At 42.1% G+C, this 124,057-nt stretch overlaps 3 protein-coding genes across 8 annotated transcripts in view; 2 read left to right on the top strand and 1 right to left on the bottom strand.

The window, feature by feature from the left end:
* Positions 1-36,495, top strand: part of MITF (melanocyte inducing transcription factor) — a 161,216-nt gene extending 124,721 nt beyond the window's left edge. The window contains exons 1-9 of one of the 6 annotated variants that reach the window (XM_024194864.3): positions 12,047-12,110; positions 13,341-13,568; positions 15,127-15,210; positions 18,060-18,155; positions 23,449-23,566; positions 27,407-27,481; positions 28,519-28,594; positions 32,542-32,689; positions 34,289-36,495. In XM_024194864.3, coding sequence (XP_024050632.1) covers positions 12,078-12,110; positions 13,341-13,568; positions 15,127-15,210; positions 18,060-18,155; positions 23,449-23,566; positions 27,407-27,481; positions 28,519-28,594; positions 32,542-32,689; positions 34,289-34,669 — 1,239 coding nt within the window. In that variant the 5' untranslated portion in view covers positions 12,047-12,077 and the 3' untranslated portion in view covers positions 34,670-36,495. Of the gene's footprint in view, positions 1-12,046; positions 12,111-13,340; positions 13,569-15,126; positions 15,211-18,059; positions 18,156-23,448; positions 23,567-27,406; positions 27,482-28,518; positions 28,595-32,541; positions 32,690-34,288 lie in introns of those variants that run through there. The other 5 variants (XM_024194865.3, XM_024194867.3, XM_024194861.3 and 2 more) reach the window with 5 other exon arrangements.
* A 16,807-nt stretch (positions 36,496-53,302) lies between these two features.
* Positions 53,303-63,717, bottom strand: LOC112103208 (2-epi-5-epi-valiolone synthase-like). Its single transcript, XM_024194847.2, has 5 exons — positions 63,548-63,717; positions 57,982-58,615; positions 56,694-56,927; positions 55,671-55,923; positions 53,303-53,403 (listed from the first exon to the last, which is right to left on the bottom strand). The coding sequence occupies exons 1-5, from the start codon at positions 63,715-63,717 to the stop codon at positions 53,303-53,305; spliced, it is 1,392 nt and encodes a 463-aa protein (XP_024050615.1).
* Positions 63,718-68,061: 4,344 nt separating this feature from the next.
* On the top strand, positions 68,062-117,684 carry LOC112103209. Its single transcript, XM_024194848.3, has 11 exons — positions 68,062-68,188; positions 79,049-79,208; positions 82,073-82,164; positions 83,114-83,346; positions 93,521-93,757; positions 94,763-94,840; positions 96,388-96,604; positions 101,287-101,495; positions 102,486-102,558; positions 109,115-109,232; positions 117,287-117,684. Exons 1-11 carry the CDS (start codon positions 68,062-68,064, stop codon positions 117,480-117,482), a joined length of 1,740 nt encoding a protein of 579 aa, XP_024050616.2. The 3' UTR covers positions 117,483-117,684.
* Positions 117,685-124,057: the final 6,373 nt, after the last annotated feature.

Consider the following 124,057-nt stretch of genomic DNA (forward strand, 5'->3'; position numbering starts at 1 on the left):
GGGGAACATGGAGGCAATCCTTGATAATGGACAAAATAATTTGCAGAACAAATGTTCATTGTACACAGAATGCCTTTTCTTTCCCATATCCATAATGGTCATGTTTGCATGGTACCAAGTTGCATCAAATGTTGATTTTTTTTTTCAAGCTGTTGCCTAAGCAACAAATATTAGCATAGCACTGCTAACCATAAGGGTACAAAATGCAAAGTAGGTACCTACTCCATTTGAGGTGGCATCTGAAGGTAGCCACTGGACTTGCTTAGTCTGCAGTGGTGTTGCTGAAGTTTTAATAGCTCATTTGTATCTGCCCTGGCCCCTCTACTTGGGAAATCTTTGGATGGTGATTTATTAGCTGAAGAATTAAGTAACTGAACAGCTCCTAGTTAAATGTTAACTGATGGGTTTTCCTTGCCCTGGCTTATTGATGTGGTTGATTTAAAACTGTCCTAATACACTATCTGTTGAGGTTTTCTTGCTTCCTAATGGCTGGTTATTCACCAGCCAGTCCATTGACATTCTTGTTCCCACGACTTTCTGACTCTCTTAACTCAGCGATCTCTGTTAATTAACTAAATTAAGAGAAAACAAATATACCCTAGAAATATGAGAAAGCAGCAAGAGATGCAAACTATATTGGAATTTGTCTGGTACTGACCATGGGATGGTTCTAGAGGGAGCAAGATTAATCAAACCCCCATGTACTCTACTGTGCTTAACTCTGAGGTTAGGCAGGCAGGTGGTTAATTCAGAACTTGGAGCTCTGGAAGGGGCTTCCCTACTAAAGAACATTGAACAGCTAAATAAAATGTTACTTCAGGCTATTAAAGTTCTATGAATACAATGTGATACTATTGCACAATGTTTGAATATTACATGTGAGAATTTCGTGGAGGATAGGTCAAGTCATTGTCCCAACATCATTTGAGTTACTCAAGCTGAGTTTGATAGTGTGAAGATTCTTCTTGTTGTCCTGAAAGAAGAGCTCAATTTTTCTATGCAATAAGAACATGAAGGTTTAGATAACATTTAGGGTTTCTAGGCCTAGCAGATGGAGCTGCAATGAATCACACGTGGAGAATTTTGTATTAGTGTTTGAAACAATGTTAGATTTGAAATCTGACACACTCTTAAAAGTAATGTGTACATTGTTTAAAATTTTCCAGTTTCAGAGTCAATTTTAGCTACTCCTATTATTACATTTTGGATATTATTTCTTTTAGATCCACTGGGAAAGCGTTCAAGTCATAGCAAACCAGCAGGTCAAGAAATGACTATTAAAGTCCAGTAATTAAAAACGGTTACTAGAAAAATCCCTTAGTGGACAGTTTCTAAAGTTTTAAAACTAATCTGTGTTTGCCACCTGTCTGAGACTGAATTAACTATATCAACTTGTCTATGATACTAATGTAATTTCTTTTAACATAAGAGGCAATAGACACCAATAATTGACAATCAAGCTTGGATGCCATTTTCTCATGTGTTACTTAGTTTATACATCTTTATAATACCTCAGGCCTGAATAGTCTTTCACTGGTAGCAACAGGTGTCTGTTTTTAATCTAGGGCACAGAAACATATTGGGTATGGGTGGTGGGTTTTCTCCCAGTTTTCCCCCTATTTCTTGTGTTGGCAATGGAAGGCTCTTGGTAGGAAGCTGTTGCAGTTCTTACATTCACTTTATTTCTAATTTTCTCAGCTTTGCAAATGCAACAACGTAGAGGGCTTTTTTAGAAGATCATAGGAGTGGGGTCAATTATGGCAAAAAGTTAATACGTATTAAAATACACTAATTGTCTGGTTACACCCTTCACGCGCCCCCCCTCCCAAAATTGGTAAAACCTTTAGAGTTGCTAAAATCTGTCTTTGAAATCCTGTTTCCAGAATATATTGCTCCTCTGAACCTGTTTTCCAATGAAGTAGACATAACCAATGTCAGCAACTCTTTCAGTTGATGTGGGTTTGCATGGCTTATATTTTGGTATCATTAATTGTTAAATGATACAGTATTTTAACCTTTCTTTAAAATCCCATGACATTTAGCTATTTGAGTAATAAAAAGCGCTATTGAGCTGAGAAAACGAACTCAAAAGTATTTTATCCCTAATTATAATCTGCAACTCCTAGGGCAATTTAAATGGAACAAATGCTCATTTTTGTTTGTTTATTTTACTTCTCTTGGATAATAAATATCCTCTGAATCTCTGGTATGTTCCTGTGCCCAGCCTTGCCTCTGCTAAGCAGAGTGATTTGGCTTAGCTTTATTAGCAAGGTTCGATGACATTTTGGAAGAGGAAACTCTTTTTTCTGTGTAATGCATGGAACTCAGGTTTCTCCTTTCCTTGCTGATGTGGGCCACAAATGTAAGCCAAGACATCTATGTTGACTTGAGGCAGAAAATCACATGGCTCCTGTAACATCGTCAGTTGTCAAGGCCCAGATGAGAATCGGGGCACTCTTGTGCTAGATACTGCACAGACAGCGGTAGACATAGTCCATCCTGAAGAGCTTACAGTCTTCAAATGGTAGGTGAAACAGTTAAATGCCTATGAATGAGCTATCCTCACAGCAGGTCAGGGTTAAAATGGGAAGGGGAAAGAGGAAGACTCCATATGGGCTGGAGGTTTTGAATCCCCCAGTCTCCGGCTTATATAATTGCACTTCAACATGGAACTTCAGGGCATGTCCTGCCCTCCACTCTGTTATGCTGCCTCTTGATTAGTTGTGGTATTGGAATATAGAGACAGTGAGGGAGAAGGAAGAGCGCAGCCAGGCAGAGAGCTTCTCTTTTCGTTTTCTATTCATGAATTGACGTTGGAGAAACTTACCGCTTGCTTGAATATTTTTTTGCTGTTGAAATTAGTTACCACAGATTTCCCACACAAAAAAAAAAAAAAATCTTGGTTTGTAAATCACTTAGGAGCTGTATGGCAGAAAATCATAGGACTGGAAGGGACCTCGAGAGGTCATCTAGTCCAGTCCCCTGCACTCATGGCAGGACTAAGTACTATCCAGACCAGGGGTTCTCAAACTGGGGTTCTCACCAGTTCAGAAGTTTGAGAATCACTGATCTAGACCATCTCTGACAGGTGTTTGTCTAACGTGCTCTTAAAAATCTCCAATGATGGAGATTCCACAACCTCCCTAGGCAATTTATTCCACTGCTTAACCACCCTGACAGTTAGAAAGTTTTTCCTGATGTCCAGCCTAAACTGCCCTTGCTGCACTTTAAGCCCATTGCTTCTTGTCCTATCCTCAGATGTTAAGGAGGACAATTGTTCTCCCTCCTCTTTGTAACAGCCTTTTATGTACTTAAAAACTGTTATCATGTCCCCCCTCAGTCTTCTCTTCTCCAGACTAAACAAACCCAATTTTTTCAATCTTCCCTCATAGGTTATGTTTTCTAGACCAGTGCTTCTCAAAGCCGGTCCGCTGCTTGTTCAGGGAAAGCCCCGGCGGTCCGGGCCGGTTTGTTTACCTGCCGTGTCTGCAGGTTCGGCCGATCGCGGCTCCCACTGGCCGCGGTTCGCCGCTCCAGGCCAATGGGCGCTGCGGGAAGCGGCGCGGGCTGAGGGATGTGCAACCACCAGGGGCTTTCCCTAAACAAGTGGCGGTCCGGCTTTGAGAAGCACTGGTCTAGACCTTTAATCATTTTTGTTGCTCTTTTCTGGACTTTCTCCAATTTGTCCACATTTTTCCTGAAATGTGGCGCCCAGACCTGGACACACAGCTCCAACTGGAGTACTATCAGCGCGGAGTAAAACAGAAGATTACTTCTCATGTCTTGCTTACAACACTGCTGCTAATATATCCCAGAATGATTGCTTTTTTTGCAACAGTGTTAAGCTGTTGACTCATATTTAGCTTGTGATCCACTATGACCCCCAGATCCCTTTCCGCAGTATACCTGCCTAGGCAGTCCTTTCTCATTTTATATATGTGTAATTAATTGTTCCTTACTAAGTGCAGTACTTCACATTTGTCCCTATTGAATTTCATTCTGTATACTTCAAACCATTTCTGCAGTTTGTCCAGATCATTTTGAATATTAATCCTATCCTCAAACACTTGGAACCCCTCCCAGCTTGGTATTTGTCTGCAAACTTTATAAGTGTACTCTCTGTGCCATTATCTAAATCATTGATGAAGATATTGAACAGAACCAGACCCAGAACTGATCCCTGTGGGACTCCACGCAATAGTTTCTTCCACTTGACTGTGAACCACTAAGAGCTACTCTCTGGGAATGGTTTTCCAACCAGTTATGCATCCACCTTATAGTAGCTCCATCTAGGTTGTATTTCCCTAGTTTGTTTGAGAAAGTCACGCGACACAATATCAAAAGCCTTACTAAAGTCAAGATCTACCACTTCCCCCCATCCACAAGGCTTGGTACCCTGTCAGAGAAAGCCATTAGGTGAGTTTGAGATGATTTGTTTTTGACAAATCCATGCTGACTGTTACTTATTACCTTATTATCTTCTAAGTGTTTGCAAATTGCTTGATTTGCTCCTTTATCTTTCCAGGTACTGAATGAAGTTAAGCTGACTGGTCTATAATTCCCCAGGTTGTCCTTATTTCCCTTATTATAGATTGGCACTATATTTGCCCTTTTCCAGTCCTCTGGAATCTCTCCCATCTTCCATGACTTTTCAAAGGTAATCGCTAATGGCTCAGATATATCCACAGTCAGCTCCTTGAGTATTCTAGGATGTATTTCATCAGGCCCTGGAGACTTGAAGAGTTGTCTAATTTTTAATTTGTTCTTTCCTTAGGATCTGAGGCTAAAATATCTCATTTTCACCAGCATTCAGTATGTTAGATGTTCAATCACTACTGAACTTTTTGGTTATTGTTTCCCCCCCCCCTCATTAAGTAATGGACCTACCTTGTCCTTGGTCTTCCTCTTGCTTCTAATGTATTTTTAGAATGTTTTCTTGTTTAATCTCTTTTGTGCCTTGGCTTACGGATTCTTTTTATCCAAAATTGTAGCTCCATTGGTTAGTTTTGATTGGGCACATAAGTCACATGGTATTGTGGTAGTCTCTGAATGGACAAGTATAACTCATAGAACTAGGTGTCTGGGTGAATATTTGAATTCAGAATTTGCTTCGTGGGAACAAAATTTGCTTAACTTCCTCTTTCCCTGAATATTCTTTCTGGTCAAATTTGTTTGCAAGAACATTCATGGAAAGTTAGTAAAGAAATAGTGGAAATGGATCCAAATTCAATGATTCCCTCCCCCCACCCCTCCTGAGGTTTCCATTCACCTACAAACTCAGCAAGTTTTGGGGGTTTTAATAAAGGGATCATTTGTAGCCATACTGCAGAAATCTCTTATGTTCAGGAAATTGGAAACATCTACAGAAAGAGTCTCTTAGTAGTAGCCCTACTATACACTGGCAGCAATTATGTCAGTGGTATTGAATGTAATGTAACTTGTCAAACCGTGGCAGAAAAACAGCCAGTCAGTAAAGCAACTCTAAATGACCTAAGAGTAGAATTGTGCAAATAACAAAATTTTGGGTCAGAAGCTGAACCAAAAAATGGGGGCGGAAGGGGGAAATAGTTCTGGGTTGATTCAAAACAAGTTTTTCAAACTTTTCAGAGAACCAAAAAAGTTAAAACAAACCAACAAAAACAAAACAAACAAAAAAATTGATTTCAGGTCAAACAAAATGTTTTTTAACCTCTTTATTTTTTTTATTAAAATTGAAGTAAAAGTCAAACAAAAATTCATTTTGAATTGAAAAGTCAAAATATTTTGTTTCAGAACTATCATAAGAAAGCACTGATTATTTTTGGGGTGGGTGATTTTGGCTAATTTTTTTTGGCAAATTCAGCACTAATTAGCAAAATGTTTTGGTTGACTTGAATCTGAATTATTTTTGGCTAAAATGGTTTTTGTCTGAAAAATTTCACCCAACTCTACTTAAGAGATGTATAGTAATCGTTTGCAGAATTTAATTTTGGAAAGTAAAATTGGACGTGCAAGGATCATTATGCGGCAGGTGGTATATTACATTTATCTTCAGTCCTATCTTGCATCATACTACATCATAAATTCAGTCATTTAATAATTCCCTATGAACAGAACATTCTGCCTAAAGAAACAAGCTACAACAAATACATAAACTAAAATAATTATGATTAATAATACAAACTGTACTAGATTTATGCCTGTAGTCTTAAAACTCTATCCCAAACATACTGAACCCATTTACGCTTTTGGCTTTGTGTAGACACCAATACCACAGTCCAACCAGTTTATAAATAAGACACTCTCTCAGCATTCTCTCCAAAATTAGACACTGGTGCGAACTAGAGTATTAATTGCAATAGGGGATAGACTTGGAGTGTCCCCAGTGGCCTCTAAGCCAATAAAAAACACAACTAATGGATGATTTAATTAACTCCATCATCTTAACTCCCAGTAACTTGTAGCCATTTAGTTGCTGGATTAAATTATTGTGCAAAACATATTTAACAAACCAGCATTTTGTCTTTCAAAGGCTGGATGCTATTTTATGAACAACTTGAATTTTGGTGAGGAAGGAATGAAGAGTGACATTCAGAAGCTATGGGGATGTCGCTTTCCTTGTTCTCTCTAGCAGATGCCCCTAGTAGCAGAGAAAATAGAATGTCAAACAAGAATACTTTAACTCAAGGCCCTTATCCAGTCTGTATGTGGGCATTTCATTCAATCCAGGTCTTCATCCTGACACTTTTCAGGCTATTACTTACATCCATGATGTCCACCAGTCTTCATGCTGTAATTCCAGCATCGCCCCCACACCCATTTATCCATGTTCCAAATTCCTCATTAATCTCTTGTAATTATTCTACTTCATTATTCTAGTAACTTTCTTATTTTAAGGTTACTACATGAAATAAATCACTCTTAGACCTGGGATGAGAGAATTTCCTCTGTCCCTATGAAAATCCATTTAGAATTGGCTGAGTTACCAGCTGATGAAAACTGCTATTACTCAGTACAGGATCCTGATGCTAAAATCTCTGTGAACCTTCTGCAATGAGCATGCTGCTCAGCATCTTGCTTTACTGTGGGAAATAGAACTGAAGCCTCCAGTCAGGATACAAAATTATCTTTCTCTCAACCATGTACCTTAGAGACTGTGCACTGAACTGGGAACCAGGAGATCATAAGTTCCAGACTCATTTCTTCTAACTGGTGTTAATAATTCTGTGTCCTTCATAAACCTCATTGAACGATCAAGGCCTCAGATCCCACTGAGAGGCGTCCCAAATTGGAATTAGCAATATGGATTCTGTTACGGCACATTCAAGTTCCATCCATTTTGCCACACTGCCTCCTAGAAGGAATTGTCCAAATGTGCTCGGTTATGCAGTCTGTAAAATGAGGTTAGTCATTAAAACATAACTCAGTATGATGCCCATCCTGCATGGAAAATACCAGCCTACTCCTGCAGCCAGCTCTAGTACTTAATCCTTTATTTGGGACTGTGCTGCAGAGCTGAAGGTCAAACCCAACACTTCTTCCCCCAGGGGCTGCTGTTGTAGCACTGATAGTGACTGTTATCATAGCCTGTGCAGCCTGAGAGTATACTCAGTATACTTAACATGTAGGTAGCTCTGTGAAGCTGGGAAACACACTCAATGAATGTTCAGAAATTTTTAGCACAAGGTCTCTAACAAGCCTTATTGAGCATGTTAAAATGGCAAGTAAATACAGGGTTCCCATAACTATATTTAAAAAGAAAAACTGTTATCAATAGTATTTGCATATCCCAAAACATGCCCAGAGAGGTATGTCAGAAAGCACATGCACATATCTATCTATCTATCTATCTATCTATCTATCTATCTATCCACACACACACACACACACTATCACCAAATTTAGTTAAGTTTACCTAAGCTTTTCCATTATAAGCCCCTGTTTTCAGCTGCTTATAAAAAGCATTTTCACTTTATCTGAAGTTTTCTATGCTTGTGCTCCCCTGCAGGCAGAAGTATTTTGGACAATTCAACAAACACAGTTCAGCCACTTCAGAGAATGAGGTTAGGGGAAAAGTAGATAGTTTTGATAGTTAGAAACCTTTTTCAACTATTTCGCTGAGGAGCTCTAGTGTGCCCATATCTGAGAGCAGGGAACTGAGATATGATAAGGGGGTGGCTCTACAGTTAGGAAGCTGCCTTTTGCTTTTCCCAAGGAAGTCTACCCAAATTTGTTGGTTCACTTTCCATTGCCACTTTCACCTAATCCTGTATACTCTGTCCAAAGGTAGACGTTATCGATCTCCATCTGATAGCTCAAAATACTCTAACTCATATTTTATGCCTTATGTGTAATAAAAATAACACCTGGCAAGGCAGATTTCTATTTTCCTGTAAAACTAAGGTCCCTTGTTTACGTTGAAATGAAAAACATCTGTCTTGAAATCCTTTACAAATATAGTATGCTTCACAGTTAGTTAGATAGGACTCTGAGATGTGTGTCTCTTTACGGAATCATGAATTAGTCTCTTAATAACTCTTATTATACCTTGTGTGATATGTAAGCCACGTGCAAGTAAATGGTGTTGATTCTCAGACCTAGTTTTGCTTCACACTAAGATTTGGTGAGGTGATGGAAAGTATCCAGATAAACATATCAAGGAATTTATAAGCATTGTGAAAAATTTCCAACATGTACCTGCTAGAGGTTTGTAACTGGTGACCCTGTAGGAGTGGGAGGTGAGCAGATGAGCCTCTCCCAGGTGTGGGGGTTGGAAATAGGATTGTAAATAACCAGGCTAGGAGCAGAAATAGAGTCTGGATAGAGAAAAGAATGTATTTATAAAATGTCTTGGGGTGGAGACTTAATAGCATGAACATATAAGGAATGAACAGGATTTACCTACAAATTCCTAAAGAGAAAACAGATGATTGCATGCAAAGGGACATCTTGTAGATTGCAACAAAAGGAGCAGTTCAAAGCTTTTTGAAGTATATAGAACACAATGCACAACCAGGTTCAGAACAACCTCAGAGGGACCTCCAGCAACTTCTCTACACTGCCTCAGCTCCAGCAACCTACATCAGGCTACAGATGTAGTTCCCACCTACAGTAACCAACTCTAGTACATACAGTACTCTCAGACACTTCTGCACAGTACTTGTCACCAGGATTAGCATTAGAACTCTGGACCCGCCAACCCACTTGATGGGAAGTGTCTTTGGTTCTCTAGACTGGTAGACTAATATGGAACTTCTGAGGTGTCCCTTTACTGACCTTGAGTATGGGATGTAATGGGTTTGGAGGAAACGGTTGCCAATATAGTATGCATTATGTGCTTCGAGTTAGTGTAAGCCACTAGCTAAATATTTGATGAGAAAATCCTCTAGCTTTGTTAACCATTCTCGCCTAGTTATAAGGGCTGGGAAAAAATGAATCTATTAACTTTCATACATTTTCAGTTATTGTGGCCACTGCTTGTATGGTCTAGGGAATCTTGGAGCCTAATACTGATTTTCCTTACACCATGGATAGTTTTAGCAGTATGCCCCTCTAATGGGTTGGGAGGGTCCTTTCGCATAACTGGTAAATAGGATCTTGCTCCGTCCGTTTTAATTATGGGACCATTAACAAGCAGTCTAAATATCCAGAGACCTTTTTTTAACCCTATATGGGTTACTAATGAAGTACAGAGTAATTTTTGCTAGATAGCAAAATACAGACTTAGTGTATTTGTAGGAGGAAAAATCCAAAGAAAAGGTGCGGTGTATATAGGATGACCTGATCTCTAGCTGTTGCTCGGTTCACCATTACTGAAAATAAAACAGTGTTTCAGTGTCAATAAGCTTCTTCTATTTCTGAACTCCATATAATACTTCCGCTAATGCAGAGATATTCTAAATTCCCCCAAACATTCCATGTGACTGCACTCTTTCCTTCCATATGAGGCTCACTTTCCCCTACAGAGTCATTCGCAAGACATTTCTTTGCTTAAACCATCTACTGCCACTTATTTCCAAGGAGGGGACATACAACAGGAAAAGGGGCAGGCAATCCATACTTGTACATCTTTCTATTACAATAAAACCCTCTTTATCAAAAGTTAATGGCTTTGTTTCAAACCTTCCTCTCATCCAGCTTTTGGTGTTATTTCCCAAGGTACATCACCTTTCATACTTTTATATTTTTTCTCTCACAAGTTGTATGTGCATTTTGAGGCAGAAAGTGTCTTTTCCTACATGTTTGTATATGATCTCCTACTGCGGCCTGCCATACTGTAAGTTAACGTGTGCTAATAATGTTTACAAGTGGACAAGGAAAATTATGGATTTTTGTTGTTAGATTTCTGACTGGGGTCATAATTTTTATCTGGAAGGCTAGGAAATTTGTCATGGTATGCTTACCCAGCTCAGAATAAGTTTAGGAGCTTAAGTAACCCTTTGGAAAGGAAGATAATGCATAGCCTGCGTTCGTAGATTTCCTATTCATTGATGAAACAAATGAATTTGTGTGGAAAGGGTGTTCCTTCAAGTAAACAGCTATTTTTTCATCCATAAAAATCCAGTTTCGCTTGAGCCATGGTTGTAGAGGAAGTTAGTTGTAAAGTTTAATTTGATTTGCATTCTAAGTAATGAAATTAATATAATCTCACAAATAACTGTACAAGTATCTTTGTAAATAATCTTCAAGCATAAGAGGCTTAGTCTTGTGTGTTCATGGTAGTATAGACACCGAAGCTAATTGCACATGCTACGATCTTCGTGTTTACAGAAACAGGAAAAATGTTCAACCCCAACTTTTTTTGATGAAAAATGTAGAAACGTGTCAATTTTTCAGTTCAAAATGGCATTTTGTTTTCAAAATTTCCTTCTATTTTATTTTTTTCAAAGTTCAAAAATGTTTAACTGCTCAAAATCAAAATGAAACTTTCATGAGACCAAAACAAATTTTTTTTTTCCAGAATTGTCAGCAAATTGAAAAAAACCTTATGCGCACAGCTCTTTTTACAAACCTTGCGTGGCATTTGGTTACAGATAGGTGTATTTCTGTTTTTAAAAACTGTGTACATAATCACAGGACACACACGTTAAAGTGGAAAACCTAGAGCTATTACTGCCACCACAGATCTGAATTATTCAAGCACAACAAAGTATTAGGCTGGTTAATAAATTATGTTAAAATCCCACTTTCAGTGGTGATTGAACAGGAACAGTTTGACATGTTTCCTTAACAGTATGAACACAACAAACTCATTGACCCTCCAACGAGTTTTGGATGAAGCCTTTTTTAAATTACAGATCGTAAAATTGCGTTGGGACTTTTCTGGTAATCCATATTCTACATGCCAGAAGCTAGATACTTACAATGTCAGATCAATGTTTAGGTCGTAATGCACACCCAAGTCTGATAAACTTATTATGGTATTCCCTAGGAGTTGGTGAGGAAGGATAAAGATGACACCGTGGAGAGTGGGTGTTTTGCCCTAGCCCACGTCCTCCCAATTCAGATAGGGTTAGGTAAGGTTGGAGGAGTGTGACAATATACAATAAACATGGAAGCTCAGCATAGGACTAGACAATTACATACATTTGTTCGGTGTACACCACTGCCAGTGAATACTGCATCAAACTTGTAGCATTTTCTTGCAGCTTCCGCTTCTTACTCGGGACAGACAACTCTTAACCTTACTGCTAAAGAAAACTACCATTGTCTGTTAGTATGACTGGAACTAAAGATGAATAGTGAATTGGCCTTGAGCTAACTGTCAATCTGACTTTGATAGTCCATCACTTAAAAGGTCCTTTTATGTTTATGAAAAAGCATGACGTCAAAGCTATGGAAAAAAATTAATACCAATATTTAGGGCTAAACTTGCATGGCTTCCAAGAAAAGCCCCTTGTGTGAACTGTTTATTTCTCAATGTGCGTAACTAATTAGCTTGGCTTATTATAAGCCTGAGCTGTTGTAGTAAAATTTCTTCCGCCATTTCAGAATAGCTTGTTTATGGTGCATCTGTACATGAGCCTTTGAACTGGAATAACAGAAAATAAAGGATAAATGCTAAGCCATTTCCCTGGTTAAGCTAGGAACATATAAACATGCTGGAAATGCTTGAATATAATCATTATCAGGTGAGTTATCTTATGCTCACTTTACCTGTTAAAAATGATTTGCTGTAGGGGTTGTCTATAGGTGGACCGTGGGCCAAATCCAGACAGCCAGATGCTTTTGAATGGACCCCGACATCTTTTTATTTTATTATTTATTATTAATTATTTTAGAGTCTGAACCTTGACTGTACCTTGACAACGGAATTTGGACCTTGACAAAAATAATTGTCTACCCGTGTGTGTGTGTGTGTGTGTGTGTGTGTGTATATATATATCCTTTTAATCTGTATATTATCTGGTATATTTTATTTGTTTTGTTCCACAAAAAGTAATTAGGGAGATACGATACCTTTTTTTGTAGCTGTTCAGCAACTGAAAATAATTTTATCATAATTAACATTTGAAAGTAATGAGCTTTTTCAGTATGATGTTGTTTCAATTTATCCATTATTTGCTGCTGATAAAAGCAATACTGTTCAGTGTCTGATAAATACAAAATTGATCAAACAGTGGTGAAAATTTTGCTTGGAAGGCTGTTGCCTTTCTTTTATTGCCTACACGGTAGCATAGGCTCATTTCAGCATGAGTGATTTCATTTAAAAATATTCTTAGTGTTAAAAGGCTGCTCTAATATAAATGTTACTATTAATGAAAATGTCTGAGGATACTGAATAGGAAACTAATTTAACTTAGATTTTCAACACTGAAATATTTCTGTTCTGTCATCTGTTATTTCCAGCGCATGTTTTAAAGAGGCTATCCTAGTCTCGCTCAAATTATGCTAAGTATATATAAGCATTAAGTGTTCTATTTGCAAAGGAAAATGTAATTATTAATTTGCTTAATTTTGTTTACATTTGTCATTTGGACTAAAAAATATTTTACTGTTTTTTTCAAAAAACTTGTCAGCTATTTCAAAAAACAGGACTCACTTGACCACTGATCACAGGAGACCAACCTAAATAACTTAATTTTATCACTTAAAATTAACAGAATAGTGGGAAAAACAATCAAATCTGGAATCCTGAATTAAGTTTATGAACTGCAAGTACTGGTACATTAGGAGGCAAATAGACATTTCTTCAGCTATTGTAATTTGCTGAAATGCAATTTATTTCAGTGGTGCGAACACAGATTTGCACTAGCTGAGGATCTGGCCCATGAAGTATATCTGGGATAAACAGGCATCTAGAATAATGTTCTAATGACTCCACAAAACAATAACGCAGTCCTTTTACCCTGTTCTTGCAGGTGCAGACTCACCTTGAAAATCCAACCAAGTACCACATTCAGCAAGCCCAACGGCAGCAGGTAAAGCAGTACCTTTCTACCACTCTAGCAAATAAACATACCAACCAAGCTCTGAGCTTGCCCTGTCCAAACCAGCCTGGTGATCATGTCATGCCACCTGGAACTGGAAGCAGCGCACCGAACAGTCCAATGGCTATGCTTACACTTAACTCCAACTGTGAAAAAGAGGTAAATAATCGTGTCTCTGCTGTGATATTGTCTTATGCTTAATAAAATTCTGACTTATCTTCTGTGAATAAGGTTAAGCCAGAGTCACTCATGATAAAGATCTCAAATTTATCTTCTGTTGTGAAGCGTTGACTTGAAAAATATAACGGTCATTTCTAATATATAAAATATGTATATATCAATATAAAATATTCGGGGTGAAAAATCTGTGGCCCAGTTCAATTTTTTTTAACCTTTGCGCTGCTGTACTCAACTTACACATCTTATTAAAGCCTCTTTTGTGCCTGGTCAATGCACAGAACAGTGAGTAATTGACCTTTGACGAATGCAAAGCCATTTTTGTTGGTTGGTTGTAACTTTCTGGAATAATGCTTTTGTAGCTCATTCAGAGTATAAAGAGTAAAAGGCATTTTTTTTTTTAAAAGAGAGAAAACCACAAACCATTGTGAGGAGAGAATTTTTGAAGTAAAATAAAACTGAAATAACTTTTCACAAAAGCGATCTGTCTATATCTGATTTGTCAGTCCTCCTTGAAGGAAACCTGCACAGTACTTTCAAAAGATAATCCTGGGAGCTTAAATTCATATCTTTATTAAGATTGTGATTTTTAGTGTCTAGTAAAGTCACTGGATTTATGTCTTATTACAACAACCTGTAACCCACTTAACCCCCCTTTCTGTCCTATGACTACAGGGGTATTATCAGGCAACTTCACCTTGAATAGGCCTTTGAAGTATGTGTTAACTGCTTATGCTAAACAATCTGTTTTACCTGATATTTAGCTGGGACACTCTGAATACATTTCCCAGACTGGAGGAAGAGCTCTGTGTAAGCTCAAAAGCTTCTCTCTCTCACCAACAGAAGATGGTCCAATAAAAGATATTAGCTCACCCACCTTGTCTCTCTTTCGAGTTATGAGTTAGTTAGATAGCTTCCCAAAATATCACTGTGTTTATACCCTTTTAAAATATTACTGCTTGGGATTTCAGTCTCAGCCCTCCATTGTGCACATGCAAAATTTCACTTGCATGATGCCTAGAAGTCTTCTGCAGCAGCATTTGCAGCAACAACCTCACTGGTGCTGACGAATGTGTGCCGATGCTAATGCTTATGTACATCTGTAAGTGTAAGACTATCCAGTGCATATAAGTCGACGCGTATTTGTGCACCTGCATAAGTCCAGTGAAGAAGACTCTCTAAAAACAAATTTATCCGGTGCTCCTACTTTGATCGTATATAATAATGCAATGTACATGTCTTCTCAGATTTACTTTTTGCAGCGATCACTTTGCACATGCCAAGAGAGCAGGGCTTTCCCTGTTCTTTTATTCCATTGTTTACATGCTTTAAAATAAATGAAAATAAAATAGCTCCTTCCCATAATCATGATCACACCCCCATTTTGCTTTTTCTCTAGGGAGTTAAAGCTTCACATTGCTGTGTCATCAGGCACATGTGTGCATGACACTGGCTCAACCATGCCTGTCTAGAGGAGAGACTATGCCATAAATCCAGGTCCATGCTTTGCTTTCCCCCCCCCTTTTTTTTATATTCACAGGGATTTTATAAATTTGAAGAGCAAAGCAGGGTGGAGAGCGAGTGCCCGGCTCTGAACACACACACGCGAGCGTCATGCATGCAGGTACTGGATGATACAGGAGTTGGGAGAACAGAACCCTTTATAAAGAGAACCTATGTTTCCCCATGATCACCAATATGGAAACTTACCCCCTACTTTGTAGGGTGTTTTTTTTTTTGTTTGTTTTTGTTTTGTTTTGTTTTTTTTTAAGGATAAGAGTGGCAGAATTACTATATAGAAACCAAATCTGTGGTGTCCTTTTCTATGAGTTTATTTCAAAAGTGCATTAGACGTATATCTGAAAAGGGTTGACCCTTCTTCCACACACCAATCTTAGCCTCTGCATTCTAAATAAGTCTTGGGAAGATTGTTGGAAAGAATGCTCCTGTATGTTGCTCTTTTCATAGGATTTAAGTGGGAAGGAGAAATGCATTCTAATTCTATCCTGTCATTTTATTTAGGATTCATAGATTCATAGATTCATAGATTCTAGGACTGGAAGGGACCTCGAGAGGTCATCGAGTCCAGTCCCCTGCCCGCATGGCAGGACCAAATACCATCTAGACCATCCCTGATAGACACTTATCTAACCTACTCTTAAATATCTCCAGAGATGGAGATTCCACAACCTCCCTAGGCAATCTATTCCAGTGTTTAACCACCCTGACAGTTAGGAACTTTTTCCTAATGTCCAACCTAGACCTCCCTTGCTGCAGTTTAAGCCCATTGCTTCTTGTTCTATCCTCAGAGGCTAAGGTGAACAAGTTTTCTCCCTCCTCCTTATGACACCCTTTTAGATACCTGAAAACTGCTATCATGTCCCCTCTGTCTTCTCTTTTCCAAACTAAACAAACCCAATTCTTTCAGCCTTCCTTCATAGGTCATGTTCTCAAGACCTTTAATCATTCTTGTTGCTCTTCTCTGGACCCTTTCCAATTTCTCCACATCTTTCTTGAAATGCGGTGCCCAGAACTGGACACAATACTCCAGCTGAGGCCTAACCAGAGCAGAGTAGAGCGGAAGAATGACTTCTCGTGTCTTGCTCACAACACACCTGTTAATACATCCCAGAATCAGGTTTGCTTTTTTTGCAACAGCATCACACTGTTGACTCATATTTAGCTTGTGGTCCACTATAACCCCTTTCTGCCGTACTCCTTCCTAGACAGTCTCTTCCCATTCTGTATGTGTGAAACTGATTTTTTCTTCCTAAGTGGAGCACTTTGCATTTGTCTTTGTTAAACTTCATCCTGTTTAACTCAGACCATTTCTCCAATTTGTCCAGATCATTTTGAATTATGACCCTGTCCTCCAAAGCAGTTGCAATCCCTCCCAGTTTGGTATCATCCGCAAACTTAATAAGCGTACTTTCTATGCCAATATCTAAGTCGTTAATGAAGATATTGAACAGAGCCGGTCCCAAAACAGACCCCTGCGGAACCCCACTCGTTATGCCTTTCCAGCAGGATTGGGAACCATTAATAACAACTCTCTGAGTACGGTTATCCAGCCAGTTACGCACCCACCTTATAGTAGCCCCAGTTGAATCACCCTCTTTCTATGGAGATTACATTCAGATTTGATAATGTGAGATGAGGTAGTTTAATATTTCCTTATTAGCATAGGGATATATGGGTCAAGGATATGAATTCTCACTCCCCTGCAAAAATGGTGTCTAGTATATAGCCTGTAATTGCTACAGTGTCTCTTTGTTACTATATTTTCCTCTCTGGACTCCCTGCTCTGTTGAGCTGGTTTGGAAACTGCATCTGCTATGAAAAGCAGCAGAGGGTCCTGTGGCACCTTTAAGACTAACAGAAGTATCGGCGCATAAGCTTTCGTGGGTGAGTGCCCACTTCATCAGACGCAAAGCTTATGCTCCAATACTTCTGTTAGTCTTAAAGGTGCCACAGGACCCTCTGTTGTTTTTTTACAGATTCAGACTAACACGGCTACCCCTCTGATACTCATCTCCTATGAGTCGCCCATGGAAATAGCTGCCAATAGAGAAATATCAGGGATGTGAACCAGTTGGATTCCACCAGAGATGGAGGCAACCGTTTCAAGGACAAACTTTTGAAATCCTTGGCAATGGTGATAGGCAAGAAAGTGAAATACAAGGGTTAGGAGAGGAGAGAAGGAAAGATGAGGAGAGGAGGTTGGAAAGAAGAAACAGATGAGGACCAGGAAGGAAGGTTCATATTAGTCCCACAACTCTTTCATAAAGTTATATGCCAGTTTTAAAAAACTCACAGAAGCTAGTCTCAAATTATGTATGTGTTTTGCTGATAGTGTTTGAATAGACTTCTGTTTCCATCCTCTCCAGTGCACATGCCATCACGGTTTACTGCTATCTCTGATTTTATGGTACTCCAGAAAAAAAAAAAAGCTTGTGGGGCTGTCAGTTACAAAGCTGTATTTCAAACCTCACTCTGATCAAAGTCCCTGGGAATACAAATGCTGGCCATTATACAAGAATGGACTCTCTGAAGTTGCCACCAGAAACCATTCTGAAATGTGTAGAATTGCCACGCTGGTTGGTGGCACTGGAGACAGTGCCCTTTTCTTTGCCCTACGCCTCCCAAACCCACCTACTTGTGGCACATTTGGTCTTGATATGCTTGGCAACTCAATGTTGACTCCTCCTGCTGATTAAAGAATGTCATTGATGATATCTGAAGGCAGCTTACCCACTCCTGGGATTGGAGAGTAGTGATTATCACTGGGAGACAGAATTGGAGTATGGCAAAAATGCATAGGTTTCAGGGTCCAACAGAGACAGAACTAATGAGGAGGGCTGTATGCATTGCTGGGTCTCTCTTTAATTTTTAAATATTACTATTGTGTACAACCCTGTTACAAACGCAGTTTCAAGTTATTTGCATTTTTCCCCATTCACCTTTCTGTTGCAGATGGATGATGTAATTGACGACATAATTAGCTTGGAATCCAGTTATAATGAAGAAATCCTTGGACTGATGGATCCTGCCATGCAAATGGCAAATACGGTACAATGGTCCTTTCTTTTCCATTATAGTGACTGCTAGGCGTCCTCGTCTAGCTACATCTAAATCACCTCCGCTTTAGAATAGCTTTTAGTGTGAAATCACAGCACAGCACATTTTGCTAACCACCGTCTCTAGTGGTTAGGTAGATGATATAATGATTATTAAGAATTTACACTGGAAAGCAACAGGGTGGAACTTGGTTTAAAAAAATTAGCAATTGCTGTGGGACAGCAGTTACAAGGGGTTGGATTTTGGTATAGCCACAACCATCTGTGTTGGAGTCATATTTAGGGGGTTCCTGGGCTAGTTGCAAGGGGAGGAGATTTTTCCCCTCACCCCTAGTGGGAGGTCATCATGGTACCTGGCCCAGTCTCCAATTAGCAAAGGTTAAGCTCATTTCACCTAGTCTTCTCCTTACACTGTGAGATGGAGCTAGCCCAGGGAAGTTAAATTCAGCCTGGGGAATCAGCAGCCCAGATGTAAAGATCCCTGTGCCCCTACATCCGTACATAGCTTTACATCAGGTGCAAGGTAAGCAGATAGGTTTAAACCTGGTATATGTCTATTTGTACCCACATGCAAAACTGCACAGGTTTAACCAAATGAGTTTAACCTCACACCTTTAGTTTAAACCAGTGTAACTTCTATGTGTAGACAAGAGACAAGACATCTCTTTCTAGATGAGGGAGAGGTTGGCAAGAGGGTAGAAAAATAACACAAGGGAGTAAAGAAAATGACAGCTTAAGAAAGAGAGGAAAGAGAAAAGGGAGCTCAGAAAACCAGAGAGGAGAAAGGAGGGATGTGTGAGATGGAAGAGACACCAATAAATTGTTTGCGTAGGGTATCAGTGCTATTAAGTCTGACACGGTAGAACTGAGTCAGTTGATATTAGTTTGTTTTTTATTTAATTCCAGAATTAACAGCTAACTCTCAAGGGACTTACTGGCATTAGTTGCCATCTCTTTATAATACCTGCTTGATGCTATACAGCCTAGCCCTTTCTTCCCAGAAAATCCCACACCTATCCTAGGGACACACTCTGAGCTTGTGTGCTCCACTGCAGAAGCTCTAGTTCTATCCCTCATAGAAAAGTTCTCTAGATTATAAAAATAACTTTTAAATCGGTGTTTTGAGCCACAGGGATAGAATTCACTCCTAAATTTCATAGCGTGATTCAAAATGCACATCTCTGCTGTGGAATTCTATAGGATGGTTTTAAAAAATTCCTACTAAATCCCATAGAACCTTTCCATAAGTGATTCCTACATTTCTCCTCCCCATGCCCTTTCACAGGGACCCCTGATGTGGGAACTCTGCACCCCCAGAAAGGCACCCAGTGCTTTTCTGTGCTGCTTTAGTGGGGAACCCTTTCAGTTGCCCCATGTGCATCCATGCTCCCAGTAACAACACAATAGGCACATATGCCAGCAGTTACAGTTCACAGCTGTAATGGAGACCTCCAAACCCTCATGCTCTCTGATCTGCCACTCCCTCCCTTCTGCTCCCATGACCTTTCTCATCAGCTGGTGAGACCTGTGATTTAAATGAAATGAGAGTGAACTTTAAAGTCCAATACTATTGCATTGTTCATGGTTATTTATTCAGTTTCCAGTATAAGTAGCTTTAAATAGCATTAGGAAAAACTCTGTCCGTTGGATTAATTTGATCAATTACTTAAAAAAAGGATGCAGGCTTTCTACACTTTGCTGTATACTGAGATATTATAATATGATTGGCAACATCTGGGCTTCTTCGTGTCATCAAAGTAAAACTGCATTGGCTAGGAAGCTTATCCCACTCTCCCCAGTAAACTTCAAGCCAGTGCTCTTCTCCAGCAACAAGAAAAACCATATCACGTATCTTGTTGCAATTACTGTTCAAATAGTTTGATCCTGCTCCTATTGAAGTAATGGGAATTTTGCCATTGTGAGCAGGATTGGGTCCTTAGAACTTACTCTGTCTTGCTGTAACATTGTAAAACATCTGTAGGCTTACTATTGATTTAACTACGAGGTGAAAGAACATGGAAAGGAAGCAGTCCTCAGAGACTCTCAATCTATAAATAGCTCCGCTCAGCTTAGACCATAACAAAGGCTTTGTTGTTCTGTTAGAAACAAAAAAGAAAAGGCCCAGTTTGCCCCATGTGGTAACAGTGCAGCAAATGTGAAAAATCAGGACAGTGGGTGGGGGGTAATAGGAGCCTATATAAGAAAAAGACCCCAAAATCAGGACTGTTCCTATAAAATCGGGACATCTGGTCACCCTAAGTGCACTTGACTTTCAAAATAGAAGATCTATAGTGAGAGAGTGCTAATGGGAGGTTCAAGCACCACTTAATTGAAAAGCATCAGGCTTTTTGCAATAAATTACAGCACGAGCCCTTCGCTGCCGAAGACCTGTCTTCTCACTTGTGACCAAAACTCAAGTGTGATGTATTTGATCTGAGTAAGAAACATAACAAAGGCCACTTCCTACTTGCAGTCTGCTTGGAAGTGACCCAGCAGCAGAATAGCTGGGGTATTGTACCTAATGCTTAGCTCTTATACAAATTAGGTTTAAAAAGCGGAGCCGGGTGGGGAAGTTTAACTGCAAACTCACCAAAACCAACGAAGCTTAAGCAAAATTCCGAAATGGAATGGAATGCTTCCTGAACGTTTAGCCTGACTTCCTTTAAAAGTAATGCTCTTTCAGATGTGGTGTTAAGTCAAGATAAGTGTCTAGAATTAGGTCGACTGTCTTCCTGCCACAATCATCCCTTAGATGGGGGTGGTTCAGAGCAATGGTTTGCATACTGTAAGAGCAGAGACATCAGAATATGTGCTAGCAGGCCTCACTTTTTCAGAGGCTTGTAACTTGGCCAAGTTTGAGTGGGGTTTCCCGGGCACAGCAGAAGGCACATCCCTGACACTAGAGACTCAACTGTCAAATTTCAAGTTTGTTCTCCAAAGCATTGAGGCACTACAGCTTATCATTACGTCTGAAACAGTTGTAAGAAGTTTTGAACGTGAGCAAAGCAACGTATTTTCCCTCCAAATCTTGTACCCAAACAAATTCAGCCTGAGGCAGACACCTGGTATGGAAAATTGGAGCAACTGAAAACATGATCCGGTAATAGGAAATGCTCAGCAATCTTAACTCTAGGCATTGCTACCAGTGCACATATAATAAGTAGCTCCTGTTTGCCTATAATAAGCAACCTCTGCTCGATGTTCTAGCCTAACGAGCTTTTGCGTGTTAACAGCGCTGCCTACAGGTTACACAGTTGTAACTGAGAGAAAATAGATAGAAATAACTAGGTGTACTCCAATTCTACTTTCCTCACTCATATATATCATACTGCGTGTAAAAACAGCTGGTGCATTATGTATTCCCTATGTCCCCACATTAGGGTTGCAAACTTTCTAATTGCACAAAACCGAACACCCTTGTCCCGCCCCTGCCCCGTTCCTTCTCTGAGGCCCCAGCCCCACTCACTCCACACACACCCCTTCCTCCATCAGTCACTCTCCCCACTTTCACTCACTTTCGCTGGCGTGTGGGAGGGGGTTAAGGCTCCGGCTGGGGGTGCAGGCTCTGGGATGGGGCCAGGGATGAGGGATTTGGAGTGCAGGAGCAGGCTCAGGGGTGGGGCAGGGATTTGGGGTGCGGGAGCGGGTCTGGGCTCTAGGGTGGGGCCAGGGATGAGTGGTTTGGGGTGCAGGAGGGGGCTCAGGACTGGGGCAGGGGGTTGGAGTGCGGGAGGGTGTGTGGGCTATGGGAGAGAGTTTGGGTGTGTTGGAGGGGGGCTCAGGACTGGGGTTGGGATGTGGGAGGGGGTACAGCTCCAGGAGGGCGTTTGGGTGTGGGAGGGGGTTCATGGGTGGGGCAGGGGGTTGGGGTGCAGGAGGGGGTGTGGGGTATGGGCTCCAGGAGGAGGTTCAGGGCTGGGGCAGGGGGTTGGGATGCGGGCTTTGAGAGGGAGTTAAGTTGCGGGGGGGGGGGGGGTTCCGACCCGGGGGGGGGGGGGGGGGGGGGGGGGCGGGGTTGGGGGGCGGTGCTTACCTGAGGCAGCACCTGGTTGGCGGCACAGCAAGGCTAAGGCAGGCTCCCAGGCTGCCCTGGCTCCATGCGGCTCCCGGAAGCAGCAGCATGTCTAGTTCCTAGGCTCGGGGTGCAGGCAGCACACCCACAGGCACTGCTTCTGCAGCTCCCATTGGCTGTGGCTCACGGCCAATGGAAGCTGTGGGGGCAACATGGAGCCTCCCTGGGTCCCCCCTGCGCTGCTAGGAGCCAGACATGCCGCTGCTTCCGGGAGTCGTGCGGAGCCAGGGCAGGCAGGGAGCCTGCCTTAGCCCCACCGCACCGCTGACCGGACTTTTAACGGACGCCTCATAACCGTACCCTGCATGCTTAGGGGAGTTGGATGTAGTTAGGTTAAGACTCTTGGTGTCACTTTTGACTCGATATTTCTCCAATAAGCCCCTGTGCCCCAACGTTTATCAGTTGCACAATTTGTGCAGCCTGCATCCTCTCCTGCCACATGGTGACTTCACATCATTAACATGAGGTCATGTGACCATAAGGCTCCATTTATTGCCGATTCCTCCTAGCAAGCCTTCTCAGGTACTTGGAACTCCTGCAGAATGCAATGGCACTTTAACTCCGTGATTTGAGACACCCTGGCCCATATAATGCAAAAAAGTGTGGAAACCTCCCCCACCCACCTGTGTGTTTTTCATGTTAGAACAGGAAAATCCCAAATCCAGGTAGGTCTATACTATGCAGGCAGCTCTCAGGTCAACTAAATACAGTTGGCTTAAACAAGTCCACATTACATGAATGTGTAATTCATTTCTGTTAGGCAATGTCACTTCTTTAACATTTATGGGAGAGTTTGGGCTCCCTCTTATGGTTACATGTTAAACTTTAAAGGCTTTTTTTCCTTTTTTCCCCAATACAAGTATAGTCAGTTTTTTTAAACTAACTCTACAGGAACAATATCATAACATATGAAAAATCTAGTTAGTTCTTATGCAGAGGTCCTTCGTAGCCTGGAAAGTGAAGTTCCTTGGCATCCGTATGGCATTGTCTATATATTCTGTATCATCCTTTGCTTTCTGTGTCTTCTGGGATCTCGCCTTTGAGAAAGGATTGCAGAGTAGTTATTTTTCATGTCCAGGCACATTTTCACTAGTGATGTTGAGCTCCCTGTATGCGCATGGAGCCGAGAACAGTTTTCTTAGCAAATGTTGGCTTTGTTCAAGTGTTTCAGATGGGACACAGAAGTGACCCTTCTCCCTTTTATCTTTTCCAGTTACCCGTATCTGGCAATTTGATTGACCTTTATGGCAACCAAGGCATGCCTCCTTCAGGGCTGAACATCAGCAACTCGTGTCCAGCTAATCTTCCTAATATAAAAAGGGAGCTCACAGGTAAATGATCTTAAAACGTTATCACTTGAAATGATTTGACATGAGGGTTTCCTTTTTTAAGAGATGTTTTTGAAAATGCAGTTATGCAAAGGGAAATTTGGAGGTGCTGGATTCTCCAGTTTGCTGTACATTTCCTAGCAGGCCTGTTGGCTTCCACTACACAGCCCGTGAGGGGTTAGTTTCCTTTCCGTAGATATGTAATCAGTTTGCTTTGTAACAAACAAGGACAGTACCATAATACGTGGAAATCCAAGGGTTTTCATAATCAACCTGCAGAGTAAAACCCTGCAGCATTTAAGATAGAAAGCTCTTTGCATCTCTTATATAGCTACTCTCTAGATTGGATCTATTAGATGCTGCTCCGGCTATAGGTGAAATAGCAACTTGAATTAACATGATGCTTCTCAAGAGACTTCACGGAGAAGAATACTGTATGTAGTGACTCTGCCAATGGGGGTGATTATTAATAAGAAGAAAATAATTTGAAATACTGTGGGATCCTATAACAAGTGTCAAATTACCCCTTGCTGCTGCATTTAGGTGGTTAGGTATTGAGGAATGAATGGATATTTACTCATTTAAATCATAATAAAGGTTAAGAATCTTCCAAGAATCTCATCACCTAAGTCCTAAAACAGCCTTTCCTTACATATGAACAGTGCTCGGATCCCAAACGTTTAGATGCATTAGGAAGTAACAGATGGATAAAATCACTTTCCGTTGCAGCTCCAAGGGAAAGAACATATATTTAAAAAAGACATGAGTTTAAAAAAGCAATAACCCAAAAACCTATTCAACTGTTTAAAATACAAATGTATGCAGAAGCGCAAACTAGAGTGAAACTTTAAGACTGGGGGTGTGTTTTAGAGACGGGAAAGCTGGTATTCTTTGAGGCACCTCTCGGTGTCTTCGTTTCACTTTCATTTTGGGAATGAGGCAAAATAGCAGCTAGCCACATTTAGGGGATAGTTCAGCCCACTTATTAAGTACACCTTATGCCCATGTAAAACTGGCTTTAAGTACATGACCAGTTCCTCTTAACAAGAGACATACTCTAAGGACGATTTGGGGATGAAACCTTCAGCAGACATGCTAGAGGCATAGTTTCTTGGCTGCCTACGTTCTTACCTATTTGCTAGGTTGGCGTCCTGCAGTCTCACAAGCTCACTGAACTAAACCATAGACCAAACTAAACCATTGGGCAGCAGCGAGCTCCAATGTACTCCTTGAGCAGTTCTGCACGTGCTGACTCTTCTGGCGGGAGTCCTCCCTCTGTGCCAGCGCCAAGCCATTGGCACCGGCGTTTGCTTTCTGACATGTGGTCACGCCACATAAACAAAGGCTGTTGTGGCTGATAAAATGGTCGCTTGCCTTGGAAGGCCATTAGGATTGCACTAGAAGTGTAGAGATGCTTTAAAAAGGGGTGCTACTCCAAAAGCCCTTTGCGAAAGTAGTCTGATTGAAGACCATAGCAACCAGGCACAGGATGTTCCACAATGGCGGAAAGTTAGCTGAGCCTCTGGATGCAAGCTAAGCACACAGCCTGAGGGAATACATAGGAAAGCAGCCAGACTGGCAGATGCACAGTACAAGGTTGTGTAAGACTTGGGACATAGGTGCCAACTTTTCCCGGCACAGGTGGGTGCTCAGCCCGCCCTGACTCCGCCCCCTGCCCTGCCCCCATTCCAACCCCTTCCCCAAAGTCCCCGCCCCAGCTCCGCCCCCTCCCTGCCCCTATTGGACTCCTTCCCTAACTCCTCGGCCCGGCCCCACCTCTTCCCCGAGCGTGCTGCGTTCCCCCTCCCTCCCAGCGCTTGCCGCCGCGAAACAGCTGTTTCGCAGGAGCAAGCACTGGGAGCTGGGGGAGAAGTGGGCCGCGCGGCACGCTCAAGGGTGGAGGTGGAGCGGAAGCGGAGGTGAGCTGAGGCGGGAAGCTGCCGGTGGGTGCAGGGCTCCCACCAATTTTTCCCCGTGGGTGCTCCAGCCCCGGAGCACCCACGGAGTCGGCGCCTATGACTTGGGATATAAAGCAAAAAAAAAACCTGTGAATGAGTAATGCTCTTTCAGATGTGGTGTTAAGTCAAGATAAGTGTCTGGAATTAGGTCGGCTGTCTTCCTGCCACAATCATCTCTTAGATGGGGGTGGTTCAGAGCAATGGTTTGCATACTGTAAGAGCAGAGACATCAGAATATGTGCTAGCAGGTCATATGCAGGGACTAGCTTCCTGGGTGTGGACAGTGCCTCACATCTTATGTATGGTACCAGAATGCATCTAAAAATATGGAAGCATCTGAAGAATTTCCCTTTAAAAAGCAATACTCTTGATGTCGTGTGGGATGGGGGTGTATCAGTTCAAATCAGAAAGTAGTGTTTTCCTTGAGGAGATCTGTTGTTGTAAATGAGGATTTCGTTGTCCCCAGTGTGGACACAGACACAGAATTCTGATCTCTGCATCCTCAGGGTAGAAAAGCCTTTTGCTCTCCCATAACTGAGGTCTGGAAGTACGGTTGTATTGAGAACATCATAATCCCTTTTCTGTGTTCAGGAAAACACATCATGATCTGCGGTAGAGCTGCTTCTTACTTGTTTTGTATTGTGTTCCCATGTGATGAGTAAAATTATTTGTGCTGCAACAGAAATATGTGTAATTGCAGATTTAAAGTGTTTTTAAGCATATTTTTCACACCACCTTTCCTTGTGGGATTTAAACCCTTTGCTTGTCTGCACACTATGGCTGAGAGGTTCAAATCCAGTGGAAGAATCTCACCCTGTTTCTAGGTGGCTATGCAGATGCCTCCTTAGAACTTTTGAGTTAACTTCTTCCCTGTTGTAACTCCAATGGAGTCAATATATTTTACTCAGGGATGGATTTCACCTATTGCTTCTAAAGAACTGAACATTTTTTTTTCTATAATGCTTGGATAATTCTTGCACTGCTGTAAGCACATTGTTGTGTCTTAGCATTGTGCTTAGGTACCTTGCTGAAATAGGTCCCTTCTCTTCTCTTAGGCTTGGCCTACACTTAAAGTTAGGTTGACCTAGCAATGTGAATCAGGGGTGTGAAAAAACACACCCCTCACTGACACAGTTATGTAGCCCTAACCCCCAATATAGGCACAGCTGTGTCAATGGAATGGTGCTTCCATCGTCGTAGTTATCATCATTGGGGAGGCGGTATTTCCACATGGATGGAAAAACCCTTTCTGTCTCTGTAGGCCTCCTCTACGCCAGGGGTTCTCAAACTTTTTTTGCTGAGCCCCTCTTTGAAAATATTTCAGGCTCTGACGATCCCCCTCCCCGCCCCCCCGCCCCCAAATTACTGTACATACTCAGAGGAGCACTAAATGAAGCATGTAATCGCTATCCCTGCAGTCAAAGGCACTGAAGCCTCTCAAAAAGTGAAAAGCAACAGTATGGTATTGCCACCCTTACTTCTGGCAGCAGAACAGTCTTCAGAGCTGGGTAGCGGGAGACTGGCAGCTGCTGTACCCACCCCCCTTCCAGCTCCCCTCCCCCAGCAGTGTCCTCTATTTGGGAACTTAAAGTATGGTAACCCGAGTGAAGGATCGAAAGGTTATCCCAATATTTTTTGTGATCTGATGACCCCCATGCAATTGCTTTGTGATCCCCTTTTGGGTTGGGACCGCCAGTTTGAGGAACGCTGGATGGGGTTATGTCAGCAAAGCTACAGCGATGTAGCTGTGTTACTATGGTCTCTGTAGTGAGGCATATCCCTAGTGATAAAATAAATGACATCAGAAATATGGATGTGCTGTATAAATTGCTATGTTGTACTCCTTGAATTTCCAAAATTCTAATGACTTCATTCACGTGCACAGCGTGTATTTTTCCTACAGAGTCAGAAGCAAGGGCGATGGCTAAAGAGAGGCAGAAGAAAGACAATCACAACTTAAGTAAGTTTGATTATGCTCAGTATACAATATTTCCTTAATTTTTTAGTTGATGACCCACAGTGACAAGTAAGTTACACAGATGATTATTAAGGATTTAATTATTTTTAAAAAGGCGTTGGAATGCAGGCTGCTTAAAGCTTTGGGTGGTTTACTGTGCAGTACTTACACCACTTTATTGGTTATAGCCAATGATCGAATATCCCAAATTCGCTCATATTGATTGCTGAAACTCGCTATTGAATTGAAAACAATATTTTTTTAAAACAATTATTTGAGAACAATTTTTTAAACTTATGAGAATATGATCCAAATTCTGAATTCAAAGGGGTTTCACCTGCACTGGTATAACTGAGAGTAGAATGTGGCCAGTTGCCTTTGACAAATACACCATACAAAATTTTACCAAAATTTGTAGTTTAAACGAAAACTTAATGTATGCAATCAATTCATGTATCTCTTCTTTAAACTTGTGTGCATATATTTTTTTATTATTATTGTTTTTTTTAAGGAGCATACTTTTATATTTGCCAACCAAGAATACACGTGTTTTACTAACTTTAAAATTCTAAAAGGACGCTTTAGGATCCTTTGTTTCTTGTTTTTAGAAATGATATAATCTCATGCCTCTTGTTAGAAAACAGAACTCCCCATTGGTTTCAATAGCAAGGTCTCCTTGATGGCACAGTATGGTTTAAGATTTTTAAATTGGATCATGTAGTGTTTTGAGGAAGTATGGCAAAGTACTTAAAGAATGAGCCTGGGACTCAGAACCTTAGGTCTTTTTCTGCCTTTCCACTGACAAACTGGATGTCCTTGGACAAATCACTCAGTTTCTGTGTCTTAATTTATCCAGTTGAAAAGTGGGTATAAGACTTACTTCACTTAAGCTTTATAACATACTTGTGATACAGGTATCAAGTATACATGTATGTATAAAGCATAAAGTGTTTTTGAAATCTTTAAGTTAAAGGGGTTTCATTCTGTAAGCAGAAAGCATTATTTTTACTAATGTATATTTCTTTGTTATTTTCCTAAAGTTGAACGAAGGAGAAGATTTAATATTAACGATCGCATTAAAGAATTAGGCACGTTGATACCAAAATCAAATGACCCGTAAGTATGGTACTGTCTCTTGGTAATGATGATGTGTGAATTTTTGTTTAAATGTCTTAAGTGCCTTTGTGCTCAATAGCTTACTATACTTTGGGAGTACATTAAGCTAAACCACTGAAGGGCAGTCTGGGCACCCAGTAAGAGTGTCCACGTGGACAGTTAGTGTGGAGTAGTTAGTGTGCTTGAAATTCACACCCTAGTTTGTTGTGCACTAATACCCCTGTGTAGACAAACCCCTGTAAGGCCACACCACTGAGTCTCTTCACAGTAACTGAAATCTTTTAAAGATTTTGAATAATTTGTGTTTGATCCTCCTGGAAGTTTGTGTAGATGGTGTATCTTAATGAACCGTATCAGGCAATGAGTTCGCCTTTGCAGAAGCACTATTCTGGCCCGCAGGAACTTGGCTGCAGTTGTGTCAGTGAGCACCCAGTGTACTGCCCCGCCCTTTCAGAAAACAGAAAAAACAAAATGTTGCTTCTTCCCGGTTCTCCACATCATTGACTACAAACTTGCCACAAGCACACCCCGGCTTGCACATCCATGCAGAAATAGCTTTATTAAGTAATTTACTATAGTTAATTTACCATAGCTAGGATAAAAATATATAAGGGATATGAAACCTTCATGTTCCAGGATGAAAGCCAATCACTAAAGGCCTGAATCAGTGCCCATTGAAGTCAGTGGGCGTATTATCATTGATTCAGTGGATGTCTGATCATGTGCTTCACACTAACTGCCTTGGGTAGGAGGAAACTTTCCTCCTGGCATGTTGGCACATAACTGTTCCCCATGGAGGTTTTATATCTTCCTCTGATACTGGCCACTATGGGATAAGATACTGGACCAAGTGGACCATTGCTCTGATTGGTCTGGCAATTCAAATGGAAAATAATACTGCTCCCAAGCGGATAGTCCTCTCAAGTCAAAAAACGGGAAACAAGGCTGGTGCTTACCTCCTGTTCTAGTACCTGAATTGGGAGTTCCTGGTCTCTGATGCAGAACCCAGAACAGGATTCCTGCTGGCTGCTGAGCTGAGCCAGATGCTTTCCATGTTCCAATGGACCTAAATCTTATCTTGACATGCTTATACTCCCACCATCCACAGAAGGGCAAACCCACATAAGTACCGTCATGATGGGCTTAGACGGGGGTTAAAATATCTGCACATTCCAGTACAATGCCTTCAAGCAATCTATGTATCCTAACCCTCTTGCGAGGACCAGGCACCAGAGGTATTAATTAGGCCTTGTCTACATGGGGGGAACTGACTGGCATAGCTGCTCTGCAAAAACTCCTCCATGTGGACACTACTCCCAAATAAAAGTGATTTTATTCCAGAATAATTACTCCACTTCAGAAGAATAGCAATTCCAGATTAGAAGTATCTCTATTCTGGATTGGGTGTCCACACAGGGAGCTATTCTGGAATAGCTATCGCAGAATAGCTTTTCCAGCAGTAGTTATGCCAGTCAATTTCTCCATGTAAAGAATCCCTTATACAGTGTCTCTTGCAATTTTTAGAAGAGTATTGTGAAGTACACCCCTTACAGCAAGGACTTAATTGTGAGCACTGCCAATGTATTCCCCTAGATCGAAGCCCTGTTCAGCAGATGGATGTGAACCTGAAGAGTAGGCATTTGCCTCAATTCCTGGTCAGCCCATTTAGAAAGAGAGGTCCTTGGGGTGGCTGCCATTCCTCAAGTAGGCTTATCCTTGCATTGAGATCGCTTGAAAAATCTACCAGCTGTACATAAAGCAATTATCTGACCCCTTGGGCTCATTAATGATCCCAGAGCATTTTTCATAAGGGTGAAGGTGTTAATCCTGGTGTCTTGACCAAACTCCAGTTGGGGTGATGGAAGTGAGCAGGCACTTTATCCAAGGAGCGCAGGATTTGGGCCATTTGTACTTTGAAATCTCTTCTGCTCTCCACTAGCAATAAAGCTTTATCAGTATGTGCTAGTATCAAAACTGGAAAGTTATTGTTCCCTCCAGAGGAAAATTGATGGAGTAACTTGATTAACCCATATTTCTTGAGATGATGACCTACATCCATTTTACATTGCCACAAAAACTCATTATACACAACAGTTCTTGATTCTTCATGAATGATCGCCAAGAAGAAATCTGTCGGTTCACCTTTCACTCTGTTAACATTTTTGCTACAGAGATAGGATAATCTAGAGACTGCGCATTTGCTTTTGCTATCCTGAAAATTGAAAATAATATTCTATATTTCTTTCTTCGTAAGTTTCTCAGTGCCATGGACTAAATAAATAAAGCAGGTGCTAGGTCTGGGCATTAGCTACATAAGCATTTATCAAGTGGTTTGATATATTGCTTGAAACCAATTAATCAGAAGAGCAAAGATCAGTACATTGAAGTTCGTAAAGGATGCACTGAATAGCAGGAAAATACACTTGTCTGTCTCTTTAACAGCTTTAAAAAAAAAACAAAAAAACATTTCCTTCCAGCACTATTAATTGGTCTTTGTCTCCCACATTACACACAATGTCTCTTCCTCCTTCCCTACTAAGAAATCCCTGGAAAATGCACCCTCGGATGCATCATTAATCAGTTGTGTTTGATTCTGTGCCAACATGTTAGATCTGAGCCTTGCTACTGTGTATACATTTTAATAGCTTGGTGGTGTGATAAGACCCTACCAGGAAAAATTGGGCCCTAATCAGTGTAAATGGGAACAGATACTTCCCAATGAAACCTTTTAATTCTAGTGTCTTGCCAGCCAAGGTAGGACTCCATAGGGGAGGCTGTTTGTGCGTGCGCTCTTCCATGAGCAAAGGAGTAGCATGCATTCCTAGCTAACACATGAATTCTGTGTGCTGGCTGGCTGGAGGGTTCACCACACCCCCTAATCAGCTGCACACCCACCTAGCATGGGTATAAATAGCCACATAGATGGTGTGGCTTAAGTGAGCCGAGTAGAACCCCCAAGGTTTATACCCTACATGGCTTTCTACACGTCCAAGCAATGCCTCCCACGTCCGTACTGCTGTTTTTGACAGTGTAGTGTCCCGCTGCCTCACTGTTGCTGGAGCCTTTCCCCGCCACAGTGAAAGGCTTTTGTAGTGGGGAAAGAGCCTGACAGCAGGGAGGTGGCAGTGAAAGGCTCTGGCCAGAGGAAAGGCTCTGCCCTGCCAGAGCCTTTCCCTACTTTGTGTAGCTACACGCTGCAGTGACAAGTGTGGACGCAGCCTGCCTTCCCCTGCTGTGTGTAGCTACATGTGTAGGGCCTGTACTTTACATGGTGCCATAAATGTAGACATACCCACTCAGAGGCTATGTTAGTGGCTCAAAAGAGCCTAGGAGTCCTGCCCTGAGACTGCATAGGAGGGTGTCCAAGGCTCCCATGCCCTTTTCTCCCACTCAATAACACATCTTTGCAGTCCAGGACTAGAGTTGGCCATTAGTGAATGGGAGTTTAACTATGTTGTTCAAAGATCAAAGTTGAAATCCAGCATTGCTCATTCAGAGGGGGGTACGACGAGGGGTAGTCAAGCAGCCTCACAGACGTCATTGAAAGCTGAGTGAGTCCTCTCATCTTTAGCCATTCTGTCCCTTGGCACTAATGCACTAGTATGAGTTGTGTGCGAAACACGACTCCTTGAGTACTGCAATTTCCCATCCCTGCAGTTTCATTCCCATGAGAAAGCAATGGTGCACATGTCTCCTCTTCAGTAATTTCGTGAATCCAAATCCCGTACAGTAGGCTGCCTGCTAATGAGTTGCCCTCTGGCTCCCCCTAGTGTATTTCACACAGCTCTTTTCAAAGTCGATAGTTTGTAATACTGTAATTCTGATCAGGTGTGGTGTAACTTGTGTGCTGTTAAACGCTGCTGCGGTTCTGCTCTATGCTTTGGCTTGATCCATGTGCTTGGGTGAGAGAGTGATTTTTTTTCCCCCCCCCAAACAATATTTTACAGGGACATGCGCTGGAATAAGGGCACTATTTTAAAAGCGTCAGTGGACTATATCCGCAAACTGCAGCGAGAACAACAACGCACAAAAGAACTTGAGAACAGGCAGAAGAAACTAGAACATGCCAACAGACATCTACTGCTCAGAATACAGGTTTGCTGATACATACATTATGAATGAATTTAACAGCTGTATGTATGTATATTATTCACATCTATTTGCTACAAGGAAACACCAGCTTACTATGTAACTTAGAGGGAGCCATTGTGCTGGTCCTGCAATACCTATGATTAATGCTGAGTTGAACTTGTAGAGTTCTTGGTCCTCCAGTTACCAGAGGAGACAAGCTATGTTGTAGGAGGAACTTTAAAAAGTGAGATGCTTCTGGATAGCAGATAATTCTCTAGCCTTTTTGTAAAGCAGTTGTAGTTTAGTGTCTCTCTGCTCCCACTGGTGTCTCTCTGCTCTCACCACACAACTCTAAGCACTTCAAACTACACTGGGCATTATTAGGTTGTAGATGCAGATAAGGAGTCTAGTCCTGCTCTCACTGAAGGCAGAGAAAGATTTGGCATTGACTCCAATAAGAGCAGGATGAGACCCAAGGTGCCATATTCTGTATGGAGCAATTGTCAATATGGTCAAGTTAGTTCAAATGCTTTTTGACTCAAGACTGCTAATGGTTTTCCACTCACATGACACTGCTTCCTAAACAGAGCAGTTGAGTAGAATGATGTTCTACCAATTCACACGGAGCGCCAACGCTAGGCACAGGCTGTCCCAGAGATCTGCAGATAGCGGGAGTCCTCCATGCAAGGTTGTCTCCCTGCCCTCTGCAAGGGAGAAGGGACTGATGCTACATTAACAGCCTCCTCCCTGGTAGTCTGCAGGAGCCTCTCAGCTGCTGCTATGCACAGAGTGAACTCAGTGGAGCCTGGAGGCAGTGCTGAGGGGAACAGGATACCAGCCTTGTTCTGCAGCACCATCCCTTGAAAGCCACCAAGCTGGCGGCTCTTCCTCCCTGCGTTGTGCATTCCCTTTGTGTCTAGTACTGAGCTGCTGCAGGGAGAGCCAGCCAATGGCTGCATGTCTATTAAAAAATACATTGAACAGGAAATTAAGCAGTGCACTGATGAAAGCCAGGGGGATTTTCACCAGAGGAAGTAATATACTATGATGGTGTCTTTTTCCTGGAGAGCTCCTCAGTTTCCCCTATGAATAGCAGGACTTTGCAATTATTACCAGTTTATTTTGGTGGCTCTATTTATGGTAGTTATGGATTTAAATAATACAAAAAGATGTAGTGTAACTGTCGTCATGGCCCGGCACTGTAAGGCTTTGCTGTGGTTGCTGTCAGCACTGCTGATCTGGATATCCCTTGAGAACTTAAGTTGCTGGTTTGCTTGAAGACATCTTGATCGTATTGCCTGTGAAATTTGTTTTTGGCAATGAGATGGTTCTCCAGGAAAAGTCCTGCAGTGGTCTGCCACCACTGACTCTCTGCAGACTTTTAATTGAGAGAACATTATTTAAGTAGTGATTTTGGGTGGAGGAAGTTTGGGAGGGTGATATGACAGTTATATCAAGTCCAGTTCTTGCAACAGTTGTTGCTCTCGTAGGGAGATGGGAGCTGCTGAGAGGGTGATGCAGTTTATAAGTGTCCATCAGAAATTGTACATCAAAGATATATCAAGAGCATTACACTTTATCTTTGCTTTCAGGTTTTATTTGTGTCTGTTGCCTTCTTTACAGGAACTTGAGATGCAGGCTCGAGCACACGGACTTTCCCTTGTCCCATCTACAGGCCTTTGCTCACCAGATGTGGTAAACCGGGTCATCAAGCAAGAACCGGTAATTGACAACTGCAACCAAGACGTATTGCAGCACCGCTCAGATTTATCTTGCACGACTACCCTCGATCTTACTGATGGTACCATAACTTTCAATGATAACCTAGGAACCTACAGTGTCCCCACAAAAGTGGGATCCAAACTGGAAGATATTTTGATGGACGATACTCTCTCCCCTGTAGGAGTTACTGACCCACTCCTTTCCTCAGTGTCTCCTGGAGCTTCAAAAACAAGTAGCAGAAGAAGCAGCATGAGCATGGAAGATACTGATCATGCTTGTTAGCAGATAATTGGCATGGCCTCTCATAAACTGCTTCATTTCTTAATCAGTAGATTAAATAATTTACATTTTTAGGTTTTTTGATTTTCTTTTAATATTAATCTACTTGTGCTTCATCAATAGCCCAGTATATATATTATATATATATTTTTGAATTTTGTGAAAAGACTTGTATATTCTATTTTAAAAGTACCAATGCCTCCAAAATATTGTACAACCTATGTACAGTATTTGTGAACTGGATTCGCTAAGAACTTTGAACTGGTCAAATCTACTCAAAGCAATAGAATTACAAATCAAAACAACAGTCTGTTTCTATTCAGGGGAAACTAACAAGTTATTTACTTGGAAACTAAATGTAAAGCTTAAAAAAAAAAAGAGAGAGAGAGAATGTGAAGAAACCAAAAATATCCACTTTGTAACCATGTTGTGTTGATTTAATAGTGCTGCCTTAAAGATACAGTATCCTTCAAACTTAGTTTAGTCTTTATATCACAAGATGTTTAAAATAAATCACTATTCTACTTTAATAATAATAATAATAGTAATAATAATAATAAAACTAGCATTAACACATACTGATTGTGTTGATTCCAATATGAAATGTTCCTGATGATGATGCTAGAAATGAAGGAGAGTGTGTAGGGAGGCATGAATCTGTCTCAGTTTCTTGGAGTGTTGTTATTCTTACTCTCAACTGAAAGGGTTTCCCTTCTTCTCCCACTTCAAGCTTTTCTTTAAAGGCTTTTATTTTGGAAAGGACACTTAGAATTGTTTATCAACAGTAAAACAGACAGGAGCACTGTAAGCTGGTATACATTTTCAGACAAAATTCAATACATTTTATCAACTGGGCACATTTTGTTGTATATTTCTAACTGGCCTTACATTTTATTTTTTTTAAGTGTTGTACAGGTTTTTCATTTGCATGGATTCTTTAGTTATCCTCATGTTTTTGTTTTGTTTTTAAATATAGCTGTATTTCATTTATAAGAATATGCCTCTTAATATTGCAACAATTTTTTGACATGTTTAAAACTCACTGGAGGTTTTCTGCATTCTTTGTAAACACTTGAAAGGAAGCTTTTATGCAGGATCCTGTGTATTGAGAGATTTTGAGAATATTTTGTACATTACAGTCTCACTTTGGAAATATTTTTAAACACAATTTAAGGTGTAGTACAAATTTAGACTAGGTAATAAAACAAAGCTCTGTAGAGAAAATGAACTTACATATTTATTTTTAGTGATACAGAAAGAATAGTAATATGCTTGAAGCCTAATAACTATATAGTTAATATGCCCCTTAGAGTAATTAATTTGGTGTTTTATTTCAGCAATACGGCTGGTTTAAAAAGAGTAAATTTACTGTATCTTAAAATAACTGTTACTTTATAACCATCGTATTAATTTAACTTGCAACAATGTTGTAAAAGTAGTTTTGGTGCATTATCTACGCAAGTGTAGTCCTATGCAATAACAGTAGTTATAATCGTATTATATCAAACCTAGATGTTTTACAAAGATGACAGATGGTGTTATGAGCCAGATCGACTGGATTTCTCTGTAGCAGCCTACAGTTGAAATGTATCAGAAAAGCATCTCATTCAGAATGAAGTGCCTTAAATTGTAGTAGTAGTCTTCTTGGACTAGCACTGACTGAAGTGTGGCATAGAAGGAAGTTTTGGGGTGATATTTATAGGAAATCTGAGTGTAGCCTGGTGCCCTATTTAGAAAACAAGAGCGTCCCATTCTCTTTGTGCTACACTGGAAAGATATGTATAATATATAAAAATTTAAATCTTGTTTAGTGATTGAGTGCCAACATGGCAGACAAGAAAACTTGGTCATGGCGGTCTAATAGTGTTCCGAAATCAAATGTGAATATAGTGATGATGAAAGACAGAGGACAAAACGTCAGGAGTTTTAGTGGAAGGTTCATACTGATGGTTGCTGCATCTTTCACATATACTTTCTATTATGAAAAATCCTTGAAACCACTGGTGCCCAGTCCTGCTCTCATGGAAGCCAATAGGAGTTTTTTGTTTGACAATGGGAGTGCATGACTGGGCCTGTTATCAGCTCTGCTGCTTTCTATTCTGGTACTTGGGGTGGATTGGGGCTTAGAGAGGGAACTCTCCTATGTGACCGATACGGAAGAATGGTCTAGTTTACTATGTAGTCCTGCCTTGAGTGCAGGACACCTGACCATGACCCCTCGAGGTCCCTTCCAGTTCTACGCTTCTATGATTCTATATTCTTGACATTCTTTCTTATATTTGTACAGCTCTTTCACCGGTTAGTTATGCAGTTCTTTGTTTCTGCTTGAATAGCTAACTGTATATTCGCTTTGATAATCACCAGATTTGTCACTTTTGGGAGGGGTTGGGGGGGGGCAAGAGTCAGCTCACAGTGTTACAACAAATGCCTGTTCTTCCTAGCCTGTTTTTTGGACAGTTTTTTCTTTTTTTTTTTTTTGTATCTGTTAGACCAGTGGTTTCCAAACTGTGGCCCAGAGGCAGTGCACATGTGTCTCCAGCATTGCTTATTGCAGCCCATCGCCATACTCAGCAATGCAGTTAAGATGTTCATATATCCTGGGTGGCTCTTTGCACAGCAGCTGTGCCACAGTTTAGCAACTATGCATGCAGTCACTTGCTCCTGTTGTTGCAATACCTTAACGGTGACAGATGAAGGAAATAACAGGGATAGCTCAGTGGTTTGAGCATTGACCTGCTAAACACAAGGTTGAGAGTTCAATCCTTGAGGGGGCCACTTAGGGATCTAGGGCAAAATCAGTACTTGGTCCTGCTAGTGAAGGCAGGGGGCTGGACTTGATGACCTTTCAAGGTCCCTTCCAGTTCTAGGAGATAGGATATCTCCATTAATTTAAAAAAGAGTGGCTATAGCTCTAATGCAAGTTCATATATTCCCCTTCAGAGTAAAAGGGTGAGCAAAGGCCAGAGAGCTGCAGCAATTGGACAAAAATGGGATGCACAAGGTCATTTGGGTGTTGTAACCAGAAAAATCCATTCAAGATGGTACCCAACACGGTATCCAGTTTGGGGCTATGTAGAAGTGGGGCCTGGATGTAGGGTATGCAAATATGCATCATGCTTATTTGAGCCCTCTGTGGACTAAAATGAAACCCTGATCCCCTGCCCTCATGCGATTTGTAGATGGTCCCCGTATGCTTAGAAATTGACAAAAATATGATTCCTTACCAAGATCTGGATTTCTCTGGATGAACATTACTATGGCCCCCAGCAGCCATATTGTGCTGTCCGTAAAGGGAGCACACTGTACATAATACTCAACGTTGGCCTTTTCCTCAACTCCTCTTACGCTTCCTTGGGTCACACCCCATTTTGGGATATTGCAGCTGAAAGCACATGAGTGTTCTCATTTGGTACGCCAGTAGGAGGCATGGGCTTTTCAGGCAGTTAAGTTCTGATGCTCTTATTCTCTCTACGGTACATGCACCATGGAGCATATGGCCCTTAATGTGGAGTCAGCGGCTTGAGGCAAGACACTGCGTCAGCAAGATGGAGCAGCATCCCTAGGACAGTTATTGCCCAAAGCTTCAAGCTGTAATGACTGTATGGCCCACATGCCAACAATGTGAGCCAGGCCTGGCTTACCTGGCCAGGTAAATGGATTACCAAACAATTCTCACTTTGCCAAAACCATGCAACAAATGTGAACGTATAGAATATAATGAAGTTCTTTATTGTTTTTAGACTCTAAAGCAATATTAACTCTGCGGCCTATAAAAGCAAATAGGAAGTGTACAAGGAAAAAAAAAAAAAAAGCAAAGCACAAAATAATGCACTTACATTGATGGTTTTTTTACATAAAATGCACTGGGAAGAAGCAGACGTTGATATAAAATACCTATATTTCTTGAAAAGGTGACATGAATTACTGCCTCTTGCTATGATGCTTGGTACTGTAATGTTGTTGATATTCACCTGCTGTTGACTGCAGCAATAATTTGTGTATGGTCCATAGCACTGTAAATTATGGATCGATAGTAATGTATCCCATGAAATACTTTGAACTGTTGTTCTTGATAGATGGATTAAAGCATTTGGTTTTTCACATCCTCTGTGTAAGCCACTTGTGTCCAGTGTAAGTGAATCTTGGTTTTAAATGTCTTTAAGACTCCCCAACAGTACATGTCATGTTTGTGACTTAGTCACTGACCGATTGTGCCAAAGTTTTTAAAGCTACAGTAATAAGTGATTTTAGTTCTTACTGTGTTGTTGCAGCCTTTGTTCTGTATTATTTATTGTATTGCGGTAGTGCCTACGTGTCCCAGTCATGGAGCAGGACCCCATTGTGCTAGGCACTGTCCAGACACAGTACAAAGACCCTTCCTCCCCTGAAGGATTTACAATCGAAGCATAAAACAAAAAACAGCTGGTCACTACAGACAAACATCCTCCTCTTGGAATCTGACGACAGCTGTCTTTTGCCCCTCAACCCCATTCAAACTACAGTTGCTAAGATCGTCTTCCTGGCCTGTTGTTCTGACTACTTCACCCTACAATGGCTCCCTCTCGCCTGTAGTGTGAAGCACAATATCTTTGTCCTAACATCCCATCCCTCCCTGAACTACTCAGCTGCATCCTATGTATCTGTCTCGTTGTGAGGTTGACTTTGCTCTAACAGTGTCAGCCTTGAGCATCCGTCATTCCCACAAGCCCCTTAGCTTGGGGGAAAGATCCCACTTGATATCTGCATCCTCTAATCATTGAAATCACTTAAAGCCACCTCAAACTGCAGAGAGATGTAATTGTCTGTGCCTAAATTTGTGAAAATTCTTAGGCTTTAGGAATAGAATGCATTGGTTTATCTAGGTATGTAATTAAAAACAACCTCTTTTATATCACCCTATTTAAAGAGCAAAAGTAAGGTTCCTTTATATCTTCTGTTACCTACACTGGCATTCTTTAGACCAGTACTTTAAGGATCCAATACAGTACTTGAACTGGATGGTGTTAGAAGCAGCCTGTCTACAATCCTTAGCCGGACCTAAACTTCTGACCTCTGATTAGAAGGGCTTTGACTTAATACCATGGAGTGCATTAACTTACAACTGAAATGTGTGATTGTCTTGAAGATTATGGGCCACTTTTCTTTTTGCTGGCCTACCTCCATTGACTCCCAAGGTTTTTGCCAGCAGCAAATGTGGCCCCTAATTTTTAAGAGCAGCAGAAAGCAAGTATTATCTCTTGCACAGAAGGGTAAGTGAAGCATAGAGACGAAGCAATAGGCCTAAGGTTACAAAGGAAGCCTGTGGCAGAGGTGGATCCAGCTCTTCTGAGTCCCACGCCAATGCTTTAACCGCAGGACTAGAATTCCTATCAAATGTGAGTTCATCTGTGCAACTGAAGCCTATATAAGCATTTATAGCGTTATGTGATGCTTTTGTGTATAATGGGCAGAAATGCACTACCAAGCAAGACAAAGGCTGTTACTATGCGTGTGGCTTAGAGAGGATTTCAGAGTGAACACTGTGAGCTTTGGGGAAACTTTAATCCTGATCTGAAGGGCAATGATTTGGCCTGTCTAATACGGATGGGTAGCGGGGACAATATCAGTGGTTTGCATCTCAGCACACATGCATATGACTATGTGATGACCTGAATTCCTGTTGTCTTCATTAGGAGTTTAGCATAAGACTGCACAGTGTTGTAATGGTCTTCTATAAAACTGGAGACCAGGGTCCAGTTCTTAACGTGAAAACTGGTGAAGGAGGAGTGACTACGTGACCCTTGGGGTTAGTTTGTCGTCTGTAGCTTGAGGGCTTGCTTGCTGTGTGCCTGCTTGACTGAAGTTTATAGTGTGGTCTGTGTGGGGGGCCCTGTCCTGAGCCTAGTGGCCTGATAGGCAAGGCTGAGAACTTCTTAATGAGGCTTTGATCCGTAATCCCTTTAGGATCAATTAACCAGGGGACAGGGATATTCAAGGAGAACAGGGGTTTAAAAAGCCAGCTCCTAAGCGACCAGAGCAGCTAGCAAATGGGAGTTTTGCGAAAGAGTTGAGAGGGAGGTTGAGAACCAGATAGACCCAAAAACCATTCTCTAAACTTAGGCCAAGAAATCTCCCCAAAAAACCTCCTCCCCCCCCCTAAAAACCAAAAAGGGGCAGGAGTAAAAATAATGGAGGCAGAAGTCCAGCAGCAGAGTGGGGCTATGCAGTCTATTGCGCTGATTTCAGCATGTATGATTGCCTGTCTTGTGGACACGTGGCATATTCAGTGCAAGCACCTCCTGGCTCTCAGCAAATATGGGCTCTAGAGGTCAGAGTGGCTCAACTGGAGGAGCTAAGGGAGACCGAGAGGGATGAGACTTGCTGGGACACAGTAGAGCAGTCCCACCCTCAGTCTGACAGCTTCTGTGCTGTTGAGGAGGATGAAGGTCTCGGGGAAGGAGAACATCAAACTGGAGTGGAGGGAAACGATCCCTTAGTTGGGACCCTCCTTTCAGATGATACGGTATTCCCTCACACTGAGGAGATGCCTCTAGGGGAGGGAACCCCAGTTATTAGGATGAGACTGGTAATGGCAATAGGGCAGTGGTCCCCAAACTTTTCATGTCATGCCTCCCCCCTTACTGCTCTCTGTTCCCCCACTCCGGAGCTGTGACTGGGAGCCGGGGTCAGGGTTCAGAGGCACCAGACGGGGTAAGGGGGTCCAGGCTGGAGCCACGGCTGGGCCGGAAGCCTGGGGGTGGGGCCAAATTTAGGCCAGGACCTCCATGGTAGCATTCTTTGAAATGCTCCCAGTTCCACACACAGGGCCAGTTAAACAGGCAGAGCTGCAGGGTCTCAATGCATGGATGAGACGATAGCATAGTGAGGAGGGGGTTAGATTTATTAGGAACTGGGGAATCCTTTTGGAAAAGGAGGAACCTATACAGGAAGGATGGGCTCCACCTAAACCAAAATAGAGCCAGATGGTTGGCATGTAAAATTAAAAAGGTCATGGAGGAGTTTTAAAACTAAGGGTTGGGGGAAAGCTAACAGATGCGGAGAAGCACATGGTTTGGACAGACACATCCCTTAGGGGAGGGTCTATTAACTGAGATTCTCTATATCTGTGCAGAGTTACAAAAAGATCTCTCAAAACTAGTTGACTCGGCAACAAAATGGCAGATGAAATTCAGTGTTGATAAATGCAAAGTAATGCACAGGGGAAAACATAATCCCAACTATATATTCAAAATGATGATTCTAAATTAGCTGTTACCACTCAAGAAAGAGATCTTGGAATCATTCATAGATTCATAGATTCTAGGACTGGAAGGGACCTCGAGAGGTCATCGAGTCCAGTCCCCTGCCCGCATGGCAGGACCAAATACTGTCTAGACCATCCCTGATAGACATTTATCTAACCTACTCTTAAATATCTCCAGAGATGGAGATTCTTGTGAATAGTTCTCTGAAAATATGTGCTTAATGTGCAGTCAAAAACAAGAACAATATTAAGAACCATTCAGAAAGGGATAGATAAGACAGTAAATATCATGCCACTATATAAATCCATGGTACGCCCAAACATTGAATGCTGTGTGAAGTTCTGGTTACCCTATCTCAAAAAAGATGTATTAGAATTGGGGGGGGGGGAAATACAGAGAAGGGCAAAAAGATGATTAGGGGTTTGGAACAGCTTCCAAATGAGGAGAGGTTAAAAAGACTGGGATTGTTCAGCCTCGCAAAGCGACAACTAAGAGGGCATACAATAGAAGTTTATAAAATCATGATTGGTGTGGAGAAAGTGGATCAGAAAATGTTATTTATCCCTTCACATAACACGCAAACCAGGAGTCACCCAATGAAATTTATAGGCAGCAGTTTTAAAACAAACATCAAGAAGTACTTCACACAATGCATGGTAAACCTGTGGAACTTGTTGCCAGGGGATGTTGTGAAGGCCGAAAGTATAACTGGGTTCAAACAAGAATTCGGTAAGTTCATGGGGGGTAGGTCCATCAATGGCTATTAGCTAAGATGGCAGAGATGCAACCCTGTGCTCTGGGTGTCTGTAAACCTCTGACTTCCAGAAGCTGGGACTGGATGATGGGGTGGATCATGTGATAATTGCCCTATTTGTTCATTCCCTCTGAAGCATCTGGCATTGGCCACTAAGAAGGCAGGACACTGGGCTAGATGGACCATTGGTCTGCCCCAGTATGGCCGTTCTTATGTTCTAATTTAGTGGTTTGCTTGGGATTTATTTCAGTGGTTAATATTGAGCTTTATTAATTTCTGCAGTGAGCAGCCCTGGTAATCCCTACTAATGGTTCCTTGTCTTTTGATGAGCAAACATCCAGCAGGCTGATGAATTGGGAGGAGCTGATGCTGACTTGCAGTTCTCCTTAGAAGCCTTTTTCCTCCTTAGGAAAAAATTTGGCAGGGGTACACTTAAGAAAAAACGAAACCTCTTATGACCCCTCGCTCTGCACTGGTCAGTTAACAGAGGGTGTTGTGAGCTGCCAGGTTAACTTTCTGGGCCGGTGTGAAGGCACAGATCTGTGGGAGATTACCCGCTGGAAGTGCTAGGCCAGGAGCGGGCAAACTTTTTGGCCTGAGGGCCGCATCGGGTTTTTTAAATTGTATGGAGGGCCGGTTAGGGGAGGGGGTCGTGGCTTGGCCCCCATCTCCTATCTGCCCCCCCCCCCAGACTCCTGCCCCATCCAACCCCCCCTGTTCCCTGAAGGCCCCTCTGGGACCCCTGCCCCCATCCACACACACCCCACTCCCTGTCCCCTGACTGCCCCTGGACCCCCGCCGCCCCATCCAACCCCTCCTCTCATTCCTGATGGCCCCTGGGACCCCGGCCCCCATTCAACCCCCTGTTTTCCCCCCCAACCTCCATCCACACCCCTGACCACCACCCCAAACTCCCCTGCCCTCTATCCAACCCCCCTGCTCCCTGCCCCCTTACCGCACTGCCTGGAGCACCCGTGGCTGGCGGCACTACAGCCGCACTGGCCGGCTGGAGCTGGGCCACACCGCCGCCACCACTGCGCAGCACAGAGACCAGGTCAGGCCTGGCTCTGCAGCTGCGCTGCCCCAGGAGCTCACAGCCCCACCGCCCAGAGCATTGCACTGGCTGCGGGCGACGGGGGACGGACGGGGGTGAGCCTCCTGGGCCAGGAGCTCTGAGGCTGGGCAGGACGGTCCCGCGGGCCATAGTTTACCCACCCCTGCTCTAGGCTGATGCTGTAGCAGAGCGCTCTGCTGGGTGGGGGGTAGGGGAGGTTGCTGGCTCAGCACATCTGGACACAGGTCTCCGACTCACCACCACCAGGCTGAGCAGAAGGCAGAGGCCATGTGTGATCACTGAGCTGAACGTTTCCAAACTTAGGTGGCGAGGGGCCACTCTCCCACGTGCTCCCTCATTGCTATAACATCCGATGGCAGTGCTGAGTCTAAAAAACACGGAATACTAGTTTTCAAAAAGTTTTGAAGTTCACTATCTTTCCAATACCCTAGGAACTCACAGGCATGGTTTGAAAAAGGCCTCCTGACTTATTAAAAGCAACATAGAGGCGTATACTCTCTGCTTCCCAGATTTGTTAGTCATAAAAGGATGCACCTTCCATTTATGTTCCTTTTCTTTTGCCCTCTGGTGGATTTATGCTATTACTGCAGCCGCAATCTTAATTACCTCATAGCTGGATATTGTGCACTGTTGTGATTTATGATGGCCTGATTCAGGGCACTGGATTGGGAATCAGGAGATCTGGGCCCAACTCTGCAACGCACTGGCTGGGTGACTTTAAGCAAACCCTTCCCTTCTGTGTGCCTCTATTCCCTTTCCAGTCTTTAGAATGTCACCTCTTCAGGTCCAGGACTGTCTTACGTACGTCCCTTAGTCAGTGGAATGGTGCCCTGATATCTGTGGGGTCCCTAGGTGCTACTGTAGTGCAAATAATTATTGTGATTTTTACACATTTTTCCCTTACACCATGGAGTGAAAAACCCTATGGTAAATACCAGGTGATGGCATCAACACACTGTGTGGATGTTCTATTACAGGGGTCAGCAAGCTTTCAGAAGTGGTGTGCTGAGTCTTCATTTATTCACTCTGATTTAAGGTTTCGCGTGCCAGTCATACATTTTAACATTTTTAGAAGGTCTCTTTCTATAAGTCTATAATATATAACTAAGCTATTGTTGTATGTAGAGTAAATAAGGTTTTAAAAATGTTTAAGAAGCTTCATTTAAAATTAAATTAAAATGCAGAGCCCCCCCGGACCGGTGGCCAGGACCCAGGCAGTGTGAGTGCCACTGAAAATCAGCTCACTTGCTGTGCCATAGGTTGCCTACCCCTGTTCTATTCTGAGTTCAACTGAAGACAGGCCAAATCAGAGCCATTTATCTCCTCCCCGTTACACTCAAATGGTTGTTTGGGTTGCACTAATTCCCGGAAGCTCCAGTCAGGGTTCAGGACACCCTCGTGCTAGGCACTGTACGAATAAATAAGGAAAAGCTAATCCCTGCACCAAAGCGTGCTCTTACATATGTGGTAAGAAACAAGTGGACACAACAAAGAGATGAGAGAAGCACAAGGTAAGAATGAGTCGGTTATGATTAGTGTAACAAGCGATGGTCACAGCACACAAACTTGCCTAGTCATTGTTACAGGAGTGGATTGGAGAAATGAGACCAAGATCTGAATTATCCTGTGTTTTGGTTTTGCAAAATTGCAAAACTAAACCTGCTTCAGGGTGGGAGATGAACCTATTTCCAATATGGATACTTGATAAACTCGGAGCTCTCTAAACCTTAGTTTACTCTAGAGATTGGTTTGAACTAAAATCCTGGATGAAAACACCTGCAAACTTTGAGGATCATCATTCAGCTATCCAAAGATTAACAATTGATATGAGAACAGTCTGAATGGACGGAGCTATTGGTTTGTTCTTGTGAGCAAATCCCAAAGACAGTCTAGCTGCCAATGGGAAAGTAATAGCTATCACTTTTCCGCTGGTCAGTTTTCATGGCAATGCATAGCCATGAAATCTGACTCTGCAAATCAGAACATTGCTTCAAGTGAAATTCAAGTGATATAGACAACTGACTAGTCATGGAGGAAAGGTTGTTGTGGGTTCGGAGGTTTCGTTTTATTTTAATTCAAATATTACCTGAGATATCTATTGATACAATGTCATTGGAAACACAATATTATTTATGTTCTCTGTATTGCAATACCTAGATCCCCTATCACGGTTTGCCCCCCCCCCCCTATCGTACTAATCTGTCTGCATGCAATGAACAGATGGTCGCCATTCCAAAGTGCTTGCAGTTTAAGGGTACGTCTACACTGCAACTGGGAGGTGTGATTCCCAGCTCGGGGAGACATCCTGGCTACTCACGAGTTAGTTCATTAACAATAGTAGGGTGGTCTTGTTGGCACGGGTGGTGGCTCAGGCTAGCTACCCGAGTACGTATGTAGGATCTTGGATGGGATTGTACTCGGGTAGGTGGCTAACCTGAGCCACTGCCCATGTGGCCATGACCACGCTGCCATTTTTAGCACGCTAGCTCAAGCTCAAGCAGAGCTAGCACATGTGCGTCAACCTGAGCTGAGAATTACAGCTCCCGGCTGCTGTGTAGACATAGCCTATTGCTTTGTCTTCACCGATCGCTTTTTTTATTCCAGGGTAAAAACGCACTTAACCCGCATTAGCTATAAAACAGAGTGGAGACGAGGCTCTTTAGTTCCGCTGTGAGGTAAACGAGGCGAGGTCAAACCCAGGCAGGGGGTTGAATGCTGACTTTGCCTTGCCATATCATGGTAAACCCAGCGCCTTGTCTCCTCTTACCCAGCAAGGTAACTATGGCGTGTTTATCTTTCTTTTAAAATAAAGCACTTTTTCAAGCAGTGAAGACAAAGTATGCAATGACTCTCCTCCCCGTAAGGAGTTATCCAGTACCAAAGACTTTCCAATTCCCCTTCACCTTGATGGCAGTGACTGTCACCAGACAAATCATTAAGAAGGGAGAAAAAACAAAACTTTATGGAGACGTAGCCTTCATTTCTGTGTGAAGCTTAATGAAAGTAAATTTCCCTTTACAGGTTGAGGCCTGTATGTCACTCTGCCAGGTTTGATTTCTATTACATTCTGACACTTGCAGAATTCCTATAACAAATGCATAACTAATGTGACATCCACACACAACATTACATTAGTTCCATATGATCAGTTCTATTCCAATGAAGACCGAGTAAATTCATGTTGCTCTAATGTGAGTCATGATTTAATACCCTAATTTGTAAGTAGTTTCATCTGAATGTAGCATGTAATTTACATCCGCAGTAGCAGCTTAAGACAGACACCAAACAAACGTTTAGTAGTCTGTTACACAATACATAGGATAGTCCACATGTTCCCTATTAAAATTCCGTTGTGTTTGGTGAAATTTTACTCTCCACTTAAACATTTTAAAGAAATATCTTCTAGCATCTGCCACTGTTAAAGAAATCTGGCCTGATTCTCATTTACCCCAAGATACCTTTAACACATATAAAGTTGTTGTAATGACTCCCACTTTAAGGCCACCTTATGCTGCCTGAATTCTGTAAAGGGACCTTAATTAAAGCCCAGAATTTTTCCTCCTCATTTGGGAAGAATTTCCTGTGGTGCAGTTGCTGTTTGTAGACCAGACAGTTGGAAAAGGAGTAATTGTTTAACTCCAGCACATATACATTTCAAAACAATCTCACTCTCTTTACAGAAATAATCTAGTACAAACAAATATGTGAAGAATTTACAGCTGATTAACACCTTGATGGAGCCTACACTTCATTACATTTTCTCTTTGGTCTAATATTTCATTGAAGGTAATCAGGAAGTGAGCTGAGATTTTAGGTCTAGTGATGATAGCCCCATTTGAGAAGCAGGAATTAAATCAAAGCTTAATAAATGGAAAAGAATTAAATTGGGGGTAGATTTAAAAAAAACGCATTGCAAACAATGAAGAGTATTGTAAAGTAGTTGTTTTATTAATAATCCTTTCCACCTCCTTTCCTTGATTTTTTTGATGACAAGTCTGGCTGACACTAAAGCAATTGAGTTGCTGTCATGTGCCTTTCTTGATATATGTGTATTAGTCACAGAGCAGTTCCATGTTCTTTAGCATATTTTAGTATATAATTAAAAATGTCTGCTACTAAGCAACAAAGCATGGCAGAGGTTGATCGCATTCTGTCACTAAGGTAGACAGAAGGGGGAAAATAATAATCACATGTTCACCTTCTAATCTTAATTGTACTCTAGCTACTTTGATATGTTGTGATGCACACTATTTCATAAAGACAGAGGCGTAAAGGGAGGGCAAGCAATTCTGGTGGATCACTACAGGTGACCGCACCGATGGAGTTGATATGGTATCAGTGTCTTAAAATGTCATGCATTTGGGGGCCTGATCCAAAGCCCACTGAAGTCTGTGGGCGTCTTTCCACTGTCTTCAATGAGCACTGGACCAGACGTTATAGGCAGGCTTTTCATTCCTGTGTTTCTGGCATTCTTTAAAAAAAAATTTTTTTGTAGTTTAATTTCTGAGATATGAAGCACAATTAAGTACCCGACTCTCATTTGGCTTTCAATAGGAGTTGGGTCCCATACTGTCCGTTATGCCTCTGAAAATCTCCCCCTTCATGTTTAATCCTTACATATTTACTCATTTTGCATCTGCTGTGTAATGTCTCCTGGCTCACCAACCAGCACAGGTTTTACAGTAGTTTCTTTACCAGACAGCATGAAACACATTGCATACTTTAAAGCTGAGCAATACATTTTATGGTATATAGATATGATTTTATGTGATGGCATGAGATGTTTTTTATCAACATGAGTTTAGGATGTTCACATTAGTCATAAATGAATTCTATAAATTCATAAAAGCTCAGTATCATAGCTGATGTCCAATCCCTCTTTGAAGCCAATCATTTGGCAAGATTCTATGACATCCTGTGGCAATGAGTTCCACAGTCTAACAAAACAAGTATTTTCTAATCTGTCAGTCATATGTTCCAGAAAAAATATTTTACACATTTTCTATGCCAACTTTAGTACTCAGTGCGGACACAGAGACTATGAAACAGAAACGTTCTCATTCCACATACAAACAGCCTTGACTCTGCCCCTGGATGTGTTAGTATTTAGGGGCTCAGTCCAAACTCCCAGCAAAGTCACTGGTATTCGTTCTTCTAGCTTAAATGGAAGTTGGCTGGACAAGGCCCTTATCTGCCTCTCAGCCATTATGAATGTGGGCATTTGAGCATAGACATCTATTTATTCTGCAGCCTGAAGTCTGAAGATTTATTGCTACACCATTAGTTCCTGTGTTTATGTAACTGACATACATTTTTTTTGTGATCTAGCCTAAGAATTGTGTTTAATCAGTGTTCACATGACAGCTTTGTCTCTCACAATATTTGTCTAATTAGAGGTATAGAGAACTCCTTTCCTGTGGGAAAAGGTTGCCATTTGGATGTGATTCTCAACTGGTTGCTATTGAGGAACTGGAGAGAGAGATTTGATTGTTTAAAATATCTTTGATTTTGTGCACTGTATGTGGTTTATGAGCAGCTTTGTGCTATCCAAATGAATTAGCAGCTTGAAAGAATGCAGACAGCTGACTTGCTGCTGGGTCACAAGCAGGCCGGGGAGGACTGCGGCAACATGTATGGAAAGGGTCAGCCTGTGGAGAGGCTTTCTCTGATCACAGGATGTGCTTGCGTTGCACATGCAGGGCCGGCTCCAGGGTTTTTGCCACCCCAAGCTGCGGGGTGGGGGGAAAAAACCAGCGATCACGATCGGCGGCAGCTCCACCGCGCCGCTTTCTTCTTCGGCGGCAATTCGGTGGCAGGTCCTTCCCTCCGAGAGGGACCGAGGGACCCGCCGCCGAAAGAGCCCGATGTGCCGCCCCTTCCCCTTGGCCACCCCAAGCACCTGCTTGCTGGGCTGGTGCCTGGAGCCGGCCCTGTGCACATGTCATAGTTCCATATACACAGAATGAACTCTCCATTATAGGGACAAGTTGAAAGTCCTTGACATGGCAGGTCTCTGGGAAGGTCAGATCCTCTGCAAAAATTCAGCCCTGCCAGTTTGACAGGAGGGGCTGCTCCTGGAGCACAGAAAACACCATGTTTCCCTCTCTGAATGTTCCCAATAATGGGGACATTCTGGATCATTTGGGCCCTTTAGTGGTTACAGGGAACAACCCCTGCTTTTCTAAATGTCTCTGAGGAACAATTAATACCATTGGTAGTGTTAGGAGATGAGTGAATCCTTGGTATGGGGTGAGTTAAATCCTCGTTCAAACCTTTGTATGTACATACCCTTCATTTAACATAGTGGTAGGAGACCGCTAAGGGCCCGCACCTAAAACAAAGCCAGAGTCTGTCCATAAACTAGCACCATGTGGGCATGGTATAGGGGGGTCCATTGGGTAGTGAGACCAGGCATGTGAGAGAACACACAAACTGAGAACAGACAAGCGGTCGGGGGGAGGCAAAAAGCAAGAAAGCCAGGCAGTAGCCTGTGAGCACAGTGTGACCCTGGGTAAGCTAGAGACCCAGTTTTGGGGTCTGTTGGCTTGGGGCTGTAAACGTTAAAAACAAACAAACAAAAAAAAAACCCTCTTTTGTTCTTGGTTCCTTCTGTGTTCAGAGAAGCAGGACTTTGTACGTTCCCTGTAAATCAACAAGATTGCATCCCAGAGAATACCAGATTGCATCAATTTTTACTTCCACCTGGAACCTCCCCTAGGGCCCTGAAATTTGACTCACTGCTCGGGTCAAAAAGGGGCCACCGTAGATTTCCGCTGTTCCATCTTAACGGGGGTGGCCCCAGATAGACTAACTTCCTGACTATCCTCAATTCTGGTGTGTCCCAGACCTCATGGGGACCTGCTGATTGCTCACTTAACATAGTTATTAAGAAAAGAGAGACTGCTCTGAGTACCAATGTCCTCCAGTGCCTCCTGTGTCTTGACCAGGATGCAGCAATAGCCTACAGACAGAGAGGCTGTAAGAATGCAGGAGCCTTAAGCCCTCTTTGTTCAGTGTTTGTACAGTGCCTAGCACAAAGTGGGCCTGTTCTTTAAGTGGGGCTCCTAGGTGCTACTATGATACAAATAAATTAAGACAAGGAGAGGCCAGGCAGCACTTTTGGGTTCCTATCTCATTCAAGTATCAGAGGGGTAGCTGTGTTAGTCTGGATCTGTAAAAAGCAACAGAGAGTCCTGTGGCACCTTTAAGGCTAACAGATGGGTGTATATTCACCCACGAAAGCTTATGCTCCAATACATCTGTTAGTCTTAAAGGTGCCACAGGACTCTGTTGCTTTTTATCTCATTCAAGTGAAACACAAACTGCTATACCACGGGGGACCTTGTTGACTTGGTTTCTCTGCTACGTGCAGAATCAGCAGAGGTGAAATGGATGTGAACATCAAAATTGTGTCATGAAACAGGAGAGCCTGGACAAGACCTGGATTATTGGGTTTTCTTGTTAATGCTGGCATCCTTTGTGAGAAGCACCTTCCCATGGCTCGAGGATTGCTTCTTTCCAGAGCAGCCTCAGGTCAGAAGCCAGAGGAGAACCTGGTGGGCTGGGCTTTCAGTAGGGGGCAGCGTTGTTCTATTTGCATGTTTTAGGTATCAACGCTTCAAGTGTCAAGGGTCTGAGGGAACTCTGCTGGGTCAGACCTCTCCCCATCCCTCCCCCAAACAAAAACCAAGGAGCAGAAAAGCAAAAGCTGAAGTAAGACTAGGCAGGGGAAGAAGGTACTGCAAAGGCGGCATTTCAAAGGGTGATGTTAGAGTGGCTAAAGACTCCTCCAGGTAGAATGGAAGTATTGGAGAGATATCATTTGTCGATTCCATTTTTCTCTCTCTCACACGCATGCACACACACACACAGTTTTTCTTTACAAACTGTATGGTTTAATGGCTTTTATTACTTCAGTAAACAGTAAGAAACCAACACACCAGCAAACACTAGTATAGCATTTAAACTGATTGATTCAAAACTCTGTAAATAAAACAGGATGTTGACTGCATTTCCCTTGCATCCACCTCCAACCAAAAGGCCCATAGCCCTTTATATTTTTCACATTCTTCATGTGATACATAACGTTTTCTGTGACTGTCAAGTTACTGAGATATGATGTTCATGCTATTTGGGGATATTAATCTTGTTTGTTTTTCCCGTTTCTAGTGGTTATTCTTCAGTGATTGTAGTTGCCTTGAATGTGAACATTTTATGAGCTCGAATGAGCCAAATTCATCCCTGGGGTAAGTAGGCATAAAGTAGCCCCCCTTGATTTCAGTGGGAGCTGCTTCTGCATATACCACATAGACTTGTCTCTACACAATATGAAAGTGAAACAAATTGCACTTATGTGGCACACCCAAGGAATTCTGGACTTGTACAGGTTACACAGGTAAACCACCAACACCCATTTTTTGGCCAACCTAAACCCAATGTGTAACTTACATCACTATCTACATCACAGCGGAATTTGACCAAGTATGTTTTATTGATATATAATTGTAAGTACATACTTCTAGCTAGTTAAGGTAAATGTAATTAATCAGAATCATACAAGTGATGATAGATAATTTTTTTGAGGCCAGACTGCTGCCAGTTCAGGCTTGCTCACTACTATACACTTTCTAACCTTTTGTTCAGTGTAGTTTCAAAAGTCCCAAGTTGTAGGACTTCCACAGCTACTTAGACTCTACTGTTGCCTGTTACTAATTGAAACAAAGAGATTTTGTAATCTGACACTATATAACGGTTACTGTGTTCAAAATGTATGGCTCTGTACATGATTAGAGTAAAAGCCAATATGTATTTTTGCCTCAAACATTTAAAATGGAAAGTAGCTTAAAAATGCGATCAGTGCTGCATGATGTATCATAGGCATTTTACTTTTCTTTAGCTATTTTACATAGCATATTGTTTTCTGATCAAAGAAATTTACAATACAATAGAAAAGGTTTTTTTTCTTTTTTGCAAAAGTAACTAGTGCAATCTTATACTATAAAGACTATGTTATAAATAGGAAATGTATTTAGTTGCTACATCATCAAACCCAACTCCTTTTTATATCCCTTAAAGACCTAATACTGCCATCTTAACTCGGGAAACACTTCTATTGACTCCAGATCCATTGGTAGACAATGGAGAGTCAGCCGTCTGCGAGCTCTATTTTAGAACACCCCACAATCTGTACTAGTGTATGGAATAAAGGAACGGGAATGGAAAATCTGCCATTGACTTCAATGGGAGCAGTGTTGTGCTCAGAATATACTATGCTACATGCATGAGAGAATTCCAGGGACTGATGTTAATTATTTCTTTTGTGCTATCCAGGCGCTGGGAGCTATATGAGCAAAATGTGGCCCCTATGAGCTTCTATTACAAATTGTACAAATGTAATAGGCATAACAGATCAGATGCCTAAAAAAACCCAAACCCAACTTTTGTGCTGATTTCATAAGGTCATCTGAAATGGTTCTATTTGAAATCCAGCCCTGCTCACTACATTACAGCTCTGCATGATGCCATCCAAGGGGCAGTATTGCTTCGATCTGATTCTACAGCCTTCAGTGAATCGGAAAGTCCTCTTCCATTGCTGTCTTACATTCGCTGGCCCACAGTTTGTACGCTCTTTCCAGGGTGTCTTCGCTGATATCATTGAATATTTCTGCAAAATAAGATTTTTAGTTAGTAGAAGAAGCTTCGCTGGATGTCCAATTCACTCACAGAAAGTGAGGCAAACTCTCCCTGAGTAGCTTTACAAAGACTTATTCACAGGGCTAGATTCAGAAAGGGACTTGATCACCTAAAGATAGAGTCAGGCACCTACGTCTAACATTTAGGCACCACTGACATTCACAAAATCACTGTTTAGTGGCTGCCTAACTCCTTCTAGTTACCTGAGTTTCCGCTGGTGGCATGCATAGCACAAAGCTGCCTAAATCCTGATGCAGCCCCCAGAGCTAAGGAGCTGCTCTGATTCCTTACTCCTGCGGGATTATCATACAAGGCGTTCCTCTGCCTAACTCCCCAGCGGGCTCCGATCCTGCGAACGTGCTTTGAGCATGTCTAATCCTTACGGGAGCCAGCTGGGGGGGGCCAACGGGGTGGGGATTTTGCAGGCTGCTTGTGTCGATCCATCCCAGAATAGCCAGGAGCCCACTTGGGATGGGGGAGACCCAGACTTGAACCTCTGATTTGGAGCAGCGTCTTGAACCAAGGTCTCCTCCATGCCAGGTGAGTGCCCTAACTACCAGGCTAATGTGGGGTAGGCCTCGCTCTCCATCTCTTCTTTAGAAGCTGTTCTACTTTGTATAAATAGTTAAACATTCATTGGAGCAGGGACATGAACCTGGCTCTTCCAATTTCCTGAGAGTACCTGGGTTATTGGCTACAGTGGGGTTGTCGGGGCGGGGGGGGGAGGCTCTTTCTCTGTGGCTTTTCACGAGAAAGGGCTGACCTGACACAGGCACCTACTCTAGGCTGACCAGATAGCAAGTGTGAAAAATCGGGACAGGAGGTGGGGGGGTAATAGGTCACTATGTGAGAAAAAGACCCCAAAATCGGGACTGTCCCTATAAAATCGGGACATCTGGTCATCCTAACCTACTCCAGCAGAGCGTTCAAGGCTGAGAATCCTAGGTGAAGATAGGTGCCTCCCTCCAGTCTCCGCCAGGTGTCCTCAGCCGCTGCCGTCCCCCCACTTGTCTTAGCAGTGTAGAGTCCCACTGCCGCCCCTCTGCCAGAGTCTTTCCCTGCAGCAAGGAAAGGCTCTGCCGGAGCCTTTCCTTGCTGCAGGGAGCTGCCAGCGCCTTTCCCTGCTGCCTCCCCTCTAGGAGAACTTTTCACCGACACATGGAACTACACACTGCAGTGTGGACGCAGCCTCCCTGTGGTGTTTAGCTACACATACCCAACATGCTGCCCCCAGAGTAGAAATGGTGCCTAAATCTCCTTTGTGAATGAAGCCCACAGAGATCCAACCAGATGGAATTATTACAAACGAGCGGTAGACTGACGTATCACAAGCTGATTCTGAATTTTCATTCTATTTATATGTGTATCGTCACCCTGGGCAGACATTCGTATCACTGAGGATGTATGCTATTTAGTTCTACGTATATTAATTGCATCATATACCAGCTGCCTTTTTCCAAGAGTTACTTCAAAATGTTTTCAAGCACGACAAAAGAATTTTTACTGTTACTACTTTGGTTGTTGTTGTTTAAACAAATCTAGCGCTGTATTTGGATTGTCCTGACATAATACCCAGTAGGGCTTATATGTTTGCAAAGTAAATTGGCCAGCCTTAAGGCAATTTATTAGCGCTCAGTCTTTAATTAAGTTCTGGTGGTGAGATGCAGGAGCTGAATTCCCTCTCTGTCCAGGTATAATAAGATGAAAAGGTCAATTAAAGCCCTATATATATAACTGCAAATGGCAGGGCAGGCAGTTGGCATGTTATATCGTGTTCCTTAGTGGTGGTGTAACAAGGATTTTTTTTTCCCTTTGGATATTGCCAGGACAAGTAAAAACAAAAAAGTTGACAAAGTTCCAAGAGAAAAGTAATTAATATCCCCAAAAGACTTTACTGTAATAACCTGATCCAAAGCTCCTTGAAGTCAATGGAAAAACTCCCATTGAATTCAACAAGTATTTGATCCTGCTCTCAGGGCCAGATTTTAAATGGTGATACAGCACCTAAAGATATAGATGACTGCCTAGTGGAATTTCCAAAAGTGCCTCGGCACAATGAGTGTTAGGTGCCTAGGCATTTTTGAAAATCGCACTAAGCAGCCATCTACATCCAAACATCTTTAAAAATCTGGCCATTAGTGAGTGTGTCTGGGAGTTGCTCTTGTATATGTGAATGGGTGTGAAAATTCCCCTTTCCCTTGGTTAATGTCTGTTCCTTTAGAAGCTATGTTGCAGTACCTGCCATTCCAAGTCCAGTTGGGAGAGGCATTCTCATCTGGCCTCCACAGTGTTTCAACCTTTCCACCAAGGCCTTCTTTATTAGATACATGTTGCAGTCTTCATGCCACACCGGGAGCTCCAAACCCTTCATGCACTGAATGATGTCGGCTTTTTCTTCCGTAGTTAAAAGCCCCCTTTCATAGGCCACGTAAGTCATGAATGCCATGTCTATGTTTACTGCTTCTCCATGCATCAGTGATGGCAAAACTTTCTGAAATGAAAGTAAAATTAGCTTCTCCCCCCCTTACAGTAACTAGTCCGGGTTTTCTTAATTAATCTGAGTTTGTAGATGAAAATTAGTATATGGCTCTCAGTAGTAGAACTAGAGATTTGCTGAATCTCAGCATCCTTTTTATTTCTGGGGAGTGGGGAAAATATTTTCCACATGATTAATGGTACATAAAATCTCCCACAGAGAGCTTGATTTTTGCTCCTCTGGAAGGCAAGGGCTGAACTTTGAATGAGAGGGAGGGAAGATTACTGAGTGGCAAACATCTCACTTTAACCTTTTCACAGGGACTGAGTCTGTTCGTCCCCATGCCCCACTTCTGAACAGTAGTTTATCGCAGCAGTAGGGTCTGGAATCTTAAAACCCTGCAATATTTGGATTGTTATAGCTGAGATTATTGCTGCAATTTATATTACACTAATGCCTAGATATGCGTGCTCCTTTGTGCCTCTGTACAAATGGAACAAACACTGGCTCAAAATTTCTAACAATCAAAATAGATAACATAGACAAAGTTGGGAGGGGAAACGGAGGTGCACACAGACGGGACATGACTTGCCCACTGTTGTACATCAGATAGAGCTTGGACTAGACCCCAAGTCTCCTGACTCTCAGGCCAGTGCACTATCAACTGGGCAATGCTGCCTCACAAGTATAATACAAACCAAAACCTTCCAAGAACATTTTTACTATGATTAAAAACCTGTTGCTTTTTTCGAACAGGACATTGCAAAATAAAATTCGTGACTTACCATTTCAAGTTCTGGGCTTATAAGGTGACCAAAATCAACCAATCTGTCCAGGTCATCCTCCCAGAGGTTGGGTGCAAGCTCTTCCAGCATTGTTTCTATCGCAAGTCTGGTTGTCTTTAGTGCAGCATCACCATGATTGACCAAACCGTTGTGAGACTGGAACTTTGTGTCCAGCATGTATTTTCCATGGCTCTTGAGTAGATCAAAGAGCCCTTTGTGTTTCATTAGCGCCATCTTGAATAAAGAACGGAAAGAAGTACTTTAAAAAGATGAATTTTTATATAAGCCAATAATACACTGTAGGAAAAGTACATATTGAAATACATACAACTAGTACTATATTATCCTAGAGCATGCATGTCAATAAAGGTTGGATTACTGGTTGCTCCTGGACCTCACCAGGATAATCCAGGCTTCCCCCCCTCCCCCCAGGATTTTTTGTAAAGAGAATTGAGTGAATGGATGTGTAGGGTGATATCGTGGGCTTGGGGTTTTGGAAGGGTTTTTAGTTTTGTGGGCAGCCATTCAAATTGCATAGGTTTTACTAATATCGCATGCATGCATTCAGGATGGATGGATTTTTAATACATTTAAATACTTCTTAAATTGACACATTAATCCTACTTTGCACTACATGACATCGATAGATCTCAAAACTGTTTGCATATGTAAATTTAAGGGAATAACTATAGATTTACAATGAGAGCAGAATTTGGCCCAGAAAGATTGATAATACCATTGGTCAACCAAACTCAACATACACTTTCAACATTTGAGGTATGTATAAATGGCCTTGTAGAACATGTCTTTGGCTAAAAATTTAACTACCGTAACTTCCCTGTTCTTCCCCCACTCTGAAAAAACTAAAGTTTATCTTTACTCTTATTGGATGGTGATCCAAAGTACATAGAAGTAAATAGACTCTCATAGATTTGAATAAGTTTTGGATCAGGTCCATTATGAAAGAGTTTTCTTCCATCTCTTTGCTCTACGGTTGACATCTGGCTTTGTTATATGTTGTGTGTATCTTAAAAAATTACCAGGGGTCCCTAGAGGCTGGGCTAGGCACACTTTTAGATTCTTAGAAGCCAAACAACTATAAACTATGTGGGTGGGCATGATTAATAAATAATGAGATTTGGTTGTCCAACTTCTCTAGGTGGCCTTGAAAAGCCCACCCTTTGGATGTATAAAACATCTTACACAAAGCCCTAGGCTCTCACACACATTCAACTTTTTATTAATAATGAATATAGCAAAAGTACATCTGTATTCCAAAAAATGGTACCTTCAAAATTTCACCAAGACCGTTGGAGATGTGTCGTCGGGGAATAGTTTGGATGAAGGATCTGTCCAGAAAAGTAGCTACAGGAGGAGTGTAGCCTCCAAGCTTGTTCTTGCACTGAAGGAAATTTACACCGTTCTTTGCTCCCACACTGGCATCAACATAAGCCAAGAGGGTTGTTGGGACACGAATATAAGGGGTGCGTCTTCTATAAAGTGATGCTGCAAGGCCTACGATATCAAGGCAAACCCCTCCTCCAATTGCTATAATGGGCTCTTTACGCCTGTCGATGCCGAAGTTGTGAACTTCTTCCAAGATGTTGAGGACCAGATCCATAGATTTGGTTTCTTCAGTGGTGGGCAGGGAGAGGATTTTATAATGAACATTATTGGCTTCAAAGTACTTTCTCACTTTTGAGCCATAATATTCATCGACAATCTGATCAATTACAATAAAACGCCTCTGTTCTCTTTCTCTGTTAATGGCCATCTCTAATTGCTGAGGATCTATGATGTGCCCAAAAAGGAGTGTACTGTTGGCAGGATCCAGAAGACTGCATGTTTCCACCACTTTGTAGCAGAAAGAGATAGGAGCTTCAATTGTCCAGGAAATCCCAATATCTGACACACTTTTGCCTCTGTCAGGGATCACAAAACATGGTGTGAGATCAATACACTAGGTACCCTCTATGTCAAAAAGAATTTACAAATGAAGCAGCTAGCTTACGGATTGAAATACGCAATCTCTCATTAAAGTCTACGACTACACCAGAAAATAGTAGGGTTTCAAATATTGTACTGATCTTTAAAATAGGCAATAGGGGGGATTCTGGGAATTGTAGAGTAGTTGGCCTTGCTTCAGCACCAGGAAAATTGGCTGATGTGATAATTAAAAATTGAATGAGTAAACACGTAGGTGGATGATGATACAACAAAGACTAATTAGTATGGCATCTGTAAAGGCAAATTGCTCCTCTCAGATTCACTAATTTGTCTATAAGATAGTGGAGATGAGTGCTCTAATTTATTTAGACTTTCAGGAAAACCTATTACATGTGGCTATGAAAGAGAGATCAATGTCCAACATGGCAAAATTTTAACAACAAGTTACCCAAGGTTCTGTATTAACACTGATGTTCCATATACATTTTTTTAAATGAACTTGGAAGGGCAGGGAGTGAGAAGTGCTGAGACAAAACTTACAGATGACACAATTATTGATGTTAGTCAAGACTAGGGAAGATTGTGAGGCGTTTCTTCAGAGGGACCTAGCAAAGCTGTCTAGCGAGCTGGTGGGAAAGTGGGGAGGCAGGGACAATGCGTGGTGATTAGGAGCTCTAGCCCACCTAGAGGCCCTGCCCAGAGGCACCGCCCCTTCCCTGTCTCTTCCCCAAAGACCCGCCTCCCACTCATTACATTCCCCATCTCTCAGTGGCTCACTCTCCCCCACCCTCACTCACTTTCACTGGTCTGGGGAGGGGGTTGGGGTGCAGCAGGGGGCGAGGGCTCTTACTGGGGGTGTGAGCTCTGGGGTGGGGCCAGAAATTAGAGGTTCAGGGTGCAGGAGGGGGCTCCAAGCTGGGGCAGGGAGTTGGGGTGCAGGAGGGGGTGAGGGCTCCTGCTGGGGGTGCAGACTCTGTGGTGGGGCTAGGGATGAGGGGTTTGGGGTGCAGGAGGTGGCTCCAGGCTGGGGGGTGGGGGCTATGGGTTGAGGCAGGGGGTTGGGGTGCGGGAGGGGTGAGTGCTCTGGGCTGGGGATGCTGGCTCTGGGGTGGGGCTGGGGATGAGGGGTTCAGGGTGTGGGAGGGGGCTCTGGGCTGGGGCAGGGGGTTAGGGTGCAGGGGGGTGAGGGATCTGGGCTGGGGATGAGGGGTTTGGGGTGCAGGAGGGGGCTCTGGCTGTGGAGGGGGCTCAGGGCTGGAACAGGGGGTTGGGGCATGAGCTTACCTTGGGCGGCTCCTGGTCAGTGGCTCAGCCGGGGCATTAAGGCAGGCTGCCTGCCTCTTCTGGCACCCAGTGGCGCCGGAACATTTTTAGTAGTGGGTGTGTGAAAGCCAGCCCCCTCCCCCTTGTCCACCCCCTCTCCGGAGCCTGGGAGCAAGGCTGTGTCTCCGGGAGTGGGGGACCCAGACAGGGATAAGGGGGGGCAAGACCACAGCTGGTGGTGCTGACCAGAGCCACCAGGGTCCCTTTTCGACCGGGTGTTCCGGTTGAAAACCGTACACCTGGTCACCCTAAGCCCACCATATAGTTGCCCCCAATAGGTCACGGGAGATGCTGAAGGAACTGAGACCAGGACCTGACACTTAGAGCATGAGCAGGTGTGGGAAGGGGCCCTGCCTTGGTGGGGAGATTGGGGTGAGACTGGAATCCATCCCCCAACTGGAACAGGGGCTCCTCCACCCGCCCCCACCCTCTCTCACTCCTGCTTGTGCTCCAAGCAGTGGATCCTGGTCTCTGCTCCTGCTGTGTCTTCCCTGGGGCTGCCGTGGGGCAGGCCCAGGCTCCTAAATGCCACTCGTTGTCAGCCCTGCTCCCTTCTCCCCACTAGCCCACCAGACCAGAAGCAGCATAGTGGCCCGGCCTGGAGCTGAACCAGATGGCCAGTGCCACATGGTGAGACACATCACACCCCTTCCCCCACGCCTGCCCACCGGCTGCAAGCAGCTGAATTAGCTCAATATCATGATTTTTCCAACAACGGGGATGCAGAGGTAGGCGTGCCCACTTCCACCTCCCCACTGTTGGAAGAATCATGATATTGGGCTAATTTCATGATTTCAGTGGAGTCCATGAAATCATGATCTTCACCGGGCCTTATTTCTAATGTTTGCGAAGGGATCCTCTTAGAGGCAACACATAGTTGCGCTGTGCTTTCTCAGAGCTTGTGGTAACTCCAAAACTGAACACTCTGTCTTTAAGCCAGCCAAGTCCTTCCACGTTTAAGCAATTCTGCAGCTGAAATAGCGTTCTTACTTCTGCAACTCAGGTCCATATTCTGGCCCTAATCCCAGTCCTGTATTCTGTAATAGTAGTTTAGATCTACTGTGGAGCTTCTTGTTTTTCCTTTTGAGATAGAACTTGCCTTTCTGGGATGAAATAGCAGAGCTTTCCCAGTAGAGGTCAGTCTGCCATAGCCTATACTTGGTGATTTTTCAGGACAGAGGTCAAAGCTTTTTTCGCTTAATCAAGGCTTTAGGGTTGGAAAAATTGAATTCAGGTCAAAGTCAGTGGCCAGTCTCAGGTAGAAAAAGGACATTTTCATTTTCAAATAAGTCAGAATAGTTTTGACCGTTTCGAAATGAAATGATTTGACTTTTCGTTTCATAGTGACATTGGGTTTAGAAACTTAGTTGGATGCATTTTTTTTAAAAATTTCATTTTGGGTTGGAAAAAACCCTGGAAATGGAACGAAATGAAAATCTGAAAAAAACTCTTTTAGGTTTTTATATTTAGTTTCATTTCAGGTGTTGTTTTTATCAGAAACAGTTTCTTCCCGCCTCTCTCCCCCATCTTGTCATTTCAGCAAGAAAACCAAAAAAACCAACAACCCCAGGTTTGGTTTGAAACTAACCACATTTTTCCTCCCAGGTTTTTTGATTTGGCGCCCAAAGAGAAAAATCAGTCACTTGTATTATTCAGAGGCCTATGGAAGCAAACAGCTGCCCGGTGGGATTTTCAAAGGGTACGTCTACACAGCAAAAAAAAACCCGTGGCAGCGAGTCTCAGAGCCCAGGTCAACTGACTTGGTCTCATGCTAGGGGGCTAAAAATAGCAGTGTAAATGGTGGGGCTAAGGCTGGAGCCCAAGCTCTAAAACCTGGTCTGTGTGTGTGTGGGGGGGGAGGAGAGTAGGTCTCTGAGCCCCGCAAGCCTCAGTCAACCGACCTGAGCTCTGAGTCTCGCTCCTGCAGTCTGTGTAGACGTACCCAAAAACACCTAAACCCAGATCATCATATGTATTTAGGCACCTGCCTCCCACTGCAGTCAATGGGAGGTAGGTGCCTAAATACCTTTGGCAATCTGCCTAACTTCCACTGAAATCAATGGACGTTCGGTACCTACCTGCTTTTCCTACTAGGCACCTATCTGCCTCTTTAGGGATGTAAATGCCAGTAAAAATCTGGCCCTAAGTGACTTAGGGACTTTTGAAAATTGTACTCATGATTTTTATGCTTTTCAGAGGCTGTTATTCTGTCGTTGTTTAAGCTAATACAGTAAAAAAATTATATGAATATAAAATAAGCTCAATCAAATAAATAATTTTCAGAGAAGATTATTACTGTGTGCATTTATTTTTGAAACTTTGGCCACTAAAGAGAGGGTGTGGTTCTGAATGTTAATTACAGTACAGGAATCTGTTTTAGATCTCAGAGGTAACTTTGGCCACATGGCAGATGGGCAGGTGAGGATACAGCCTGGTCTGAATTGCAGAATGCCTATGAAGTAGAGCCCAAACCTGCCATTTGCTAATGGATATTTTACATGAGCAATTTTTTTGCGGACTGGGCCCTAAGTCAATGAATTATGTTATTGACTAAGGACCCTATCCTGAAATGAGCTCTGCGCAAGCAGACCTCTGTGCCTGGATAGAGCCCCACTGAATTCAATCCAGATCTGCCTACGCAGTGTCTGCTGCAGAAGTGGCACCTTACTTTACCTGTTCCTGCTGAAGCCAACGGCAAAACTCCTATCAAATTTATTGAGAGAAGGATCGGACCCAGTGATAATAGAATAAAGACACTGCAAATATTGGAAAACTTCTGATGTGCAAAAAACAAACAAAGCCCCACATTTGTGAGTATTCCATTAATATTTAATAGCAAAAGGAGTCTCTGTATTCTATTGAAAGGGGATCCTCCTGCAATCCAAGGTTAATTAAGGAGGGAGACATTCCTGCAGAGAGCCGTGTTTGGCCTTAAGGGAAAATATTCACCCATCTGTGACCCTTTTCTGACCTTGCCACAGGTAGAGAACTTCCCCTAAAGTTTATGACAGCTGCATTCTGCTTTTTGATCATGTCAGTGATTTTTAGTATCTTTGTATTTGTTTTTCCAAGCTATGTATTTCATTACCCGAATCTGTAAATGTCTGTTACACACCCCCTTTTATATACAATGATTTTGAATATGCACTGAATGAACCCAGCTGCAAAAATCCCCACGTTCCTCTAAATACTCCTCAAACATTTTAAGAAAGCTTCCAAGCTTTATTTGATAAATACACAAAAGTGTGAAAAAATCAGAGTGGGGGATAATGATCTCTCTTTCAACTCACTCCATTTATGCCAAGGTGTATGGCGAACACATGATTTGTGTGGCAGTACTGGCACACAAAAAGATGGGTTGAGAAATATGTTTGAGCCTTTACTTGGAATGTCTGCTTTTTGGTGGGTTTCAGTCACATTCAACACAGCGACATTAGATAACATTTTTCAGTTGTACAAGCCTAACATATCTCTAAATTTCCCCCATCTGAAAGGTAATATAACATGACTAACCCAAGCCAGATTGATGGCAAGCTCGTCATCAGATTTTATCAAGTACTCCTAGCGCAAGCTTTTATACTTACATTTTAGCCTGTGAGATGGTTATCTTATCCTCGGAGTTGCATATGGCATCCCCCTTCTTGATGCGACACCAAGTGCTCTTGACCCGCACCAGCTGAAAATCAGTCTGTCTGGGATTCTCAGGTATGACTGTTGTGGCCTTTTTGGCTAAGATCTCTTCAGACACCGGCATCTTTCCAGCAGATGAAATCTCTATCTTGAGAGATCTCACCTAAGTGAGTGCCTTCCAGCCACTTTTAAAGGCTCCAGTTTGACCATATTTTGGAAGAGGAGGTCCTGTCTACTCCTCACCTGTTGGTACTGTGTGTGTGGGTGGGTGGAGGAAATTATAAAACTAGTATTATCTAATCTGAGGACACGAGTCAGAGGTGTACAACTCACCCAGAGACACATGTAGGACCCAAGCTAGCGTTGTATAATTGGTTAGTTTTATAACGCTTAGGAAATACAATACAAATCCATAAATTAGCTTCTCACATGATGCCCTGCAGTGAAATGGGTGTTATGAAAGACAAATAATTTATATGAAACATCAATGCCATTTCAAGAATTCCTTTGTTGGGCAGGACCTTTGATTTATCTAACTGCTAGCCCCACTCTGTGTGCAAGAGGCAAAGAGGGAACACAAGCGGCAATGGTGGGGAGATTTGTGCAGGCTATGTAGGCCCCCTGGGAGTTTTCCTTCCTGTGTTCCACTGGAAACACAAGGGGACAATCAAAATAATACCCTTTAATGCTAACAAATCACAGTTGCCCATTGTGTGGTTATTGTGAGATCATCCAAGATGTGATCCGGGCCAATCCCAATTTTCCATGGACCCTGTGAAGCATTGTTGTTATGGTGACATTACATCAAAATGAGCGGTGGCCTCAAACCATAGGATTTGGGTTCGCATCTAGCTCAGGGCATTCAGAGCCAGGGTTTTGGTTCAGCCTTCGCCTAGGTGCTGTGACGGGCATGCTGTATAACAAAAGCAGCACCTGAATACATGTAGATAGCTGTTGTATACAAAGAGAGCCATCCATTGGCATGTAAATATGAGGGATATTGTATTGTTTATAATCTGCAGGTTCAATAAAGTTATTGTGCACTGCAAATGGCTTCTTCTGCGTAGTTCCTTGCATTGAACTTTTTACGGTTGTGATGTGATGTTCTGATCCAACGGTGTGATGTGACGTGAACAAATTAGCAAAGGAGGAGGTCGTCCTGCTGAACAAGTTTTTAAAAAGGGGTCACTATATTGTACCTTCCTTAAAAGAGAATCTCCACTCTTCCGCGCCCCCCCACCTCAAAATGGGTCTTCAGTTCAGGGCTGACTGGTCAGCCTGCTCTCTCCTCCTAGCCTCTGGTGGCTTCAGGGAGCCGGTTGAGTGGCCTGCTCTGCTGTTCTGGAGCAGCCCACTATAACTACATGGCTTTTGATGGAGATGGGGGTAGAAACAGCAACGTCATGTTCTACTTATTAAACCTGCCCATCAGATTTCCAGTGATGAGTACTAATGTTTGAACTAGACTTCATAACAGGACATAAAAGGTGACTAGCTGAATGCTCTAACAAGAGCAAATGATGTCAGAATTTGCAAAATATTTGAGGACTTCTTTTTCTTTTCTATTCTTCATAGGGTCTTGTATCATGCTCATCACCATAGAATCTGAACACCTTCCAGTAGTGCATTAAGCAACATGACAACACATCTGTCCTTTGTTTGTTCTCCCATCCTCTCCCCAGAGGGAGAAGTGTGTGCAGCAGAGTGTCTTGGTTTGGTAGTGTGTGGGTGGGGGGGACGGGATGGGCGTTGTTATTTTTTGGTTTTAATATGAATTTCCTGTTGCCATGTGTTTATATCAGAGAAGACAAGATAAAAATGCACCTTGCACTTGGAGTAGAAAGTGACAAAGTTTGTGATGGTCCTTAGTTCTGGGGGGAAGTTAATTCCACAGTCTTGGACCACCCCCACAGAAAAGTCTGTCTCCCTTCCTATTGCCAATTATGTCCTTTGATCACCACCATGCTAGGGTCATAGATTCTAAGGCCGGAAGGGATCATTGTAGTCATCTAGTCTGTATAACATAAGCCATAGACCTTCTCCAAAAGAATTCCTAGAGCAGATCTTTTAGAAAAACTTCCCATCTTGATTTAAAAATTGTCCGTGATGGAGAATCCACCACTACCCTTGGTAAATTGTTCCAATTAATTACTCTCACTGCTAAAAATTTACACCTTATTTCCAGTCTTAATTTGTCTAGCTTCAGCTTCCAGCCATTGGAGAGCCCATTATTAAATATTTGTTCCCCCCGTAGTACTTCTAGACAGTAATCAAGTCACCCCTTAACACTCTTTGTTTGCTAAATGGATTGAGCTCCTTGAGTCTATCATTATAAGGCATATTTTCTATTCCTCTGATTATTCTCTTGCCTCTTCTCTGAACCTTCTTCAGTTTGTCAACACCCTTCTTGAATTGTAGACACCAGAACTTTGCACAATATTCCAGCAGTGGTCGCATCAGTTCCAAGACAAAGGTAAAACAACCTCTCCACCCCTACTTGAGGTTCCCCTGTTTATGTATCCCAGGATCGCATTAGCTCTTTTGCCATAGTGTCACACTGGGAGTAGCTGCTTATCCACCACAACTCCCAAATCTTTCTCAGAGTCACTGCTTCCCCATCCTGTAAGTATGGCCTACATTCTTTGTTCCTAGCTGTATACATTTCCATTTAGCCATTTAAAAATGCACATTGTTTGCACCCAGTTTACCAAGTGATCCAAATGACTCTGTATCAGTGACCTGTCCTCTTCATTATTTATCACTCCCCTAATTTTTCATGTCATCTGTGAATTTTATCATTTTATGTGTTCTTCCAGATCATTGCTAAAGGTGTTAAATAGCTTAAGGCCAAGGACCAACCCTCTGGGACCCCACTGGAAACAGACCGACGATGACGATTCCCTGTTTACAGTTACATTTTGAGACCTATCAGTTAGCCAGTTTTTAATCCTCTAAAGTATGCCATGTTAATTTTATATTATTCCAGTTTTTTAATCAAAATGTCATGCTGTACCAAGTCAAACATCTTACAGGAAGTGTAAGTATATTATGTCAGCACTATTAACTTTTTCAACCAAACTTGTAAACTAATAAAAAAAAAAAAATCGGGTTAGTTTGACAAGATCTACTTTCCATAAACCCATGTGGATTTGCATTAATTACATTACCCTCTTTTAATTCTTTATTAATCAAATTCCGTTTCAGCTGCTCCATTATCTTGCTCAGGATCAACATCAGGCTGACGGGCCTATAATTACCCTGGTTGTCTTATTTACCCTTTTTACAAATTGGCACAACATTAGCTTTCTTCCAGTCTTCTGGAACTTCCCCAGTGCTCCAAGACTTATTGAAATTCAACATTAATGATCCAGCGAGCTCCTCAGCCAGCAATTTTAAACTAAAGCCAAGTTTCAAGTCAAATTCCAGGTAGAAACAAAATCATTTAGATAGCATGGACACAAACAACATTAGAACAGCCTAGACAAAGTAAAAGTAGACTGACCAGGGGTTAAACCGCTTAAGGAAATGAACAAAATCAATGGGAAAATGACAAATAATTAGCAAAACAGAACACACTGTGTTACTGAGAGATTTTATTTTGGAGGAGAAAAAATAATGCTACTGTATAAGATAGGGGAGTTGCATAGCAACTTGAAAAACAAAGATGAAGAAAATTAAAAACATGCCTAAAACCACAGACTATAAGAACACTAGTTTTCAAGTAGCCATAAAACAAGAATTATTAAGCATCTCTAAGAATATTTACAGCTCAGTGAAGGGCTAAATGAAATTGAAAACCACTTCTGAAATTTAGACCAGCAAACTTAGCCTGGAAAAGGCTATTAAAATAGAATCAGAATTTTCCTAGGATAAAATCTTTTAAGTAAGTTTGACCTCAAGGAAAGCATTATTAATTATTATTAATAACAAGAAGACCTGGCTCTCATAACAATTTTGATCAGTAGATCTCAAAGTGCTTTACAAAGGAAGTTAATAGATTTATCCCTATTTTACAGATGGCGAAACTGAAGGATGGGGAGAAAAGACATGCCCAAGGTCACCCAGCAAACCTGTGGAGAGATGATTTGTGGAATGGTTAGAGCATCGGCTCTGGTCCTAACAATACTAAAAACTTGCCTAAAACTATTAACTCCCAATCCATATGTAGGCTGCATCAGTTTCTATAGGGGCTATAAGATCTAATTTGGCTCCTTGTTTACTAAGTGACATGTGGGGATAATCTTGGGTATCTAAGGGGGTTGATCTATTTAGTCTTGTCTGTTTTGATTAATAGCAGTAAGAGATTGAAGTCAGAGATATTTTATTTGCTTTTCCTTTTATGATTTTGTTCTGCACATTTTATTATTTCCCATTTATATTTTTTTCAGCTTTTTTCTGGGAGACATGATATATCTGCTCTTTCACTTCAAATGTTGGCAAGCTAGTCTCAAATGTCAGGCTAGTTATGATGACCATCTACCACCAGGACCTTGCATTGCTTGACCTGGTACATTACCTACCGTACCAGCCTGGGCCAGCAGAATGGAAGCCTTTAGGGGCTGTGGATGTTACATGGCTATCAGTAGATTCTAATGGTTAGAGATGTTGGTTCTAAATTCAACTCCGACACTGACTCACTGGGTAGCCTTGCGCCAATCACTTAAACCGCACTGCACCTCACTTTCCCCATCAGGGAAGGGATAATTTGTACTACTGTAGCACCTAGGAGTGCCTGTCTTGGACCAGGACCCTGTGGTGCTAGGTGCTGTACAAACAGAACAAAAAAGCTGCCACAGCCCCAAGGCGCTTACCATCTAAGAATAAGACAAAAGGCGACAGATGGATGCAGACAGACAGGGGAGTACAAGTAAACAGCGAGACAGTACTGGTCAGCATGATAGGCTGTTCTCAACACACCAGCGGCCTATGTTTTGTCCATTCTTTTGCAGACATCTGGGCAAAGGAAAGTTCTCAGGAGGGATTTGAAGGTGGATATGTGGATCTTTACAGGGAGCCCCACCCAAGGGCGTAGAGAGGAATGGGAGAAGGCTTGAAGGTGCCTGTTTGGAAATTTAACAGGTGGGCAATGGGAGGCCGGCATCCTCGGGGATTGGAGGTGAGCAGCGACAGCCTGATAACAAACGAAAGATGACAGGTCTGGCCAGGACTGACTGTGCAGGGCCTTGAAAGGAAAAAGCAGCAGCTTATGTTTGATGTGCTGGAGAAGGGGGGCGTCGGGATTCAAAGAGAGGGCTGACGTGGCCAACCCGACCAATGCAGCTTCTAAGGTCTAGCTCTGACCCGGGTTTGGAAAGTCTGAAGATCCCACTAGCCCGTCAGAGCTCACCTGCCAGCTCCTCAATTCCCTTTCTCCAAACCAGGGTGATCCCGCACAGGCCGATACATGGCAATATCGCCAGCATCAGGCAGTGGTGTTTCAGCAGGCACTGCGTCAGAGATGCCTTCGGAACTATAGGCACCCTGACACCCTGCTCTTGTAAAGCTAGAGACCCCTTAGGAAATGTAGCGCGGGCTATGGGGCTTTCAAATTCCTCCCGACTTTGGGGCTCTGCAGAGGCGACACGTAACTGTTGATAGTGGCGGGGGAGGGGGAAGGGGTCACAATTTAAAGGCTCTGGTGGTATGCAGCAGGATTCGGGGCAGGGCACAAAACCCTGGCAGAAATCTGGGGGGACGCGTGCCCCCTCACAACTCACCTCTGGGCGTTTGGTTGGGGCGTACCTCTAGTCTTTTGTACTGTGCAGCCCTAAGGTTGTGTAACTGCCGATTTTTTTTTTCTCCCCTAGCCCCAGAACTTCCCAAACCCCAGACATGGGGCTCTGCGGCCAGCAAACAACTTACATAAAACAAATAGATGCCAAAACTCCCCTGCCTTCTGTGTGAGGCGGTTCGCTCTCCCCAGACCTAGTGCATCTATCGGAAATGCCTGGGGGAGGGAGTAGCCCGGGCGCTGCCTGGTGCAGCTGGGGCTAAGAAGCCCAGCCCAAGCCAGGGGCGAGCATTCCATAACCAGCAGCAACCACAGGCTCTGCTGCCTCTGCCCACGTGCTCCCCATCTCAGCCCTGCCCCTCACGTGGAGAGGGATGCACACTGCCAAGCTGAGCACTGCACAGCCACAGAGACCGCAGCATCCCCCGGAATCTGGCCGAACTGGAGCATCATGCACCGCCCCACAGGTAAACCTCTCCTCCTGCTGCGGCGTTCAATTAGGCTGCCCTTTTGGCAGAGTTTGGGGTTCCAGGCAAGAGCAATCGGTTCCCCCTTTTCCATTTGGGGAGGGAAGGCATTGGTGCTGGGAATGCACATTAATGATTTATTGGGGACAGGTGGTTGTCTTTTGTCTGGAGTGGCAAGCAGAGCAGGAAGAACTAGGATGCCAGTTGAATCGGTGGGTTTCCTGTTGTTCTGGGAATGTCCCAGAACTCTTAGCAATGCAAACTGTCCTCAGCCGGTCTCTTCGGGGTTCCCCCTCTGTGAGTCATTCTAGATTCAATTAAAACATGGACACAATCCATTTTTTCCCTCATAGGGAAATAAAAGTCACATGTTTGGCAGACGGTAAATCATATCCTCCAGCTGACCTTGCCATACAAGGAAGTGCTCTCAAAGATTTAGGAGAATACTATTGACAACATAGTTTAAAAGAGCAGTGGATTCTCTCCACTTCATATAGCACTTGGTATAAACTGTCTTAGTTTCCTAGTCTGGATCATCTTTATTCTCAAAAGCACACGTGCTTTCAGGCAGAAGCTTTGCTGGTATAAATTGTTATAGCTTTGTTGAAATCACTGTCGGTGTCTGACTATTGACACCAGCTGATGATTTTCCCCCCCCCCTTATTTTTTTTAGGGGCATTCTCCAGTATTATGGAAACACATCTTTCTTAGCTAGTTGTTTTCTTCAAATAGCAAATCCTCTTCTTTATTGCCCTGAGCTAGGATATATTTCAAAATGTTTTATTTTTTTATTTATTTGAATCATTAACGTTCACTGCATAATTATACCACTTGAGTTTGGGTGTTGTAATATATAGTTTCCAAGTTTTCTTTTTACTAGCCAGGAGTATACACTATATCGATACACATTTATTGAAGCAACATACCTTATTAAGGTTCTTAAATTTTACCTTTTTTATGTTAGAAAATGTAAATGGTGCATTTCTTATTTAATTATTGGTTAGGGACACATAAGGAAAGTGGAAATAACTTTATTAAAACCTGTTTGTGTTTAAAACTGATTTATTAAACCAAGGAAGTATGAACGATAGTTATAAATTGAACTGATTATTTCTGGTCAGCAGCTCTTTTGAGGTTTTAGAACTAGGAGATCTCATCCTTTCACACCTACTTTTTATTCATAGATCAGAAGAGCAAAATGAGCTTTCCTGTTTTTTCAACTCCTTATCGGTTTCTCAACTTTGAATTAACTAGTCATGGAACTGAAGTGGTTGAATAAACTGAAACAAAGGAAATATTCTATCTGCACCTGCAGAAAAGGCTACTTCTGTCAGAAGCTGGTATAGCACTTCAACAAGCTCTGGTTCCAGGTGCCAAGTCAGTTACTTTTACCAGTTCAGTAGTTCGAATTTCTTTAAAGCTTTGGCAGCAAAGCTACTGATCGAACATTATTATTTTATTTAAATTTAAAAGATTTTAGTAGATTATTATAGTATATCTAAGCCTGAATATCGGTTGACATTATTTTCAAATAGGTTTATTTTTTAAAAAGAAAAATATATTTAAATAAAATCTGATTACAATGAAAATTCAATTTTTTAAAAAATCATTTGTTTTTACCCATCCTGGCTTGATTCAAAGTCCACGGAGGTCAATAAACTCCCATTGATTTCTCAGGACTGTGCATCAGGTTCTCAACATAGAACATTATATATGACATTCCATTTTCATCTATGAAAATGATTTTCTTTATATTACTAGCCTTGCTATCCTGACTTCAGGACATACCTATCATAGGCAGATGAGTACGTAAGAGTTCTCAGCTCTTCAGTAACACTGCAAAGAAGGTAACAGGTAAAAGAGAAGCTATTGTCAACTTGTGTTTTCTCTTGCTTTCCTCGGTCACCTGTTGCCTCATACTAAATACCTCATGTCTGGAAATGTTTCAGTGCAAGGGTCCTCAGAGTTTTGACCCGCCTGAAGTACACAGGGACTGAGAATGTAACACTGTCTGATCCAAAGTTCACTGAAGTCGATGCGAGTCTTTTCATTGCTTTCAAAGAGGTTTGGATCAGATCCTTTGTCGAGCAACCTCTCATTTCCTCTGGCTGTTGAGTTCTGCTGAAAGCACAGGATCAGCCATTTGAAGACCACATGGCCCCTTTTGGTACTGTGGACTTTTAATATATATGGGTTCCAACTGCAAAATTTGGCCCAGAAAGTCTCAGTAGAATCCAGCTTCTCCTTTACGTCTATAATTCTATTCTTAGACTTTGGCTGATGCAAAGAAACCGCTTGAGTTTTGCTCTTGTGGTTTATGTGAACACAGATACTTGGGAAAGTGTCTCAGTGGCTGTACAGTTATGAAATCAGACCTGGTGAATGTTGCAGGGAGATGTTGCCAATGCCTGAGATGTATCACTGAGGCTGACTGCCAAAACCATCCTGAAGTGTCTGATTGAGTTAGACTGTCAAGTGCTCAGCTCGTCCCATTGTAGCACTTAGGGCCAAATTTTCAAATGGATTCAACCCCAAACGTGCGGAGCCATTCTGCCAATCCAGACCTTACTTTGGTGACTAAAGGGAGGGGAGGAGGGAAGGGCTTGTTTGGAGCTGTTTGGAAAATCTGGCCCCGATTGTGGTTATAAAATGGCCCTAGTTACTATAAGGAAGGAATAAGAGTGTGGGACATGGGGAAATAGAGATGGCCCCAGAATTGGAATCATACATGCAAACCAGCCACTGCCGTATCCAATCTCTGCTCCCCTCATACCTCCGGGGTTCAGAAAACATGGGCCCTGTGGCCAGTCATCACTGGCTTTGTCTTTGCAAAACCCAAACTATCCCTGGCATCTGTTAGCTTGGTGCACAATCATCTCTTTGCCTTCTTCAGCATGGGTCCCTATGTACGGTACAACCTCTCTGAGTTCATCCTTACGGTCCCCACCCATCGCACATATCTGTTCCCACTTCTGCCACGCGGACTACTAAATCCCTATTTGTCTGTCCCATTTCCCCTATCATCCATCTGTTCTGAGACTCTGAGCTCCTTCAGGAACCCTTCTTTGTCTGGGAAGTGTGTGGCACGTGGTGCATGCCAGCATACACAAATGATGATGGTGGTCTCTCTATAAATCATGTATTAAACAAGGCACTGCCCTTTAAAATAGAGTATTGTGGTAAAATTCCTGAATTTAAACGATGCACATGAAATAAAAAAGTTATTGAACATAATTACTCACAAATAATAATGATTCCCTAAGTGATTGTGTGTAATTAATTAAGTTGCTTTTCTCTTTTCAGGATCCCCCATCCACTCCTCTTTCCCCTTCCTTTCCCCAGCTGTAGATCCTCACCTTGCAAAAATTTAAGAACATAACTATCTTAAGGCAAGTTCTGATGCCTGATATGCCAGATTATCACTAATAGGCATTTATTTGACAATATTTTCCCATTTCTCTTGAAGACAAGATCTCCCCCCTGACCGCTACACTTAGCACTTCCCAGAACCCCCCCTTCCTGTGTTTACTTGCCCAGCCTGCAAACTCTTCACCTCTTTCTACTTCACCCTCCTTCCCCTTCAATCCAGCTTCATTGTGTAACAATAAAACTGATTCACCAGGAGTTAGATAATACCCTTGGATTCCTGTTTTATTTCATATAGTAGACAGGGTCCATCTGAGCCTATAACTCAAGCCTCCCAGTGGATGCTATACAGGTCTGATCTTGCAAAGATTTAATCTTACCCACATTCTTGTGTTTTTGCTGGATCAAGCCTTCACTTGTAAGTACATAAGAACGGCCATACTGGGTCAAACCAAAGGTCCATCTAGCCCAGGATCCTGTCTTCCGACAGTGGCCAATGCCAGGTGTCCCAGAGGGAATGAACAGAACAGTTAATCATCAAGTGATCCATCCCCTGTTGCCTATTCCCAGCTTCTGGCAAACAGAGGCTAGGCACACCATCCCTGCCTATTCTGGCTAATAGCCATTGATGGATCTATCCTTCATGAATTTTTCTAGTTCTTTTTTGAACCCTGTTATAGTCTTGACCTTTATGACATCCTCTGGCAAGGAGTTCCACAGGTTGACTGTGCATTGTGTGAAAAAATACTCCCTTTTGTTTGTTTTAAACCTGCTGTCTATTAATTGTATTTGGTGGCCCCTAGTTCTTATGTTATGAGAAGGAGTAAATAACACATCCTTATTTACTTTCTCCACACCATTCATGATTTTATAGACCTCTATCATATCCCCCCTTAGTCATCTCTTTTCCAAGCTGAAAAGTCCCAGTCTTATTAATCTGTCCTCATATGGCAGCCGTTCCGTACCCCCTAATCATTGTAGTTGCCCTTTTCTGAACCTTTTCTAAGTCCAATATATCTTTTTTGAGATGGGGTGACCACAGTTGTATGCAGTATTCAAGATGTGGGCGTACCACAGATTTATATAAAGGCAATATGATATCTTATTATCTATCCCTTCCTTAATGATTCCCAGCATTCTGTTCTCTTTTTTGACTGCCGCTGCACATTGAGTGGATGTTTTCAGAGAACTATCCGCAATGACGCCAAGATCTCTCTCTTGAGTGGTAACGGGTAATTTAGATCCCCTCATTTTATATGTATAGTCATTGACTCTGCACTGGAGGTGAGTGTAGGGGAAGAAGGTTGACTTGGGTCTTTCACCTTTTATCTTTCCACCCTCTCATCATCTGCCCAAACTTCAGGTCTATTTGAATTCTGAATGTATCCAAATTCTCCGTTGGCGCAAATCGGCACAGCTCCGATGGAGTCAATGGAATTACACCGGCTTATACTGGCGAAGAATGCGGCTCTAGGTATATGACACAAGGTATACAGAGAGTCCCTCGTGCTCTGCTCTCTCTTTTTGAGTTTCCTGAATGCTTATCTGAATCCAAAATTGCCTAAGTCTGTCCCAAATTAGCTCGGCTCTATCCAGAAGTTATAACCTCCCTCTGATTCAGCTTCCTTTCTATGGAAAAAAAAAAAGAAGGGGTTCTCAACTTGCAACTGGGGCATGCTGGTTGATGCTGAACAGTGGTGGTTCTGTTTTAAGAACTGCGGGATTGTTTTCTTCTGTAAGGTGCTGCCACTCAGTGGGCAGCTGCCAGTAGCTCCAAGTAGCTTCTGCCTGCCTTGTGATTGTGGCTCCTTTTCGGCTTTGGATCTGGGAGTGTTTCTCCAACTTCTGGCGAGTCAGTTTCTCCCTCCCCCACACACACACACATTGAAATTATGTTGCTAGATTGGCTGGGGAGGGTGCAGAACGGTAGAAAGAGGGGAATGGGGTGAAGAGAAGGAAGACAGGTGTCGAAAGGAGATTGTGGGGGGATCTGCTGTCTTCAAGAGAAACTTAGGGAAGAAAAAAGAAAATGGAGTCAAATATGTGTGGTGAACACTGAAAAGAAGGGAGTTGTTATTATTTGTATTGTGATAGTGCCTAGAAGCCTCAACCAGTTTGGAGTCTCTTTGTGCTTGGTGTTATACAACCAAGCAATCAAAAAATGACAGGTCCTTCCCCAAAGCAACAAAGGAGAGGAGTGGCTGCTTCAATGTTTTCTTATCACTTGCCTAGATTATGCAGAATAGAAATACTATGCTGAACTTTTAAAATTATATGTAGCCTTTGATAGGGAGCTAGCCATGAATTGTGTCCTGATCGGACTTGTCTGGGGCTTGCATAAACTAAAGCAATTCTGACCTCTGCTGTTGGGCCCAGGTATCATTAATAAGTGCAGCACTTCCTGGGGGGATTGTGTAATGCTTATGGACTTAATGTCGGCACGTAGCTCTCACCATCTCTCTCCATTTCACAATTCCTGGCACCTGAGCTTGGTGTTATAATAAAGGTAGGGTTGAGTTACAAAATCTCTTTTGATTGGCAGGCAAATGTTCTGGAGAATTAACTGAATCTGCGTCTGTTACTCAAACTAAAATCATAGACTGGAGGCAAACCCTTTTTCTTTTCCTGCATTGTCAATAAAACCTTTGCTTGTTCAGAGTGAATAAGAAATGCTCTGCAAAAGATAGATCAGAGCGTCTTTTCTTCTTCCCTTGCAATACAAGAACATAATTTAATTCCATTAAATTAAAAGGTGGCAAATTCAAAACTAATATGAGGAAATAGACTGTCACCAAACATGTAATTGGACCAGGGAACTCATGCCCACCAGAAGTTGTTGGGGCTGAGAATTTAGTAAGATTCAAAAAGGGATTAGACATTTCTGTGGATATGCAGAGTTATCATAATTAATGACAAACATTTTTGCAAGGGATATTAAACCTCATGCTTCAGGGCTTAAGCCAATTTCTACGTATTAGAGATCAGGATGAGATCTAATGTGGGGTCAGATTATCCACATCTGCCTACTGTGACAGCTACAGAACAGATCACCCTCGGCAGCGGAGAATTAGCAACTGGGCCACCGAGGCCTGTGCCCGGGGCCCCGGTCAATTGGGGGGACCCTGGAAAAATGGCGCCCCCATGGCCCGACCTGCTCCGCCCGCCTGGAGCTCCTGCTGGGGAGTGAGGTCAGTGCGCAGGGGCTTGCCTATGAGCTGTTCGTATGAACGCTCTTCAGTCATCGGGGGAGATGGAATCCTGCTGCCAGGTCAGCCGGCGACCAGCTCGCCGGCTGTTGTACCTTGTCCTCATCCTCGGCTCAGGCACAGTTTGTAAGTCGGCAGGTGGAGGCATGTAGTTGCAGTTCCATTACAGACCTCCCTGTTGAGGAGACCACTCCCCACCCAAGAGTACTACGGGTGGGTGGGTGTGGCCATCCATCCCGGACTCCCTGCAGGTTGTGGTGCTGATCAGGCCCTCGGGAGCCAAGGCTGTGGCCCTTTGGTCCTGTTTGCTGCTGTGATGTTCTTTAGCAGCTTTTCTATCACAGAAAGACTAAAACATTGCCCTTCAGAAAACAGCTCCACCCCCTTCTTGTGTTAAAATGGCTTGATTTGTCCTGCCCTGAAATCATCAGATCCTTTCACAGCATAACGTGCGTTTTGACAAATGGAGATTGGAAGAATTCTGCTAACGTGAATCTATTGTTATACTGGATCGTACTGCTGCTGTTATGGAGCGTTCCCTGCTCCCCACCTTATATCCCCTGTCATTTGATTTTCACTGTACGGTGCTAGAAGCTGTCAGTGAGAACCTGTGCAAAAAAGGCAGCACGAATGTCACGTGCCAAGACTTTGCAACTGGGCGCCTTGAGTAGGCTGACCAGACAGCAAGTGTGAAAAATCAGGACAGGGGTGGGGGGTAATAGGAGCCTATATAAGAAAAAGAAAAATATCGGGACTGTCCATATAAAATCGGGACATCTGGTCACCCTAGCCTTGAGTGAGCTGCTATTGGAAACGCTCTGTGCAGGACTGGCTGGTGTGATGTGTGTGTGTCACTGCTTCTCTCTACCTGAAGAAATGTCGCTGCAAGCGTCTTATCTGATAGTGGCTGGTTCCATAGGCCCCGACTTTTACTTTTCCCTGGGGGTGCTCCGCTCCGCCCCAAGGCCCCGCCCCCACTCTGCCCCTTCTCCTAAGGCCCTGCCCTCACTCCGCCTCTTTCTGACCCCTCCCTGAGGTCCCCGCTCGCTGATCTCCGCCCTCCCCCAAGCTCCTCCCCGAGCTGCCGAACAGCTGTAACTATTTTTTTTTTCTGTGGGTGCTCCAGCCCCGGAGCACCCACAGAGTCGCCGCCCATGGCTGGTTCATGGAAAACGATCTGGGAGTGTTTCTTTGTCTCCTTGAAAGCCCGAGCTCCATTCTGAGCAGCAAGGTCTACACAGCTATTTTTAGTGCGTTTGCATGAGACTGCACAAGTCAGTGGAACCTGGCCTGGGAGGCTCACTCCCAGATGTAATGCAGCTACTCTCCTTGATCATGTAGAGAGGTTTGAGAGTCTGCTCCTGTCACTAACCTACCAGAAGTGGTTCTTTAGCTCAAGTGCTTTGAAAATCAGAGCCGCCATGTTCAGTCCCTGCTGATGACTTACTGCTACAGATAGAAGTCCTAATACTGCAGTGCTTAATAGCACAGTTGCTTTAACTCAAGTGTTTTTGAAGCAGAAGGTGCTGATTTCTGTGCCTGTAGCTGAATATGGTATAGTTCAGTGACAGCAGAGTGGGGCAAGAAACGGTTTTCCCAAACGGTTTTCCCAACCTGTGAAAATGTTTGAGATTTCAGAAGTTTTTCCCGTTCATCAGTGAGACAAACCAAAGACCTTTCAAAAATTTTCACAGAATCCAACGCAGAGAAAGGGCGACCCCAGAGAAGCCAACAGCCCAGTGCTTAAGGCTGTCATGTGCTATGGGAGTGTGGGGGGAGGACACCCAGGTCAAAGTCCCTAATTTGGAGCAGGGACATGAACCTGGTTCTCCCCCATCCCACGAGAGTGCCCTGAGCACCAAGCTGTAGAGTCCGTCTCTCCTCTCCAAAAAAACCCTGCTGTGTCAAAAATTCCTGACCCTCGCTAATGAACAGTTTGAACCATGGACCAGTGCCAGCATGTTCATTTTAAACACCCAGGTGCTTTAAGACAAACTTTGTCTGACTGGTGGAACGTGTAATACTGTGTGCGTGCATACCACTGCCCTGTACCAGACAGAATGTCGTGTGTGTGTGTGTGTGTGTGTGTGTGTGTGTGCGCGCAAGAGAGAGCGACAACTCCATCTTGGCAGACACACAGGGATTGAACCAGGACCGCTGGAGCTAGAATCATAAACTGAAAAGCCGAGGCTTCCTTGCTGGGGCTATAACCGACTCTGCCCCCGTAAATCAGGCACAGAAAGGATCCTGTAACACACTCACCAGTGGTTTATGTGCACATCAAATGCCCTTTAGTGGCTGTTTCTACAGTTAATGGAGATTTTCCTTCAAGTCAGGTGAGAGGGGCCTGCATGTTTTGGAGCAGAAGGTCTTGACGTCTACAAGAGCAAGTTGAAAAATTCTATGTATTTTCGATGAATATTTTCAATAAAAATGTCTGGATTTTTTTTTTTTTACTTAGTTTGGATTTTTAATGGAATTGTTTTATTTTGTTTTCATTTTGTCAAAAAAACAAAATTTGGTTTCCAGGTTTCAAAACCAGAAAAGTTTTAATTTTCCCCCCCCCTTTTTCCCCCCCCATTTTCCACTGGACAACCATTAAACCCCGAGCAGTCACAAAATCACTGGACCAGGTACTGCCACATTCAGTTTGAAAAGTACTTCCTTTTTTGTTTTCTCTTTCAGAAACACCAATGGGGCTCATTGCTGAGAACCTTAGGAAAGCCAGAGAAATAGCACACAGTGACTCGCGTGTTCCTGAACAGCTAAAACATTATTTACAGAAAGCTCTGGAGGTTGCTGTTGGACTGGACCCTTACCTGGACGCAATGGCAACTGCAAAGAAGTAATGAGATTTATTCGTTACCTTGTGCATTTGTCTCATGGTCTGATCCCTAAAGCCGTAGATTTTAAGGGCCTAAGGGATCCATAATCTCAGGGCTGCCCCAAGACTGTGGAATAAACTCCTGCAGGAACAACAACCTCACCTCTTTCCACTGTAAAGTGCAAGGCACATTTCTTTAACCTTGCCTTCTCTAACACAAACACAAAGCAATGTACCTGTGTGGGGTGGGGGGCGTGTGTGCAAACACACACACATTGCTACATGTTTGTTATATATTATATATTTACAATATAATAATAAAAAAATCCAAACCAAAACTGCACTGGGGAGAGGATGAGAAAACAAACATTATCCGGATCGGCGGGTAGTGATCGATCTATCAGGGATGTCTAGTGTAGACGCGATAAATCGATCCCCGATCGCTCTGCCATTGACTCCGGAACTCCACCACGGCGAGAGGCGGAAGCGGAGTCGATGGGGCAATGGCAGCCGTCGATCCCGCGCCGTGAGGACGCAGAGTAAGTGATTCTATGTTGATCTAAGATACGTCGACTTCAGCTATGCTATTCTCATAGCTGAAGTTGCGTATCTTAGATCGATTTCCCCCCCCCCCCCCAGTGTAGACCAGGCCAAGACAGATGTTAGTCATGTTCCTTAATGCACTAATGGTAGACGCTCAGATACTGTGGTGATGAACATGGTATAACAACCTGAATAGAAGAGACCTTGTGTATAACACAAGCCATAGAATGTGATCGTTACCCATATTGAGCCCCAGGACTTGTATTTGACTAAAGCATATCTTTCAGAAAGGCATCCAGTCTTGATTTGAAGACTTCAAGAGATCTCCCCTTGGTAGATTCACCATATGCGTACCATTTAACAGTTTCCTTCTCTTTTAGAACTCGTTAAAAACCCACAGTGCAATGGTTTTTTGGACTGGTTTTAGGAGAGCCAAGAAAGAAGGGGCTTGATTCTTCTCTGTTCCTGGAAAACCAGGGAGTTTGTCTGAGGAAGGACTTGGCAAAACATTTGGTTAATAGCTAAGGCCCCAATTCTGCCTTGACCTTCACATGGACTTCACTGGGGCTCTGTCCAGGCACAGGGATCCCCCCATGTGGAGCTCATTGCAGGATCAAGACCTCAGAAAGAATGTCAGGATTTAACCACTAATAATAAGAACAAGCTGTGTTTTTAACAGTCTGCAACATTGGAGATCCTGCTCGAATGCAGCCATTGGTTTTTTTTAAACGCTGTTCTCTATTTGCTTCTTCTAGTTAGGAGTAAACACAGATGAACTTTCTATATAAAACACATTAGGAGCCTGAGGATTCAGCCCAGCAATAATTGCCTTTGTATGCAGTAGAGCTTTTATCTCAAAAGTGCTCTACAAATATTAATTATGCTGCTAACTAAATTATTTTAGTAACTAAACTAATTAATTAAACTAATTTTAGGTATCATTAATTCAGAAGTCCAGTTGATACCCTCATTATTCCTCTTTGAGCTGCAGCATATTACCTGGGTGTGTAGGGTCTGCTAAATAGTTCCCATCTATCAGCATAAATTCTGATCTGTGGAAAAAGCCAGTTCTTTCTGAAATTGACAATGTGTAAACTGTTCCAGTCTGTGGATTACGGGAACGCTGAGCATTAGTTCTGTTGCTGAAATAATAGCTGATAGTTGTTTGACTTGCGCTAGCTGTATGATAATAGCTATACATTATCTTATTAAAGTTGTTAAAGCATTTGTGAGGGGCAGAAAAGAGGTTATAGGAAATGTTCAGCTCGTCAAGGCTTGGATTATCTGAGTGTGTCTGATATGGGTTATGAATTCTTTCTCATTTTACTGAAGGTTGGCGGGGGGAGAAGAGTAAAAATAGCTTCCGTGGCGTAAAATTCTGGCCTGCAGAAACGTCATGAGCCTCCTGGGATTGACAGCAGTGGCAGCTATTCTCTTCAGATGGGGGAATCTCGCCTGCCTGGTGCCTCTTGCCTCCTTTGGTATCCCATGCTGTCTTCTTTCCAAAGCAGAGCCTCACTACTCCCGGGGTCCCAGCACTCGGCTGCCAGCCCAAGCCTGAATCTTTACATAGCAGTTTTACAGCCCTGTAGCCTGAGCCCCACAAGCCCAAATCATCTGACACAGGCCAGGGTGTTTAGTTGCCGTGGAGACATACCCTTATTTAGCCCTGTTTGATTGGCATACACTGTATGCTAGTTAGGCTCTGTGGAATAATGCCTGGCAACTCCCAAGATTATCTTCAGGGAGTTTCCTGATGTCCAGTGGGTTCTTCCCGGGTTACAGGGCGGAGGTTAAATGAGCTCCATCTCCAAGGAATTGAGTCTTCTGAAGGCAGTAGCTTCGTTTTGGAGTTGCCAGCCCAGAAGAGCAGTGTTCCATGGAGGTCACAGAGATAATATACCAAGAACAGCTGGGGAGGTGCCACACATCAGCTCTCAATGAAGGATCTCCTTTCCTTTACAGCTGTTCTGTTTTATATAAATCATGACCACAGCCCACCTGATTCCTGGAGAGTTTTTGCTATCCTAGAGCTAGATTGACACTGCATTCTGTGACTTGTGGAGCATAGGAGGCTCTGGAACTTACCGCAGCAGAGCAGTCTATTCTTTTTTCTTCTTGTGATGCTGCTTGCCTGCTACAGAGCCCTCTGGGGACCCTCATCGTTCAGGGTACCAGTTGTTCTTCCGGGCCCCAATGTTCTTGCATATCATTCCATTATTTGCCGGCATGCCCTGTCTCATGTCATTGTGTGTGTGTGTGTGTGTGGAGGGGGAGGGGAGAGGAGGGATTTGCAGATTTTGTACAAGACAATAACACTCAGCTGATTGTTTCCTTTTTAGAACAGACTCACTTGAAGGCTGGCAACCGAACGTCGCAGGAGTTGAAACGAAAGTTAAGCCTCATAAAGAATGCGCCTCTGGCTATCTAAAAGGCAAGTCCATCAGTCCGAGTCGTAATCAAATGCTACGAACTTTGAATGCCAGATACCAGTAAGACCATGATGCTCGTCCCACTATATCCCATGCACCCGGAGAGAAGGTTTGATGGGTGTAGGCAGACAATGTGAAAGTGTTTGGGACAAAAAGGATTTAAATGAGAGGTTTTTCTATGGTTGGATTCTTCTTCATTTTTCTTGAAAATCTAATTTTCAAACCTGCTCTGCCTCTTTCACAAACAATAAAGAGATCAGATTAATGGGGTGAAGGGCAATTTTTTTATTAAAAATGGCAGGTTGGCAGAGGTTGTTTAAGTGTGCTTGCAGTGGGGCAAGTATTGGTCCTTTCCAAGCGAACGACACTTGGGGTTGTGTTCACGTGCAAAGCTATTGCACTAAATCTATTCCTGGACTCATTCTTCCCAAATGTTGCCATCTTTTCCGTGATACATCATTGCAGTGAAGCACTCTTGTAATGTATTACACTAATACATTGTTCAAAGGACAGCGCTGATGATAAATTTCTTAAATGATGGTGCTGTCTAGGGATAATGACTCTAAGAGCAAATGCAAGGTAATGTGATTTTTTTTAACCTGGTCCCAGAAAGAATACAGGAGACATCTTAAAGCCATTTTCTTCTGGGGGGAATGTTAAAATATGCAATATTTCAAGCACTATTTAACAAGCACTTAAACAATACCAGCATTGATGATAAAGATTCTACACTTAAAACCAGTACCTTTATTCTGTTGTCGTTAGTAGCATTTTAGAGGAGATGCTGTCAGATTCTGTTGTTAAACTCCTATTCTAAAGTGTTTTAAGATGTGATTTAAAAAAAAAAAAGACGATCACTTAGAAGTTAGATTTAATTTTCATTGTGAACAATGTACAGTGTATTGTCTTTAATATGGTTATTTTTAACCGTTTGTTCTATTCTTTGAATAGGCCAAGTTCTCAGGATGTTTGTTCATATGATTGGAGCCAAGAGGATTTTATTAATTGGCAGGCTTAAAGGTTACAGTATCCTTGCTATGGTGGAGGCATTGCCAGATGATGGAAAAATAACTGCATGTGCAGTAGAGCCATATCTTGGAGTGAAAAGCCAGGAAGCATCTGATTACTCATCTCATGTTAAACAGATAAGTGTGAAAGTGGGACCAATAGCAGACACTTTGGAGGTAAACTCACTTATTATTTGTTTATTAATTAATAATAATAATTCATTATTTGTATTATTGTAGCAGCTAGGAGCCCCAGTCATGGACCAGGATCCCGTTTAACATGAGATGCTGTACAAACACAGAACAAAAAGACATTTCCTGCCCAAAGTGGTTACAATCTTAAGGAAGGGGACATTCGTTTTAGAGCTGGTTGTGGTATTGTTTGCAAATACATTTAGTCCTATTTCCTGTCCACAGGTTGTTTGCTGATTTATCCTGATTTCTTTGTCATTTGCAAATATGCAAAAAAATGTTCAGTGTGTGGATTGTTCATGAACTGTTCATTTCAACTATTTAGTTGGGGCTATTTGTTATTCCTGGTGTGTGTCTGGACCGCTAAATCACATGGTATTGTTTCTGTTTCCTATCTAGAAGCGTTGAAACTTTTTAATCAAGAGAACAATTCATCTCTAAATTCAGTGGACTTTGGATCACACCCATAGAAGTCAATTGAAGCTTTTCCACTAACTTCAATGGGCTTTGGATCAGAGCCTATAATTCCCAAACAACACATGGGCAAAGTATACACGTGGCCCTCTGTGACTGACCCCACAGAGACTAGCCATCTGGTACAATTTATAAAAGATGGACCAAGTTCTGTAGCTGAAGTGGTAGAGGTCTTCGCTTTGGTGATACTCTCTAGATATCTTTCTACTGATGACACAATCAGGGAATCAGGACAAAAGTTTTCCACTTCCAAAGCATTATCTAGCATGGTAGCTAGATTTGGTTTGTCTTGTCCATTGGCTGGTCCCATGGGAGAGTAAAGCCTACCACTGATACCTGCTAATGGAGGCACTCCTTTATCTGAAGTGTTAGCTACCCAAACATTTGATTCTGAAGGTTGAGGGTTCTATTTCTGCTGATAACCCATGATAGGCATCATTAAGTAAGGGACATTTCTAGTACTAATGCCAATCAATTTGAGACTGAAAATGACGTCAGTTTGAAGTGTGGGCTCAGCTGTAACATTATTTGTAGTAGCAGGGATTGTATTCGTTTCTAAAATTGAATGGCCAGGAGCTTTTTGACCTCTGGCTTTTGTGACCTATGCATTTGATAGGAAAGAAACAAAGAGCTTTGGCATGCATCCTGAACACGAAATGATACAGATCACCTGCAAGGAGTGGTGTTTAAAATCCTTGCTCCCTGCAGTGAGTGTGAAAATAATTGAATTGCTGTTGCTCTCTAGTGCTCATTCTGTGCAACTGACTTACTGTGACTGAATTAAAATACGTAGAGGCAGGCGGGGTACCTGCTGTGAAGAGATTAAAGAAGGGACCAGAATGGGAGCGAAGACATGAAAATTAAATCCTTGAAACATAATGCTGCAATTGATTTTATATCTTCCTGTTGCTTCTTATCAGCAACCACCAAAAGAACATTCCAAGCACAATCCTGCAAGAGGCTCAATGCCTTGAACTCCCATTTAAGCTAGTGGGAGTCGAAGGTGTTCGGTATTTGGTTGGAGGCGCTTATTGCCTCATGGCTGTGGATTCCTTGTTATGAAACGATTGAAGAATTACTGTATCAGCGCTTGACCCTGCACCACTGAAGTCAATGGACGATTTGTCATTGGCTTCAACAGGAGTAGGATCACTCTCTTAGGAGATGGGAATTTTGTTAGAGTAACTAAAACCTGTAGAACTCATTGCCGGGAGATGTTGTGAAGGCCAAAACAATACTGGGTTCAAAAAAGAATTAGATAAGATCATGGGGGATAGCTCCATCAATGGCTATTAGCCAAAATGGTCAGGGATCCCGCACCATGCTCTGGTGTCCCTAAGCCTCTGTCTACCATGAGCTCTGACTGGATGACAGGAGATGGATCATATTATAATTGCCCTGGTCTGTTAATTTCCTCTCAAGCACCTGGCATTGGCCACTGTCGGCAGACAGGATACTGGGCTGGATGGACCATTGGTCTGACACAGTATGGCCGTTCTTATGTTCTTGTGTACCTGGAAAAAAAACGGTTTAAGGTACAGCAATAATGACAGTAACATATTTTTCATGGAAAAGATATTACATTTTATAAAGAACAGGGGGTGGGGTTAGGTGCACAATTCCCTTTGAAATTGACGAGTTGTGCTTCTAACCTCCATTGGGCAGCTGTGAAAATCCCAGTGACATTTTTAGGTAAACCTGTGAAAACGAGAGCTGAAAACGTCTGTGTGCAGCTCGAGTTGATTTCTTAGAGCCAAAAGATGTTTTTAGTTATGTTCTTCTATTGAAGTGGTCAGATATCTGTGTACCTTACACAGGTGCTCAATGAGACGTGTGTTAGCCTCTTCCTTCTAACCTTAGAGCTAGAAATCGTTGTGGTGAACCGGTGCTCTGAGGTAGTATGGAAAATCCACTGTCTTAGGTGCCTGATCGGTGTGTCGGGCTCATGTGCTCAGGGTCTAACTGACCACCAGGAATTTTCCTGTGGGTCAGATGGGCTGACAACACTGGGAGTTTTCTGTTTCCCTCTGGAGAATGGAGCATGGGTGCCTGGTAGGATCATCGGGACATATGTCACCTAATCAGTTCCCTTCTGGTGACATCGGTGCCTAAGTCTCTCTCCTGTCCTCTGCCGGTGGCGCACAATAGATGAGTCTCCTGAGAGCTAAAATGCTTTAGTTTAGCAAGTCATTGGGCTCAGCATAGGCTTCTCTGGGTGAAATTTAATGTCTTGATATGTGGGAGGTCAGACTAGATGATGTAATGGTCCCTTCTGGTCTTAAACTTATGAAGAGATGAAAGCTCAGCCCAAATGTTCTCTTCCATGGCAGAACCCCAATAAATTAGTTCTCTTCACAGATGCTCCACAGGGGTTATGGGAGACAGAATCGTCCTGACCCCCAAGTCATAGAGTGGCAACAAAAACTCTCCTTGAGTGTTACTGTGGCCCGTAATCTGCAACAGTCTCCACAGGAACTGTGCCCACAGCTATTCAGCAAATTTGATCCATATAGGTCATATCTACTGGACATGCTTCCACAGCTTTCCTAATTCACCCCATCCCCAGAGCCCTCTCTACTGCCATGATGGAACATCCATGAAGCATAGCAGCAGAGCACAGAGGATACATATATCCCCCCATGCGGGCTTCCTAAAGCCTCTCCCTCTAGTTACTTAGATATATAAATGTAGCAAGTTTCTTAGTCCCTTTGTTAAAGATTACCTGCTCTGCACATCCTATTGCATGGCTTTGTTTTGTTTAGCACTGCAGGTAGAAATCAACTCTGTGAACACTGCATACCACCAACACTGGGAAGATACATCATGTATGCCAAAATCATCTTTAATAGGACTGCCTGGCATATTTTCTGAGCACTATGTATTCCATCCATGTCTCAGAACGCTACCAGGTTGTACGGTATTTAGATTAGCATAGTACTCCCATTGAAGTTAATGGGTGTACTCATATGCTTAGAGTTGAGCACATGCTTAAGTGCTTTGCTGGAGCGGGACCTGAGATAGACATGCTGCTTATGGTGAAAAGCTGCATGTTTGTTAATGCATTTGGACAACTTCTCCTCACTTTATGTGCAGTGCAGTAAAATCTTTCCTAGAAATGTAGCTACCACTTCTGAAGGGATTCACTGGGTGTGTAGGGACCTACCTCCTGCCGGTAGCTGACATATACAAATCCATCCACGGAAGAGGCATACTGTATAATAATAATGCAATAGCCTTTTCACATTTGAATACTTGGTTCAAACCTGCTTTGGGTGCAAGTAAAAATAGGCAGCAAAGGGCAGTGGTAGCCTAGCATGAGGTGTTCTTAATCCACTTGCTTGCATGAAAAACCAATCTCTTGGGTCCCGAATTTGGTACAGATGAATGACCAAAAATACATTTCTTTCCGAGTGGGAACAAAAAGAGGCATGTTGCATACATCTATGCACAATGACTTCAATAATTTTAAACTCTCTTGAAATAAGCATGGAAGCTTCCCTTTTCTGTGTTCAGACTTCTGATGCTCACATTGACACTTCAGAGTCATTTCCAAACAAAGCCCTTTCAAAAAATACTCTGATGTGTGGTGTTCTTTCTGAATAACATGCCTTCACACATATGCAAGGGTTGTACAGAATGAGCCCAATCCTGCATACAAAACTCCCATTGACTCGTGGGGGAGTTTTTGTTGAACAAAGAATGCAGGATCGGGCCCAAGGTGAATGCAAAGTGCAGGGGAAATGATTCAAGTCTGTTGTTTTTGTTATGTCCATTTCAAAATCTAAAATACAACGTGAAAAAAATAACGTGCTTGCAGAAGATTGCGCTGATTACAGGGCATTGTGCAACCATGTAGGGTTTTTTCTCTTTCCCCCCCTCTGCCTCTTTACCAGAGAGAATAGGTGAATAGGTTGAGTTGCAGATCTCATTTCTCCTGTTTTGCTGCTTGTGAAGTCTGCCAACAGAATCCACCTTGACAAAGTCAAGGACTCTGCGTTTAATGTTGAACTGAGTGAATAAATTATGCATGAAATTGTGTCGGAGTCTCTAGTGTGCAGAATTGCTCCTTTTGATATGAAAGGTTAATTCAGAAAGGAGTCCAAAATAGCTGGAAATTGTGGGGATAAGTGGATAGTATTCACTGTTGTGAGCTGTTATTACTAGAAATTGCATTCCCTCTCTAGCTTCCCCTGAGATTTAGCTTTGCCAGTGAATATAAACTGTACTCAATAGAATAGCATTTAGGAGTAACCAGAGTGTATGTCCACATACAGTAAAATATTCTAATGGTGTTTTAAAAGGAAGTTGAACTTTTTCATGTATATCATGTACCCTAAGGAAAAATTACTATTACATTTAGGTCAAGAGCAAGGCGTATCAAAGGTAATGAGTTTGGAGTTTATCTTTATTAGAATATACTGACTATACGATCCATATCAAAGAAACTGGACAGTCATTCTGCTGAGCGAGTCTGGAGGTACTTGGAGTGAGCCGTGGTTCCAGTCAAGACTACATCAGGTTTTAAATAAGATTTGGCAGAAGATTCATTCATTTGCTTATTCAGGGTGTCTTGTCTCTAATTTTTTCCCCCCATAACTAGCAATAGTTCTATGCTCTTTAACATGTTGTCTTCCAGCGTACTTTCAATACACTACACAGTTTTATGATTTTTTTTTTAAAGAAATAGTTATTTACTGTAAGAAAAAACAATAATTGCAGGCAGCCAAGCTAACCCTGGATTAAGACAATTTGTCTTGATGCTTCTGAAGCAGAGGGATGGGGATTGCACAGAAATTGTTCCCAAGTGGGTTTCAGCCAAATGTTTTGCAGACAGATGATTTCCTTCTGGATCTCAGCCTCTCACCCGGTCCAAGATACTTGGGCTGCATCTCTCTTCCTGCAAATAGTAAAGACAGGTCAGACTGCCCAAGGTGTCCTGGGTTGGGCCACAACCCTTCTCTACCCATTGCAATCCCATATTTTAAAGGTACTTCTGGGGATGGCAGCGAGAAGAATTCCCCCCCCCTCCAATCCTATCCGCTCCCTTACAGTACCAATATTTTATGTGCGTTGCTCCCCAAACAGAGCTTACACTTTCTCTCTGTTTAAATCCTGCCCAAATAGAGCCAGGCCATGGCTAAGTGGTACCTTTCAGGGGATTTTAGCCACAACTGCTCCCTGCCCATAGGACTCACTCTGCCAGTGGAAGGGGGTGAGAGACCGGATGGCTTGTTGAGGCCTCTGCATCCTCTCTCCTCTCCAAAGCTTCATCAGAGACCGGCAGGGCCACAGTCTCCCCAGGCAGGAGATAATCACTAAAATCCAGGCACAGAGCCGAGGTGACACAAAAGTGAGTGTCATCCATGTATCTTTATTGCCAGCTCTTGTGTCTTCTGATCTCATGTGCAGAGATTACACCATAGGGAAGCCTGATCATGAAGGAATTTCATGGATTCCTCTGGACTAAAGACACGAGAAAGAATAACTAGATCTGTCCCTAAGCTAGTGACCTAAATAACCTAAGCTGTTCCAGCAGGTCACTCCACATAAAAGAGATCACAAAAGCAGGTAAATTGTCAGCAGGTAACGATCTCAGACTGGTGTCTGAATCATGAAGAAATCCAGTTGATATCCAGGGCGCTAGGCAATCCCCAGGTAGACCTATTTCAGTAAAAACATGCCAAAAAAGCTTTTTCTTCACTAGGGAAGCGGACCAGAAATCATTGGGATCAGATGCTCTGGCCCAGAGAGGGCCAAATCCGCTTCTGCATGTCTTCCTCCTGTAGCAAGAAGGGTAATTTGAAAAATCAAAAAGGAGGAAACAATGGTTATTCTAGTCAACCCAAACGGGCTCTGGTTGTCAGACCTAGTGGAATTTTCAAGAGACCTCCAATCCATCCTCCCAGCAAGCTCTTATTCAAAGGATTGCTCCTCCTTCCCTCCCCAGATTACCTGAACCTGACCGCTTGGCTACTGAGTAACAAGCCTAAACAAGATGAGATGCTTTCCCAAAATAACAGTGACCTTCCTAGCCTCCCACAGACCTTCCACCACTTCGGCCTACGTAGGAGTATAGTCAAAGTCTCTTATTCGTGTTGCGATAACAAGATCAGCTCCAGGAAACCAGATGACCCAGATCTGCTGGATTTATTACAAAATAGCCTAGATTTGGTCTTAAGATCTCCTGCAATTACATCTGATATCTTATATCGCAACAGTAAAAAGTGTCATAAATATAGGCTCATGCATGTCTCTGGTAGACCTCCCAGTGCTATCTAAGTGCCTTACAGCAGTATGTCTATCCATACTAACAATCAGGCTTATCTTCCTGACCTCTGACCAGACCACGGTGCGTTGAGCTTTCATAACCCATCCATCCGCACTGGAGTTATCTAATTTCCCATATTTTCTCACCATAAATACATGCTTGATGGTCCGAATCACCTTTTTAGAAGAGTTTCTGAAACCTCTGCTAGAAGACATGAACCTTACTACATATTCCAGGAGGATAAGACAATACTTCATACTTCAAAGTCATTTGTTACTAAGGATAACTCTTCCTTTCATACATCACAGGATATCGCTCTTCCTCATTTTGCCCAAAGTCTTAACATGACAGAGAAAAAGCTGGAGATGAGAAGTGCTGTTAAGATTTACTGGGATAGAAACAGTCAGTCCAGGGAAACGTCATTAGTCTCCTTTTAGTCTAAATGCCGAGGCTTAAAAGAATTTAAATCTGCTCTAGGTAGATGGGTGAAATGTTGCATTGTTGAAACACATGCAGCTGCAGATCAAATGGCCCCAGATTGAATTCTGAATGTCCCAGAGCAGCTTTCTGGGCAGAGAGGGCATCAGTCACTACACAGGTAATCTATAAGGCCACCCACCTGGTCACCAATCAACACCATTATATATCATAATCAGCATCAGCGTCCTCTATAACAATTGCTTATTTTAATGAGATTGCATATTTTGGGGAGCAATTTAGCTGCTTCATTCTTAAATTTCTTCATTACTTTTAGGTGTGTGCCATCCGGTCCTGAGGATTTGATTCTCTTATATTCTATATGTATAGATGTCTCTGCTGTAACCCAGAGCAACAAAAGTTATGTGTGTGGGGTCTTCTGTTCAGGTTATTATACCCTCTGCGATTCCTCCCAGTTCTTCTGCTGGGAGGCAGAGGGATTTGCTCACCCTTGGAAGTGAGAGAGGTTTCCTTCCTAAACCCAGAAATCTCCCAAGACCTGTGTAGATCTCAGGGAGCTACTAGAGGCAAGGGCCATTACATTGTGCCTTTGAACTTCCTCTAGGCTCCATAACAGCATGGTCACTACCTCATTCAAAAAAAACATTAGAGATGCTATAAAAGGAACTGAGAGTCATGGGTGAGAGGCACAGTCCTGTCCTGGATCAGAATCTGGTTAGCAGAAAGAATCAAAGAGCTAGAAATAAATGGTCAGTGTTCAATATGGTATAAAGTTGAACAGTGAGGTGAGCGTGCATTAATAGTCTGGAAACCAGAGTAAACAGTGAGGTAGCAACATTTTGCAGATGACTCAAAATTATTTAGGTTAGTCAAGAGTATGGAAGACTGTGCCTAAGTCCAGTGGGACCTACCAGAGCTAAGTAACTGAGCAGCATGATGGCAGATGAAATCTATTGGTCACATGTGCAAGGTGATGCACATTAGAACAAATAATTTTAACTACTCTCGCACGTTGTTGCTTTCTACAAATAACTGAATACACTCAGGAAAAAAGCCAGGGGTCTTGTGGAGAGCTCAGTGCAAACATCTGCTCGGTGTACGGTGGTGATCAAAATAAAATGGTAGGATGTCTGAAGAAAAGGATAGAAAATAACGTTAAAGGTATTATAGCACTATTGTATAAATCAGTTGTATGCCCTCACTTTGCATGTTGTGTTCCGCTTTGGTCAACACATCTCAAAAAGATATAGGGTAGAAATAGAAATGGTCCAGAGATACTTCCATATGGAGACAGATTGAAAAGATTAGGTCTGCTTATAGAGAAGTCAAATAAGAATGTGCACGATAGACATATACAAAATAATCACTGGCACAGGAAAGAAGGAACTTCCCTGACTATATTTTAATGTGCATAGAGGGTTAAATCATGACCTTGGGACAAACTGTGCAGAAGATTAATGGGGTGAGATGCCCTCTAACTCACCTATGTGGATTACCTTTGTCATGCACCAAAACAAGCAAGAGAGAGGCGCTCCTGACAGCCATTACACTCTCTCCCATATAGGTGAGCAGGGGGTGAGCAGGCACAAACAGGAGTGGGTGAAGCCTTCACTCTGCTACTCCTTTACCGCGCATCGGTCCTTGCAGCTGAGCTCATGCAAAGGAGGCATTAGGGACTGAATTGTGACTCTTGGTCTACTTCCAGGACAGCACAACTGCGCACTTCCCCTTACTCTGGGCCGGTGGGAATGCCGTGATCTAGTCCTTAGGGTTGGTGAAAAGTGCTGCATTGACAGCCCTGGAGTATGAAGGCTTATGTTTATCCACACATCAGGCTGTGGCAGTGCGAGCTCTCTGAACTTCCCCACCCATGGCCCTCAGTGCGTTTTTGGATGTATCGTCTCTACAGGGTGATTCGTTCTTCATGAATTCGTTCAGTTTCTTGTCCCGTTTGCTACAATGCCAATAAGGGTGCCAATTAGTTCCACTAATGGTGGACATTTCTGTAAGAGGTCCACAAACTCACCAGGAGCTAGACTTGAGAGAGTCTACTAATCTCATAAGCCACCATGCCAGGGACATAAGCCAAGTTTGCTAACAAAAGACGTAGTGTCCCAGCAGCAATCTCCTAACCTGTCCGTTTACCAAAAACACAGATAGCGGGTGCATGATGGTATGACTATATTATAGAGAGAGAGAGAGCAAGGGTCACACCCATGAGAATGGCATTGTTCAGATGTTAATCAGGAATTGTAGACTTGGGCGCTTGGATGTGTTGTGGTAGACTCCCTCACTATCTTTGTGCCTTTGTTTCATGAGGTTTTTTTTTTTTTTTAATTCTCTTCAAAAATATTTTCTTTGCTGTGCATTGCTACATTCAGCATTGGCCTAACTCTGCTGCCATTGAAGTCCATAGTAAAACTCTTGTTGACTTCAATAGAGTTAAGTCAACACTGAGCATGTGTGAAAATTCCATCATATATTCCCTGATACATGCAGCTTTATTAAATGTATTGAATATAAATGCAGGCACACCCCACAGTGAGGAGGTACAGATGTGCCTCTAAGCCAGTGCAAGAGATCTTGATCTGTATTTCCTCTGACTTGTACTGCAAGCACCCATCAACAGCTGGGAATGTGGTGCTTTATGAGGTATTAAAAGATTGTGGGTTCAGTTGTTCACACAGATGTGGGCACTGGCACTGGTAGGGGGGATTTAAAGGGCTTGACCTATCTGTGTGGATAGATAGTATGTAGATAGCTAAGGCAACTTGTATACAGAAGCATCTCAACCAGTTCTACCTTGCTCGCTGTAAATCAAAAAGTTGCTTTCAAGCAGAAATGACCTTTGATTAGAAATATTACTTTTAAATAGTATTTTCTGTTAAGCGTTTTTCATGTGTTTCATATGAAGGGTGGTTCCAAGACCCTCCACCTGCATAGAAACAGTACTTTTTGACATCATTTATTTTTCTCCAGGAGTTAGTGGCTGTGGGCGAACACTTTGATATAGTTTTTATTGATGCTGATCAAAGAAATGCCGTTAACGCCTACAACTTTGTCATGGATAACCACTTGCTGAGAATGGATGGAGTGATCTGTGTGGAGAATACTCTCATGAAAGGACAAGTCTACCTGGAGAATGTATCTGATGAAAATGTATTAGCTGTCAGAAACTTAAATAATGTAATTAATTCAGATCCTCGCGTTGAGCAGGTTAGTGCTATACAATTAGTTAAGAGTTATATTGGTTTTGTAAGCATCTATGAAATTGCTTCAGCAGTATTGTTTTTTAAGAGTCCTGGAAGTAGGCTGTCTCACTCTTGCTGTCTATTTCCTACAGTAGTGGCCATGCTAGAAAAAGTACTTTGGTCAGTTCCAGCAGCGTATGCAAGAGAACCAAAAAGGGGTCATTATATATTCACTCAGTGGAACACTAAGCATGATTTACTAGATCCAAATGGTTCACACTGTGCATCATCATGCTCAATTTTGTCATCAAGAACAATTGCCTTCCATTGCAGAAGAGGGTCTTTGACACTTTAACTGTCCAGGCCCTGAAATCTACTCTTAACCACTAAGTCACCCTGGTACCTAGCCTGCACATCTTACTTTCTTGTGTTTGGACAGTGGTGTCGGGTCTACAAGATGGTGTGTCATTTTCACTAAGGTATGGTTGCCATCTAGACAATGGCACCAGGTCACTAGTTCAGGCCCGCAAATCATAGTGGTGGAGCGTAAAATGTAAGTAATATACAGAAGTACACAAACAGTGGTAGGTAAGATTGTCCAGAGAATATTAAAAGTCATTATTATTATTATTATTTATTAAGCTCCAAGAGTGATCTTGGTACAAGTCCCAAAGAACATAAAATCTCATTAGACAATCAAAATCAGATGCACTGGAAGTCCCAGAGGCTGTCTCTTGTTTATAAAACTGGAAGACAAAATGGCATTTTTATTGATCTAACATGTGTAAAAGTAGTGAGTCTTGAATGGGAATCTGAGGTAAGATGGAGGACTGTCAGATTGGGATAGGAAGAGACTTCCAGGTGCAGGGAGCAGCATGCAAAGAGAAAACCACCATAATACCCAGCATGGGCCTAGCTCAAAGCCCACTGAAGTCCGTGGAAGACTCTCCAACATAGTTCAGTGGGCTTTGGCTTAGGCCCAATGTCGTATGCCCTGACGTTGTTGATTTGGACACTTGTGTTTTTCCAGGTTATTTTACCTGTGCAAGGCGGAATGAGTGTCATCCGAAGGAGCCGTGCACACGCAGATAGGGTGATTGAATCAAAGGTCTGTATTTTCTCTCCATAAGCAGTATGGGGGAAATCCTGGCCCCGCAGAAGTCAGTGGCAAAATTCCCAGTGATTTCACTGGGGCCAGGATGTCACCCTTTGTTTTCACGGTACGCATTAGAGAGACAATCCCGTTTGAAGAATGGATCCTGCATGCATCACTTTTCCCAGTAATTGCCTAAAGAGTAAGAATCGTAAAAGAAACGAGTATCCGAGTGAGGCATATCATAAATTATAGTGTGCCGTGGGGCAGCCAGCTGTTTTCTTTATATCATTATATCATTGATTACAGTCACCCTGCCATTTTCCCCCTCCTACCCTACCCCTTTATGTGTACTCTATGCAATAGGCACCCAGTTTCCCTCCCCCACTGTTCCCTGGATTAAAGCCTCCCACTTTGCAGGTCCTAGAGCCCCACCCCGAGCCGGAACGTCTACACTGCAGTTAAACATCTCCTCAGCCTGAGCCCCAGGAGCTCAAGTCAGCTTGCACAGGCCAGCCACAGACATACCCATAGTGGAGCGGTTGAAGGTACATTGTGCCTTTGGAGGTGTTATGCCTTTGACATTCACGATGACCCCTGGGCACGCAAGGGAATTCATTGGGAAGTGCACTACGCTACACTTATGGAACTAGAGCATCCAGTGAAATTTTCAGCAGCAGAGCCATTCTGCCCCATTGCCTTGCCCCTCCATACCCCCTCTGGAGCTGAGAGCTCTGCTGGAATTTGGACTTCACTGAACTGGGCGGCCTGATTTCAATCCTACCTTCTGCACCAAAGTAATGGGGCAGGAAGGAACAGCTCCCGGCATGTTCTACCCCCCACCCTAACACACCTAAGCAGTGTGCCCTTGTTGCCAAGAAGGCTAATGGCATATTGGGCTGCATTAGTAGGAGCATTGCCAGCAGATCGAGGGAAGTGATTATTCCTTTCTATTCGGCATTGGTGAGGCCACATCTGCAGTATTACGTCCAGTTTTGGGCCCCCCACTACAGACAGGATGTGGACAAATTGGAGAGAGTCCAGCGGAGGCCAACAAAAATGATTATGGGGTTGGGCCACATGACTTACGAGGAGAGGCTGAGAGAACTGGGCTTATTTAGTCTGCAGAGGAGAAGAGTGAGGGGGGATTTGATAGCAGCCTTCAACTACCTGAAAGGGGGTTCCAAAGAGGATGGAGCTAGACTGTTCTCAGTGGTGGCAGATGACAGAACAAGGAGCAATGATCTCAAGTTGCAGTGGGGGAGGTCTAGATTGGATATTAGGAAACACTATTTCACTAGGAGGATGGTGAAGCACTGGAATGGGTTACCTAGGGAGGTGGTGGAATCTCCATCCTTAGAGGTTTTTAAGGCCCCGCTTGACAAAGCCCTGGCTGAGATGATTTACTTGGGGTTGGTTCTGCCTTGAGCAGGGGGTTGGACTAGATGACCTACTGAAGTCTCTTCCATCCCTAATTTTCTATGATGTGTGTGTGTGTGGAGGCTAATGGGTTTAACATAATTGAATTTTGACCCTCAGTACATTGTGCTGTTTTGCTACAGAAAGAATTGATGAAAGATGATGTCTTTTGGGGCTATAACAAATGTCACATCCTTGATCGCCTGCGTTTGGATGGCAAAGTGGCCTACGTAACAGGTGGAGGCCAGGGGATAGGAAGAGCCTTTGCTCATGCATTAGGGGAAGCAGGGGCTAAGGTCGCCATTGTTGATCTGGTACTTGCAAAGGCAGAAGTGGTAGCAGAAGAGCTCAGCCTGAAAGGTAAGCAGTGTACTAATTCTCTGATTGCTCTTACACATGCACTTCTACAGTGCTCATCCCTGGAATGCCGGTGTGCTTTGTTATTTTAAACTTTCGTAGCTGGCAGCCTGTTGGAGAATATCTTGCATCGAGTTTTGATGCAGAATAAGTCAAATAGCAAAGGAAAGAATTTCCAAATAGCACACGCATGCCACCATCGCAGAGCGTGATTGCCTCACGCAGCATCTTAGCACTGCCTCTGCAAGCAATAACCAATGTCACATTGCCTGCTTGTGTTACCTCGCAGAGTAAGTGCAACCAGGAAAGCAGAGTACCCCATATAAAACTCTTTATCTGGGGTACCTGAAGGAAAATGAGCCATGACTGACTGGCACAGAGAATAGCAATCTTTTATTAATAAGTGCTATATAATACACACCAATCAGCCAGAAAAAGAGGTGTTCCATACATTATATCACGTGGCAGCTAAGGCACTCAAGACGTAGCTAATAAAGGAAAGCCAGACACAGCCCATGCAGCCTTTAGTACATATCCCAACCACCACTTCTCCTTTCACACACAAAACCAATCGCACGGCCACAACACGTCATGGGTGTGTAGGGTAATATTTCTTATGGCATGAATCTGTCTCCTGTATATCTAATAATTATGGGCCAAAGTCTTTGTTCAGAACCCATTAGCTTCCGTGAGGGTTTTGCCTGAGAAAAGGCTGCAGGCATTGTGTGTGTGCCTTTACTTTCACTCGCTGCATCATAGCGTAGCCATCGTTGAAGAATGATTTGTTCACAGGGCAGAAAGCAAGGAGAGGAGCTAGGGAAGGGGCTGAAGAGAAGCAACGCTGATCATGCCTGACATTTTTAATGGGGATCCGCTTTGAGGGATATGCCAGACATAAACATACTGGAAAAAAAAAAAAAAGATTTTCAGGACTGCCTGATTTTGGGTGCCCAATTTGGGACCCATTGAAAGGTCCTGATTTTCAGTGGCCAGGGTAGCCAGCACTTTCTGAAAATCTGGCCTGCTAATTTTTGGGAGCCGATCTTTTTAGAGACACCCAAAATCATCAATAGTCACTTTTGAAAACATTGGCCATAGTTCCTCAAAACATGCATGAGTGAAAAGCATAGAGGTCAGATATAAGTACACCTCTACCCCAATATAATGCTGTCCTCGGGAGCCAAAAAATCTTACTGTGTTATAGGTGAAACCGCATTATATCAAACTTGCTTTGATCCGCTGGAGTGCGCAGTCCCTCCCCCCCAGAGCACTGCTTTACCGCGTTATATCCGAATTCGTGTTATATTGGGTCGCGTTAAATCGGGGTAGAGGTGTACATAATACTGACATACATCACAAGTAAAGTCCCAAACAATAGGTGAAATCTTCTACAAACCACTTACATTTTGTGTTTTCATTACTAAAATAGGACATAAAATTCAATTCCTCTCCAAAGACCTTTGCAAATATGATAAAGCTAAACTATATTCATAAAAGAAACATAGACAATTGGAAATAGTGTTTTAATGAGAAAAGAGATGAAGTATCACTCATTTTATAATTCCTCTTGTGAAAGTACATCCAAGCCCTCTGCTACATCGGATTCTTCAATATCATCAAAGATGTAGCTTCATTCAGGAAAGTGGGATACTGCCATCTGGGTCCGTATTCTAATATTTGTGTAAACGGATAGTGCAATAGACCGTATACTACTGCAGGGAGAACCTACGGGAGTTTTTCTGTGGTGCATTAGCTGAAGTAAAAATTTTCCTTCTAAAATGAAAATTGGTTGTGAAAAGTACATTTGCAGCATTGCAACGCAAATTTGGTGGTTCTGCAGAACAGTTACAGTGCAAGCAGTGGCAATAAAACTTCCTTCCACTGTTCTGCCATAGTGCTGAAGTCCATTTCCTGAGGGCATATCTCTGTCAGAGAGAGGAGTGGTTTAGACTCCATGGTTATACAATCCTTGGTCTCTCTGGTAAGACTAAGTTAAGTCAAGTTAAAAGGGTGCTAGTTTGTGCAGCAGGGGGAGGGATAGCCCAGTGGTTTGAGCATTGGCCTGCTAAACCCAGGGTTGTGAGTTCAGACCTTGAGGGGGTCACTTAGGGATCTGGGGCAAAATCAGTACTTGGTCCTGCTAGTGAAGGCAGGGGGCTGGGCTTGATGACCTTTCAAGATCCCTTCCAGTTCTATGAGATAGGTATATCTCCATATATTAGAAACAGTACTAAGCGATGTGAGACTCATTTTACCTAGGTCATTGAATACCAGTCTAATGGTAAGGCTTTGACTACTGGGTCTGGCCATTGGATCTTTGACTTTGTAGTGGGATCCAGAGCAGTTCAGTTCTAGGTCATTGTTATAGATCAGAACAAATTGAGATATCCAGTTCTTCCTTCCTGAAAAAGTTTCATGTTCCTGTGCACCAAAGGTATAGGATCCTGGAAAACCATAGCTACTCCTTGAAAGTTAACTAGCCTTTTGGACATGCTTTCATGGTTAGATTATATGTATCAAGCAGGGTATTCTGAAGAAAATGGGTTCTTTGAGGGACACATGAGACTTTGTTGGAGATGTGACACTTTGTTGGCAAACTCCTTTTGGAAGCCCAGTTTAACTTTTCTCTGGGACAGTTTCACCAGAGGAGTTGATCATTCTTTCCTCCCAGTGTTTCTCAACCAAGGGTTTGTGTCTCCTAGGGGGTTGACAGAAAGCAATCAGAGTGGTAGTAAGGCACGAAGTTTTTTATTACAATCTAAAGCAAAGAGAAAAACCTCCATCTCTCACTCCCCATACATCCTTGCCCTTTAAGGTAAAGAATTCACTGTCAACCTTTCAAACAGAACTGGCTGGAGGATGACAATTCGGTTTTGTCACAACTTGGAAGTTTTGACAATTGTTTTTGATCTGCATTGGAATGAAAACAATTTTTTTTAAAAGTGTTTGTAAAACTGAATTATGTCCAAATGTCCATTTTTGGATCAAAATGGTCAGGTTTTCAGTCTCTCTCAGAAGTGACCCGAGAGTCCATCCTGGACCCCAGTAACCTTTCCACTGCAAATTTGTTCAAAATCAATAAGGCTCCATGAAACATTTTTGGCTTTGATGAAACAGAATATTTAGATGAAAATACATGTAGTTGAAAATGTTCTGACCAGCTCTATTCTCGTGTAAATTATACAGGTTTATTACAGATACACTTAATATAAAAATAAAAGTAAAACTTGTAAGGGAGTCATGACTGTTTTCGATTTCAAATGAAAGGATCACCAACTTGAAAGGTTGAGAAACACTGCCTTGCATCATCACCTGATTGATCTTTTCAGAATCTTTCAATTTGGGTTCCAATCATATATATGTATATTGGAAGGTGCAGCTCCTCGCCTCCCTCCCCCAAAAAAAGACCCTGTGTGCTTTCCTATAATGCTTCAGAAGACATATTAAAACATTTCTTCTTGGGAAAAGACTAGACATTTTCCTTTTTGACATATTATATGGCTCATTTTTCAGTTATTGACTATTTCCTGTTTTTATTAATAAACCACACAAGAGCAAATCTCTTATGATCCTGTTTATGATATATAATTTCTTCCATATCCATTGTTAATTGCTCATAGAATACTGATCTGTGCTATAACTATAAAGGCTGTCTACACTCCTGTGAACTAATTCCCAGTCAAGCAGAACACTTGGGCACATGCTTAACATTAAGCACGTTTGTAGTTTCATTGACTTCAGGTGTTCTGCTGGATTGGAGCCTTAGGAAAAAAAAAGGGTTCACGTTTTATTTAAAAATCAACTTTCTAGCATATGCACTAATAAAACATGAAATGCAAAATCTGCATTGGAATAATTTTTGATTGAGATTGTACATGTGCAAAAGGCAAGATATGCAAAGTTACTGATGCAAAAGCAAATTTAACGGTCACATTTCACATCCATAGGGTACTTTTACAGCTATTTACTAATAATATTAACTTTTGTGCTTTAATGTGTAGCTGCGATGGCACTGAATTAGTTACTTATGTGCACCATATTTTTGAATATTTAGATTTTCATGTTTAAATCATGGCTATAATTCTAGATGGCTTTTTCATACACCATTACGCATTACAGAAATATGTACACTCCAAACTCTAAAAACCTGATGTTTAGAATCAGTTTGGCTGACAAATTGATTCGATTTCTGTGACATCTGGGGTTCACTGTAAAAACATCTGTAGCACAACAGATAAAATATTCCTCTGTTTTATCTTGTTTATGAGCTAATAACCGTCATCTGAAAGTGATGCACTTCATGATCCATAGCACTCAGAGAATTGTTGGAATGACCGTCACTTTAGTTGATAAGTTGCAGTTAGACTTTTGACCAGAAGATGGTGTAGTATTCAAAGATTCATTCAATTGGAGAGTCAGAACTCTGATTTTAGATAAGTTGATTGTGTTAGACTACAGTATGTGCAGTCTACAAAAGTTAAACTTAAAAACTTTTGAAAAGATTCATTTCCCAATGCATCATGCTTCCATAAATAGCACATAATTTGCTGTCCTCAGTGGAGTGGTGATAAAACTGGTTTTGTTGTTGTTGTTTGTTTTAAGAATTAGTAACTAGGTACACAAGAAATGATATCTTGTTTTCTATGAATGCCTATATTTGTTTGATCAATCTCATTTTAATCTAGGGATAAAAAGCATGGCAATGGAAGCAGATGTAAGCAAACCTGAAGATGTGCAAAGGATTCTTGATGCGATTGTAGCTAGATGGGGCACAGTTCATATTGCCTGTAACAATGCTGGAATTAACATGAATTCTGCAAGTGAAGACACTTCACTGGAAGAATGGGACAAAACTTTTAATGTTAATTTACGAGGCTTGTTTTTGTGCTGCCAAGTAAGTATGAGGATCTGTACTATTTTCCACAGAAATGTAGCTGTTTTCTGAGCATTTGACTTAGCCAGAGGTTTAATAATATTCTTGTTGCTAATTATCATCATAAAATCGAACGTATATTAGTGGGTGTTAATAATAGTTTGGCTATGTATCCGTAGGCTTGGCCATCTTAGATTTTTGTCAGTAAGTGTGGATTTCAGCGAACACATGCAAACTGATGAAAAAATATTTCCATCCATAACTGAAATTTACAGATAGGCAAAGTAAGAAAAATGCTGCCTGAGAACTTATTTAGCGTGTAAGGATATTTACTTTGTATATTTTGACATGTGATGTTGACAATTTGTATTTTAATGGTTATTAAGCTTTGACTTCTTATATTTCAGTGTCTGTTGTCATTAAATAATTGTCTGACTCCTCCCCATAATTTCCCACAACTATGAAAATTTAACTAAATGAAAATTGCATACCATTATAGGTTTTAAGCATTTTTTTCAACTGTGAAAATTTAAATAGATAAAAATGTTTTAAAATGCTTAAAATAGCCATTGGTTGTATCTGTTGAAATTATAAAAAAATAAAAATTCAGTTCTGCCAACACTGTGAATCAGGTTTACATTTAGCCCAAGATTATCAAAAGTAACTAGTGATTATTGGTGTCCAACGTGAGACACCTTAAAAAGAGACCTGATTTTGAGAGGGCGGCTGCTGAAAATCAGACCCTTTTGTGGGGTATCAGTTGGAGTGCCCAATACTTGAGGCACCCAATATTACTACTCACCTTTTGAAAATTTTGGCAACACAGTAGCTGAATTAAAATAACAAGAGAAATTTTTCAGCATCAGCCATTTTATACCAAATTTTTACATCGTGCACTTTTTAAAAAAAATCCATAAACTCTTCTGAAAAGTGAAGACTAATTTATTATCATGTAATTATTAGCACAATCACAAAAGGGGTCACTGGTCTTTCCTTTAATTTCTGTCACAGGCTGCAGGCCGCATTATGCTGAAGCAAGGATATGGGAAGATAATTAACACAGCATCTATGGCAAGTTTAATAGGTGAGTGATGATATCTAACAGTTGTGCTTCAGAATCCATATTTTAATTACTACCAATGCTATTTGAATCAATTAAACCTGTATTGGGAAGGAGTAAATCACTGACATTTTGTATTAGGGGAAAATGTACTACAAATTTTTTATGATATCATTTTTCAACATTTATCTGTCCTCCATGTTTTAGAGCACATATTACTTTTTTATAGAAGAGATGGAGTTACCCTCCTTGAGTCTGACACATTCATAATGGAAGAAACGTGTTGGTGTAATTCCCATTAATCTGAGCACAATGTATAACATTTCAGAAAACTGTGCTTTGCTAGTGTTTACAATCTATCCAAAAACTTTTCACTCTACCGTTAACTGCAATACCAGTTGTTCTATTTCATTACGTCGCCAACAGGTGTCTCCACTAACGCTGCTGTATCAGCAGTGTCATCAAAGAGCCAATAAACTATTGTTGGAACATATGGAATGAAATCCCAACTGCTGAGCTAATCTGGGAAGCAGTTACATGCTGGTGAACTGAAGCCCATGTAACAAAAATTGATCAATTACACAAATTAAGCATAGCCCTTTAGGAATTTATTTGATTGGTCTGGACATCTGTTGCAGTATTGTCCAAATCCAAAAATCAAATGGTGCTTTGGGTTACCAAGTTAGACAAGAAAATCTAGTAGCTATAAAAGTACAACAGAAAACCCCCTATATTAATATCATCTCCATCTGCTGAATGTTACATAAATATTCAGTCTTTTTATTTTCCTTGGGAATAACATTTATTTTTACTGTGCCCAGTCTGACATTCTATGACATTCTGTTCGGTTTATTACATAGTAACTTTAAATATTTCTTCAAAAATGCATTTATAATGTTGTTATTAATCTTTTTACAAGTGTCCTTACCAGCTGTTTTACTTATGGTTAAACACAAGAGTAGTCCCTTTCCCCAAGCGTGGAGAATTGCAAATCTCACAAACAAAAATAAAAAAGGAACTTCAAAGCTTTAAACTTGTGTTATGTGTTTCATACAGTGCCTAGCATAAGGGAGTCCTAGTACATGACTCTGGCGCTGAGGTGCTACCACAATTCATATTAGAAAAGTAACAACAATGCAAGACTTAATAGTAGATATAGACACTATAGAATGTTAGGCAACAACTGTGAGGTAAGTCCTTGGCTTTAATGGAACTATAGCAATTTACACCAGCTAAGGATTTTCCCCTCTGAGTGTTAAAATACCGTTCTCTCTCTTGTTTTTGTTGTTCAAAAGTGCTGTCTCTTATTTATAGAAATGAGTGATATTTCCAAAGAGAATATTTAAATTACAATTCTCTTACTGCAACTGCAAACGGAGGGTCAGAGTCTCAGTTGGTGTAAATCATCACAGCTCGGTTGGATTAATGGCGGTATGTCCATTACCAGCAGTTGACAATCTGGCCCTGAAGTATGTTAATCACAATTAGCAATCTTTACTGAAATATAAGAGTATTTTTAAGTGAAAATATCTTGGGAAAGGCAGCATGAGGTGCACTTACATGTCAAAGAATTTTAATCCAAGTGGGCGTGGTGAGACCGGTCATTAAGACGAGATGGAATGTGTTTACTTCATGAACCTGTTTGAATCTTGGCGTTGCCCCCCCCCACCCCTGCCGAATAGTTCTAAAAGTACAACTGAAAATGACGATGTTCATATTGTGTCCATCTGCTGAATGTTAAATAAATATGTTGGTTGGTTGGTTATTTAAGTATCTTGGCCAACTGGCATAGTATGGAATGTTTCTAGAAATACTGGATAATTTTTCATAGGTTGAGTTCTCTTTGGTAGATACAACAAAATGAGCAGAGGAGTTAATCCTATTGGATAGAATTTTGACTGTGGTTTCCCAGATATATTTCCCTAAACTAGTTTAATAAACAATATAATCAAGCTGAGATTCTGCATTCAGTTTTGCCTGTATAAATTTTGAGTATCTCCAGTGGCTTCACCAGAGGTATTCCATATATATATGCCCATGTAACAGACAGCAGATGCTATTGGAGTTACTCTGATTTATCCAGGTGTAGCTAAGATCCCTATTTTTTGCAGTGACTATCTTTAGTGGTAAGAGGTCTATCCTCTAATATGTAAGTGTATGAACTCCCCACTAATGTATCAAGGGCAGGGTAGAACCCCCCCAATCACCAAGCTAAGAAGCAATCGCATAATATTGGATATTAAAAATATAACTCAGCTGATGTTGGTATCATTTTTACCTACATTTCCCCCAGCCCTGTGTATGCAAAACAGTAGGGAAATTAGCCCCCTTCTTCCAGCCCCACCCCCACACAGTGGTAAGAGAAGAGACCTTTTCTAAAGTGTTCTCCACTGGGGTGAAGATAAATCTTTACATTTATAAAGATGCTCTAGTCAATTTTTAATAGAAGATAGTGTGTGTGTGTGTGTGTGTGTGCGCGCGCGCGTGTGTGCTAAATTCTGTCCTTGTACACATGAGAGATCCAGCTGAAGTTAACAGCAGAAGGAGAACAGGATTTGGTACTGTGTACTTTAATGCAAAAACAGTACCCACTGTGAAAGCCACCCACTTTGTGACACCCTTTGGCTAGCTCTTGAGTGCTTTCAATTAAGAGGGGCCAAGTGTTTCAGGAGGTGTATATTTATCTTCTAAATTGCCTTCCTTAACCCTTTCTGTAAAGAGAGATGCATTTAGAAGCAGGAAGGATAGAAAATATCTAATGAGCTTCTGTCCCAAAATCAGCAGGCAGATTCCAATATCTTATAGCAAATCTCTGTTTTAGTTTGTGCACACTGAAAACTGCAATACCTTGACTGGGGAGGATGCAAAAGCCCTTATCCTCTTAGGCAATTCCAAGTTATTTGTTACAAACAGACAAACTGGGAAAGTTTAGCAACGACTGCTTTTGTGAGGTGCCAAGGTTAACTACTGAAGTTGTACATAACTTGGAGCTGGTGTACAGCAATTAATCAAGGAATTATATTCCACTCCATTTCAATAGCCCACATGGAGTGCTGCATCTGTGATGTGATATATATATATATATACACACACACACACACACACACACACACACAGAGAGAGAGAGAGAGAGAGAAAGGAGAAATATTTCTTCTAATAAAATCCTAATTATTTTGTTTTAAAAAAAAAAAATGGAATGGACTTGGGTTTCAAACTACACAATGCTTTATCTGACAAATGGAGGACCTTTCAAATCTTTAATGCATACATAAAGAGGAGGAACTATTAGCTATGCCCTCCTCTCTCCCAATCCTACACACACACAAGTTCTCAAATCTAAGTACATGAGAAGTCACATTGAAGTTAATGGGTCTACTCACATGCATACATTTACACGTGCTTAAGTGTTTGAAGAACTGGGGCCTATGTCGTTTCAGTGTTTTTGCATAATCCAACAATATTATTCTTTATTTACTGGCCTTTTCCTATACTTTAAGTTGCAACATTTATAAACAGTGCGTTTTAGAGGATAAATGCAAATTCAGGAGTATAGGAGAAGTGAGAACATAAAAACAGTCATTCTGGGTCAGACCAATGGTCCATCTAGCCCAGTATCCTGTCTTCTGACAGTGGCAGACACTAGAGACTTCAGAGGGAATGAATAGGACACTTTAATTACGGAGTGATCCATCCCCTATTGTCAAGTCCCAGCTTCTGGCATTCGGAGGTTTAGGAACACCCAGAGCACGGGGCTGCACCCCTGACCATCTTGGCTGATAGCCATTGATGGACCTATTCTCTATAAATTTATCTAATTCTTTTTTGAACCCCGTCATACTTTTGGCCTTCACAACATCCCCTGGCAACAAAGTCTACAGGTTGACTGTGTTTTGTGTGAAGAAGCACTTCCTGGTGTTTGTTTTAAACCTGCTGCCTATTAATTTCACTGGGTGACCCCTGGTGCTTGTGTTCTATGAAGGGGTAAATAACACTTCCTAATTCACTTTCTCCATGTTGTTCATGATTTTATCGACCTTTATCATATTCCTACTTAGTCATCTCTTTTCTAAACTGAACAGTCCCAGGCTGCTTAGTCTCTCCTATGGAAGCTCTTCCACACCCCTAATAATTTTTGTTGCTCTTCTCTGTATTTTTTCCAATTCTAATATATCTTTTTAGATTGGGCGACCAGAACTGCATACAGTATTCAGGGTGTAGGCGTACCATGGATTTATACAGTGACATTATGAGATTATTATCTCACCCTTTCCCAATGGTTCCTAACATTCTGTAAGCTTTTTTTAATGCTGCAGCACATTGAGCAGATGTTGTGAGAGAACTATCTACAATGACTCCAAGATCTCTTTCTTGAGTGGTGACAGCTAATTTAGACCCCATCATTTTGTATGTTCTAGTTGGGATTATGTTTTCCAATGTGCATTACTTTGTATTTATAAACACTGAATGTCACCTGCCATTTTCTTGCCCGATCCCTCAGTTTTGTGAGATCCCTTTGTCACTCTTTGCAGTCTGCTTTGGACTTAGTTATCTTGAGTAATTTTGTATCATCTGCAAACTTTGCCACCTCATTTTTTACCCCCTTTTCCAGATTATTTATGAATATATTGAACAGCACTGGTCCCAGTACAGATCCTTGGGGAATCCCGCTATTTAACTCTCTCTTCCCTTTATTCCTACTCTTTATTTCCTATCTTTTAATCAGTTACTGATCCATGAGAAGACCTTCCCTCTTATCCCATGACTGTTTACTTTGCTTACGAGCCTTTGGTGAGGGACCTTGTCAAAAGCTTTCTGAAAGTCCAAGTAGACTATATCCTCTGGATCACTCTTGTCCACATACTAGTTGACACCCTCAAAGAATTCTAATAGCTTGGTGAGGCATGATTTTCCTTTACAACAGTCATATTGACTCTTCCCCACCATATTGCATTCATCTGTAGTCTGATAATTATTTTCTTGACTATTGTTTCAATCAATTTGCCTGGTACTGAAGTTAGGCTTACTGGCCTGTTATTGCCAGAATCACCTCTGAAGCCTTATTTTTTTAAAAAAGCTCTTTGTTAAAGAGCTCTCTCTTGAATGGTAAAAATTGGTACAATATTAAAAAATTGGCATTACATTAGCTTTTCTCCATTCATCTGATACAGAGGCTGATTCAAGTGATAGTTTACATACCAGTTAGAAGTTCTGCAATTTCTTATCTGAGTTCCTTCAGAACTCTTGGGTGAATACCATCTGGTACTTATCATGGTGACATAAAATTGCTAGCTAAGCCGTTTTAATGCTCATTTTCAAACCCTTTTTTATTAACTGAATTTTCCTACCTGGATTATATAGTGCTTGCCAGTAGCCACATGAAAGTAAAACCAATTTGATATGCTGATTCACCTTACAAAAATTCAGTAGTGCACCTGCCTTTTAAAACACATTAATAAAATAAACTGTGTGGTTTTTTTACCTCATTAATGGTATTTAGTACTGATTCCTTCCCCTCAGTAATAAAGAATTACAGCTCAGTAATACACCTCTACCCTGATATAACGCGACCCGATATAACACAAATTCGGATATAACGCGGTAAAGCAGCGCTCCGGGGATGGCGGGGCTGCGCACTCTGGCGGATCAAAGCAAGTTCGATATAACGCGGTTTCACCTATAATGCGGTAAGATTTTTTGGCTCCCGAGGACAGCGTTCTATCGGGGTAGAGGTGTATTTAATATTAAACTGCACATGTTTAGATTTCACTGCTCTTTAACAACTTTGTTTAAATAGGTCAGAATGGAAGCCAGGTAGCTAAAAATACTTAAGGAGTAGATCCTTAGTGGGTGTAAATTGCGATAGCGGAATTGACTTCCACTGATTCTGGTGGCATTATGACAATTTACACCAGCTGAGGCCCTGCCTAAAGTAGTTTTCCTTGGAACAGGGTAAGTGTGAGAGCTCAGTGACGGGGTAGAACTAACAGAACATACAGCAGAAGCAAGCTTGAACATTGTAATTAACAAGCCGATCATTTTCCTTTATGACTGACATGTGACATCTGTGAAACATTTTCAAAGGCTTCAGATTTTGAAAGTGGTAGGAGATCTGAATTTTGGGCACACATGTTCACATCCACACAAACACCTGATTAGATAACATAGAGAGGTTATAAATTAAGCAGAATAACTTGTTCCAGGCAGTTACTTGTATGTGTTATTATAAAAAGTATATGCGTGTTTGTGCATATGTTTATATTTATGGGATACTGCCAAATATTTTGACTATATCGCTGTAATATCTATTTTTGTAGTTCTAAAATCTGCAGTCTGTTTTATTGCTGCTGTTTCTTCATTTTCTCTTCAATCCTCCAGCTGTTAATGCAAAAATATTAGATGGAAAATATTATATTAGGAAAAATATAGATGTAGGGGTTTTCTATATTGTAATTCCTTCATGTTACTTGCCAAACATCAAGGGAAAGGGCAGCTAGTTCGTCTGTCCATGTTGTGATTTTTAGCCTCCCTGTGCATATTAATACGTGAAGAATCAATATTTCGTATTTCTGAATTATTCTAGTGCCTCACCCGCAGAAGCAGTTAGCATACAACGCCTCAAAAGCTGGGGTCGTAAAATTAACACAGACATTAGGAACTGAATGGATTGACAGGGGAGTAAGAGTCAACTGCATTTCCCCGTAAGTAAAATGTAGTCTCATTTTATAAATTACAGAAAAAATGAAATGTTATAAGAAGTGTTCACTGCTCAAATTAAGAAAATCTAGGAAAACAAAGTTGCTAATTAGCAGGTGGATTGCATCCCTTTTTATTTCGTCTTCTGCTTAACAAAGGTTTAATCAGTATAACCAAAGTGTACTCCATGGCTGTGTATATTGAAGGATTTGAGAAAAGGTTTTAGCATTTGATAATAGGTTTTCCAATAACATGAAGGGTAATTTTTAGCATTTCTCTTCCAGATGAAATATTTCCTTAGTTCTGTCCAAGCCTTCTGTGGTTAAAGAAAAGACTTTTGACATTTAATAGACAATGCTTCTCCTTTTTTTCTTTTTTCTTTCACTTCAGACAAATATACTGGCACATTAAAAGCCATATTGTAGTGCTGTAATTGAGACACTGTTTAGCTCTGGCAATTACAGGATTTCTAGGTGTAATTTTGTCAAAAAATATTCATTACAAGTTACATTTTACCTAATTTTTGAAATCTTAAAGATGTCTGGGTTTTTTGAGTTATGTTGTTTATTTGGTTTTTTTATAATAGCATGAAGCAAAGTTTTTTTGCCTCACACACTTTCTTCCTCTCTCTCTCGCTCTCTCTCACCCACACACTCTTTATTACACAATTTTCAGTACAAGTTACTACTGAGCAAAAACTCAAGTGGATGGCATTATTTGGGAGCGGTCAAATTCCATAGACCACTGAAGTCAATCAGAGTAAGAAGCACAGGATTTTAACCCAGAAGTTTAACTAACTGTAATAATGAAAATATGATATACATGAAATTAAGAAAAACAAGTTAAATATTTTCATCCATAAAGTGGAGAAAAATATCACAGAACTCAATTGCAAATATCTTAATTTTGATTCTTGGTCTGGTCTCTACTTTTGTATGCTGACTCTATTTATTATTATTATTTATTATTATTTATTACTACTACTAATAATTTGTGATTCCATCCTTAGCTCATTGCAATCCACAGATTACTTAAATAACATCCTGTTTCTGAACTTGGATTTACTCACACCAATACCAACAGCTCAACATTGCTGATCCAGTGTCTAGGTCTAGTGACTCTAGCTTCCAGGGCCAGGAAGATTGAATGAAGTTAACAAAGCTGCAGTGAGAACTGGCAAGGCAGAGCTAGTGTTAACAATAGAGGTAGGAAGCAGAGAGGCTTTTAGCTGCAATGAATTAATTTTTATATATAGGTTGGAGCTCCTGGGGCCCACCAGAATCAGAAAATATTGGTCATGTTTCAATATACTTTCTGGCTTAGAAATATATTGGTACCCTTTATTACTATAGCTGGAATATTAGTGTCACATTCAGAGTAACCGTGGTTAAAGAGGCACTTAAGTTATAAGCACCTAGTTTTCAGGTGTTTAAAACTTCCTGCAGGAGAAATTTCAGGCCAACGGGTAGTTTTTTGAGGAATATATATATATATAAACAACATTTTTGCAGAGAGTTTAGTAAAACGTCATGTTAGCTGTGAGTTGTCTGAAAATGGAGAAAAGGTATATTGATGCTTGGAAAGGAAAAATCCATTCAGAGGCTTTTCTTTTTCTATCATTCACCAAAACTGGGCTTAATTTTAATAATTCTTACTCATCCTAGACTTTGGTCCCACACCTGGATCTTTCTCTATGTGAGAATCCCATTGTAATAAGGGGGACTTTTGTTCATTGAAGACTTGCCAATGCTCAGTGAGGAAAAGAGCTTTTGCTATACCCGAGGAACCCTGGTGAAGACATACTAGTTATGAATATTTGATAATCACATATGATCTCACTGGAAGCCCACTCAAATCAACAGGAGTTTTTCCATTATGTTCAATGGGGTTCGGATCAGGCTTATATTGTCCATGATTTTCTTGGATTATTATTAACAATGTACCAAGAAGCTCTTGATACATACATGCTGGCACTTGCATGTACTTAAAACATTGCATGTTGAACTCAAATATACTTGTGTTCATTTCAATGACTGGATATTCAAATTCATTTGTCCGCTGACGTGGAAATGTGGAATACACATTTCAGTCTCATTCTGTACATTAAAGAAAGGTTTTGGCCTGGCCAGAGATATGATCACACAATCCGCATGAGTCAAATCTTCCAGTCCTGGCTCACAATCTGATTTTGCAAGGTGCTGGGCATCTCCAGCTCCCATTGCACTTATTTTGCTCAGCACCTCACAATTTCAGGCCCTGTTCCTTCCTTTCTAGGGCAATGGGCCCATTGACGTTGCTGAATGCTTTGCTGGGTGGAAGAGTGAGGGTCTGGCCCAGTTTCACAGATCTACCTGAATGCTGAAGTGAACCTGGGATATAGACTTTATTATAACATGCAACTATTTCAATAAAAGAACCCACGGAGCCCCAGAAGTGTGCACAGAGGCCTCAGTTCAGCAAAGCTCTTAAGATCGTACTTTATTTTAAGATGGCCAAGTATTCCTGCTGAAGTCAATGGAACTGCCTGATGCTTACAGGGAAGTGTTTGGGTCCCACTTCAGGAAAGCTTGTAAGCACAAACTTGAGTCCATCCTTCTTCCTGAACAGGGATGTGTTCTGGAATCGGGGACATGCTGAAGTGCTTTGTTGGATCCTGGCTATAGCAGTGTCCTTATATCTCCACATAGTCACATCGGACCTCGAACGTTCTTTCAACATGCAAACATTTGCGCTTTTTTCTTTTTTGTCTCTTCCTTTCTTGTCAGCTTTCATCAACTTATTTTTGTAAATGAGTGTATAAAACGTAGGCATAGCAGCAATGCATAAAACGTACCAGTGCATAAAATGTTATGGCAGGGCTTTTAGCATAATTTATTGAATTTATGAATTCTCTTGCTGACCAGGCCTCACATTTTAGATAGTTCACTAGTACAGCCGCTTTCTTTTTGGGAGGGATACTGAGGATGGGGGGAGTTGGAGAGTGAGTAAGAGAGAAGTTCATTCCTAGCTTGTAGACTCACGAGGCAAATTTTCTTTGGATCCAACCCAGATCACAAATAGCCAATGCGTAGTGTTAAAAACCTATCAGCCCTTTACGTTGCATGCCAGAATCTTATGACTATATTAGACTTTGCTCTCAAGTGATATTACTAACATAGGGCCTTATCCTGAAACCATTGAAATCAGTGACAAAATTCCTATGATCACCAGTAGATCTGTCCCAAACACTACAAAATGAGGAAAAAAATAAAAATAAAACCCCACATTAAATTAACCCATCTTCATCAAGAACAGTATACACAACATACAATGCCTAATAGCTGCTGAACTGGAAAGATAAGTGTTAACGTCCCATGAGAATCAAATATTGTGTGGTGATTGATTTTTGCAGCTAAATTGCTAATTATGTAAAGTTAAATGAATCATATGCTTAAAATTTACTGCTTATTTTAGTGCCAAGAACTGGCATTGATGCTATATGAAGGTGATGAAAATTGGAGCATTCCATGGTTGGGAAATTGCAAAATATTTCAAGAGAAACTTTTAGTAACGCCTTGTGTCTCAAATGCCTCCTAATTGGTCACATTGCATGCTGGGCTAGATTCACCCTGTCTTGTGCCACTTTTAATTTCTGCCCAGGAAGCCCAATTAGAGGAGGGTTGAAGCAGCATTAAATGCTTGCAACTTCTCATTTGAGGGTCTATGGGAGAACAGCACAGCCTCAAAACTGGACAAAGCTGGCAGGTGAGAAGGCAAGACGAGAATGAGAAATGGATGCAATGATTCAGTTGGGTAGTAACCAGTGAGGATTATATACAGTCCAGGTAACAACTTACAGCTGCCCTCTTGCAGCTGAAACCCTGAGGGACGGCAGGGATGAATTCTGTCTGGGACAGTGCCCCCTACTTAATCAAGCTGCCTTGACAATGTTAGTACAGGCATTAATACAACAATCAATAATATATGACATTTTCTATTTAACGAGTGATAGAAAATACTGCATATATGCAGCGTGGCTGAGTCGATATTGTAAGAGAACCTTTGCTTTCTTGGGAGGTCCTGTATTTTGCGTGCTTGATTTTGCAAATTTTGGATTGCATTAATACTTTTTCCCCCAAAAACATTTCATTCCAGTTTGTTCTTAAAGGGGGAGAGCTTCAGACTGGTGCTCTATTTGGTTAGGGCGGTTTGTGCTGGAGCTTGAACAGCAGCTGTGGTCAAACCTGGGTTATCCGAACCCTCGTGAACCAAAATTCTCAGTCATCTGGGGGTCAGATGTGTCCCCTGAAGTTTGATTTGAAGCCCACATCCTGCAGAGCTTCTGATTTGCATAGCAACACAGTAGGCCAGGCCTGTAAGCCTGCGCTAATCAGCTGTGCTAATCAGTGCTCTCACTGGCTTGCTCATATAACACCCTCTCTTGTCTTACCCCTGCAGACCTTGTCAGCAACTTCAATAGAAGCTAACTGGCCTGAGTTTCCAAACAACACAGGTTCCACATGCAACTAACACCATCTCTATGCATAGCTATTTGACCTCCTTGACTAATAAGCTCTGCTTCACCAGCAGAATGTGTCCGCTCCTTGCTCTGTGGGGATTCCAAGGTGCTACAAGCTCCTTAACCTGGACCCCATACAAGCGCCATCACCCATGGTTACAGGGATATTAAGCTTCTCAAGTGTATGATCTCCTGCTTCATCTGCAGTCCAGGGCGCTACAGAGCTTGTCATGTTATTGGATAGGTGCATGGAGTAGGAAGGAGGCACCATGTGCAATGAAAGAGAGGGCGAGCTACTGTCTAGACTAGAGGCAGCTATAAGATGCTCAGTATCTAGAGTTGGTCTGAAAGGAGTATAGGAGGTGGTGAAGCAAATCAAAATTTCCTCATGTGCCCCAATTATGGAGGGTCTGCAAACCATTGCTAGGGGAGTTCACACACCGAACCAGTGTTAGACTGCAGCACAGGAAAGAGCTAAGCACCACGATATCACCCAAAGGCGTCCCAATTAAGCAGCATTACTATCCCCATTAAGCAACAGTCATTGCTGTTAAGTATCTTTGGATTTAAACGTAATTCCTCGAGAGAGGTCCCAATTAAGTGGATCTCCTGATTAAACATTTTCTGATTAAGTGGAGTGTACTTAACTCGTTCAAATTAATAACTCATCTGAAAGAAATCAAGTTACACTCAGAGGGAAGGTTCCCCCCCGCCCCCCTCATATGGGGATTGAACACACATAATTCCAGTTAAGTAATTTTTTCCCCACTCTCTCTCTCTCATTGTGGAGATGCTTTAGGCAATTGTATTTTGTTTTTTACTGTCTCAAATTGCCCTATGCATCAACAATGGAATACTGATGTTCATGTCTAACCTTAAGGAACCAGCAGTTTGATAAAACATTGACATGCAACAGAAAGTACTGATTGGCTCCGCACTGCATACTAGATGAGGTAGGGAATGAATGCATTGGCACTTGTCTTTGCTGGAACTGGTTAGAAGCCAACTAAAATCTGCCTAAAAGGGTTCTACAACATTAAATTGCCCAACTTGGCACCAAGCCTTTCCCAGAAGATGTGTACTATCAATGACATGCTTAATATTTATAGTATCATCAGTATGTGTGTTTGCAACTTTACGTTGTGTGCTACATCTTTTTCTCTTTATAAAAATTGCCTGGGATATTTTTTTTTCATCAGACCTTTTACTCTTGAAACAAAATTAAAGGAAGGGCAGCTGAAGGCACTGGTTCAATGATTTATAGTTTGTTCTGACTATATTTAGTCTCCATGTTATCTGTTTGAAGTTGGTTGATGAATATATATATATATTATTATATATAATATTATTTTTCTTAAGCTGTATTATTTTTACATTATATTGGAGTGATATATTATTTTTGTTAATCTGGGTCCTCCTCTTAGTAAAACAAAACCCTCATTTAAAAATGCTAGCTTTTGCTAGTTAGGGTATCAAAACTCTATAGAGACATGGAAACCTAGAACCAGATCCTGCAAATGTTTGCCAGCAGATATAGTGCTTGATGTAAATTCAGAGTAACTCTATTGAATTCAGTGGATATATACCAGTGTAAAACTGGTGTAAGTGAGAGGAGGATTAGGACCATAGCTTTCACTTCTGCAATTAAAACTCTGGTTTTCTCTCCAGAAAACCAGTGCTAAACAGGTGGGAGGAAGACTGTACTTAGGAGAAATAAGTAGACTGTCTACAAGTTATACTGGAATTTATTCTATTTTATTACTTTGTGAGAGCTCAATCAATTTGCCCTAGCTCAGCATTTCTGAATAGTTATGGTTTTCATTGACAATTACAAGCAAAAATAAAGCTGGTATTTAAAGTGTGTCCTATTACTGAAAATGGAAATTTGGAGGGTATTCTGAATTACTTCCACCTAGTAACGTGGTAAATCGAAGATTTCAGACTTCATTTAAAACAAAAGGTAAATCACGTACCCAGAATCCAGTGTGTTTCTCAAACCTATTTCCTTGGAAGTATAAATTGGGATGATGATGAAGTTTCAGAACAAAACGGTATTTTTATACTTTGTTCATTTCATATTTATCACTAGCTTGTTTGCTAATTTTCATTTGCAAGAGGCAATTCTTCCAGCTAACTGGGTGCCTCAATGGGCCACTGATTTCTTTGAAGTGACAGTCTGTAAATATGCATAAAAAAGAGATGCAATTAGCGTGTGTGGTTCAGTGCAGCCTGATTTCATTGGCAAGTTTACCCACAGTGTTGATAAGCTACATTATCTAGAAAATTGGCCGCTGAAAAACAGCACCTCTGATTGCCAGCAAAGGTTCCAGATAACAGGGTGCTGAAGAGAAATATAATTGAGGTTGAATATGTTAACCAAGGTGTCACATGCTCCTTAGAAGCGCTAATTTATCAGCATGTTGGAATTTTTATTAACATTTGGAATGCATTTCTACCACACTAATGAAGTGGAATTGGCAGTTCAGGTTTTAGTTATTGTCATTTCTGAGAAGTTAAATGTAATTTCTCGTTAGACACAGTTATGTAAATATATTTGTTCAGGGACTGAAAAAATTATACATTTCACAAAATACAAATATGTTGTGAAGGAGGAGTATGACAAATCAGCGCTAGTTAAAGTCGTCAAAGCCAGCCAAATATTAGTACTGTAATGTGCAGTCTACAGTTTCCACTCATTTTTAGGGCATGTGAGGGAAATGAACTTAGCAGAGTTTTAATGCATTCTGAAGTTGGCTCGTTAGTGTGAAACAATCCCAGCTTAGTACACGTTTTGTAACTGGTCGTGTTATTTATTTAATGGGGGTTTATACTTGGCATAGTTTGCTTAATTTTTTTCCTTTCCCTGCCCCCTTTTCATCTTAAAGTGAATTTAGTGCTGTGAAAGGTGCTGCTGGATTTTGTTTTCAGTATTTTGGCATATGGAAACTTGGACTGTTTTCAGTTTCTGAACTGTATGCAAACATGTTGTGTAACATTAGGCTGTGCATTGATGAAAAAGAAATTGGTAAATGGAACACATTTCCAAAATGCAGAGACAGACTGGTTGCGCACATTTTGTTTCTATGACACGTTTGTTTTCTATAGGAAAATGTAAAGTGAGTATTATGGTAAGTAACCTAAGATAATGGGGCACCTATGTTAGCCAATGATACAAACTATGAGTCCTCTCTTTAAGAGTAAACCACTAAGTCGATTTATCAACAGTGACAGACAGCAAAGGACAACCATGATTGAAGTTTGTGTTTGTAACTCCTTAGCAGAGCTACATGCTGTCTAACATTGGCAGGGGCGCTGGAACAATTTGGATCGTGGGGGTATTGAACCAAACTGTAAACCCTGTATATAATGGAAACTGCTTCAAGCTAGGGGGTGCAGCAGCGCAACCGGCACCACTAGATCCATCACCTATGAAAGTTGGGAGCTTACTTTATTATTTCATGGTTTTCTTTTCTAAGTGGCATTTTGTATTCCCATCACGACTTGTTTTATAGTTATAAGTGCTACGTCTGAAAAATGTAACTGTGTGTGTGTTATTTATAGGGGAATTGTAGACACGCTGCTCATCCATTCTGAAGAGCTGAAGCCTCTGGTACAGCGCTGGCTAACCGATATCCCTGCTGGGAAGCTGGCCCAAGTGACAGACCTGCAGGCGGCTGTAGTATACCTGGCATCTGAAGCTTCAGATTACATGACAGGCCACAATTTGGCCATAGAGGGTGGTCAAAGCTTGTGGTAGAAAAGAACTGAGCATCTTTCTTCTTTGTAGCACTTCTAATGCATGAGCACAAGAGTGGGAAGTAGACAGGAAAGAATCCTGATTCTCACCATAGTCTACAAGCCAAGATGCTCCCAGATGCGCCCAGAGAATTCTGAGTTCATCACAAAATTGGGTTCCTTACATGTAAATAAAATAAAATAAAAATATATCTTTTCAAAAGTTTGTGCATAAAACACTTCTGAAAACAGTGCTGATTTTGGCCCTTATGGTATAAATAACCACCTAGAACAAAATTATTGCTTCCTTGTTTAAAATGTTGTTTGAAGACCTGTCTACTGCATTTAATCTCTGTGAAGTTAGTACTTATAAGAGTATATGTAAGTTTACTACAGGTAAGGCCTCAGCTGGTATTTAGTTTAACAGGGGAACATTTTTTTTAAAGCAAACATTATTAGTTGGTCTGTGCTGCATGCTTTTCTTTGGGTGTTTTTTATTTATGTTGTATCAGTGACATCTGTGATTTTTTTTTAACCCCCCCCCCCCATGTTAAATGTGACCTCACAAAATAAATTGATTGCATTTGATCCTGAATGTTGCCATTTTATATTTACTGGTGTATTTTTCATAGTATTTTTATATACACACACACATTCTCTCACACACATATACACTTCTCTGCCAGAAAAGTATACATTTAACAGAGAATTATGTTTAGCAAATATAATGGCTCTGATCCAAAGTCCATTGAAGTGAAGGGGACCATTCATATGCTTAAGTTAAGCATATGCACTATTGGGCTTTTTTTTCCCTTTGGCAGGCAAAGGTGAGCCAAAGTTTTACTTAAACTTTTTTTTGTTTCTGTAAAATTCCTAAGAACTGCTAGTTCTCTGACGTGACTCAGTAATAATTCCAATGATTAATGCAGTTACATCAGTGGAAAAACCTATATGGGCAATAGAATCGGGCTCATTGTTTAGAGACAGTAAAGTATGGCACAATAATAATGACAGTACTCTGCATTTATATTGTCTCCCATTTGAGGACTTTTAAGCCTAGCTTGTGTGATTAAAGAAAATTTATTTGCAAGAATTCACTTGCAAATCCTTGTCATTTGTTTTCCATTTGGCAGCCATATGTTACTATAACATAAATAATTGCGGATGGATGTCATTACTTTTATTAGTACTACACGTCCACACGCTGGTTACCCGTTATTGTGGTGAATTGCTATAATTGTTTCAGACTTGACATTCAACATCATGCTGTTAGCTATGCATTTCGCTAACGTACTGTCGTCCTACTGGATAAATTGTAAGAAGATACCTGTCTTCATTAAGGTTTCTATAAGACCATTGATACTTAATAAATATTTCATGTTTCATGTAGATTCATTTTTCCGGAGAGTAGTGTTGTTAAGACTAGAGCTTGTTGGCTTGGAAAACTTGCCTCGTGTGCAGGATCTAATTTATTGACAATGCTCGGCAAACTCATAAGCTTCTGGAAAGCTTAATTATGGGAGAAATTATCAAGCAAAACAAGGACTTAAACATTTTATTATTTTTCTGAGGTCACAGACTCTTGTCTTTCTATTAGCTCCCACACTTGCCTCATTCTGTGTCACTTTCTGGAGGGCTTCGTGCGATTCTCACATCTCTCTGGCTGGCTTTTCATCCCAAGGTGCACACATTGGTGAACTCATCAGGAGCGATTCCAAATAATCCTAGAGGGGCTTGTATATCATGGCTTGGGCCTCTGGTGAACAGTTTGTTGCAGCTCCTACTTAAAGGGTAAAATAGCAAACGTCAGCTAATCTGAAGCACAAATCACAGTCGCCACTGGCGCTGTAATTGAGCTCCTTGATTTCAGTCTCAGCAGACAGACCAAGGACTGAGTAAGCCGTGAAGCTGAACTAACCTTTCATGTCTAGAGATGGTCACTCCAGGTTAACATGGAAGCACGTTGGTAGATTATTATGGGAAGCCTGAATTTCAGCTGCCTTGGCTTTATCTGTTCTGGGGAGAGGAGGTTTCAGAACAAGATGGATACTCAGGGAATTTTCACAAGCTACACATTCACTTTAAAAACAAAACAAAAACCCAGACAACCAAAATGAGAGGCTGCATTTTTCAAAATCCAAACTCTCCCTTAATTAATGAGCTTCAGCTATTTGGATCCAGAGCCTGTCTCCCTCCAGTCTATTATCCTCCATGTTCTCCTTTTGAATGTGTGGGGAAGGGCAAGGAGGAGAGAGGTAGGGCATTTAGAATCATAGAAGATTAGGGTTGGAAGAGACCTCAGGAGGTCATCTAGTCCAACCCCCTGCTCAAGGCAGGACCAACCCCAACTAAATCATCCCAGCCAGGACTTTGTCAAGCTGGGCCTTAAAAACCTCTAAGGATGGAGATTCCACCACCTCCCTAGGTAACCCATTCCAGTGCTTCACCACCCTCCTAGTGAAATAGTGTTTCCTAATATCCAACCTAGACCTCTCCCACTGCAACTTGAGACCATTGCTCCTTATTCTGTCATCTGCCACCACTGAGAACAGCCAAGCTCCATCCTCTTTGGAACCCCCCCTTCAGGTAGTTAAAGGCTGCTATCAAATCTCCCCTCACTCTTCTCTTCTGCAGACTAAACAAGCCCAGTTCCCTCAGCCTCTCCTCGTAAGTCATGTCCCCCTGATCATTTTTGTTGCCCTCTGCTGGACTCTCTCCAATTTGTCCACATCCTTTCTGTAGTGGAGAGCTCAAAACTGGATGCAATACTCCAGATGTGGCCTCACCAGTGCCGAATAGAGGGGAATAATCACTTCTCTCGATCGGCTGGCAATGCTCCTACTAATGCAGCCCAATATGCCATTGGCCTTCTTGGCAATAAGGGCACACTGCTGACTCATATCCAGCTTCTCATCCACTGTAATCCCCAGGCCATTTTCTGCAGAACTGCTGCTTAGCCAGTCGGTTGGTTCCCAGCCTGTAGCAGTGCATGGGATTCTTCCGTCCTAAGTGCAGGACTCTGCACTTGTCCTTTTTGAACCTCGTCAGATTTCTTTTGGCCCAATCCTCCAATTTGTCTAGGTCACTCTGGACCCCATCCCTACCCTCCAGCGTATCTACCTCTCCCCCCAGCTTAGTGTCATCTGCAAACTTGCTGAGGGTGCAATCCATCCCATCATCCAGCTAATTAATAAAGATGTTGAACAAAACCAGCCCCAGGACTGATCCCTGGGGTACTCCACTTGATACCGGCTGCCAACTAGACCTCGAGCCATTGATCACTATCCTTTGAGCCTGACAATCTAGCCACCTTTTTATTTACTTTATAGTCCATTCATCCAATTCATATTTCTTTAACTTTCTGGCAAGAATACTGTGGGAGACTGTATCAAAAGCTTTGCTAAAGTCAAGATATATCACGTCCACTGCTTTCCCCATATCCACAGAGCCAGTTCTCTCATCATAGAAGGCAATCAGGTTGGTCAGGCATGACTTGCTCTCTGTGAATCCATGTTGATGTTCCTGATCACCTTCCTCTCCTCCAAGTGCTTCAAAATGGTTTCCTTGAGGACCTGCTCCATGATTTTTCCAGGGACTGAGGTGAGGCTAACCGGTCTGTAGTTCCTCGGGTTCTCCTTCTTCCATTTTTTAAAGATGGGCACTATATTTGCCTTTTTTCAATCGTCCGGGACCTCCCCCGATCGCTACGAGTTTTCAAAGATAATGGCCAATGGCTCTGCAATCACATCAGCCAACTCCCTCAGCAACCTTGGATGCGTTAGATCTGGACCCATAGACTTGTGCATGTCCAGCATTTATCTGAATTTGTTTTGGAAGTCTGGATTTTGAGCCTTGTAGGACCTAGGAAGGCCCACTTGTGTCGCTTCCCCAGAGAGCTCTATAGGATCAATGAAAGGTGTTCCTGTTTGATTGGCTATCAGTCTACAACTCAGCTTTATAGACTCCAATCAGTACAGCTTGCTGGTCTCAGGTTATCTCCAGCTCATGCCTGCTAAAGAAATGTCCTCTCTCCCCCTTTGTCCCCAGTAGCCTGTGGAGACTAGGGTCTCTAGCTTACCTTATGATCAACACCAGTTTTCAGGCTAGGTAGTTGTACCCAGGGTGTGAGATCTCTCTAGGGTTTTTGTTGCCTGCAGGACAAATAGAGGGGAATTTTAGATCATCTGGGTCTTTAGGTGATTAATTGGGCCTTTTAAGTAGAATTCTTCCTGAGGGTGTTTTCCCAGGATCTCCAATTTGTTCCCAGAGGACAATGGTCTATTACTGCCTTTTGAAAGGGACACTAATAAAGCCCAGCCCAGCTCAGAGGCTTGCTGTTGAGTGGGACAGTAATGGTTCCCCCAGAGCAATCCCTCTCCAGAGGTCGTTAGGGAAGTATCTTCTCACTGGGATTTATCCACTCTAGAGGATTGGTTCAATAATAAATGGATGGTGAAAGTGGCAGAGTATTTGCAGTGGAGGTGGATGCATTCCCATTGGTTTGGATTTGCATGAAATCAGAGACAGTGCTAGCCCATTGCCTTCCCCCCCCCCCCCAACACATAATAAAAAGCGAATGGGCGGGGGGCCTGAGTTGTTCGGGACCCTAAGCAATGGCTTAGTCTGCTTATGCCTAGCGCCGGCTCAGCATGGAGTTCTCACCTTGTCCAGAGAAATGAATCTTGTGGAAGCGTAGGCAGGAGTGCTGCCCCTGCACTAGTCCCCCCCCCCCCAAGGCCCTGTCCGCACACTGCCCCTTCTCCCCAAGTCCCTGCCCTCGTGCCACCTCTTCCCCTGAAGCCCCGCTCCTATGCTGCCTCCTATCCCTAAGACTCTTTCCCCTGCTTCCTCCTCTCTGCCCCCTCCCCGCATCGCTCACCCTTACGGCCGGTAAAAGGTGCCCCCCCCCTTTTCCGGTGCCCCTGAGCATAGGCCCCGTGGATGGAAACGTTTCTGGAATGCTTCTTGCCCCAGTGCCTGGTTGTCCGAACACTACTGCGTGGGTCACTTTTAAATGTAACCTGTTCATCTAGAGGGCCTGCCTTAGGCTGTGTTCTGGCCTTGACTGATTTCTGAAGTTTGTCTGACCTGGTGGCAAGCTATGTGTGGAAAATTCTTTCTCGTGGTCTGAGGAGTCACTTGGTAAGTTCTATTCAGGGACTGTATGAGCATAGTCCTGCCATGCCTCTGCCCTGTTGTACCACTTAGAAAGTTAAAGATTGGTGTAGCAGTCACCCTTTCCCCTGTGTTCCTAGAGGGAGGCACAGCGGCCCCAGAAACTCTTAATGGGGAGGTGTACTGCTGGAGTACCCTCAACGTGGTCCGTTCCTTAAAGAGAGAGGGCAGTATTGTGATTGAGGCAACTGACCCGTGATCCAGGAGTACTTGGTTCTATCCCTTGCTTTCTCGTGCATTTGCTATGTGGTGCTGGGCAAGTCACTTCAATCAAAATTTCTGGGTGAAGTTCTATGGCCTGCGTTACACAGGAAGTGCGATCAAATGCTCTGTGCCACTTTCTGGCTTTAAAGTCTATTAATGTAGCCCTGGAGTTAGTGGCAAGCACATATTTTCTTTTGGAAGGGGAGAAAAAAAACAAAGCTCAAGATGGATGATAAGAAATGATTCCCCCCCCCCCTGTATTTTAGTACTTAAAGCACAGAAGATAGGTGAGTTTTTGAAAGAAGATGCCCTTATTGCAAATGCTGGTGAGCTTGCAAAACGGAAACATCTGCACCTCAAGTTAGACTGTTTATAAAATAAACCAATATTCTGCTCCTGCAGTGTTTGTGGTGTTAATATATAGTCTGAATTAATATATTCAGTCAAAGCCAGATGGCGTTGTTCCTAATTTTACCTCTAGGAGGAAACCTCAACCTATGTTGTGTCTGTACTAACTGGGTTTCCCATTTATCTATTCAACTTTTATATTGTATCTAAGTTAGTACTTTTGATATTTCTAAGGGTTTTTTTTAACATTCATGTAGAACACCACATAATTGCAGAAAAGATAATAGTCACATACCCTAGGGCTTGGTGTACACTTATGTTAAAAGTACAGCTTTTATTGGCAACTAAAGTAATAACCTTTCCATGTCAAATTGCTTTAAATTAAACTTAAAAAAAAAGTGGCTGATACCCACACTTAGTAATTGTCAAACATTAGCATAATGTAGAATACTAAAGCTGCCTAAATCTTGGGTTTAAAAATAATTATTTACTTAGGTAAATTCTGTATTCAGAAGCATAATATTAGATTTTTTTTTAAAAAATACAATCTCTTCAATGTATATGATACAATTTAGACTTGAACTTGACATGAAAGTGGGACTGGATTTTATGCCGGCGTCTGAGGAAAGAGGAATTATGTCACCTCAGTTCACCCATCCATCATTGGTCATGTTTAAAGAATGTGTTAGTGACACCGCAGAATGCTATAGGTACCACAGGTGACCTCGTACAAGTTTGATTTCGAAGTATACTGTAGCCTTGCAGTTTGTGCATAATTTTCAACAGCTTTAGGATACCTGAGAGATGGGTGTCTGAAATGATGGTGTGTGTGTGTGTGTGTGTGTGTGTGTGTGTGTGTGTGTGTGTGTG

The sequence above is a fragment of the Terrapene carolina genome, unplaced genomic scaffold, assembly GCF_002925995.2.
Source record: "Terrapene carolina triunguis isolate 2854851 unplaced genomic scaffold, T_m_triunguis-2.0 Scaffold89, whole genome shotgun sequence".
Taxonomy (NCBI): Eukaryota; Metazoa; Chordata; order Testudines; family Emydidae; genus Terrapene; species Terrapene triunguis.

What these genes read in the sequence shown, in the direction of transcription:
- LOC112103208 (XM_024194847.2), bottom strand. Translation starts at nt 63,717, where the DNA reads ATGCCGGTGTCTGAAGAGATCTTAGCCAAAAAGGCCACAACAGTCATA. An exon ending in GTCTTGGTGAAATTTTGAAG is followed by an intron (nt 56,928 to 57,981) that starts GTACCATTTTTT and finishes TCTTTATTCAAG; the next exon opens with ATGGCGCTAATGAAACACAA. An exon ending in AACTGGACTTGGAATGGCAG is followed by an intron (nt 53,404 to 55,670) that starts GTACTGCAACAT and finishes CTTATTTTGCAG; the next exon opens with AAATATTCAATGATATCAGC.
- LOC112103209 (XM_024194848.3), top strand. Translation starts at nt 68,062, where the DNA reads ATGACCATCTACCACCAGGACCTTGCATTGCTTGACCTGGTACATTAC. An exon ending in GCTATCAGTAGATTCTAATG is followed by an intron (nt 68,189 to 79,048) that starts GTTAGAGATGTT and finishes TTTCTCTTTCAG; the next exon opens with AAACACCAATGGGGCTCATT. An exon ending in ATCTATGGCAAGTTTAATAG is followed by an intron (nt 102,559 to 109,114) that starts GTGAGTGATGAT and finishes GAATTATTCTAG; the next exon opens with TGCCTCACCCGCAGAAGCAG.